At 45.3% G+C, this 144179-nt stretch overlaps 1 protein-coding gene across 2 annotated transcripts; it reads right to left on the reverse strand.

Annotated features, from left to right (window-relative positions):
• Nucleotides 1–43759: 43759 nt before the first annotated feature.
• On the reverse strand, nt 43760–102341 carry LOC144668991 (hepatic lectin-like). 2 transcript variants are annotated; one of them, XM_078531529.1, is made up of 6 exons: nt 101756–102341; nt 101465–101584; nt 76770–76841; nt 65601–65752; nt 55370–55482; nt 43760–44609 (listed from the first exon to the last, which is right to left on the reverse strand). In XM_078531529.1, the coding sequence occupies exons 1-6, from the start codon at nt 101841–101843 to the stop codon at nt 44468–44470; spliced, it is 687 nt and encodes a 228-aa protein (XP_078387655.1). In that variant the 5' UTR covers nt 101844–102341; the 3' UTR covers nt 43760–44467. The 2 variants fall into 2 exon arrangements, with proteins under 2 accessions (XP_078387655.1, XP_078387654.1); XM_078531528.1 differs by lacking the exon at nt 76770–76841 and adding an exon at nt 85727–85798.
• Between the last annotated feature and the right edge of the window lie 41838 nt (nt 102342–144179).

The following is a 144179-nucleotide window of genomic DNA, read 5'->3' on the forward strand; positions in this document are numbered from 1 at the left end:
CAGGGTGTTAAGGCCTCAATGACTTGCTATATTAATGACTTAGATGGAGAACCATATAGCCAAGTTTACTGATGGCATAAATTATTCTGGAGTTGGAAGCTTCAGATTGAACAATCAGAGTGAACCTAGTACCATTTAGATGAACATTAGGAATAGCAAGAATTTCACTGTACCTTCCTGATCTCTCTAACTGCTGATGAACAACACATCAACAGACCTTTAGACTCAACAATATAAATCATGTTTATTTTAAAAAATGGTTACCAGAAACAAGATTAATGCCAAAACAGATTTTACCAGATTATAATGGACTGTTGAGCACTAAATTTAATGAAAAGGCCCTTTCCAATGTACACAATGCAACAAGAGTTTCCATTGTAAGCTGCTGTTTAATCATTTAACAAAGTCCCTGTAACCCCCAAAAAACTTAATTAATGATTCAACAAGTGGGCATGGAATTTTCTATGTGCTTAGTTGGTATAAACATATAAATTGCTGCCATTATTTGCACTGTTAGGAACTAGAGATAGTTTTAAGTAAGTTAAATTTTATTTGTGAGTGTTCTGAATGAGTTTTAGCTTTAAGTTTAAATGTAATTTGCATTTCTGTATTTGTGTGTTAAGAAAGGTGGAACTTGAGTTTTAGTTTCACTTTAAAAGATGCCTGCATTCTATTGTGGTTTTACAACTCTTGAAGGGGAGTTAAAACAAACACAAGGTATATCTTAACTTCTTGTGACTCATGCACTGAAACACCCAGATCCCCCTGCAACTTGGAATTCTGCAGTTGTTCTCCATTTAAGTAATACTCTGCTTATGTATTCTTCCTGCCAAAGTGAACAACTTCACATTTTCCCACGTCTGCCAGATTTTTGCCCACTCACTCAACCTATCTATATCTGTCTGCAGCTTCCTTATGTCCTCTTCACAACATACTTTTCTGCCTGTCTTTGTATCATCTGCAAATTTAGCTACCACGCCTTTGCTTCCCTCATTTAAGTCATTGATATAAATCGTAAAAAGTCGAAGCCCCAGCACAGATTCCTGCAGGACACCAATCGTCACACCCTGCCAATCAGAAAAAGACCCATTTATGCCTACTCTATTCTCTGCCAGCCTGCCATTCTTCTATCCATGCTAATATGTTACCCCTTACACCATGAGCTTTTATTTTCTGCAATAACGTTTGATATGGCACCTTATCAAATACCTTCTGGAAATCCATATAAAGTACATCTACTGGCTCCCCTTTATCCACAGTGCATGTTACTCCTTCAAAGAACTCCAATAAATTGGTTTCGCTGGTATCGGGTGTGATCGGTAGCATGAGCCATGAAGTGTGAAACCAGTTCATGATCGTCTACTCAGCCCGCCAAAGGTGTTTCCCGCTATCAGATGTCGGGAAACTCATTGTCATACATCAGCATATCCCCCCTGTCCCGCTAGATCGTCCGTCCACGTTAGCTGGAAAGCACGCTGACGTGTTTCACAACAGCACATAAACGACATTCACTTGGTGGCCTGCACTTTGAGGAGATATCGGAGGTGAGTACACAGTAACATTGTGCAGCGCTCGCCAGGGTCGCCTGTTGGACTTCAAGCTTGAGGGTAGGTGGGGGGTCAGGGTTAAGGACAGCCCTGCTGTTGAGGCAACTTGGGGGAGGGGGGGGCAAGCGCAGCCCTACCGTTGAGGTGAATTTTGAGGGGGGGTGGCAGCAAGCGCAGCCCTGCCATTGAGACTTGTTGGGGGAGTGGGCAAGTCGTGCCATTGAATATAACGCATAAGCCTTCGGGGTGGGGGAGGGAAGTTGTCACGCATTAGGGAAAAGCGACTGTTCCTCTGCAACTCAGACATTTAAGGTGCAGCCACATTGATATGATTGGAGTCGGGCTTCTAGATTATCTGCTCACTTAAGCAATGCAGAGGCATCAAAGTGCCACCAATTGCTCATTAGCTTTTCACCCCCCACCCTGCGCGCTGCCCGCCCCCCCAACCCCATCACAGTACAGACTGCAATGCCATGAGCATTTTAGTGAACTGCAAATGTACAATCTTCTCGCTAAAGCTGGCCATGGAGCAGTCACTGGTGGAGGTGCTCACAGCCCCTTGCAATGTCAGCATCTTGGTATGGGCCAGTCTCCTCCATGGTTCAAGCTAACAGTGCAGTCTTGCAGTGTGGGCTAGGAGAATGCGCCTGAGTTGAGACCACAGCATGCAGTCCCATGGACAAATCTGCTGCCAATTGGTCAGGTGGACTGGGGTGGAAGTGGTGGGTTTTTGAGCAGCCATGCAGCATACTAATCTCTGGCCATCCAAGTGGTGGCCAGCACTCTCCAGAAATCATTAAGGGGCCTTCACACTTAACCAGGACAGGTTCTTAGTACACACATGCTAACCATGTGTCTCTCTCATCCTGCAGGAGGACTGCATCAGGATCATGGAGCCTGGTGAATTAGCTGTATGCCTGATGGTCTATAAAGCATGAAGACGACAAAGGAGAGAGCGACTGAGGCTCTTGGCTGCGCAGAGGCAGGAGCAGCAACCTCAGGAAGAAGGGGTGGCTGGGGCTCCCGCACGTGCTGCCTAGAAGCCACAGCGAGCCGTGGCTGGTTGGCGCCTAGCAACACCCAGGGTCTATAGACGCCGCCTTTCAATCCTGCAGAGGACCGAGAACCAGTGTCATCGAAGACTGAGCATGTCTAGGGAACTGGTCAGTCACACCTGCCAGACATGTGAAAGTGACTACGACGCTCAAGTTCTATGCCAGTGGCTCCTTTCAGCGCTCCACAGGTGACCTCTGTGTGATCTCACAAGTCTGCACCCACAAATGCATCCATGAGGTCACGATGCCATCTTTGCGAGGGCACACAACTTTGCGCATTTCACCCAGGACCAGGACAGCCAACATGCAAGAGCAATTAGATTTGCCCAGATCTTGGGTTTCCCACAGGTGCAAGGTGCGATGGACTGCACTCATAGTGACTACATCAACCACAAGGGCTTCCATTCGCTGAATGTGCAGCTGGTGTGCGACCACCAGAAATGCATCCTGCAGGTGTGCGCACAGTTTCCAGGGACTGTGCACGACGCCTACATTCCCAGCCGGTCACAGATCCCTGGAGTCCTCTAGGGTCCACAGAAGCTGCAGGAATGCCTTCTTAGGGACAAGGGCTACCCACAGAGGCCTTGGCTGATGACTGCTGGCAGTCTCAAACTGCAGCAGAACAACGATATAATGAGGCTCATGCTGCAGCATGCAACGTGGTGGAGCAGACCATTGGGCTGCTAAAGATGAGGTTCCGGTGCCTGGACTAGTCTGGTGGAGCCCTGCAGTATAGCCCACAGAGGGTGTCATACATCGTCATCTTTTGCTGCGCCCTGTACAACCTGGCACTCTTAACGGGGAGACGAGCTGGCTGAGGAGGAAATGGAGAAGCTGGAAGTCTCCTCCGATGGGGAGGACATTGACGGGGATGAGGCTGAGGAGGTCCTCGGAGGCGACGATGATGATGTGGATGAGGCCTTTGCACTGGCTAGACAAGGCAGGCATGCTCGGGAGGCCCTCATAGCTGCTAGATTTGTGGAGGACGATGACGACATGCAGTGAGGTTGCCCTATATGTCTTACATTGCATCTGCGAACGTTTGATTCCAATCTGGCTTATGGCAGCGTGAATACCCTCTGTGATAATGCTCCCATCATGGAGACGCAGTGAAGGCCTAATGGTCACTTGATTGGAGGAGGATGATGACAACATGCAATGAGGACACTCCATAGATCTTCGCATAGCCTTCGTGAGTGTCTGGCTCCTGTCTGGCTGAGGGCAGATCGCTTGCACTCCGTGATCAGGGTCATATCACGGAGACACAGCCATGAAACTTTAGAAGCATCTGATCCTTCGCCCGCCTTCAGCACCTGAGCCCTTCAGGAGCACAGAGTCACCAGTCACATGTGCTGAAGAAATGGGGGCCAACCCCACCTTAAAGGTGCTGAGAGCACACAAAGAGAATGAGCGAACTCTGTGGCACCTGCCCCCTACATTCTGGCAGCAATGTCAAGCACCGCTGAGGTGCAAGCATCAGTAATGTTTCCAGGGAATGTGAGGTCAAGCCATCGCTTTGGTCCGAAGGCTGCACACGGCATAGGGAAGAGGCCCTGGACTGAGACACCTGCCTTTATCTTGTGTGGAAATGTTTCACATCTGAATTTAAAGAACACTGCTCATCAGAAGAAGAGGCTGTAGGTAGGGAGACATTTTGGCGAGCTTATTGACAATAATGAACAGTATGTACAAGTGATTAACACCCGTGCCCAGGCTGTGCAACTAATTCTTCTTAACTTTCCTAACCCTGCCGCTACATCTTGGTGCTCCCTGGACATCCACAGTGGAGGTGGAGGCAGCCTGCTGACTGCTAAGCCCTGTCTGTGATGACCTTGGAGTGAGATCGAGCTGCCTGGCACCCCTCTCGCTTACATACTGTTGGAGGCTAACTGTGGCATTAGCAATGGAGTTGAGCACACACAGCAGTGCAGGAGTGAAGTCCTGGACCAAGCTCTCCATGGCAGCTGCCATCCTACTAGTGTTGATCTTGGTGCATTGGCGTGCCGGTGCTATCACCTCAGAGTAAAGGCAGGTGGACTCCCCCATCATGCCTTGCAATCTGAATAGTGCAGCTGACATCCCTTCCTTATGTTCCCGAGCTTGCCTTTGTGGCTCTAGCAACTGTAACATGACCGAGTCCAGAGGCGTCTCCTGACTCGGACTCAGCAAATTTCTAGCCTCCAGCACTTCTTGCCGGATGCCAGGGAGGTCCCTGCCACCCCAGAAGATGCAACACCTGTCCCTTCACTTCCTCTCTCCTCACCATCCAAGGGCCCAAACACTCCTTTCAAGTGAAGCAGCATTTCACTTGCATTTCCCCTAACTTAGTCTACTGCATTCGTTGCTCCCAATGCGGTTTCCTCTACATTGAAGAGACCAAACGCAAACTGGGTGACCGCTTTGCAGAACACCTGCGGTCTGTCCGCAAGAAAGACCCAAACCTCCCTGTCGCTTGCCATTTTAACATGCCACCCTGCTCTCTTGCCCACATGTCTGTCCTTGGCTTGCTGCATTGTTCCAGTGAAGCCCAACGCAAACTGGAGGAACAGCACCTCATCTTCCGACTAGGCACTTTACAGCCTTCCGGGCTGAATATTGAATTCAACAACTTTAGATCTTAAACTCCCTCTCCCACCCCCACCCCCTTCCCGTTTCTTCCCCCTCCCTTTTGTTTTTTCCAATAATTTAAATAGATTTTTCTTTTCCCACCTATTTCCATTATTTTTAAATCTATAACTGTAATACCCTGTCGTCAGTCTTTCCACCCCACCCCCACTAGAGCTGTACCTTGAGTGTCCTGCCATCCATTCTTAATTAGCACATTTTCTTAGATAATATCACCACCTTTAACACCCCTTTGTTTCTTTTGTCTGTGACATCTTTTGATTATCTGCTCCTATCACTGCTTGCTTGTCCCTACAACCACCCCCCCCACCCAACTTCTCTCCCCCCACCCCACCCCCCAACCTTAAACCAGCTTATATTTCACCCCTCTCCTAACTTTACTCAGTTCTGCCGAAGGGTCATGAGGACTCGAAACGTCAACTCTTCTCTTCTCCGCCGATGCTGCCAGACCTGCTGAGTTTTTCCAGGTAATTCTGTTTTTGTTTTGGATTTCCAGCATCCGCAGTAGTTTTTTGTTTTTATTTTGGTCCCTGCCACCGCCTGCTGTGGATCAGACAGTGCGATGTATTCACCAAATTGAGGAAGCAAGGGGAGATAATTAGTGCATGGCAGTGGCCTGTGAAACAGGACACATCAGTCACAGCATGGTTGCCTGATGGATGTTGCACTGCTGGATCCTCACTTGATAGAGCACTGCCGTCCTCACTGTCAGCACAGGACCGGTCCAGATATTTGCCGGCCAGCTGGAGGTTCTGTTTTCAAAGTCCATGAGGACCTTGATTTTAGCCATTGTGCCACCAGTCAGCAACCTCTCCCTGTTGTTGTGTGCCAGCTTGTCCTGCAAGAATAGAGATGGAGAGAGTATAAGTAGGATGGCTGCCAGATCATATTTATTTACTTCAATGTCGCCCATCAGTTCATTTACTTTGTTATGAATGCTACATGCATTCAGGTAGACAGCTTTCAGTTTTGTCTTTTTGTTACCTTTGTAACATCTGGTCTTGACTTGATGTATTCTTAGGTTTTTTTCTCTCTGGTCCTTCCTGCCATTCTCTGACCCTCATGTCCCATATTACTATTTTGCTCTCCTGCCTTTACTCTACTTCTTGATTTGCTACATCTACCCAAACTTGATCCCTAACCCCCCCAGTTTAAAGCCCTCCCTACTTGCCGAGTTACTCGGTTCACTAGAACACTGGTCCTAGCACGGTTCAGGTGTAGACCATCCCAGTGGTACAGCTTTCACTTTCCCCAGTACTCTTTCCAGTACCCATGAGCCAGAACCCACTTTTCCCACACCAGTCTTTGAACCACGCATTCATTTCCGGAATCTTATTTGCCTCATGCCAATTCGCAAGCGGCTCAGATAACAATCCAGACATTATCACCTTTGAAGTTCTGCTTTTTAATTTGGTGCCTAGCTCTTCATACTGACTATGGAGAATCTCTTCCCTTGTCCTGCCTATGTCATTGGTACCTACCTGTACCATGACAACTGGATCCTCCCCCTCCCACTCCAAGTCCCTCTCCAACCCTGAGCAGATGGCTCGAACCCTGGCACTGAACAGGAAACAGCCTTGTGGACTCTCGCTCTTTGCTACAGAGAACAGTGTCATTCCCCCTCACTATACTGTCTCTTACTACCACTACATTCTTGTTTGGTCCCCTTGCTTAAATGGCATCTTGTACCATGATACCATGGCCAGCCTGCTGTTCCAGCTTGCAGACCTCGCTTTCGTCCACACAGATGCGAGCTCCTCAAAACTGTTTGACATTTGCAAAGTCTGAGCCTCCTCCACTCCTGTCTACTCAGTTCCTTTACCTGCCTCACTCACAGTCACATCCTCTTGTCCCTCACTGCTGACCAAAACAGACGACCCTATTCTAAGAAGTGTGACCATCTTCTGGAACAAAGTGTCCAGGTATTTCTCCCCCTCCCTTATGCTGCACAGTGTCTGCAGTTCGGCTTCCAGATCAATAATCCTGATCCGGAACTCCTCTAGCTGCTTACATTTGTTGCAAATGTATTTGTCCTGGATTGCCTTGGCGTTCAAAAGCTTCCACATTCCACAGCTGCAACATAACACATGTCCTGCCATTGTTACTTATGTTGGTTAATTAATTTAATTGAAGTACTTCTTAATTAACAGAGTAATTCCTGTGTATACTAGAATTAATGTATTTAATATGCTAGTACCACTTACAACTAAAAGTTACACTTTTCTTGATTACACAGGTATGTATTTTAGGTATTTTAATTATTTCATTTTTTAATGATTTTATTTTAAAGTTTTTGTTCTTTTATTTGTAGATATACTTTAGCTCTGGTGTCCTAAGCTAGCTATTAATACACTGTCCCTTACACTTGTCTCTTCGTCCTTCTTTATCTTAATTCTCTGCCGTTCTCTTGCATCCTTTATCCTGTGTCACCATCGCTCTCCTCGCGTACTTTTATCTTGTGTTTCTGCCTCTCTCCTCTTGCTCTTTTATCCTGTGTCTCTGCTGCTCTCCTTGCACTGGTTTATCCTGTGTCTCTGTTGCTCTCCTCGCGTTCTTTTATCCTGTGTCTTGACTACTAGGGCAGAATTTTGATGAGACCAACCCATTCACAGCTGCAGATGTGGGATGGGCAGTCAGTGTGTTGGAATTTATTAGAGAAATGGGTTTGGTCGTGGCTGCATAACTTAAAACATGGCATTAGCTTCCTGACCAATCATGGCGTACAAGCGTGATGATAATCTGTACCTGTACTTGTCAACAAAAGGATTTTTAGTTAAAGGCAGCCTGGCAGGGATCGGAATGGTGGCATCCTACGTTGGATTCAGAGTCCTCAGAAAGCTGAGAAGGCTGCTCTCACCTTGTTGTCCCTGCAGGATCTCTGACTCTTCATGAAAGTTCTGCTGCAGGCTTTGAGGACCCGCAGAGAAGTGTTGGATGAGGGGAAGAAACGAGCCTCACAAACCAACAGGGGTGATTGGAAGTGGAATATGCAGTCAGAAGCAGGGGTGTGATCCCTTGAACCTAGATTCAGTGCTACAAGGTGTCTAAAGACCTCATAAGGGCAGGAAAGGTGAGTGGTGCCCCGCTTTCAGGTGCCAACCCTCACACTTCTGACTGTCCAGCATTTTCCTGCAAAGCGTTCCTCACACCAACACATCTTGCAGCTCACTCTTTTCTCTTGAGGCACCTCCTCACATTCCTATTTGAACAGCCAGCATTGACACTTGCCCTCGTGTTATTGCCATCTCACACCCATCCCTCACAAATGGTGTCATTCCATCCTCTCCACACAATCCATCTCTTCACGCTCATAACTCTCTGCTTTCTCTCCTTGCAAACACAGAGCAACACAGAGAACCAGGGGTGTCCCTCCAGTGGGACCCACATTGCAAAGGGGGAGACCTTGGAGATCGACAGGGTAGAGGAGTGCACAGTCATTGGTGACGGAAAGATGGAGTTCTCCGGGATATCTGGTGACAGAATTAGAAATCGCACTGCCGGTTGACACATGCCAATCACTAATGTTGATCTACAGTCACCACTAACTGAAATGTGAACATCTGCACAATGGTGACTTTTGACCCTTTTTCTATGTCAGATTTGAATCACGTCTTTCAACTGCCAAAGTTCCTTCAAGTGTGACAAAGGAGCTGGAGTGGGATGAGGTCAAGGAGTCCTCATAGGGGGTTTGCTCACTTTGAGGAAGCACCATCTCCCAAATCATGGGCACTCTCCATGAGCTCAGAAAGACACACCTCAGTGAGGCCTCCAATGAAAATTGCAAGATTGTATCTTCATAAGGTGCACATTACAAGTGATCCGGAGCTGGTGTTGGAGCCATGGACAGCAGTGGAGAGTCGCTATTAGATGGTGCAGGACAATCCAAGCTTTTCTAAGCTGGATGCAGATGCTGAACTTTGAAGGTTATCTAAGAAGTGGAGTATTCTGGAGCAGCAACAGAAAATGTGTGAGGTTCTGTTAGCATTTCCAGGAGGACTGCACGCACTTGGAGAGAGATTGAAGGAGTCCATCTCCAGCATGACTGCCTTGATGTCTCAGACTTTTGCGTTGATGACCACCTTCATGGAAAGAGAGGCCACCTGCACGGAGCATCAGATGCAGGTAGAAACTGAGTACATGTTTTCACAGACCAACACTCAGTTTGTGACTTCAAATATGATGGAGAAAAGCCTTGCCTCGGCCATTCAGCGCCTCACTGAAGTATAACCAAGTGCTTTCCAGCTATTGGTTATCAGGGAAGTATGGGTGAGCAGTGAGAGGAAAATTGAAGAAAGGGCACAAGGCACTGGGAGCTCTTCTGTAAGAGCTCCCACACCTCATCCCTTGCATAGCTCAAGTCAGAGCCCCACGTGCTGCCCAAGTTACAGGAGGGACAGTTTTGGGTGGGACCCTCTCGGGCTCCAAATCCCAGAGGATGCTCGCCACGGACATTTCAGCTGCCAGAGCAGAGGAACGAGCAGCCGATTACATCTCTGTTGAAGCACAGGAATTATGCTACATAGGAGTATTAGGAAAAGGAAAAGAAATAAGATTTTTTAGTTGAATCAGGGAATTCACTTGGGTGATTATGAAAGTGCCACTGTATTCATGTTTTGCAAAATATAAATGAACCATTCATTTTTTTTCAATTCTCCATTATCCAGTCATCTCCATTGTTGCCTCTCTCCTTCAAAGTGGACATAAGCCTTGAAGAAAATGGCATGCCCAGAGCAGAAGATGGGAAAAGGGTGTGAATGAGACCGAGAAATTTTTGACTGTGGGAATGTTTAGTGTTGTGGGAGATCAGGGCAAGGTGTGGGGGAAATCGATTCAGCATTTGTGTCCCATAAAGCTTCATAGACTCATGTTATCCGAACCATGCCTGGATGATATAGAGAGGTTAAGTGATGGGCAAAAAATTGGCAGATGGAGTATAATGTGGGAAATTGTGAACTTGTCCACTTTGGCAGGAAGAATAGAAAAGCAGCATATTATTTAAGTAGAGAGATTTCATAAATCTGTGGTGCAAAGGGATCTGGGTGTCCTGGTACATGAATTACAAAAAGTTAGCATGCGGGTACAGCAAGTGATTAAGAATGCAAATAGAACATTGTCATTTATTGCAAGGGAAATGGAATATAAAAGTGTGGATGTTTCGCTACAGTTGTTCAGGGCATTCCTGCAACTATATCTAGAGTACTGTGTACAATTTTGGTCACCTTAATTAAGAAAGGACATAATTGCATTGGAAGCAGTTCAAGGCAGGTTCACTCAACTGATTCCTGGGATAAAGGGGTTATATTATGAGGAAAGGTTGGACAGGTTGCCCCCTTGAACTCCATTGGCGTTTAGAAGAATAGAAGGTGATCGTATTGAAACATATAAGATACTGAGGGCACTTGATAGACTGGATGCAGAACGGATGTATCGCTTGTGCGAGAGTCTAGAACTAGGAAACATAGTTTAAAAATAAAGGGTCTCCCATTTAAGATGCTGGTGAGGAGAATTTTTTTCTCTCAGAGGATCCCGAGCCTTTGCAATTCTCTTCCCCAGAGAGCAGTGGAAACAGGGTCATTGAATATTTTTTTTAAGGCAGAACTAGATAGATTCTTGACTAACAAGTGAGTCAAAGGGTATTGGGGTTGGCAGGAAAGTGGAGTTGAGGCCACAATCAGATCAGCCATGATCTTATCAAATGGCAGAGTAAGCTTGAGCAACCAAATGGCCTACTCCTGCTCCTAATTCGTATGTTCGTATGAATTAAGCTGCTCCTGATTCTGCTGTTCCTCTTCTTCCTCCTCCTTCTCCTTCTGTTCTTCTTTTGAGGATGCAGAGTAGTTCTCACCTTCCTCCTCTTGGAGCTCCAGTCCTCTCTCTGCAGTGCATTATTGCAAGGCACAGCAGATCACTACCATTCTGGACACAATTGCTGGTCTGTTTTTTAAAAGCCCTATTCAGCACCTGAATTGCATTTTGAGCAGCCCAGTGGCTTGTAAAATGAGTGCCCTTGTGCTCTTGTTCCTTTCTTCTAAATCAGTAAGTAAGATTTCTCACTGGGTTCATCAGCCACACCCTTTGCAGGTAGCCCTTGTCTCCAACGAGCCACCTGCTGACTCTGCTTGGAGGCACGAAAACCTGTGGGAAATGTGACAGGTGCAGAGTGAAGGCATCATGGCAGCTTCCAGGATACCTTGCACAGATAGATATGAAAATTTTCCAGTGGCCACATACTAGCTGCACACTGGTGGAGTGGGATTCCTTCCAATTAAAAGACTGCTGGTTGATCTGAGAGTGCTTTGATTGCTGCATGTTTAAAGTGTCTGACTTCTTGTACCTGTGGCAATCCAGCCACTGCAACAAAAGAAAGAGCCCTCTGGTTCTCACCATCCTCATCAGTACCAAAGTGAACATAAGCGGCAGCCTTGGCAAATATAGCATCAGTTGCATGCAGCAGATTATGAAATCCTACAAATGTTACCAGCAGATCCCTGGAAAGAGCTGAATGCAAAGAAATTCAGGGTTGTGGTAACCTTGATAGCCTCTAACAGTGTGTGTAGATGTCGACAATGACCTACTGTGAAAGCCTAAACCTCCTGAGCCACTGTTTCTTGAACATGTCGAGACAGCTGATCCTCTGTCTGTATAACCTGTGTTGGAAGTATTGCCTCTTTTAAGCTGGAGCTCTGTGAAAATCCGCTCTGTTGTGTGGAGTGGCATGTGGCTGAGGAGAAGGCAGTTGTTGCTGCGGTTGGTGTTGCTTTTCTGCTCCTGGTTTTTGGTTTTCATTTGCTTCTTTTTCTTGTTCCGTACCAGAGGTCCAAGGTAGAGCTACATAAGCTGTCCCAACCTGCATTGAAGGCTGACAGCAAGGAAGTGCAGATCAAGGTGAATGAAGTCCAAGTTAGCAAAAATGACTTCAAAATGTTGGAAATCATCTGTAAAGCAGTGGAAACACTCATGGAACAAATCATGTAAGCACAAGACTTTCACATAGACAAGGAAGTAGCTTTTCAATCCTAAAGGCTTTCCAGCTAATTTCACTGAGCAATGAGTTCCCACTGTGCTCTCTCCTTGTTGATTCTGGCGAGTTTCAGACAGCTTGGGAAACCCTTGTGCTGGCTATTAAAGCCAGAATACAGGTTTAAGTTCTGAATTAATTGCCTCCTGGCATATTCAAGTTATAGGCCTGATAGCTTCTTGGGGGTTTGCCTCTGAATGCACTCTGGGAAAAGTGAGAAGTGGGATGGATCATGCCAGGTTTCTAATGCCTGAGTATTTTTCAGATTTAAGCCACCCACACACAAAACCCAGCCCACCTTGCCAGATAAAATTCTGCTTTTAGAACTGAAATTAACATTAAAACTGGTAATGTCAGTATCGATGAATATATTGGTTTAGAAATATATGTTTATTTATATTGTATTATGTATAAAATTCTTAAGGGGCTTGACACAGTAGATGCTGGGAGGATGTTTCCCTGATAGGGCAATCTAGAACGAGGGGCCAGAGTCTCAGAAAAAAGAGGTGGAGCATTTGCTCTGGGATGAGGAGAAATTTCTTCACTCAGAGGGTTATGAGTTTTTGGAATTCTTTATCCCAAAGAGCTGTGAATGCTCAGTTGCCGAGTATATTCAAGATGGAGATCCATAGATACTTGGGTATTGAAGAAACTAAGGAATATGGAATAGTGCAGAAAGGTGGAAATGAGGTAGAAGATAATCCATGATCTTATTGAATGATGGAGCAAGCTTGAAGAATTGACTGGTCTACTCCTGCTTCGATTTCTTATTTTTTATGATAGAATTAAGAACTTAAAAATAAATCAATGGGCTGGGCCGGATGCTATCTATGGGAACAAGAGTTCATATTACTTACATATCTCAGTGTTCTGGACTGGTTTGTGCAATCAGCACACGATGAATGAAAATAATTTCCTGCTTAGTATGGGATGTATTATGTAAGTGGTGGTAATATTATCTAAAAGATGTGCTAATGGGGACATTAAGGGAAGCAAGCTAGTGGCAGATGGTCCTAGTGCGGGTGGGGTGGGGGGAAGGGATCTAAATGGGCTAAAAGGTGGAGATGAAACAATAGATCGAAATAAATTTAAAAATAGGGAAAAGAAAAAAATATAGTGTAAAAAAAAAAATTATAAATTATTGGAAAAAGGGGGATTGGAAAGGGGGTGGGGATGGAGGAGAGAGTTCATGATCTGAAATTGTTGAACACAATATTAAGTCTGGAAGGCTGCAAAGTGCCTAGTCGGAAGATAAGGTGCTGTTCCTCCAGGGAAATAACATTAGTGGTTACCATCACAATAAAGGGCTGTTAGTTAGGTGACAATAACTCCGCTTTGTCATTTACGCACAAATGTTTATTATAATAGAATGTTTTGTAATAAAAAGCTAAATTGCAAGTAATCCATTTATATTAAATAACATGTAAATAAGACAAACTGGTTCCCAAGGTTACAACTGCCTCCAGAGTTCTCCGAATAATACAAATCTTGGAGCAACCTCCAGACCCTCTGCACAGCTGCTTTGCACCTGATTCTTGAGGATACTCCAAAGTTAAAGGGGACCCGGTTCTATCCTTATAATGCAACCTTGAGCTGTGCCTATATAATACATAGGTACAAATACATGCACCTTTAGTTTACATGTTTAGCTGAGTCTATATTTTTAGCATGTTTATCCAGTTACGTTATTTTCCAAACTATCTGTTGTTCAAATATAGGACAGAATTTTAAGTGGGGAGCAGTGTTTTCAGTCTACACTGGTGAAAAGGTGAGGGGCAACCCTGCCTGTGCTTGCACTGCAGCCATTGAACAGCCTTTGGCCCTTTAAGTAGCTTGAGGCAGGCCTTCTGCCTCTATCCGAGAAGTCAAGGAAAAGAAATGTGAGAGAAAGGGAATGTATTCATCTTGTTATTAAGGTGGGAATTTTACACTACCCTGGAGGTGGGATGACAGATGAGGAGGGAGTAAAATTGAGTGATAAGGCAGCGACACTGCACCTGCCACTTGCCTGCCCCTACAGGTAATTTACCCGGGATGGAGGAGGCATTGGGTGGCCTGCTTGTCCTTGGGCCAGTTGAGGGCCTTTAGTGGCTAAATGATGGCCACTTAAGAACCTCCTCCCCTGTCATGGTAATTTTTGCCATGGTAGGGGAGGCCAAACAGTTCTCTTGTCTCATAAGTGCCAGGATGAAGAGGAGTCTCCTATGAGCACCCCAGGAGGCAACTACCTCGCTCGGCCAAAATGCCACCAACCTGGCAGCTTGGACACTTGGAATCAGCTCCCCCATCATGGGCAAATGACCATGACAGGAGAGGAGGTTCTTAAGTGGCCATCATTTGGCCACTTAAGGGCCTCAATTGACCCAAGAACAAGTAGGCTGCACAATGCCTCCTCCACCCTGTGTAAATTAGCATATAGGGGCAGGCAAGCAGCAGGTGCGGTGTCGCTGCCATGGCATCAATTTACTCCACCCTCATCTTTCATCCCACCTCCAGGGGAGTGCAAAATTCCCACCTTAGAGAAAAGATGAATACATCCCCTTTCTCTCATTTCTTCTTCTTGAGTTTTCTGCCCAATGGCAGATCCTTTGCCATTATTTGCTGAACCATAGCAAAATGCTGATTTATTTTACAATGGGTAGGAAGAGGAGGCAGGTCCCAAGTCTACCTCAGCCAGAATGGGAATCAAACCCCTTACTGTTGGTGTTAATCTGATCCACACGCTAGCCGTGTAGCTAACTGAACTAATCGACCCCCCATTCTCTCACATTTACTCTGCCACTAAACATGCTAGAAGAAATGTCTTAAATAATCTTAAATACTCTTATGTTATGATGGCAGCTGATGTTACTACTGGACAAGTCAGATCCCAGGGTGGAACCCGGCTTGATAGATCCAAATTTCTCATTTTTTGTTTAGAAATGTGGAGGGTGGCTACTGAACAGAGTCACAGGGGTCAGCTGATAAACTTTTAACAAAAGAATACAACATTTATTAAACAAGAAAAGATGAACTATATTAGAATACTCCTTTACCCACAACTATACCTTTACAGATATATACAGATTCGGAAGGTAACAGAAGCTACAAAATCTATCTTATACTCAGACTCATAGACGTTTACAGCACAGAAGGAGGCCGTTTGGCCCATCATGTCCATGCCAGTTCACAAAGATCTGACTACACTAATCCCATTTTCCAGTGCTTGGCCCGTAGCCTTGGAGGCTATGGCAACGCAAGTGAATATCTAAATACATCTTAAACGTTATGAGAGTTTCTGACTCAACTGCCCTTTCAGGCAGTGAGTTCCAGACTCCCACCACTCTCTGAGTGAAAAAAGTTCTCCTCAACTCCCCTCTTAGCCTTTTACTTCTTACCTTAAATCCATGGCCCCTAGTTATTGACCTCTCTAATAATGGAAAAAGTGCCTTCTTATCCACCCTATCTATGTCCCTCAATCTTAAACACCTCTACCAGGTCCCCTCTCAACCTTTGTTGCTCCAAGCTAAATGACCCCAGCCTAACCAATCTTTCCTCTTAGTTCAGACCCCCCCCCAGCCCAGGCAGAATTCTGGTAAATCTTGTCTGCACCCTCTCCAGAGCAATCACATCCTTCCCATAATATGGTGACTAGAACTGCACGCAGCACTCCAGTTGTGGCCTAACCAGCATTTTATACAGTTCCAGCATAACCTCCCTGCTCTTGTATTCTATGCCTCGGCTAAAAAAGGCAAATATTTCATATGCCTTCTTAACCACCTTATCTAACTGTCCTGCTACCTTCAGGGATATGTGGATATGCACACCATGGTCCCTCGGACCTACAGCACTTTACAGGGTCCTACCATTCATAGTCAGAGTTATTCAGCACAGAAACAGGCCCTTCGGCCCATTGTGTCCATGCCAGCCATCAAGCACCTATCTATTCTAATCGCATTTTCCAGCGCTTGGCTCATAGCCCTGTATGCTATGGCATTTTAAGTGCTTATTGAAATACTTCTTAAATATTGTGAGGGTTCCTGCCTCTACCACCTCCTGTGCAATCACATCCTTCCTATAATGTGGCAACCAGAACTGCACGCAGTACTCCAGCTGTGGCCTAACTAGTGTTTATACGGTTCCAACATAACCTCCCTGCTCATATATTCTATTCCTCGGCTAATAAAGGCAAGTATCCCATATGCCTTCTTAACCACCTTTCCTACCTGTGCTGCTGCCTTCAGGGATCTATGGATACACCAAGGTCCCTCTGATCCTCTGTACTTCCTAGATCCTACCATTCATTATGTATTCCTTTGCCGTGTTAGGGTCCAAAAATGCACCACCCCATATTCTTAGGATTAAACTCCATTTGCCACTGCTCTGCCCATCTTACCTGCCCATCTATATCATCCTGTAATCTAAGGTTTTCCTCCTCACTATTTATGACACCGCCAATTTTCGTGTCATCTGCAACCTTACTGATCATACCTCCTAGATTCAAGTCTAAATCATTAACGTACACTACAAACAGCAAGGGTCCCAGCACCGATCCCTGCAGTACACCACTATTCATAGGCTTTCAATCATAAAAACGACCTTCGGCCATCACACTCTGCCTCTTGCCACTAAGGCAATTTTGGATCCAATTTGCCAAATTGCCCTGGATCCCACAGGCTCTTCTTGACCATTCTTCCATGCAGGACCTTGTCAAAAGCCTCCCTGAATTTCATGCAGACTACATCAACTGCACTACCCTTATCTACACAACTAGTCACCTCCTCAAAAAATTCAATCAAATTTGTTAGACAAAGCCATGCTGACTCTGCCTGATTAATCCCTGCCTCTCCAAGTGGAGATTAATCCTGTCCTTCAGAAATTTTTCCAATAGTTTACCTACCACTGATATTAGACTCACTGGCCTGTAAATACCTGGTTCATCCCTACTACACTTCTTGAATAATGGCATCACATTAACTGTACTTCGGTCTTCTGACACCTCTCCTGTGGCCAGAGAGGACTTGAAAATTAGTATCAGAGCCCCTGCAATCTCCCCCCTTGCCTCACATAGCAGCCTGTGATACATCTCATCTGGGCTTGGGGATTTATCCACTTTTAAGCCCGCTAAAACCACTAATATCTCCTCCCTTTCAATGCTAATTTGTTCAAGTATATCACAGTTTCCCTCCCTGATTTCTACACCTACGTCATCTTTCTCCACAGTGAACACGGATGAAAAATAATAATTCTAAACCTCACCTATGTCCTCCGGCTCCACACGTTGGTCTCTAATGGGCCCTACTCTTCCCCTGGTTATCCTCTTGCCCTTAATATATTTATAAAATGCCTTGGGACTTTCCTTTATCTTGCCCGCCAGTGTTTTTTCATGCCCCTTCTTCGGTCTCCTAATTACTTTTTTTAAGTACCCCACCCTACACTTTCTATACTGCTCTGGACTTCTGCTGTTTTCAGCCCTGTGTATCTGCCATAAGCCTCCTTTTTTCCCCTTATCCAATCCTCTTTTTCCCTCGAATTCCGAGGTTCCCTGGACTTGTTGGTCCTACCCTTCACCTTTACAGAAACATGTTGGCCCTGAACTCTCACTGTTTCCTTTTTGAATGACTCTCACTGGTCTGATGTAGACTTTCCTACAAGTAGTTGCTTCCAATCCACTTTTGCCAGATCCGGTCTTATCATATTGAAATCAGTCTTCCTCCCAATTCAGGACTTTTATTTCCGATCCATCTTTGTCCTTTTCCATAACTACCTTAAATCTTACAGAGTTATGATCACTATCCCCGAAATGCTCCCCCATTGACACTTCTACCATTTGCCTGGCTTCATTCCCTAAGATTTGGTCCAGTACTGCCCTTCTCTTGAAGGACTTTCTATGTGCTGGCTCAAAAATCTCTCCTGGATGCACTTTGAGAATTCTGCCCCCTCTAAGCCTTTCACATTAAGGGTATCCCAGTTAATACAGGACTGAAGGTGTTGTATCTGAATGCACTCAGTATACGAAATAAGGTAAATGAGCTTGTGGCGCAGATTGAAATTGGCAGGTATGATGTGGTGGGCATCATGGAGACATGGCTGCAAGGGGATCAGGACTGGGAGCTAAATATCCAAGGATATACATCTGATCGAAAAGATAGGCAGGTTGGCAGAGGGGGTGGTGTTGCTTTGTTAATAAGAAATTAAATCGATAGCAAGAAATGACGTAGGGTCAGATGATGTAGAATCTGTGTGGGTAGAGTTGAGGAACCGCAAAGGTACAAAAACCATAATGGGAGTTATGTACAGGCCTCCGAACAGTAGTCAGGATGTGGGGCACAAGATACACCAGGAGATAGAAAAGGTGTGTAAGAAAGGAAAGGTTACAGTGATCATGGGGGATTTCAATATGCAGGTAGACTGGGAAAATCAGGTTGGTAGTGGATCCCAAGAAAAGGAATTTGTGGAATATCTACGAGATGGCTTTTTGGAGCAGCTTGTGATGGAGCCCACTGGGGAACAGGCAATTCTAGATTTAGTGATGTGTAATGAGGCAAATTTGATAAGGAAGCTTAAGGTGAAGGAACCCTTAGGAGGAAGTGAACATAATATGATAGAATTTACCCTGCAATTTGAGAGGAAAAAGCTGGAATCAGATGTAACGGTATTACAGTTGAATAAAGGCAACTACAGAGGCATGAGGGAGGAGCTGGCCAGAATTGACTGGGAGATGAGCCTTGCAGGAAAGACAATGGAACAGCAATGGCAGGAGTTTCTGTGAGTAATTTGGGAGACACAGCAAAAATCCATCCCTAGGAAGAAGAAGCATGCTAAAGGGAGGACGAGGCAACCATGGCTGACAAGGGAAGTCAGGGACAGAATAAAAGCTAAAGAGAAAGCATACAATGCGGCGAACAGCAATGGGAAACCAGGGGATTGGAAAGCCTACGAAGACCAACAGAGGACAACTAATAAAGAAATAAGGAGGGAGAAGATTAAATATGAGGGTAAACTAGCCAGTAATATAGAAGAAGATTGCATGAGTTTTTTTAGATATATAAAGGGTAAGAGAGAGGCAAAAGTGGACATTGGGCCGCTGGAAAATGACGCTGGAGAAGTAGTAGTGGGGAACAAAGAAATGGCGGAGGAACTGAATAGGTACTTTGCGTCAGTCTTCACAGTGGAAGAAACAAGTAACATCCTCAAAGTTCAAGAGAGTCAGGGGGCAGAGGTGAGAATGGTGGCCATTACCAAGGAGAAGGTGCTAGGAAAACTGAAAGGTGTGAAGGTGGATAAATAACCTGGGCCAGATGGATTACACCCCAGAGTTCTGAAGGAGATAGCTGAAGAGATAGTGGAGGCGTTAGTGGTGATCTTTCAGGAATCACTGGAGTCAGGGAGGGTCCCAGAGGACTGGAAAATCGCTAATGTAACCCTCCTGTTTAAGAAGGGAGTGAGGCAAAAGACGGGAAATTACAGGCCAACTAGCCTGACCTCAGTCGTTGGTAAGATTTTAGAGTCCATTATTAAGGATGAGATTTCAGAATACTTGGAAGTGCATGGTAAAATCGGGCAAAGTCAGCATGGTTTCATCAAGGGGAGGTCATGCCTGACAAATCTGTTAGAATTCTTTGAAGAGGTAACGAGTAGGTTAGACAAAGGAGAGCCAATGGATTTTATCTACTTGGACTTCCAGAAGGCCTTTGACAAGGTGCCGCACAGGAGGCTGCTCAGTAAGATAAGAGCCCATGGTGTTAGAGGCAAGGTACTAGCATGGATAGAAGATTGGCTGTCTGGCAGGAGGCAGAGAGTGGGGATAAGGGGGTCCTTCTCAGGATGGCGGCCGGTGACTAGTGGAGTTCTGCAGGGGTCAGTGTTGGGACCACAACTTTTCACTTTATACATTAATGATCTAGATGAAGGAACTGAGGGCAAAGTTTACAGATGACACAAAGATAGGTGGAGGGACAGGTAGTATTGAGGAGGCGGGGAGGCTGCAGAAGGATTTGGATAGGTTAGGAGAATGGGCAAAGAAGTGGCAGATGGAATACAATGTGGGCAAGTGTGAGGTCATGCACTTTGGTAGGAAGAATAGAGGCATAGACTATTTTCTAAATGGGGAGAGAATTCAGAAATCTGGAGTGCCAAGGAACTTGGGAGTCCTAGTCCAGGATTCTCTTAAGGTTAACTTGCAGGTTGACGCGGTAGTTAGGAAGGCAAATGCAATGTTGGCATTTATTTTGAGAGGACTAGAATATAAAAGCAGGGATGTGCTGCTGAGGCTTTATAAGGCTCTGGTCAGACCACATTTAGAATATTGTGAGCAATTTTGGGCCCCGTATCTCAGGAAGGATGTGCTGGCCCTGGAGAGGGTTCAGAGGAGGTTCATGAGAACGATCCCAGGAATGAAAGGCATAACATATGAGGAACGTTTGAGGGCTCTGGGCCTATACTCGATGGAGTTTAGAAGGATGAGGGGGGATCTGATTGAAACTTACAGAATACTGAAAGGCCTGGATAGAGTGGATGTGGGGAAGATGTTTCCTTTAGTAGGAGAGACTAGGACCCGAGGGCACAGCCTCAGAATAAAGGGAAGACCTTTTAGAACAGAAATGAGGAGAAACGTCTTTAGCCAGAGAGTGGTGAATCTATGGAATTCATTGCCACAGAAGGCTGTGGTGGCCAGGTCATTGAGTGTATTTAAGACGGAGATAGATAGGTTCTTGATTCGTAAGGGGATCAAAGGTTATGGGGAGAAGGCGGGAGAATGGGGTTGAGAAACCTATCAGCCATGATTGAATGGCGGAGCAGACTCGATGGGCCGAATGGCCTAATTTCTGCTCCTATGTCTTGTTTCTAATATTGGGGAAGTTGAAATCCTCTACTATTATTACCCTATTCTTTTTACACCTCTGAGATTTGCCTACGTATCTGCTCCTCTTTCTCCTCCTGACTGTTTGGAGGCCTTTGGTATACTCCCAACAAAGTGATTGCCCCATTTTTGTTTTTAAGTTCTTGCTATGTGGCCTAATTTGAGGAATCTTCTAAGATACCATCCCTCCTTACTTCAGTAATTGACTCTTTGATCAATAGTGCAATCCCACCCCCTCTTTTACCCTCCTCCCGGTAATGCCTGTAGATTCTATACCCTGGAATACTCAGCTGCCAGTCCTGTCCTTCCCTCAACCATGTCTGTGATAGCTACAATATCATATTCCCATGTGTTAATCAATGCTCTCAAATCATCTGCCTTACTTGCAAGACTCCTTGCTTTAAAATAGCTTCACTCCAGCCTTGCATTATTCCCTTGTGCCTTAACAGGTCTATATTTGCTCTGCCTTCCAGACTGACTAAAAGTAATAAAATCTCATTAAAGACAAACCCACGGACTTGCAGGCATCAGTTTAAAGTGAAACTAAATCTCAGGTTTCACCCTTTTAACCCACAAATTAAACATATAACTTACTTAAACTTGAAGCTAAAACTTGAAGTTAAAATTATAGCTTATTCCCAACACCCACAAATACAAAGACAGCTTACTTAAACTATGTCTAGTTCCTAACACTTAAATAATTTTAATGATCTACATCAAATATATTTGAAACAGAAGTTAATCCTAAACCTAAATCTATCACCTTGTTGTGTAATACGTGGGAGATGGTGGTGTAGTCGTAATGTCACTAGACTAGTAACCAGGGGCCCAGGCTAATGCTTTGGGGATATGGGTTCAAAATCCCACCCATAGCAGCTGGTGGAATTTGAATTAAAAGTAAATAAATCTGGAATATAAAGCTGGCCTCCATCATAGTGGCCATGAAACTATCATCAAATGTTGTAAAAACCCATCTGCTTCACTAATTTCTTTTAGGGAATGTTATGGCACAGCCAATGGTAAATGCCGAGTTGTTCAAATCCCAGAGGGAAACTTGAAACAACTGCCACGACTATTTTTGCAATTTGTATGTTTTGAGAGGCAAGCTTTGAATTCAGTTATAATAAGACCACCCAGTCTTAGAGGTTTTTTACAAAATTAAATTAAACATTTATTAATAAGAAAAATGATTTTTAAGCACATATGTATGTCTACAAATTACAACTATAATAACTTCTAAATCCCCTACTTAGTCTGACTCCCAGTTACACCTCTGTCAAGGCAACAGTAAAGCACATAGATTTTAAAAGACCCAAGCAAATTAATATGATACCTTAGACAATCAAATTCAAAGTGAGTCTTTTCTCAGCTTCGGTTCCTTGTAGACAGCGAGTTGAGGCTTAGAGGCTGAAAGCTAGTATGCAGGTACAGCAGGTAATAAGGAAGGCAATGGAATTTTGGCATTTATTGCAAAAGGAATAGAGTATCAAAATAGGGAAGTGCTGTTGCAACAGTACAAGGCATTGGTGAGACTGCACCTGGAGTACTGTGCACAGTTTTGGTCCCCCTACTTGAGGAAGGTTATAGTTGCATTGGAGGTGGTTCAGAGGAGGTTCACTAGATTGATTCCAGAGATGCAGCTTGTCTTATGAGAAGATATTGAGCAGTTTAGGCCTGTACTCACTAGGGTTTAGAAGGATGAGAGGAGATCTAATTGAGGTATATAAGATGCTAAATGGGATAGACAAAATAGATGTGGAGTGGATGTTTCCCCTTGTGGGGTATTCTAGAACGAGAGGCCATAGTTTTAGACTAAGGGGTGGTAGATTTAAATCAGAGATGAGGAATTACTTTTCTCAAAGGGTCATGAATCTGTGAAATTCACTACCTCAGAGTGCAGTGGATGCCAGGACGCTGAATAAATTTAAGGAGGAGATAGACAGATTTTTAATTAGTAATGGGTTGAAAGGTTATGGGGAGAGGGCGGGAAATTGGAGTTGAGGCCGAAATGAGATCAGCCATGATCGTATTGAATGGCGGGGCAGGCTTGAGGGGCTGAATTGCCTACTCCTGCTCCTAGTTCTTATGTTCTTATGTTAGGAAGGCTTTTCACACTTGTTAAATCTTAAACTGCCTTCCTTTACACAGTCTTCTCTCATTTATACATATTTTCCCATTTGAATGCAAATTTCCATTGTTTCACTATGGGCAGAATTTTCTGCCTGTCGGGTGGGCCGGCCCAACCCAATCTCCAGTGGGCAGAGAGCCGATCCCCGCCGGAGAAGCGGTCCCTGCCATCATTTTACGTAGGCAGGCCAATTAAGGCCCACCCAGCGTGATGTCCATCGGGAAGTGCTATGCGCTTCTTGTGTGGACGGGGGTTGGGGGGGGGAATCCCCAAAATCAAGAGTGCGCTCTTTCGCGCATGCGCATGAAAGAGCGCACATCTCCCTGAGGCTAAGTGTTGCCTCAGGGAGATCGCTGACACTTTTAAAAGTATTAAAAATAGAAAAAGAAAATTCCTTAACATGTCTCCTTCATGTGACAATGATATGAGATGGGACATGTTCATAATTTACATAATAAGTTTATTAAACTTTTTTAAACCCTACATGAAACCTCATCCCACCGGTGGATGAGGTTTCATGTTTTTTCTATTGCCAGCCGGGGCTCCTGGCCTGCCCGCCAACCTTAAGGTTGGACGGGCAGGTCCTTTAATTGTATAATTGATCCTGTCAATGGCCTCAATTGGCCATTGACAGGGTGGCGGGTCCGCAGCTGATTTTGCTGCGGGCTCGCCTTCCTGAAAATTTAAATGGGCCGAGATGATGTCGGGGGGGTTCCCCCCAACATCATCCAACGTCATTTTACACGTCGGCGAGTGGGCCCCGCCCCCTGCTCGCTGACGGCAAAATTCTGCCCACTGTTTCTTAACTTCTGCTGGCTAGGTGTAACATCACACCCCCTCTTTTTAATCCAAGCTACTTCAGTTTATTTACAAATGCAAATGCTTTACACCTTCCATTCTAACACTTTACCCATGTTTACCTATTTAATATTTCAAACCTAGCTTCTCTTCTGATACTTCAAAGCACCCAGCTGCCTTTAATTGAATTAAGTCACACACACATGGAACCACACAGAAAGACATAGGTACAGCCCACTATTACTCTATTTTACAATAAATTCCAATAACATTATGGAAATTACTATATGTTCTCGACAGGAAGGAAATCTGTTGTCCTTTTCTGGTCTGGCCTACATGTGACTCCAGACCAACAGCAATGTGGTTTACTCTTAAATCTTCTCTGAAATGGCCTAGCAATGCACTCAATTCAAGGGCAGTTAGGGATGGGCAACAAATGCTGGTTTTGTCAGTGATGCCCACATCCCATGAATGGATTAAAAAAAGAGATTGTTAAAATAGTTATCCCACTATATGCTCTAACAAGAGTTAATTAAGAGTAAGGGAGAATTTTTGTAAGTTTCTCAGATGTCCTACTGTATCTTTTTTACTTCTTATAGAAACATAGAAAATAGGAACAGGAGTAGGTCATTCTGCCCTTTGAGCCTGCTCTGCCCTTCAGTACAGCCATTGCGATTCTTCTATCTCAATGCCATGCTCCTGCTCTCACCCCATATCCCTTGATGCCTTTAGAGTCTAGAAGTCTATCTATTTCCTCCTTAAATATATTCATTGACTTGGTCTCCACCGTCTTCTGTGGTAGAGAATTCCATAGGTTCACCACCCTCTGAATGAAGAATTTTCTACTCATCTCAGTCCTAAATGGCCTACCCCGTATCCTGAAGTAGTGACCCCTTGTTCTAGACCCCCCAGCCAGAGGAAACATCATCCCTGCATCCAATCCGTCCAGCCCTGTCAGAATTTTAGCCGTTTTAATGAGATCCCCTCTCATTCTTCTAAACTCAGGTGAATACAGGCCTAGTCAACCCAATCTCTCCTCATACCGACAATCCTGCCTCCCAGGAATCAGTCTGGTGAACATTCGCTGCACTCCCTCTCTGGCAAGTACATTCTTTCTTAGGTAAGGATATGAGACATGGGTGTTGCTAGCAAGGCAAAAATTAATACCCATTCCTAATTGCCCTTGAGAAGGTGGTTGTGAACCACCTTCTTTAACCGCTGAAGCTCATGTACTGAAAGTGTTCCCATAGTTCAGTTAGGTAGTTAAATCCAGGATTATGGCCCAACATCAATGAAGAAATGAAGGTGATGTATTTCCAGTAGTAGATGGCGTGTGAATTGGAGGGAAACTTGGAGGTGGTGAAAGACTAATGGAAACCTTCACAATATGGTGAAGATGGTCCTTTATAGTCATTTCTCCAAATGTCCGATCCATGTCCTGTTAGACCACACTCATGGAATTTCAAAATCACTGAAAGAATTTTTGGAGTGCAGAGATGCAACATTTCCCAGGTCTGCCAATCTGACCCGGGAAAAAGAGGCCCAGAAGTTGGAATTTTCGTTCTGGAGAGAGCAGGCTGGACTAGAAGTCGGACCCGCTGCCCCCCAGAGTGCGGGCAGAGGCTGCTGGGATCCTAGGCAGGCTGGGCAGAAGGCCTGCCTCTGCGTTCCTTCACTTGTTGAGTTTATTAAAAAAATGAAAACAAAAATTATCCTTCCAGTCCTCACCCCTCATACCCCTCAGCCCACTCAATCCTATCCACTGTCGATGCCAAGCCATGCCACCTCATGCTTCCACCAACCCCCATGGTCCCTCACTCCCCTGTGCCACCCTATGCCCCTCTACCCACCCCCTATGACCTCTCATACCTTTTATGCCACCTGATGTCCCCACTTATCCCCATGGACCTTTATAGCCCCTATTCTAACTATAAGGGCCCATATGGGGTGCTGTATAGCTCCCTGTATTCCCTTTGCTACCCTATGCCCCTTTAGCCACCCTTATGTGAACTGCATCATCTGATGACAAGTCTCAGGGCAAGTCTTAGGATGAGCAGGAAGTCATCATTGAGCCATGGGGTCGCCTGTTGTCTGGGTCCCACCATTTGGCCTGGCAGCAGCAAGAGCTGACGAGGATTTGACGAAGAAAGTGCTGGAAGTAGTCAGGTGGTCTTTCAGTCTTTTGGAGAGACAGAGTAGACGGAGTTACAGAGTAGAATATGACTTTTTCTGAACACCAATTATTCAGAGGGGAATGGGAGAGGTGAGCTCAGATGTTATTTCCTCCTTGACAAGTGTCCTGAATGAAACGCTGTTGGCACAATGGCCCATAGAATAGAAAAACAGGCTCTCACCTGCTGCTGCTCTAGTGCTTCACTGTCTGCTATAGATGTTGCCTTCTTCAAAGAGTGTTGTCACCATATGTGGAATTCTTGTGAAGCTGCCACCAAACCAATACGAACATGCCTTCAAATGAGTGGCTGTGATGAACCTCTGGTTCACAGCCTAACCCTGCTCCCGCTGAATGTATTGCCCTACACACCCGATTCGGCATGGAGGTCCCCTTCCCAGTACTAAATTGGCCAGCCTGCCCACCTGGTGGTTGATAATTGGCTGGCCGATGCTTGATTCACCATGCTGAAACGTTAAGGGTGGGAGTGAGTGGATTGCGTACTTCCCATTCTGCCTTCCTCACCAAGCCAGGAACAATAAATCCAGTCCTATAACTGTGTGCCAAATTTTCAAAGCCGTATGGGGCCAACAACTGAGGTGGGTGGACCTACTGGTCACCTGCCAACTGGGTCTGAACAACTGGTGATTCAAAGGGGAGGGAATTCCCTCGCGTCAAAGATCAAAGTTCCATTAGCCTTTATGCTTACTCTTAGTATCTGCAAACTAGCTTTTGGTGGTCCATTTCCATGGACATCCAAAGTCCTTTGGTCCTTCCCAATTCCTAAATTCTCATTGACAGCATTGTCATGGAAGCCCCCTGCCACCAACAGATATGACAGGAGGGTCATCTTTGTAAAACTCTGACCCTTCTGTAAAACAGGAACAGCTAGTCAATTTACCCATTACTGGCACGTTTGCTTTCATTTGATGCTCACATTGACTTGTGATGAATATTGGAAAGATGGTGCAGAGGGAAAGAGGACTAATGTGTTATCTTGTTGGAAGATGGGTAGCAGGATAGATGAATTGAGGAACTACCCCTTTATCTGAATTTAAGCGAGATCAAGCTCTCAAAGATAAGTAGTTTTTTAGAGAAGAAAGGACTTCATTGATGAGATGTGCTCAGATGTTCCAAAGCAGTCACTGAGGAGTCCTCTGGGTGTAGATTATCATCATGCCGTTCTGGCTTCAAAATTCCCAGAGCCTTCATGCCAGAAATATCAAAGTAAAAATCCTTTTCCAATGGTGAAATTGCGAAGTGTCCATTAGGCTGCAACTAATTGGGGCATAAGATCTGGAGCCCATGTACAGCAAAGCCCCCACATTCCAACCCCAGCCTGTCCAGTTAGTGAACACAGCTGAGATTTTCTGGTCCTTTCCCACCTGAAGTCAGTGGACCTTTGGCTGGTCCGTCAAATTTTCCATCCTGCCCGCAACAATTCCCACCGTGGGTGGGACCGGAAAATCCTGGCAAAGCCCCAGCGGTTCTCTTGGTGACCAATCTAGCAGAGGTAATTTAGTACCCTGCTGTTGCTACTTGGGACACTTAGTGTGGTCATTAACCACAGTAGAAGGTAGCAGCGTTGAAGGTCCTCATGTAGTAGATGGAGGAACCAGAGGTCCTCATCAGTAAGTGGCATGGCTACCCTGTTGCCCCTTTGATGTAATGCATTCCTCTTATATAAATCACTTCAGTAAGGTTTTTATATGGCTTGTTCTGCCTGTATATTCCATGGAGTAATCTGTGGTGCCGCCAAACCCTCTTTTTTTAATTCACTTTTGCAATGTGGATGTCACTGGCTAGACCAGCATTTATTGCCCATCCCTAATTGCCCTTGAGATGGTGGTGGTGAGCTGCATTACCCTCTGTTACCTCTTCAAAAAACTCCAGCAAGTTAGTTAAACATGATTTTCCCTTAAGAAATCCATGCTGGCTCTTCCGAATCAACCCACATTTTCCATGTGGCTATTAATTCTATACCGAATCATTGTTTCCCAGAGCTTCCCCGCCAGCAAATTTAAACTGACTAGTCTGTAATTGCTGGCCTTATCCTTACAGCCCTTTTTGAACAAGGGCGTAATGTTTACAATTCTCCAGTCCTCCAGTCCCCTGAGACTAGGGAAGACTGAAATATTATGGCCTTGTGATTTTACTCTCACTTCCTTCAATATGTTTTGATGCATCTCATCCGGTCCCAATGCCTTGTCAACTTTAAGTACCGACAGTTTATCCAATACCTCCTTATCAATTTTGAACCCTTGTAGTGACAGACATGGTGCCTCCTCTGGCACCATGGCCTGGGTAGCATCTGCTTCCTTGGTAAAGACAGATGAAAAGCATTCATTTAACACCTCAGCCATGGGCCCTCCCCCTCTTTGGTCCCTAATCGGTCTATTCCTCCTTTTACTATCTGTAGTAATTATAGTTTTGTTAAATGTTAGACTGTGCCTTTAAGAATAATCCGGTGATGTAAGATCACATGATCTGTGTAAACCAATGTATTCGTAGCGCGGGCTATCTCCACAGTCAGTGTAGAGATAGAGATGGAGTTGAATACACACATGTAGCCGCTGCTGGCTGTATTGTAAATAAACCAAATGTTTCCACATAGAAAGTTGTCTGAAGATCAACTCTATTACAAATAGACAACTCAGCCACGCTGCAACACCACCGTTTAACTATTAATGTGCCTCTAGAAGACTTTGGAATTCCCCTTTATGTTGGCTGCCAGTCTTTATTCATAATCCCTTTTGGCTTCACTTATTTGCTTTTTCACCTCCCTTCTGAACCTTCTGCATTCAGCTTGGTTCTCAACTGAATTTTCTACCTGACACCTGTCATAAGAATGCTTTTTCTTCTTTATCTTAATTTCTATCCCCTTTTCCATCCAGAGATCTCTGGATTTGTTTGCCCTACCATTTTCAGGGAATATACCTTGACTGTGCCCGAACCATTTCTCCTTTGAAGATAGCCCATTGTTCAGCTACAGTTTTACCTGCCAACCTTTGGTTCCAGTCGATCCACCCAGCTGCCTTCTTGCCCCATTGAAGTCACCTCTCCTCCAGTTTGCTTTTTTAAAAATTCATTCAAGCGATGTGGGCTTCACTGGCTAGGCATTTATTGCGAATCCCTAGTTGCCCTTAAGAAGGTGGTGGTGAGCTGCCTTCTTGAACCGCTGCAGTCCATGTGGTGTGGGTACACCCACAATGTTGTTAGGAAGGGAGTTCCATGATTTTGACCCAACAACAGTGATGGAACAGTGATATATTTCCAAGTCAGGATGGTGAGTGACTTGGAGGGGAACTTCTAGGTGGTGGTCCCATCTATCTGCTGTTCTTGCCCTTCTAGATGGTAGTGGTAGTGGGTTTGGAAGGTGCTATCGAAGGAGCCTTGGTGAATTCCTGCAGTGTATCTTGTAGGTGGTACACACTGCTGCTACTGTCCCTCCACCACCGATGCAGTGAATGTTTGTGGATGTGGTGCTAATCAAGCAGACTGCTTTGTCCTGGACAATGTCAAGCTTCTTGAGTGTTGTTGGAGCTGCACTCATCCAGGCAAGTAGGGAGTATTCCATCAAACTCCTCACATGTGCCTTGTAGATGGTGGACAGGCTTTGGGGAGTCATGAGGTGGGTTACTCATCGCACGATTCCTAGCCTCTGACCTGCTCTTGTAGCCACATTATTTATATGGCTAGTCCAGTTCAGTTCCTAGTCAATGGTAACCCCCAGGATGTTGATAGTGGGGGTTCAGTGATGGTAATGTCTTTGAACATCAAAGGGCAAGGGTTGGATTCTCTCTTGTTGGAGATGGTTATTGTCTGACACTTTTGTGTTGCGAATGTTACTTGCCACTTGTCAGCCCAAGCCTGGGTATTGTCCAGGTCTTGCTGCATGGTGCTGACCATTTGTGCAATCATCAGCGATCAATCCCACTTCTGACCTTATGATGGAAGGAAGGTCATGGATGAAGCAGCTGAAGATGGTTGGGCCAAGAACACTACTCCTGCGGTGATATCCGGGAGCTGAGGTGATTGACCTCCAACAGCCACAACCATCTTCCTTTGTGTTAGGTATGACTCCAACCAGCGGAGGGTTTTCCCCTGATTTCCATTGACTCCAGTTTTGCTAGGGCTCCTTGATGCCACACTCTGTCAAATGCTGCCTTGATGTCAAGGGCAGTCACTCTCACCTCACCTTGGGAGTTCAGCTCTTTTGTCTATGTTTGAACCAAGGCTGTAATGATGTCAGGAGCTGAGTGGCCCTGGCGGAACCCAAACTGGGCATTGATAGTGGGGGATTCAGCGATGGTAATGCCATTGAATGTCAACGGGCGATGGTTAGATTCTCTCTTGTTGGAGCTGGTTATTGCCTGGCACTTGTGTGACATGAGTGTTACTTGCCACTTCTCAGCCCAAGCCTGAATGTTGTCCAGGGCTAGTTGCATTTGGACATGGACTGCTTCAGTATCTGAGGAGTTGCGAATGGTGCTGAACATTGGGCAATCCAAAGTAAGAAGTGAGGATGTTCGCTGATGATTGCACATTGTCCTTTTCTACCATCGCCCTAACCCTTATGATAAAATGATCACTGTCTTCTAAATGTTGATTGACTTGGCTCACCTCATTTCCAAGAACCTGGCCTAGCCATGCCTCCTTTGTTGGACTGGACACATACTGCTGTAGAAAATTCTCCTGAGCGCACTCCAGGAACTCTTGTCCCTCTCTGCCCTTAACACTACCACTATCCCAGGCTATATTCAGATAATTAAAGTCCCCCATCATAACTACTCGATAATGTTTGCACCTCTATGTAATTTCCCTGTAGATTTGGTCCTCTACATCTTTCCCACCATCTGGTGGCCTATAGATTACACTGAGCAATGTAATTGCACTCTTTTTGTTCCTTAACTCTAGCCAAATTGGTTCTGTCCTTCAACCCTCCAGAACATACTCTTTCCAGCACTGCAATGCTCTACTTAACCAATACCACCACCCCTCCTCCTTTCCTTTTCTTCCTGCCCTATCTTTCCTAAATGCCCTGTACCCAGGAATATTTAACACCCAGTACTTCCCTTCCTTGAATCAGGTCTGTGTTATCGCCACACATCATAATTCCGTTTGGCAATCTACCCGAGCAACTCACCAATCTTATTTACTATACATTCACATACATGTAGTATAACCCTGATTTAGACTCCATTACTTTCTCACTCCGACTCCGCCTATTAAGTTACTATTCTCTATTCTAGAGATATCTATCTCTCCCAGTAATTTGTGCACCTTGGTATTACTCTCTAATATTCTCTCCTGGTTCCCACACCCCTGCCTAGTTAGTTTAAAGCCCCTCCAACAGCACCAGCAAAGGCCCTGCAAGGAACTCAGTCCCGGCTCTGTTCAGGTACAAGCCATCCGGCTTGTACAGGTGCCATCTCCCCCAGAGCTAGTCCCAGTGTCTCAGAAATCTAAAGCCCTCCCTCCTGCACCATCTTTCCAGCCATGCATCCATCTGCCTTCTCCTCCTGTTTCTTTACTCACTTGCACATGGCACCTCCACCCCATCTTGAGACAATAAGGCGAGCACTACGTAGAAGTGCCTGAGTGCAGAGGAAACCATGTTGGTCTAACCATGAAATGGGTCACTGTGGTGTTGTGTAGATTTCACCTGTTCATATTTACAATCACATTGTAAATAAATTCATTTTTTAAACATGAAATGCATGATTATATTAACCTTGTCCAAAACAGGAATAATAGCAAAAACAAAGGCCTAAGAAACATGCCCCAAAAACAGGAGCAAAATGCATACGCACCAACGTACTATCGGGCACGAAGACGTTAGGTCGTGTTTTCTGTATCATCATGTCAGTCTGGGATAATATGCTTAGCGGGTGGGTCTTGAAATCGGGAGCCCACCCATGCTATGCAAACTGAAGGCAATAGGCTAGATGTGCTCATTAAAAAGGCAATCAACTGCCATAATACATGCAGAATGGAATAAAACACTTTTGGAGTGTTAAGCCAGCTGTATTTCCTGTTTATTCATCAGGCAGCTATAATGGAACAAAAACAGAAAATGCTGAAAAAACTCAGCAGGTCTGACAGCATCAGTGGAGAGAGAAACAGAGTTAACGTTTTGAGTCTGTATGACTCTTCTTCTTCGTAGCTCTGAAGAAGGGTCATACAGACTCAAAACGTTAACTCTGCTTCTCTCTCCACAGATGCTGTCAGATTTGTTGAGTTTTTCTAGCATTTTCTGTTTTTATTTCAGATTCCCAGCATCTGCAGTATTTTGCTTTTATCAGCTTTAATGGTGGATTGTCTTGAGGGCAGAGTTAAATCATGGCTGTTCAGTGTTCTTTGGTTGCTGGAAGTGCTTTGTGGAAGAAGTAGATGTCTATTGTTATGACCACAGTTGATGTTATTGCTGAACAAGCCCCAGAGTGAAGTCTGTCTCACTGATCAAGAATCAATTGGGCCAATTAAGAGGGCTCAGGTTTCTGAATGCCGGCCGCTATTTTTATTGTGAAAATGAAGAGGAAGAACTACTGACTTCAAAAGCATAGAACTCCATAATTTTAAAAATTAAAAGGTTTAATGAAAAGAAAAGAAAAACTTAAGCACGCAAGATAAAAGTTACACAGTTAAAACAGTTTTACAGAACAACTACCAAAAAACATGCTTGGTTGGAAGCACATAATTAAACTACCTTTTTGGCAACAACCCCTTTTAGATGTTTAAGTATAAAAATCCAGCAAATATTATCCCAAGTCAAGGAATTGCTGTCACTTTAATAAAGGTACACCTCACAACTTCTCAGACACTTCCACTCTGATGTGGAATTCCAAAAGGAGGCTCAGAAACAAACTGTTTCCTAAAACAAAGACTTTCCTGACTTCGCACTGAGCTGCTTTCTTCAATTTAAATCTTTTACAGCTTTTCAGCACTCCAGCACATAGAACCTGTCTTCAGTGGGCATCCCCCCACAGCAACTCTCAACAGTGAAGCAACCTTTTCCTGAAATATCTTTTTCCCTTTTCATTTCAGCTTCCATTGTCCTCAAACACCTCTTTGAAGCTCAACTTCTCCAAAGATAAAAATCTTTCACGTTTTCTATTTTGTCTACACTTTCGGGTCATTTAACATACTGTTTACTCATGGAACCCCTGTAAGATGAAAATGTTCCCTGTCACCTCTTAAATCCCTTTTGAAATTCAACAGCTGAAAACCAAGTTCCCCACTTATCCCACAATGCAAATTTCAGACCCAACCTATTTACTTGTAACACAAACCCACCATAATCTTTTATTACAAATGCACAAACCTAACACTTTTACATAGAAACATAGAAAATAGGAGCAGGAATAGGCCATTCGGCCCTTCTAGCCTGTTCCGCCATTCATTATGATCATGGCTGATCATCCAACTCAATAGCCTGCTCCCGCTTTCTCCCCATATCCTTCGATCCCTTTCGCCCCAAGAGCTACATCTAACTCCTTCTTGAAAACATTCAATGTTTTGGCCTCAACTACTTTCTGTGGTAACAAATTCCACAGGTTCACCACTCTCTGGGTGAAGAAATTTCTCCTTATCTCAGTCCTAAATGGTCTACCCTGTATTCTCAGACTGTGACCCCTGGTTCTGGACTCCCCCACGATCGGGAACATCCTTCCTGCATGCACCCTGTCTAGTCCTGTTAGAATTTTATAGGTTTCTATGAGATCCCCCCTCATTCTTCTGAACTTCAGCGAATATAATCCTAACCAACTCAATCTCTCCTCATATATGTCAGTCCAGCCATCCCAGGAATCAGTCTGGTAAACCTTCGCTGCACTCCCTCTATAGCAAGAACATCATCAGATAAGGAGACCAAAACTGCGCACAATATTCCAGGTGTGGTCTCACCAGAGCCCTGTATAATTGCAGCAAGACATCCCTGCTCCTGTACTCGAATCCTCTGGCTATGAAGGCCAATATACCATTTGCCTTCTTTACCGCCTGTTGCACCTGCATGCTTACCTTCAGCAACTGGTGTACGAGGACACCCAGGTCTTGTTGCACATTCCCCTCTCTCAATTTATAACCATTGAGATAATAATCTGCCTTCCTGTTTTTGCTACCAAAGTGGATAACCTCACATTTATCCACATTATACTGCATCTGCCATGCATTTGCCCACTCACTCAGCTTGTCCAAATCACACTGAAGCACCTCTGCATCCTCCTCACAGCTCACCCTCCCACACAGCTTTGTGTCATCTGCAAATTTGGAGATATTACATTTAGTTCCCTCATCTAAATCATTAATATATATATATTGTGAATAGCTGGGGTCCCAGCACTGATCCCTGCGGTACCCCACTAGTCACTGCCTGCCATTCAGAAAAAAACCCGTTTATTCCTACTCTTTGTTTCCTGTCTGCCAACCAGTTTTCTATCCATCTCAATACACTACCCCCAATCCCATGATTTTAACCTTTCATCTCTTAGGCCTCATGGACAATCTGTCTTTAGTAACCTTCCATTTAATTAACCCTGGACACACACACACCCGTAGCTGTCTACAGAAAACATAATCACAAACATGTAAATATATATAGGGGAGAATTTTCTCCCCATCTGGGGGGCTGAGCGGGCGCGGGCGGATGCACAGCCATTCGTCGTCCGTGATCGGCTGCGTGCCGCTATTTTACATGGGCGGGTCAATTAAGGCCCATCCAAAGTGATGTGCACCCGGAAGCGTTGAGCACTCCCTGTGCAGGCGGGGGGAGGAAGAAGAGTCGGGGCCTGCCTCAGGGAGATTCGTTTGATTTTGAAAAATTTAAATAAAGAAAAAAAATTTTTTAAGACATGTCCCCTCATGTGACATGTGAATGAATTTTATTTAAAAATTTTATTAAAGTTTAACAACCTTCATGAAACCTCATCCCACTCGTGGATGAGGTTTCATGGTAAATGTGAAGGCCGCCTGGGCTCTTCGCCTGCCCACCAACCTTAACATTGGGCAGCTCTGTTAATTATTTTAATTGATATCTAAGTGGCCTTAATAGGCCTTTGACAGTTCAGTGGGCACGCAGCAGACTCCGGTGCACACCCGCCGAACTGAAAATCGGAATGACGCGTGGTGACGTAGGGACGTACGCCCAACGTCACCGCGCGTCATTTTACATGTTGGTGAGCAGGCCCCACCCTTGCACACCAACCTGAAGATTCTGGCCATATATATTATCACACTACTGAATTAAATTTATGACTTAAGAACCTCAAACCTCATGCAGAGAGGTCCATTTCTACATTGCACTGCTAAAGCAGCCAGAGTGGCCCTTTAAATTACGGGCCATGACCTCGATCCGGGTCACAGCCAACGAGCTCCAACGCCGGATATCCTGCCCTACTGCTATGGTTGGGCAGGATACTCTCACTCTGCGTCTGGAACACGCCCAGCACTCATAATTGGCCCAATTGATTCTTTATTCAGCAGCTTTGGGTGGTGAGCTCAGGTTTCTGAATGCCACCCGCTTCCAGGTGTGTGTCGTGTGAGCCACGCTGGAGAATATTATTCAGCCCATAGTTTCTCACTGTCAATAGTGAAGACTCCAAGCAGTAGTGCAACTCATTGTGCTGGTAATATTGCATCATCTGCATGCATGGTTGTCATTCCCTGTGCCAGCACAGGTTTTGAACATTCACAGCCGTATGACCTTGGAGGTTATTAGCTGAACCTCTGCTGGATCAGATGATCCCTTGCAATCAGGCCTTCCTGGAAAGACCTCACTCTGACACCCCAGGTCTGGACATATCTCTCCGGATCATCAGGCACAGCCTCCCTGTGCTCTGCCTCATCCTCTCCCAAGTCCTCTTCCTTCGATGAGATCAGTCCTTCCATTATTTCCACAACTTCAAGGGTTACTCCTCTTTACTGGGACATGTAATGAAGGATGCAACCTCCCATGACCATTCGAGAAACCCCGGCAGGTGTGTATTTCAGGGAGTGGTCCAGAGTGTGAAAGCACATTTTTGGCAGGCTGATAGACTGCTCAATGGTGAGCAAATAGCTACCATTGTAACACCACTGTGCACTCTCAGACGGGTAAGCAGCCATCTCCTCAAAGGTAAAGACATCAACAGTTTGGAGAATTATACAGTTCCAGCACTTATGTTCTATTTTCTATCTGAGAGATCTGAGATCTAAATGATTGTATTTTTTCAATCCAGCAATGTTTCTTTAAATTTACAGAAACAGTGGAGATTCAAAGAGACTGAGGTGTCCATGTTCATCATTATGCTGTCATGGACAGGTACAAAATAGAATTTGAAAGGCTACTGGAATGCTGTCCTTTATATATAGAGGACTACAATTATACCTAGCCCTGGTTTGACCACACCAGTGTTCAATTTTAGGCACCACACCTTGCGAAGGATATATTGACCTTGGAAGGAGTGCAGTGTTGATTTACCAGAATGATATCTGGACTCCAAGGTTAAATTACAAGGATAGGTGACACAAACAAGAGTTGTATTTACTGAAATATTATTAAGGGTGATTTGACCGAAGTGCTCAAGATATAAAAGGGAGAGTGCAGATAGAGAGAAATTATTTCCCCTAATTGGGAAGTCTCAGAGTAGGGGCTATAGTCTAAAAATTAGAGCTCGAGCTGTCCAGAGTGAAGTTAGGAAACACTTCAAAAGCAAAGAGTTCAAAGGTTATTTGGAACTTTTCTGCAAATAGCAATTCGGGATAGGTCAATTGTTAATTTTAAATTTGAGATTGGTAAGTGTTTGTTAAGCAAATAAATTAAGGATATGTGGCAATGGCGAGTATATGGAGTTAGGTCACAGATCAGCCATGATCAGGTTGAATGGTGGAACAGAGTCATGTAGCTTAATGACTTCTTCCTGTTCCAATAAAAATGATTTCCATGATGCAGCTTAAAAGCAACATAATCATAAGAGAGGACAAGAAGAGATTTCTGTTTTGATTCAATCGTGCTCCAGGCAATTGTACCCAAATCTAAATCTATTTTTGCAGTGAGCGCTTACAAAGATTGGTGTGGGATAAGTGGGTTCCGGTTTGTGGGGCACTGACATCAGTACTGGGGAAAGTGGGGGCTGTACCGTTGGCATGGTCTACACCTGAACCATGCTGGGGTGAGTGTCCTTGCAAATTGCATAACTAGGGAAGTAGAGAGGGCTTTAAACTAAACAAGAGAGGTGAGGGATCAAGCTTGGGTAGAGGTAGCAATTCAAGGTGCAGAGTCAAGACAGGAGAGCAAAATAGTAATATGAGAAATGAGGGTCAGAGAATGGCAGTAAGAGATAGAGAGAAAAAAACTTAAGAATACATCAAGTCAAGACCAGATGTTACAAAGGTAACAAAAAGACAAAACTGAAAGCTGTCTACCTGAATGCATGTAGCATTCATAACAAAGTAAATGAACTGATGGGCGACATTGAAGTAAATAAATATGATCTGATAGAAATTACGGAGATGTGGCTGCAGCACGGCAAAGATTGGGCCGTTAATATTGAAGGATACATGACATCCAAGAAGAATAGGTAAAGGTGGAGGAGTAGCACTGTTAATCAAAGAGGGCATTGGTACAATAGTTAGAGATGACCTTGGTTCAGGAGATCAGGATATAGAATCAGTTTGAGAGGAAATGAGGAATAGTAGAGGAAAAAAGTCATTAGCAGGAGTGGTCTATAGGCCCCCTAATTGTAGCCACAGTCTGGGACAAAGTATTCAAGACAAAATATTGTGTGCTTGTGATAAAGGGGCAGCAATAATCAGGGGTGATTTTAATCTACACGTAAATTGAAAAAATCAGATTGGCAGTAGTAGCCTGAATGAGGAGTTCATAGAATGCTTTTGAGATAGCTTCTTAGAGCAGCATGTTCTGGAACCAACCAGAGAGCAGGTTATATTAGACTTGGTTTGTGCAATGTGACAGGATTAACTAATGACCTCAGAGTAAAGGTACCCCTAGGTAGCAGCGACCATAAGACATAGGAGCAGAAATTAGGCCATTCGGCCCATCGAGTATGCTCCACCATACAATCATGGCTGATAAGTTTCTCAACCCCATTCTCCCGCCTTCTCCCCGTAACCTTTGATTCCCTTACCAATCAAGAACCTATCTATCTCCATCTTAAATACACTCAATGACCTGGCCTCCACAGCATTCTGTGGCAGTGAATTCCATAGATTCACCACTCTCTGGCTAAAGAAGTTTCTCCTCATCTCTGTTCTAAAAGGTCTTCCCTTTACTCTGAGGCTGTGCCCTCGGGTCCTAGTCTCTCCTACTAATGGAAACACCTTCCCCACATCCACTCTATCCAGGCCTTTCAGTATTCTGTAAGTTTCAATCAGATCCCCCCTCATTCTTCTAAACTCCATCGAGTATAGACCCAGAGTCCTCAAATGTCCCTCATATGTTAAGCCTTTCATTCCTGGGATCATTCTCGTGAACCTCCTCTGGACCCTCTCCAGGGCCAGCACATCCTTCCTGAGATACGGGGCCCAAAATTGCTCACAATATTCTAAATGTGGTCTGACCAGAGCCTTATAAAGCCTCAGCAGCACATCCCTGCTTTTATATTCTAGTCCTCTCGAAATAAAGGCCAACATTGCATTTGCCTTCCTAACTATCGACTCAACCTGCAAGTTAACCTTAAGAGAATCCTGGACTAGGACTCCCAAGTTCCTTGGCACTCCAGATTTCTGAATTCTCTCCCCATTTAGAAAATAGTCTATGCCTCTATTCTTCCTACCAAAGTGCATGACCTCACACTTCCCCACATTGTATTCTGTCTGCCACTTCTTTGCCCATTCTCCTAACCTGTCCAAATCCTTCTGCAGCCTCCCCGCCTCCTCAATACTACCTGTCCCTCCACCTATCTTTGTATCATCTGCAGACTTAGCCAGGAAGCCCTCAGTTCTTCATCTAGATCGTTAATGTATAAAGTGAAAAGTTGTGGTCCCAACACTGACCCCTGTGGAACTCCACTAGTCACCGGCCGCCATCCTGAGAAGGACCCCCTTATCCCCACTCTCTGCCTCCTGCCAGACAGCCAATCTTCTATCCATGCTAGTACCTTGCCTCTAACACCATGGGCTCTTATCTTACTAAGCAGCCTCCTGTGCGGCACCTTGTGAAAGGCCTTCTGGAAGTCCAAGTAGATTACATCCATTGGCTCTCCTTTGTCTAACCTACTCGTTACCTCTTCAAAGAATTCTAACAGATTTGTCAGGCATGACCTCCCCTTGATGAAACCATGCTGACTTTGCCCGATTTTACCATGAACTTCCAAGTATTCTGAAATCTCATCCTTAATAATGGACTCTAAACGAGGTCAGGCTAATCAGCCTGTAATTTCCCGTCAAAAACAATTACCTGGAAAAACTCAGCAGGTCTGGCAGCATCGGTGGAGAAGAAAAGAGTCGACGTTTCGAGCCCTCACAACCCTTCAACAGAACAGTCAATTAAACACAGAGATAAAAACAAAAAACTACTGCGGATGCTGGAAAGGATGTTGAAGGGTCGTGAGGACTCGAAATGTCAACTCTTCTCCACCGATGCTGCCAGAGCTGCTGAGTTTTTCCAGGTAATTCTGTTTTTGTTTTGGATTTCCAGCATCCGCAGTAGTTTTTTGTTTTTATCTCTGTAATTTCCTGTCTTTTGCCTCACTCCCTTCTTAAACAGGGGGGTTACATTAGCGATTTCCCAGCCCTCTGGGACCCTCCCTGACTCCAGTGATTCCTGAAAGATCACCACTAACGCCTCCACTATCTCTTCAGCTATCTCCTTCAGAACTCTGGGGTGTAATCCATCTGGCCCAGGTGATTTATCCACCTTCACACCTTTCAGTTTTCCTAGCACCTTCTCCTTGGTAATGGCCACCATACTCACCTCTGCCCCCCGACTCTCTTGAACTTTGGGGATGTCACTCGTGTCTTCCACTGTGAAGACTGACGCAAAATACCTATTCAGTTCCTCCGCCATTTCTTTGTTCCCCACTACTACTTCTCCAGCGTCATTTTCCAGCGGCCCAATGTCCACTTTTGCTCTCTCTTACCCTTTATATATCTAAAAAAACTCTTGCAATCTTCTTTTATATTACTGGCTAGTTTACCCTCATATTTAATCTTCTCCCTCCTTATTTCTTTTTTAGTTGTCCTCTGTTGGTCTTTGTAGGCTTCCCAATCCCCTGGTTTCCCACTGCTCTTCGCTGCATTGTGTGCTTTATGATTAATATGATGACAATATGATTGAATTTTACATCCAGTTTGAAAGGGAGAAGAGCAAGTCTAAGACTAGTATCTTAAACTGAAATAAGGGCAACTATGTGGCAATGAAAGGTGAGCTAGCTGAAGCGAACAGGGAAACTAGGCAAGAGGATAGATCAATACAGAGGCAGTGGCAGACACTTAAGGGGGTATTTCAGAATATTCAGAATAAGTACATCCCTACTATAAAGAAAAATTCCAACCATCCATGGTTAACTAAAGATGTTGTTAAGGAAATCATCAAACTGAAGGAAAGAGCATACAACTCTGCAAAGCTGAGTAGCAGGACAGATGATTGAACAGAATATAAAGAATGGCAGAGAATGACTAAAAGGTTAATCAAGAGAAAGAAATTAGAGTATGAGAATAAGCTAGCTAGAAATATAAAAACTGATAGGAAAAAAGGTTCTACAGTATTTAAAAAGGAAAAGAGTGAGTGTTGGTCCTCTAGAAAGTGAAAATGGGGAGTTAATAGTAGATAATAAGGAAATGGCGGAAGAAATGACAAATATTTTGCTTCTGTGTTCATTATAGAGGATACAAAAAACATTCCAGTTATAGCTGCAAATCAAGTGGTGAACGGGAGAGAGGAACTTGGTGAAATTGAAATCACTAGAAAAACGCTACTGAGCAGATTGATAGAGCTGCAGGCTAGCAAGTCTCCTGGTCCCAATGACTACATCCTAGGGTCTTAAAAGAGGTGGCTAATGAGGCAGTCGATGCACTAGTGTTAATATTTCAAAATTTGTTAGATTCTGGAAAGGTTCCATCAGATTGGAAAGTTCAGATGTAACCCTTCAATTCAAGAAGGGAGGGAGGCAGAAAACAGGAAATTATAGGCCAATTAGCTTGATGTTTGTCGTGGAGAAGTTAATAGAATCGATCATAAAGGAGGTTATAGCTGGGTACTTAGAAGAGCTCAAGGCAACCGGGAAGAGTCAGCATTGTTTTGTGAAAGGAAAATCATGTTTAACCAATTTATTGGGGTTTTTTGAAGGAGTAACATGCACAGTGGATAAAGGGGAGCCTGTAGACGTACTGTACTTGGATTTCCAGAAGGCATTTGATAAGGTGCCACATCAAAGTTTATTACAAAAAATAAAAGTGCATGGTGTAGAGGGTAATTTATTCGCACGGATAGAAGATTGGCTGGCTGGCAGAAAGCAGAGAGAATGCATAAATGGGTCTTTTTTGGATTGGCAAGATGTAATGTGGAGTCCCACAGGGGTCTGTACTTGGGCCTCAACATTTTACGATTTACATCAGTGACTCAGATGAGCGGAGCGAAGACATGGTGGCTAAATTTGCAGATGACATAAAGATAGGTAGGAAAGTATGTTGTGAAGAGGACATGTGGAGGTTACAGTTGGATATGGATAGGTTGAGTGAGTGGACAAAAAGTTGGCAAGTGGAGATTAATGTGGGAAAATGTGAAGTTGTTCACTTTGGCAGGAAGAACAAAAAAACAGAGTATTACTTAAATGGAGGACAGCTGCATAATTCTGAGGTGCAGAGGGATCTAGGTGTTCTAGTACATGAGTCACAAAAAGTTAGTATGCAGGTACAGCAAGTAATTAAGAAGGCTAATGGAATGCTATCCTTATTATGAGAGGGATTGAACATAAAAGTTCAATATATTTCAGTTATACAGGGCATTGGTGAGACTGCACCTCGAATGCTCTGTGCAGTTTTGGTCTCCTTATTTAAGGAAAGATGTAAATGCATTGGAGGCGGTTCACAGGAGGTTTACTAGATTGATTCCTGGAATGAACGGGGAGCCTTATGAGGAAAGGTTGGACAGACTGGGCTTGTTTCCACTGGAGTTCAGATGAGTGAGGGGTGATTTGATTGAGGTATACAAGATCCTGAATGGCCTTGACCAGGTGGACGTCGAAGGATCTTTCCTCTTATGGGTGAGTCCAGAATGAGGGGGCACTGTTTTAGAATTAGGGGTCGCCCTTTTAGGACAGAAGTGAGATATTTTTTTCTCTCAGAGGATTGTGCGACTTTGCAATTCTCTGCCTAAGAAGGCGGTGGAAGCAGGGTCATTGAATATTTTTAAGGCACAGGTAGATAGATTCTTGTTAGGCAAGAGAATCAAAGGTTTATGTCCTGGGTAAATGAGTTTGTTGGCCAATCAAACTGTACTGCATGCCTTCCTATGTTCTCATTATTTGCTGCTTGCAATCAATAACGGGGAGAGACTAATGTAAGGATAAACAGTGATGGTTTATTGAGACATAGGGCAGAGCATCAGATCGTACATGCTCTCCCAGAAACTTGCAGGACTAGCCTTACAGTTCCCAGTTGCCTATGCTGTACAGTGATCCGTTATTGCTGTCACATGATCAGTACACTTGCATTCTCATAAAAAGAGGGGGTACATCAGTTTACCACACAGGGTTAGATGGGAATGTAGAAATCGAAACACAAGAAGATTGGCTATTATCAGAGCAGCCTTGAGGGGCCGAATGGTCTACTCCTGTTCCTGTTTGTTATGCTCTTACGTTCCTCTGCCCTCTGGTCTGAAAGATGGCCTGCTGCAAAAGTTATTCTGGAGCAGGCCTCAGGTTGAACAATAAATCCCCTGCATCATTTCGATAGACAGTAGGAATAGCAAGAATCATACTGTACCCTCCTGATCTCTCTAACTGCTAATAAACAACACACCAACAAACCATGGCAAATCAGAAATATACATGGGCCAGAATTTTTAGTTCATCGGGCTGGCGTGTGATATTTTGGTCGGCGGGCACACACGGGAATCAGCAGCACGCCTGCCAACAATAAACTGGCCTATTAAGGCCATTATAGTATCAATTAAATGTAATTTTTCACTCCTTGTCCAACCTTTCGGCTGGCGGGCAGGCGAAAGGGCCAGTTGGCCTTTGCATCCACGGGTGGGATGAGTTTTCCAACCGCAATTAAAAATAAGATAAAAATTTCAACTTTTCAGAGTCACATGAGGGGACATGTTTTTTAACATTTTAAATTTCTTTATTTTTAAGTTATTAAATCTTCAGCTGCCTGAAACAGCTCTATGCCTCAGGGAGCTTATCCTGCGCGCACCCGCACAAGTGCGAACTCGCGCACTGCACCCCCTGCCCCACAGGCAGCGCTGCAGCGCACATTTCGCGCTGGACAAACCTTAATTGGCTCACCAGCGTGAAATCACTGTCAGGCCCTGATCGCGGGTGGCGGTCGGCTTCCAAAGCGCTCCCGCTGAGCCCTCCCAAGGGCAAAATTCTGCCCATGATGTTTATTAAGAAATAAAGTTAACCAAAGCCAGATTAAATCAAATGGCAGCTATAATTAGAGTATACTATTTCAAGTTCTGCAATACAATCTTGCAGTTACAGATCCATTAATCTAATTTGATGTCCGAGATGCCTGGTGGTCTCCCAGGCAAGCATGGTAGCTGGAGGAGGAAGCATAGGTGGTGAGGGCACAAAGAACAAGATGGGGCCTGAATGGAATTTAGGTATGGAGGACAAACTGGGAAACAGAGGTGAAGGAGAGGAGGAGGGTGAGCCTGGGTGCAGCTCACATGCCTGCGATAAGATTTAAGTGAAGCCAAGGCCGTAAGCCATGTCTACGCAGAGAGTGCTGAAAGGAGCGGGAACTGCTGAAAACCCATTACATCCTTTGAAAGAGAAGACACAGATCATGATTTCCAAACAGCATTGTATATTTGAGATTCCCAGAGCACCTTTGTTCCAATGGGCCTGGGCTAGATGGATGTGAGGAAGCAGACAAACATTGACACTTTTCAAGATGCCAGAAATATGGATCTGGTTCAACACAGTACAGGATAGTAGGGGCAGTTCACCATGTGGATCTTCTTCACATTACTGGATTGAGATAAAGGACCAAAACTGAGTGCATCACATCCTTGACCACACACCCATCATACTCACCACCAGCTCAGGGATGCTTACCCAATATACATAGACTGAACATTTAAAAATAGATTCACTTTCCTTTGCACTGAGGTCACATTAAGGAAAATAACATTGTGCTGGCTTTTCACAGATCCAATTTTGAGAGTTAGCACATGTCCTATCATTCCACTTTCGAATAGCACTCAACTCTGCACAGTCTTCATTGGAAAAATCATTGGGTTCACCTTTATTCCAGAACCTAAAGTAAAAAACATGGTAAGAATAAAATTCATTATAAGAATTCCCATTTCAAACTGATGATCAATAAATAACCATACCGTGATATCCCGATATGAATCATGTGGAACTGTTTAACTGCAGTGTAGTAATGTACCCAGGGATCTTAAGAACATAAGAAATAGGAACAGGAGTAGACCATTCGGCCCCTCGAGCATACTCTGCCATTCAAAAGGATCATAGCTGATCTTCTTGTGTTTCGATTTACACATTGCCATCTAACCCTGATAACCTTTGATTCCCTTGCCTAACAAGAATCTATCTACCTCTGCCTTAAAAATATTCAATGACCCCACTTCCACCACCTTCTTAGGCAGAGAGTTCCAAAGTCGCACAACTCTCTGAGAGAAAAAAATTCTCCTCATCCCTGTCCAAAAAGGGTGACCCCTAATTTTAAAACAGTGCCCTCTAGTTCCGGACTCACCCACAAGACGAAACATCCTTTCGATGAGTACCTTGTCAAGGCCATTCAGGATATTGTATTCTTCAATCAAATCACCCCTCACTCCTCTAAACTTCAGTGGAAACAAGTCCAGTCCGTCCAACCTTTCCTCAAAAGACAACCCACTCATTCCAGGTATCAATATAGTAAATGTCCTTTGAACCACCTCCAATGCATTTACATCCTTCCTTAAATAAGGAGACCAAAACAGCACATAGTATCTAAGGTGCGGTCTTACTAATGCCCTATATAACTGAAGCATGACATCCTTACTTTTATGTTCAATCCTTCTTGTAATAAAGGATAGCATTCCAATAGCCTTAATTACCTGCTGTACCTGCATACTAACCTTTTGTGACTCATTTACTAGAACACCTAGATCCCTCTGCATCTCAGAATTATGCAACCATCTCTATTTAATAATACACTGCTTTTTTGTTCTTCCTGCCAAAGTGAACAATTTCACATTTTCCCACATTAAACTCCATTTGCCAGATCTTTGCCCACTCACTCAACCTATCTATAGCCATCTGCAACCTCCTCATGTCCTCTTCACAACATACTTTCCTACCTATCTTTGTGTTATCTGCAAATTTAGCTACCATGTCTTCACTCCCCTCATCTAAGTCATTGATGTAATTCATAAAAAGTTGAGGCCCCCGCACAGACCCCTGTGCGACTCCACTCGTCATATCCTGCCAATCCGAATAAGACCCATTTATACATACTCCTTGCTTTCTGCCAGCCAGCCAATCTTCTATCCCTGCTAATATGTTACCCCCACACCATGCACTTTTATTTTCTCTAATAACCTTTGATGCGGCACCTTATCAAATGCCTCTGGAAATCCAAGTACAGTATGTCTACAGGCTCCCCTTTATCTACTGCCCATGTTAGTCCTTAAAAAAACTCCAATAAATTGGGTAAACATGATTTTCCTTTCACAAAACTATGCTGATGCTTTCCAATTGCCTTGTGCTCTTCTAAGTACCCGGCTATAACCTCCCGAATGATCGATTCTAACAACTTCCCCGTGACAGACGTCAAGGTTACTGGCCTATAGTTTCCTGTTTTCTGCCTCCCTCCCTTCTTGAATAGAGGGGTTATATTTGCTACTTTCCAATCTGATGGAATTTCCCCAGAATCTAGTGAATTTTGGAAAATTAACACCAGCATATTGACTACCTCATTAGCCACCTCTTTTAAGACCCTAAGGACGAAGTCCAGCAGGACCTGTAGACTTGCCAGCCTGCAGCTGCATCAATTTGCTCAGTACGATTTTCCTAGTGATTTCAATTTCGCCAAATTCCTCTCCCTTTCGCCTCCTGATTTGCAGCTATTACTGGAATGTTTTTGGTATCCTCTATAGTGAACACAGAAGCATTCAGTGCATGTTTGAGAGAAACCTGTAAGAATGGCAGAGGGGAGGGAGGTAATGGTAGTGGCATAGTGGTAATGTCACTAGATTAGTAAACCAGAGGCCCAGGCTAATGCTCTGGGGACATGGCTTCAAATTCCACCACCACAACAACTGGTGCATTTTGAATTCAACTAATTAATAAATTGCTGAAAAAAGACATTTTGTCAAAGCTTTTCATCTGGCACTCATCAGGACAGGTACACAGTCAAGACGAAAAGCTTCAACAAAATGCCTTTTTTCAGCAGTATCAAGTTCTGTACTACCAAATGACTATTGAATGAATCTGGAATTTAAAAAAAAGCTAAACCACAAAACCATCATCAATTGTGCTAAAACTCATCTGGATCACTAATGCCCTTTTGGGAAGGAAATCTGTTGTCTTTACCTGGTCTGGCCTACATATGACACACAACAATGTGGTTTGTTCTCAAATAGCCTAGCAAGCCATTCAGTTGTACCAAACTGCTACAGAAAAGTCAAAAAGGAACTGTGTGGAACTAGGCCCTGGAAATGATAACAGTACACCCAGTCATGTCAACCTTGCAAAATCCTCCTCACTAACATCGGGCAGTTTGAGCCAAAATGTGGAGAGCATATCCCACAAACTAGACAATCATGGCTGATAACATAGCAATACTCACAGAATCATACTTTACAGACAACATCCCAGACACCACCATCAACATTCCTGGACCTACCAGAGGTGGTGACACAATGGTATACAGTCAGGAGGGAGTTGCCCTCAACATTGACTCCAGACCCAATGAAGTCTCATGGCATCAGGTCAAACATGGGCAAGGAAACCCCCTGCTGATTACCACCTCAGCTGATGAATCAGTACTCCTCCATGTTGAACACCTCTTGGAGGAAGTACTGGCAAGGGCTCTGGGTAGGGAACTTCAATGTCCATCACCAAGAGTGGCTTGATAGCACCAGTACTGACTGGGATGGCTAAATCCTGAAGGACATAGCTGTCAGACTGGGCCTGTAGCAGCTGATGAAGAAAGCAAAAAGAGGGAAAAACCTATTTAACTTGTTCTCATCATTCTACCATTATAGTCCATGGCAGTACTAGTAGGAGCGAACAGATCCAGCAAGTCAAAAGTGGGCCTCCTTGAGGCACTGTAGGTGATCAGCATCAGAATTGTATTCAACCAAAATCTGTAACCTTATAGCCTGGCATATCCCTCACTCTACCATTACCATTAAGCTAGGGGATTAACCCTAGCTCAATGAAGAGAGCATGCTAGGAGTAGTTTATATTCCAAACAGCTGGAGCAGCATATGATACACAGAGCTAAGTGATCCCAAAACCAATGGATCAAATCTAAGTTCTGCAGTCGTGAATTATAGTGAACAATTCAACAAACATTCGGAGGAGACTCCATAAATATCCCCACCCTCAGTGATGGGGAGACCAACACATCAATCCAAAAAACAAGGATGAAGCAATTGCCAACATCAGCTAAAAGTATTGAGTGGATGATCTATCTCAACCTCCACTTGAGGTCCCCAGCATCTCAGATGCTATTCTTCAACCAATTTGACTCATCCCACTTGAGATAATGAAACGGCTGAAGGCACTAAATACTGTAAAGGCTATGTGCCTTAATAACATTTTGGTAGTAGTAGTGAAGACTTATACTCCAGAACCAGCTGCCCTTAGCTAAACTGTCCCAGTACAGCACAACACTGGCATCTACTTGACAATTTGGAAATTTGCCCAGGTATTTCCTGTCCACAAAAAGCAGGACAAACACAACCTGACCAATTACCACCATGGTCTGCCCTCGAACTTCAGCAAAGTGATGGAAAGTGGCAACAACAGTGTCATCAAGTGACACCTACCACAGCTGCTCACTGACAATCAGTTTGGGTTCCACCAGAGCCACTCAGCTCCTGATCTCATTACAGCCTTGGTCTAAACATGGATAAAAGAGCTGAATTCAAGAGATGAGGTAAGAATGACTGCGCTTGGCATCAAGACAGCATTTGATCGAGTGTGGCAATAAGGAGCCCTAGCAAAATGAGTCAATGGGAATCGTGGGGAAAGCTCTCCACTGTTTGGAATCATATCTAGCACAAAGGAAGATGGTTGTGGTTGTTGGAAGTCAATCAACTCAGTCCGAGGACATCACTGCAGGAGTTTCTCAGGGTAGGCCCAACCATCTTCAGCTGTTTCATCAATGACCCTCCATCATAAGGTCAGAAGTGGGGATGTTTGCCGATGATTGCACAATGTTCAGTGCCATTTCCGACTCCTCAAGATACTGAAGCAGTCTGTGTCCATATGCACCAAGACCTGGACAACGTACAGTCTGGGGATGATAAGTGGCAGTAACATTCGTACCATACAAGTGCCAGGCAATGACCATCTCCAACAAGACAGACCTAACCATCTCCCTTTGACATTCAATTACGTTACCATCACTGAGTTCTGCACTGTCAGCTGTGGCTCAGTTCATAGCACCCTCGCCTTTGAATCAGAGGGTTGTGGGTTCATGTCCCACTCCTGGAAACCAAGAACTGTGATTGTACTCAAAAGAGTTGCAATCTGTGACTGTTGATAACTCAAAAGAGTATCAACATCCTGCAGGCTACCATTGACTAGAAGCTGATCTGGACCAGCTGCATAAATGCTGTGGCTACAAGTGCAGGTCAGAGGCCAAGTAACTGACCTCCCCAAAGTCAGCCCAACATCTACGAGGCACATGTCAGGAGTGTAATGGAATACAATGGACTTTCCTGGATGAGTGCAGCTCCAACAAAACTTAAGAAACTCAACACCATCCAGGACAAAGTCTGCTTGATTGACACCCTATCCACCATCTTCAAGATTCACGCTGTCCACCACAGATGCACAGTGGCAGCAGTTTCTACCATATACAAGATGCAATGCAGCAACTCATCATGCTTCCTTCAATAGCTCCTTCCAAAGCTATGACCTCTACCACCTAGAAGGTAAGGCAGCAGACGCATGGGAACACCATCACCAAAAACTCCCCTCCAAGCCACGGACCACTCTGATCTATGTTGCCATTCCTCCACTGTCACTGAGTCAAGTATTTTTTTTATTCGTTCATGGGGTGTGGGTGTCGTTGGCCAGGCCAGCATTTATTACCCATCCCCAGTTGCCCTAGTGCAGGGGGCATTTATTGCTCTGGATCTGGAGTCACATGTAGGCCAGGCCAGGTAAGGACAGCAGATTTCCTTCCCTAAAGCACATTAGTGAACCTGGTGGGTTTTTACAACAATCGAAAATGGCTTCATGGTCATCATTAGGCTTTTAATTCCAGATTTTTATTTAATTCAAATTCTACCGTCTGCTGTGGCAGGATTTGAACCCAGGTCCCCAGAGCATTACCCTGGGTCTCTGGATTACTAGTCCAGTGACAAAACACTACACTACCACCTCTCTCTAACCCTGGAACTCCTTTCCTAACAGTGCTATGGGTGTACCTACACCACATGGACTGCAGCAGTTCAAGAAGCTGGCTCATCGCCATCTTCTCAAGGGCAATTAAGATTTGGCAACAAATGCTGTCCTAGCCAGTGATGAACAACCACTCCTGGCCGCCACACCATCTCCCAATAACAATGAAAGAATATTTTTGAGAAATGGACAGATCATATGAACATACAAATTAGGAGCAGGAGTAGGCCACATGGCCCCTTGAGCCTGCTCTGCTATTCAATAAGATCATGGCTGATCTGATTGTACTCAACCCCACATTCCTGCCTACCCCTGATAACCTTTCACCTCCCCCCCCCCCCCGTTAGTCAAGAATATATCTAGCTCTGCCTTAAAAATATTCAGAGTCTGCTTCCACTGCCTTTTGAGTAAGAGTGTTCTAAAGATTCACAACCCCCTGAGAGAAAATATTTCTCCCCATCTCTGTCTTAAATGAGGCGACCCCTTATTTTTAAACAGTGACCCCTAGTTCTAGATTCTCCCACAAGAGGAAACATCCTTTCCACATCCACCCTGTCAAGACCCCTCAGGATCGTAAAGGTTTCAATTAAGTCACCTCTTACTCTTCGAAATTCCTCTTTCCTCTTAAGACAACCCACCCATTTCTGGTATTAGTCTAGTAAACCTCTGAACTGCTTCTAATACATTTACATCTTACTTTAAATAAGGAGACCAGGACTGTACACAATGCTCCAGATGTGGTCTCACCAATGCCCTGTATAACTGAAGCATAACCTCCCTACTTTTGTATTCAATTCCCCTCAAAATAAATGATAACATTCCGTGTCGGTTCAGTAAATTTACATTCTTCTCGAGAATAAAGGGTCAATTTTACAATTGTATGTTTCTGGTCGGAGTGTTTGCTGGTAGCTGTGCACGCCAGAAAACCAGCAAAATGCCTTTAACATTTAATCAATTTACTTACACTGATGTTAAGGAATCTCACCAGTAAGATGCTTCTGTAAACTGGTCTTAAATCTTACTCCACTGTAAAATATCCAGCTATGATTTCTGATTTAAGATACATAAGCCAGAATATAACGCTTGTCGGGCAAGCGTCCCAATGTGATCGCGAGTTGGCATGATATTCTGGTCGGCGGGCACCCGCAGGAGTTGGCAACGCGCCCGCTGACAATTAAAAGGCCTATTAAGGCCATTAAACTTATAATTGAAAGAAATTTTTCACTGCCCGTCCAACCTTACAGATGGTGAAAAGGCCAGGTAGTCTTTGGACTTTTTAGGAAACCTCATCCTTGGGTGGGATGAGGTTTCCAACAGCAAATAAAATAAAAATTTTAACATTTCATTAACAACATGTCCCTGCTCATGTGACAGAATCACATGAGGGGACATGTTTTTTAGCATTTTAAATTTCTTCATTTTCAGTTTTTTTAAACCTTTAGTTCCCTGAGGCAACTCTGTGCCTCAGGGAGCTTTTTCAGTGCGCACCCGCGTGCATGTACAAAGTTCACGCTCGCCCTCTTCCTTTCCCCCCCATACAGGCAGCACTGAGCGCTGCCACCCGCCAGTGTGAAATCATGGTCCGGCCCCGATCATGAATGGCAGTCGGCTTCCCAACTGCTCCCACCCTTCCCCGCTGAGCCCATCCGACAGGGACAAAATCCTGCCCATAGAAACTGAAGAATTGTCTGATGGAGAGTGAGTTCTATTCCTCCGCAGATCAGATCCTGTATGTGCCAGAGTGGGACAGATTAGCACTGATTTAGGGAGAAGAAAACAGATAGGCCTCTGATATTTTGTGGCTTTGCCAGGTTGGAGGTGTGTCCCATGTAGTCAATCACAGGATCATTCCATACAGAGAGGCACAATCTGCCAAGGGCAGCATTATATTTTCCCAGAACTCGTGCAAAGCATGGGAATATTCAACACACTTATATGAGGAGGAAGGAAGGTGATGGTGAAGTATGGGGAGATAGAGTGGATGGGAACAATGAAGAGGGGGAATTGAAGAGGGAGTAATCAAAAAGGAGAGGAGGGCATAGTGATGGAGAAAGAGTAGGTGATGAAGGGGGTGCTGGAGTGGGAGGGAAGGATGTGGATTGGCTGGGATGGGTAAAGGAGAGGGACAGTCAGTGGAGAGGGAAGGATGATCAAGGTGAGGGGAGAGATGGAGAGAGGAGTGATCAAGAGGGGAGGGTGCCCCAATGTTTGGTCACTTTAGATGTTAGTGGCTCTTTTGAACAGTGAAGAGGATCTTACAAGATGCATGAGATTTCTTTTTGACACAGGTAAACTATCCTAGTATCAGTCACTGTTTCAGCTATACTGACATCACCCTTTGAAATCAAAAATTTGGACTTTGGATCATTTGAAGGCGTTTATGGGGAGACAGCAGGGCATTGGAATTAGTTTTGAATTGCTCTAAGAAAAAGCTGACATGTGAATAACAGAGATAATGCAAAATTTACAATTGTGCAAACCAGTATTAGGGAATTGGGAGCCCAATTTACACCCGGTCTGATTTTCATCACCATTGATATCAGCGGGAAAGAAAGTCAAGCAGGATATGAAACTGGTAGATGCTTCTCAAGGTAGTGAAAGCAACAGAATCATTAAAACGATTCAAGGAACCCAATGTGTTTCTATTGTCATAAGACAGGAAATGTAAAGGAAGACTGATGGAAATTAGAACCAAAAATGTTAGATTTGGTGAGTGTGTCTTGTGTTTATTTGCCAGTAGAAGGAGCTGGTGGTGAACTGTGGGTGTAAATTGAAGCCTGAAGGATTATAAAGGTTTTATATTTGACGCTGAAGTAACTTCATTTTTGTCTGGTAAAGGTGCAAAAGGATTGCTATCCTGGGGAGACAGTTTCAGCCCAAAGCTTGGTGTTAGCAAAAAAAAAGAACTTTTCTCCAGAGAGTTCACTCCATAAAAGAGTTTTGGTATAGGACATTGATGGAAGTTGCTTACCTGTTCCATTGTAGAGAGTGAATTTAAACTGTGCTTTAGTCAATGGGTCTGTTGGAGTGGTCTTTGCATTGCTTACCAATATTTGAGTTCATACCAGGAAATGACCTAGCAGGGAATAAGGTGTTGCCCTCTCCAAAGAATGAATGGAAGTCTACTAAAAGTGACAATGTAGTCAAAGAATCAAGGGCTAATTGTAATCCTGCTGTAGAAAGAACTGTTTTGACTAAAATGTGACCAGAGGGTCAAAAGATCAACCTTCATATAATACCCTTGACTTTATCTACTTTGAACTTGCCTGGAGACTCCAAACAACAGGAGTCAAACAGAAAACAGCAGCAGAATTGTAGGTTAATGAGCAAACAAAGGAAGACCATGGCTAGAATTTTACACACTAGTAGCGGGCGCGCATCCAACCCGGAAGAGCGTTAAATCTCATGAGAAGACGTTAGGCCATGCATCCTAAATGCAAGAACAAGGTAGAATTAGCCAGGCCTGCACCTTGAGCAGAGAAGATGCTAGCTCTACCATTTACCATTCGAAACAAGGGTGGGAGTTCACATTCAATCTGACAACTGAGCTTGTCAGTGTTTAAAAGAGGCTGGAACTTGCCTAGCTTGGAGCTAGAGGACGAAATCTACAGTATTACCCTCATAGTGAAAGGCAATTTTGGGATTAGAAGTTATCTGGCTGGGAAAGTAAAGCCATTCTTTGGAAGCAGGGAGCGGCTGTGAATTATTTTCTCCAAGAAGTCGATCTCTGTGGAGAGTGGGATGTGTGAAAAGTAAAACATTTCTAGAATTTGAAGTATAAATTGTTTACCAGAAGAAATAGTTTTTAGTCAATAGTGTTTTGCTTTAGTCGTTTTTCTCAAAAGTGAATGCGTCATACTTTCAGCTAAAAACAAGTTCGAATTTATCTTTAAAAGGTTATCAGTGTCTTTGGAGATCATAACAATACCTAATCTTCCATCTTTCATCCCTCAGTCCCTCCTGTAAAAGAAGCCCAATGGTGTAAGCATCCACTTCTTACTTTCTCTTCTCTCCTCACCCCAACCAACCCTTGTTTATTTTCGTTTCAGATACCCAAGCACTACGCCTACCCAGGCAGTGGTGGAAGAGCAGAATACAGTGAAGATGAAGACATACCGTCACTCAAATTTACACATACAACCACCAGCTCAGAGTTTGTCATGGATGTAATTTAGAAGAAACAACAGAATCAGGATCTGCACATGGTGAGCCACCATACAAAAGTGCATTACAGTCAGGTCAGGAAGAATGGAGAGCCCAGCTTCCAGTTCACATTCTAGTTCTGCTGCAGAGGACTCAGGTAAGGACTTTAATGCATCAGGCTACAGAAGAAGTCTGATGGGGATACACATTGAGGTGCCTAGTGCTTTGGGAATCCTGCCAGAAAACCTGCATTCAATGTCATGGAGCATGGAAGAATCCGGAACCAACATGGCACAGGGCTTTGTGCAGAGATTGGAGGTCAACCTTTCTAGTGAGAAACTGGATGGTCATCCCCAAGCTGTGGAGCTCACCAGGATACAGAAACCTTACGATCCTTCCAATACCTTAATGCTGCAATAAAAGCTCAGACTGCAGATATCGTGGCTCTGAATACCAGTGTATAATGGCGCTTCCAGGACATCAGAGCGCAACTAAAAGCTTTTCTTCAACATATCTGCTCCCTAAAGGCTTCTGCCATTATGGTCTCCTACTGAGAACCCTTCCCCTTCTAACAGCTTGTCATACTCTGCGTGGCCTCTGCTTATTCTCCCAGCCGTGCTCAATGTCATGAGGAAGCTCTTCAAGGCCATGTTTTGAACTAACTAGTTTGTGACCAAGATTTCAGTCACCAAAAAAAATACTTCAGCTCCAGCCAGACCACTCGTTGTGGACTACTGAAACATTTACCTAGTATAGAAAATCACCTTAAATTCATTTAATTGCAGTGATATCCAGGATAAATATTCCAGCAACTGACCTGTAAGTAGTTGACGATCCCTTTAACTAGCACTGATGGGAGGGTCCTTCATGCCACTGAATGTGTGTTCAGCGGTGGGAGCTTAAGAGAGGAATGGAGGGTGGAGCTCCAAATGCCAGTACTGACATCAAATTAGCATTGCAAATGGAGTGACGTCATGATCTGCCTGTTCTGCATACATCTGGCATATATTGATGTGCGTGGAAACAAACCTCTTTACCAATTTGGCGTTCAGCACTCTGGATCAGAAGTGTGTGCGCTCATATCACAGGTGTCATTTTGGAACTTGAAGGGACTTCATAGTGCTCAATAGACAGTTGCTGTTGAGCCCAATTTTTCCCCTATAAATTGCTTCTTTTGTTCAGCTAAATATCCTAAATTGAAGCTTCAAAACATGACCAGCTTTATGTTTAATGATCAGTGTCACAGATAATGTTCAAACATGTGCAATTAAAAAGGGAACTCACTTTACAGAGGAAGTATAATCTGTCCCATCCACCCAGCGCCAGTCACCTTCAGAGATTGAATCACTGAGTCCAATCCAGTAATCTTCTACTTGAAGCCATTTTTCTACAAATGTCTGTCATGTAAATAAAAGTGTTACTACAGTATATGGAACTACATAGATTGTTAGCAGTGTTAGTGGCAAACTCTCCACTTGGCAATCTTCTGTCTAAGGTTTTATCCCATTTATTTTAAATCAGCCTTCCTCCCTGCTGAAATGGGGGATAGAGGAATATGAGATGAATGCAGTTTTAGCTTGGCTTGGTTTATAGCACTTCTGACTGAGTCAGAAGATGAAGAATTCATGCCCCATGCCAGAGCTGGAGTGCATAATCAAAGGTGATAAATCAATTAATCACTGAGAAGCTGCTACCAATAATCTGCTCACTAAATGCTCAATTTAGTTTCTGCCAGGACCACTCAGCTCCAGATCTCATTAGAGTGTTGATCCAAACATGGGGACAAAAAGAGCTGAATTCCACAGGTGAGAGAGTGACATTTTTTATTCGTTCAGGGGCTGTGGGCTTCGCTGGCTCAGCCAGTATTTATTGGCCATCCCTAGTTGCCCTTGAGAAGGTGGTGGTGATGTTATGACATGGCAGATGATGTGTGCCAGGTGAATCAAATCCACAAGGGAAACTTGGTTGCACTTTCACAATGGTTTTGCAATTTGTATTTATTATGAGAAGATGCGCGCACTGAATTCAGAAATAATAAATCCGCAAAAACCTTTAGAGATTTTAAAAATTAAATTAAGATATTTATTAACAAAATATTAATGATTTCAAGCACATACATAAGACTACAATTATTGCTATAATAACTCACAAGATTCTTAATTAACCTGAACGCCAATTATGCTCCCTTTACGGCAACTGTCCAAAATAGATTTTGGATTTAAAACAAACTCAGCAATTTAACACAATACCCTGGACAATGGAATTCCAAATTACTTTTCTCCAACATCAGCTTCAGAAGATAGCAGACTTATGCACAAATGCTGGAGGTGTCATTGAGGCCTTTCACACACTCCTCTTAAATCTTACATGCCCTTCTCCTGACACATAGCCTTTCATTCTCCTTTATATATATTTCTCTCTTTTTAACATGTAAATGATAATGTTCCATATGTCTTTGAAATGGTATCTCCCTCATAATATAAAACTTTCATGTTGTTATTATATGTTGTCAGTAACCTTAGGGAAAAATAAACATTCCTTAGCCTTGCTTATCTGGCTAGTTGTAAACAGACTGGGATCCCTTTGAAATCCAAATATCCCTTCATTTATTTAAAATTGCAGATTCCCTTCACACCTTACATGATAAGCCAGCATCCATGTTTACTCATTAGCATGTTAAGCACCTAGCTTCTTTTGTTGGATTAAAGCTTGCCGTCTGCTTAACTACAAATGTAATTAAATCACACACAGACAGACCCAACTATGCTTACCCCAACCAATAAACCTACTTCACAATAAAGCAAAAAAAATTATGAAAATTATTATACTTTCATGACAGTGAGCTGTCTTCTTGAACCGCTGCAGTCCATGTGGTGTAGGTACACCCACAGTGCTGTTAGGAAGGGAGTTCCAGGATTTTGACCCAGCAACAGTGAAGGAACGGTGATATATTTCCAAGTCAGGATGGTCAATGACTTGGAGGAGAACATTCAGGTGGTGATGTTACCATCTATCTGCTGCCCTTGTCCTTCTAGATGGTAGTGGTCATGGGTTTGGAAGGAGCTATCTAAGGAGCCTTGGTGAGTTCCTGCAGTGCATCTTGTAGATGGTACACACTGCTGCTACTGTGCGTCGGTGGTGGAGAGAGTGAACGTTTGTGGAAGTGGCGCCAATCAAACGGGCTGCTTTGTCTGGGATGGTGTCAAGCTTCTTAAGTGTTGTGGGAGCTGCGCTCATCCAGGCAAGTGGGGAGTATTCCATCAAACTCCTGAATTGTGCCTTGTAGATGGTGGACAGGCTTTGGGGAGTCAGGAGGTGAGTTACTCATTGCAGGATTCCTAGCCTCTAACTTGCTTTTGTAGCCACAGTATTTACATGGCTAGTCCAGTTCAGTTTCTGGTCAATGGTAACCCTCAGAATGTTGATAGCGGGGGATTCAGTGATGGTAATGCCATTGAACAATGGTTAGATTCTCTCTTGTTGGAGATGGTCATTGCCTGGCAATTCTGTAGCGAATGTTACTTGCCACTTTTCAGCCCAACCCTGGATATTGCCCAGGTCTTGCTGCATTTGGACATGGACTACTTCAGTATCTGAGTTGTCGCGAATGATGCTGAACATTCTGCAATCATCAGCGAACATCCCCACTTCTGAACTTATGATGGAAGGAAGGTCATTGATGAAGCAGCTGAAGATAGTTGAGTCTATGATGAAGCAGCTGAAGATAGTTGAGTCTAGGACACTACGCTGAGGAACTCCTGCAGTAATGTCCTGGAGCTGAGATGACTGACCTCCAACAACCAGAGCCATCTTCCTTTGTGCTGGGTATGACTCCAACCAGTGGAGAGTTTTCCCCCCCATTCCCATTAACTCCAGTTTTGCTAGGGCTCCTTGATGCCATACTCGATCAAATGCAGCCTTGATGTCAGGGACAGTCACTCTCACCTCACCTCTTGAGTCAGCTCCTTTGTCCATGCTTGAACCAAGGCTGTAATGAGGTCAGGAGCTGGGCGTCAGTGAGCAGGTTATTGCTAAGCAAGGCCTGCTTGATAGCACTGTTGATGACCCCTTCCATTACTTATAATGAAGAGTAGACTGATGGGGTGGTAATTGGTTGGGTTGGATTTGTCCTGCTTTTTGTGTACAGGACATACCTGGGCAATTTTCCACATAGCCAGGTAGATGCTGCTGTTGTAGCTGTACTGGAACAGCTTGGCTGGGGGTGTGGCAAGTCTTCAGTACTATTGCCAGAATATAGTCATGGGCCATAACCTTTGCAGTATCCAGTGCCTTCAGCTGTTTCTTGATATTACGTGGAATGAATTGAATTAACTGTCCTTAACGCCAAGGCAGCATTTGATCAAGTGTGATAACATGGAATCCTGGTAAAATTTAAGTGAATAGAGATCAACAGGAAACCCTCCAGAGACTGGAGTCATACTTAGCACCAAGGATGACAGTAGTGGGTGTTGGTGGCCAAACATCTCAGTTGCAGGACATTACTTCAGGAGTCCTTCAGTGAGTGTCCAAGGCCAAACAATATTCAAATGTTTCATCAACGATCTTCCCTCCATAGGAAAGATGTTTGCTGATGATTGCGCAATGCTCAATTTCATTTGTAATTCCCCAATACTGAAATAGCCTGTGCCCTCATGCAGCAAGCCCTGGGCCACATCCAAGCTCGGGCTGATAAGGGGTAGGTGTCGTGGATTTGACTGGAGCTGTCCAAGAAGTTTTAGTCAGTTCCTTGCAGGTGGTACACACTGATGCTTCTGTGTCCCAGTGGTGGAAAGAGTGAATGTTTAACGTGGTATATGGTATGGGGAGCCAATCAAGTGGATTGCTTTGTACTGGATCATCAAGTTTCTTCAGTGTTGTTGGAGCTGCACTCATCCAGACAATTGGAGAGCATCCCATCACACTTCTGAGTCTTGTAGGTAATGGAAAGGCCATAAGTGAATACCTGGACAAGAGAGAGTCTGACCACCACATTAACTGGCAAATCTCATACCATCAACATTTTGGGAGATATCATTGACCTGAAACTTAAATGAATAGTTACTTAAATACTTTAGGTACAAGCACAAGTCAGAGACTCGGAATTCCTTGGTGCGTAACTCACCTCCTGACTCCCCCCAAAAAAACCCCACCATCTACAAGGGATAAGTCAGGAATGTGATGGAATATTGTCACTTGTCTGGATGAATGAACTCCAGCAACACTCGAGAAGCTTAATGCCATCCAGAACAAAGCAGCCTGCAAGTATTCCTTTGAGTGTAAAAAAAAACAGGGATGATTTAATTGAAAGTTGTAAGTTTGATTTTTGTGAAGAAAAGGGATTAAAGGTTGCAGAACTGGGTTGTAAATGGAACAATACGATCTTAGCCATGATCTAATTGAAAGGTGGAACAGGCTTAAGGGGCAGAATGGCCTACTCCTTTTCCTATTTTTATAATGTACTTTAGGGAAACAAACCTTTCTTCCTTACCCCGTCTGACCTATATGTAACATCAATCCCATACCAATCTGTTTGACTATTAACTGCCCTGTGAAATGTCTTAGCAAAGTACTCAGTTGTATCAAACTGCTGCAAACTGCTAAGTTATTTAAATCCCTAGCCATTTAAAAATTAAAAAAATGTCCTGTATGCGTCAGTGAGAGGTTAAAATAACTGGTCTAACAGTTACAATAGCTGCTTCTTGATATTATACCAAAGACTATCATTATGTCATTATTAATGCTTGACTTCTTTCCACAACCTAACATTATCACAGTGGGGATCGTAAGTTCACAGTTTGACAGCACAAAGAGAATATTAAAGTCTTTGATATGGGGTTATGTTTTTATAAGGGATTAAGTACATGAGAGTATTTAAATGTTTTGAATGGGCTTTCATGAATGGGAGCCTTCTTAAATATAGTAAAGGCTGGGGATAGGACTTTAAACTAAAAGGTGGTGTGGGTGGGGGGGAGGAGTTATTTAAATAGGTAGATGCTACCCAGGCCATGGTGACAGATGAGGAAACTCTGTCACTAGAAGGGTTCAAAATTGATAAGGAGGAAGTATTGAATAGACTGTCGGTACTTGAAGTTGACAAGGCACCGGGACCAGATGAGATGCATCCAAGGATATTGAAGGAAGTGAGAGTAGAAATTGTAGGGGCACTGGCCATAATCTTTCAGTCTTCCTTAGACTCAAGGGTGGTGCCAGAGGACTGGAGAATTGTAAACCTTATGCTCCTCTTCAAAAAAGGTTGTGAGGATAAGCCCAGCAATTACAGACCAGTCAATTTAACTTCAGTGGTGGGCAAGATTTTAAAAATAATTATTCGGGATAGAATTAGTATTCACATAGAAAAGTATGTGTTGATAAGGAAGAGTCAGCATGGATTTCTAAAGGGGAAATCATGTTTAACTAACTTGATGGAGTTTCTTGAAGAGGTAACAGAAAAGGTCAATGAGGGTAATGCTGTTGATGTGGTGTACATGGACTTTCAAAAGGCATTTGACAGTGCCACACAACAGACTTGTGAGAGAAGTTATTGCTCATGGAATAAAAGGGACAATAGCAATGTGGATACAAAATTGGCTGAAAAATAGGAAGCAGAGAGTAATGGTTAATGGATATTTTTCAGGCTGGAGGAAGGTTTGTAGCAGAGTTCCCCAGGGGTTGGTATTGGGACCCTTGCTTTTCCTGATATACATTAATGATCTAAATCTTGGTGTGCATTTGGGGACAATTTCAAAGTTTGCAGATGATACAAAGCTTGGGAGTGTTGTGAACTGTGTGGAACTTCAAGAGGACATAGACAAGTTCTTGGAATGGACAGATAGGTGGCAGATGAAGTTCAACACAGAGAAGTGTGAGGTGATGCATTTTGGTAGGAAGAACATGAACAGACGATATGAAATAAGGGGTGAAATTTTGAAGGATGTGCAGGAGCAGAAAGACCTGGGTGTACATGTGCATAGATCAATGAAGGTGGCTGGACAGGCAGAGAGAGCAGTTAATAAAGCATATAGTATCCTGGGCTTTATTAATAGGGGCATAAAGTACAAGAGCAGGGAGATTATGCTGAATTTGTATAAGACACTCGTTAGACCTCAGCTGGAGTATTGTGCACAGTTCTGGGCACCATACTATAGGAAGGATGTGAACACATTGGAGAGAGAGCAGAAGAGGTTTACAAGAATGGTTCCAGGGATGAGAAACTTCAGCTATGAGAATAGATTGGAGCGGCTGGGACTCTTCTCCTTGGAGAGAAGGCGGCAAAGAGGAGATTTGATAGAGATGCTCAAAATCATGAGGGGGCTGGACAGAGTAGATGGGGGGAAGCTGTTCCTGCTTATAAAAGGATCAAGAATGAGAGGGCACAGATTTAAAGCGATTTGCAAAAGAAGCAAATGTGCCTGAGAAAAAACTTTCTCACACAACATGTGGTTCGGGTCTGGAATGCACTGCCTGGAAGTGTGGTGGAGGCAGGTTCAATCAAGAGCATTAGATGATTATTTGAATAGAAACAACATGCAGGAATATGGAGAAAAGGCAGGGCAATGGCACTAGGCCATAATGCTCATTTGGAAAGCTGGTACAGACATGATGGGCCTCCTTCTGTGCTGTTAAAATTCTGTGATTCTGTCATTCTGTGAGCCAGGTGAAGGGAAATATAGTAATCCAAAGAGAAACATTGAAAGCAGTGTAGTGATTCGGTTAAGATAAGCAGATAGGAAGGGACAAAGTTTAATTGTAATAGAGCATCAGCAAATAATGTCCAAATAAACATTAGTAATAAAGAATAAAATTGAAGGTTCTTTATCTGAATGCACACAGCATTTGTAATAAGATAGTTGAACTGGCACAAATACAGTTAAATGATTTAGATCTAATCAGCATTACAGAGTCAGGTGATCAATAAACATTCCAGGGTATATATTAATTTAAAAATACAGGCATAATGGAAAATGAGGATGAGTAGCCCAGGTAGGAAAGGATTCAACTAGGATCTTAGCTCATGTTACAGACAGGAGAGAGGTAAACTGCAGTTATTTCCTCTTACCACCTGATCATAAGCAGAAGGTGTTTTGAATTTTAAAAATATATGTGGTGGGTGTTTTCCCAATGCCTCAGTTTTTGTGATCCAATTTATTAATGATCCAGAGCAAACTCAACCTTCTGAATTAATCCTAATTTGAGTTTATTCCACATCCAAAAACCCAGGGAAGGAGTGTCTGCAGCTTCCCACTCCAAACACACACACACAGCAAAGTTGGGGGGGGGTGGGGGATCGAAAAAATGAGTTTTACAGCACAAGGACCACAGAAATGAATGTTAGTTCACATGGGAGTTCCAGACTTCAAAGTCAGAGTCCAATGAGGAACTCTTTCATGTAGGTGTTTGAGTTCAGCTGGCTGAAGACCGAGGTTGTAGCATTTACTTTTTCATTGGTTCTGATATCTCAAAATGAAGTACGTACACGGAAACTAAGTTGGTTCTGTAGGTGATGGTACGGAATCTTCCAGCAGAGGCAGGTTTGATGATCAGGCTGTTGTTCTGCCTGGAAGGGCCTGCTCCTTGGTAGCTCACCAGTTGGATGTTAAAACATCAGACTGATTAGTTCTCAGTCCTCAAAGGCATGTTGGTATTTCAAAAATGGCCAATGGAGTCATGTTACCTTCCTTCTCCACAATGACTACAAAAAGGGATATCTATCCAGTGTCTGGAATTGGATTTGATTTCAACCATTAGTTGTTGAAAGAGATACCATCTACATTGAGGGACTACTGTTTGGGAAGCCATTGTCTAGGCAGACCCATTGACTCCACTAGCAAGTTGAGCTCATCAGATGCAATTGACATCCTTATGGTTCCCTTTGAAGTGTGTCTGGACAGTCCCAGGTGTGATATGAGTTTGTTAGCAACTTTCTGGGTGTAACACATTCTGATGTGCAAGTCTCCTGGTCTTTTGTAATTCAAGCGGTCTGTACAATGAGGTGTGAGATTCCAGAAGCTGATCAAAGAATTATTTTGTTCTTGTAACTTCGAGGGTAGCTCCCGGACATGGTCGTGTGACTTGTAGCAGCCACCCTTTTAGTTCAGCAGGAAACCATTTTTTAAAAGTAATGGAAAGGTTAAAGTATTGAATATATGGTGTTGGAGATCTTCTCATGCCGTAGGAACCCAACACTCAGAAGATCAGTAAGAAAAATCTGCATGCATTGAAGTTAGGAATAACAACGGTCAGAAAACATTGGGGGTAGTTTATAGATCCCCAACAGTAATTATACTGTAGGAAAGAACATTAAGCAAAAAATAATTGTCTCTTGTAACAAAGTCAGTGTAATAATCATGGGAGATTTTAATCTTCGTATAGATCGAACAAATCAAATTGATCAAAGAAAGCCTGCAAGATGAGTTCATAAAATGCTTTTGTGACAATTTCCTGGAACAATACATTGTGGAACCAACTAGGGATAAAGCAATTTTAGATCTAATATTGTGCAATAAGATCGGTTTAATGAGTAAATGATCCTCTGGGTCAAAGTGATTATAATACAATTGAATTCCATATTAAGTTTGAGAGTGACGTACTCCAAACAGGAATCTTAAACAAATCCAATTGCATAGTTATGAGGGTAAAACTGAACATGGGTAGTGGTGGGGAGGGGGTGGTGGTGATGAGTATTGGCGGGGGTGGGGGTGCAGGGGTGGGAGGTTGGTGGCCAGAAACTGCAAAGGGCAACCAAAAAATTGATAAAAAGGAAAATAATTAAACGGAATAGGTCCGTTGTTCATTTGCCAGGGCAAATTATTATGGAGGTCTGAGGAAATGGCAGAGGTGTTGAACAAATATCTTGCACCTATCTGCACAATAGAAGACACAAATCACATACCAAAAAGAGGGGAGGGAACCTAGAGATTAATAAGAGTGAGAAGCTTTAGTAATTAATAACAGCAGAGAAAAAGTATTGGAGAAACTTAAAGAACTAATAGCTGACATTCTCAGAACGCGATGGCCTACATTCTGGGCTTCTAAAATGGGTAGCTGCAGAGAGAGTGGATTTTCCAAACTTCCCTAGATTTTAGAATGGTCCCAGTGGATTGGAAGTTAGCAAACTTAACACCTCTATCAAGAAAGGAGGGAAAAGAGAAAACAGGGAACTACGGGCTAGTTAGCCTGACATCAGTCATTGGGAAAATCTATTACTAAGGAAGTCTTAACAATGCATTTAGAAAATCATAATAGGATCAGATAGTCAATGTGGTTTTAGGAAAATCATGAATGACAATTTATTAGAGTGCTTTGAGGGTGTCACTAGTAGAGTGGATAAAATAAATCAGATGTAGTATACTCATTTGCAAAAGGCACTCGATAAGGTGACATACAAAAGGCAAGATAAGGGCTCAGGAAGTTAGAGGTAATATATTAGCATGGATAGAGGATTCTTTCATAGACAGGAAGCAGAGAGTTAGGATAAACAGGGCATTTTCAAGTTAGAAGGCTATAATTGGTAGAATGCTGCAAGGATCAGTGCTGGGCCCTCAGCTCTTTGCAATCTATATTAATGATTTAGACAAAGAAACTCTAGGTAATGTATCTAATTTTGCTGATGATACAAAGCTAGCTGTGGGGAGGACACAAAGAGACTTCAAGGAAATATAGACAGGTAGGTGATTGGGCAACAAGGTAGAAGATGAAGTATAATGTGGGGAAGTATGAGGTCATTCACTTTGGTAGTAAGAACAGAAAAGCAGAATAGTTTTGAAAAGGTATGATACTTCCTAAATGTTGATGTTCAGAGAGAATTGAGTACTCGTACAAGGAACACAAAGTTAACATGCATGTACTGCAAGCAATTAGGAAGATAAATGTCATCTTAGACTTTATTGCACAAGGATCAGAGTACAAGAATAAGGAAGTCTTGCTACAATTGTATAAGACTTTGGTGAGACCATATCTGGAGTACTGTGCACAGTTCAGTCTCCATATTTAAGGAAGGTCAGACTGCCATTGGTGGTGGTACAGTGAAGCTTCATTAGATTGGTCCCTAGGATGAGAAGATTATCCTTTGATGGGAGGTGAAATAAATTGGGCCTATGAGAGGTGCTCTCTTTGAACCATAGAAGGAGCTTGACAGGATAGACTGGGGAATCTAGAATATTAGAATACAGTCTCAGGATAAGGGACAGAACATTTAGGACTAAGATGAGAAATTTCTTCACTGAGAATGTGAATATTTGGAATTATCTACCTCATAGGGTTGTGGATTTTTCTTCCTTGCTGAGATAGACAGATTTTGGATCTCTCAGGGAATTGAGGGATGTTCGGGAGCGAGCAGGATAGTGAAGTTAAGGCTGATGATCAGCCATGATCATTTTGAATGGTGGGCCAGGCCGAGGGACTATATTGTCTAATACTGCCCCTATTTCTTGTGTTATTATGCCCCTGCCCTTCTGGTTCTGAACATGCTGCAAAGTTAACAGCTGTTGGTGCATTTGAAAATGTAATACTCTCCTACCTGTTCCTCAGCTTTGTTAATGACAACAAGATTGGCGTCCATTGATGCACAGGCTCTCTGGGCATCTATCCAGGTTTTTTTGTTTGTTGAAATGTAATAACAGTGTTGCTGGAACTGCTTCCACTGGTCAGGACATTGGAAGCGAAGTGGATCTGTGAAGATATTTAAATAAATGTTAGAGCCAGCAGGTATACTCCAGTACCTTTCAAATAAATCTCCTAATTCACCGAGATTTTACCCAAAGTTGCATAGTTGCTGTTTACAGACGATCAAATGTCTTGCCCCAGGACAGGTTCAATGCGGAGTTTCACTCTCCAGGCCTTTATAATTGGATTTCAATTGAATCAGACACAATTATGTTGCAGCACACACTGCGTCTGGGAAATCAGTCCATCCACCCCACGTTTTGTTTCCAGTGAACTGCAGGCCCTAGTCACAGTCCCAGAGGCAACTTGTCAGTCTCAGGAAGCACCAAGATCAGCCAAACAGCTGAGATCTTTCAGAGAATCTGGGGAGAGCAGGCAGTCGGGGAAAGAGATGCAAGGTTGGTGGGGGGGGGGGTGGGGTGGGGGGGGGGGGGGGAGACTGTTGGTGAGGAGGATAGTTAGTGGGAAATATAGAGGCATTGGATGAAGGGGCGGGAGGCGCACAGGCAGGGAGGCAGTAATGGAAGGGTGAGAGGCAGTAGGGATTGGGGGGAAGAGCAATGGTTAGGCAATCACTGATATCTTGCGCAAAATTGCCAGGTTCCCTATTTGCAAATGTAAATTTCAAGTATCACATATACATCCTAGATGCCTTTGGGGGAATATTTAACAACGTTGGGGCCAATGCAGAATGAACACGCTAACCAACCACCTTTTGAGGCACTTGCACAATAGGCTCAGCATGATCCAATTTCTTGGTCTAAATCTTTTGAGCTTCCCCTTAGGAAGGAATAGCTGAGGTGTTTCTTATTTTCTTTCAGCCCAGTTTGTACTGTCAACCCAGTATTGAGAATCCAGATTTTGGTCTCCATTCGGTGGGAGTGTCTGGAGTCCAGTTTGAACCCAGCTCCTTTTGACCCTGACGGAGGATTGCTACTACTTTCAACCTCAAGCGTTAAAAGCCCTCCATCTAACGTGCATCTTCAGCATCACTTTCTTAAAGGGCCCACAGCTTTTAAAGGTTCCACAGCTACTTCTGGTGTTCAGCATACAGTTAGCCCTGGGTAATACCTTCATTAGGCTGTTACTTGATTCTAAGGATTACCTGGTGCTACTCCCGGCACACTCCTCTTCACCGCCCACTAAACCAGAGCTGGAATCCTGGCTTCATGATGATGGATGAATATGGGATGTTATGCGCCATGACTTTGCAGACTATAGTGATCTACAATTCTGTGATTGCTAGTGATCCACCGCACCTCATGAATACCTAGTTTTTACTGCCAGATTTACCCTTTGTCCCATTTAGCAGAGTGGCAATATCATACAATATGATGGCTGGTGACCTCTCTGGAGATGGGACTTTGTTTTCTCAAGAACTGTACTGTGTTTCACTCTTGCGTTGTTACAGTTGACATGAATATAGTGAAAATGAGGTCAGATTGATTCTGTTTTCACGATAGTTTCCTCAGCTGTTGCAAATCTGTTCTAGCAGCTCTGTCACTCAGAATGTGATGAGCTCAGTCACTACCCATACTACTGAGTGAGGCTGGGTAGTGGGCATTGAAATCCCCACCTCATATATTCTGTGCACTTGGTTTCCTCAGTCCTTTCTTCCAGTCCTGATCAACATGGAGGAATGCTGATTCATCACTTGAAGGGCAAATGTTAAGTGTAACAGTGGGAGATCCTCTTGCCCTCTCTCGAGCTAAAATCATGAGACTTTTTGGGGTTTGGGGCTAATGTTGAGGAGCCCCGGGTCCATTCTCACCAAACTGTACTAATTCCACTTCAGGTTTGCCAGTCCTGTTGGTGAGCGAAAGTGATCAGGAATCTAGATCCCACATATAGGTGAAGAGGACTCTGCAGATTTAATTTGGCTGACATCTTGCACTGATACCTAAATTCCATTCGGTATTTTTCTTCTTGTTTCTAAATTGTAATTTTATAACTGAATGTCTTGCTAACCAACATCAGAAATCATTCAGAATGTTTGTGGACTGAGGCTTGATCAGGTACAGGGTGACAGGTTCCAGTTGCCGCAGTGATTCATTGGTGAACTAGTTTGGTTTTCTCTGGTACCAGTCTGTCCACATAATTTAACCCTTTAAACCCAGTTAAACCTCTTCTTAGTTGTATCTAACCGCAAATAAATAGTGGTCAATTTTAACTGAGGGTGTGTTAGGGTTGGATGGGGCACAAGCTGAGAGGTCCAGACATCTCATTTAAATTATCCAGGATAGTGCTTCAACCAAAATTGAACAGTTCTGATCTCCATATTACAAAAGGATACAGTTGCACTGGAGAATGTGAAAGAACAATTCATAGGGATGATATCAGGGAACACTAAACAAGTTGGGGCCCTTTTCTCCAGAAAAGAGGTATTTGAGAAGTGACCCTTAGGTATCTTTAAAATTATGAAAGTATTTGATAGCATAGACTGAGGGAAGATGAGCTGGAGGTGGGTAACAGAAGTCAGGAAAGTTCCCAGCTTGATCTGCCTGCCTCCATGCCAAGGTATGTCCTCAAACAACCCTTATGGCCCCTCATGCCGAGGTATGCCCCAAAAAACCCTTATACGAACATACATATGAACATACAAATTACAAACAGGAGTCGGCCACTTGGCCCCTTGAGCCTGCTCCACCATTAAATAAGATCATGGCTGATTGGATTGTAACCTCACCCCACATTCCTGCCTACCCCAATAACCTTTCACCCCCTTGTCAATCAAGAATCTATCTAGTCCTGCCTTAAAAATATTCAAAGACCCTGCTTCCATTCCCTTTCGAGGAAGAGAGTTCCAAAGATTCACTACCCTCAGAAAAAAATTCTCATCTGCCTTAAGTGAGCAACTCCTTATTTTTAAACAATGACCCCTAGTTCTAGATTCTCCCACAAGAGGAAACATCCTCTCCACATCCACCCTGTCACGACTCCTCAGGATCTTAAAAGTTTTGATTAAGTGCCCTCTTATTCTTCTAAATTCCAGTGGATGCAAGCCTAACCTGTCCAACCTTTCCCTGTAAGTCAACCCGCCTATTCCTGGCATTAGTTTAGTAAGCCTTCTCTGAACTACTTCTAAGGCATTTACATCTTTCCCCAGCTGCACTTTCTATAGGACCAACGCTTACTTTGTTACCTCTTCTTATTTAAATATCTATTGAAACTCTTACTATTCATCTTTATATTACTAGCTAGCTTTCTCTCGTACTCTAACTTTCCCCTCCTTATTAATGCTTTTGCCATTCTTTGCTATTCTTTCCAATCTTCTGACTGCCACCTGTCTTTGTGTAATTATATCCTTTTTGTTTATATTTGATACTGTCTTTAACTTTTTTAGTTAACCACGGATGATGGGCCCTCCCCTTGGAATTTTTCTTTCTCATTGGAATGTATATATTCTGTGTATTCTGAAATATCCCTTTAAATGTCTACCACTGAACTTCTATTGACATATCCCTCATTTGCCAGTTCACTTTAGTTCTGCTTTCATGCTCTCAGAATTCCCCTTATTTAAGTTTAAAATACTAGTCTTTGACACACTCGTTTCTCCCTCAGAATGAATGTAAAATTCAATCATATTATGATTGTTGCTACCTAGGGGTGCCTTCACAATCAATTAGTCCTATCCCGTTGCCCAATACCAGATCTAGTATAGCCTGCTCTCTGGTTGGCTCCAGAACGTGCTGTTCCAAGTAACTATTCCAAAAACATTCTATGAGCTCCTCATCTACGCTACCTTTGCCTATCTAATTTTTCCAGTCTGTATGTAGAGCGAAATCCCCATGATTATTGCTGTACCTTTCTGACAAGCTCCCATTATCTCTTCTTTTATTCTCTTCCCTACCATGTGGTTACAATTAGGAAGCCTATACACCATTCCCACAAGTGACTTCATGCCTTTATCATTTCTCATCTCAACCCAAATCGCTTTTACACCATGTTTTCCTGAACTTAAGTCATCCCTCTCTAATACGCTAATACCATCATTAGTTAACAGAGCCACCCCTCCATCTTTTCTTAACTTCATGTCCTTCCTAAATGTCATGTTCCCTTCAACATTCAGGTCCCAATAGCCATGCCTCTGTAATGACTATCAGGCCGCACTTATTCATTTCTATTTGAGCAATCAGTTCATCTGTTTTGTTTAAAATGCCAAATGCGTTTAGATACAAAGCCTTTAGTTTTGTTCTTTTGTTATTTTTGTGGCATCTAGCCTTATTTGCTGATTTACTCTTAGATTTGTACTCTTTGCTCCTTCCTTTCACAGCCTGTTTATCATTTCCCATATTAGTATCTTTCTCTCTTGCATTGTCTTTACTCTTTGGTTTACCACATCTTCCCAAATTTGATCCCTTGCCCCACTATTCAGTTTAAAACCCTCCCTACATCCCTAGTTATTTGGCTCGCAAGGATACCGGCCCTAGCACGGTTCAGGGAAAGAACATTCCAACGGTAAAATCCCACTTTCCCCAATACTGGTGCCAGTGCCCCACAATCTCCCACACTAGTCTTTGAGACATGCATTTATTTCTCTAAAGTTACTTGTCCTATGCCAATTTGCACATGGCTCAGGTAATATTCCAGAAATTATTACCTTTGAGATTCTGCTAAATTTGGTGCCTAGCTCCTCACACTGACTATGCAGAGCCTCCTTCCTCATCCTGCCTATGTCATTGATACCTACATGGGCCACAACCACTGGATCCTCTTCATCCCACTGCAAGTTCCTCTCCAGCCCTGAGCAGATGCCCCAAACCCTGGCACTGGGCATGCAACACAGCCATTTGGACTCTTGCTCTTTGTTACAGAGAACAGTGTCAATCCCCTCACTAGACTGTTCCCTACTACTACTAGGTTCCTTTTTTCCCCCTCCCACCTGTACCGCGGTGCCATGGTCAATTTGCACATCTACCACGCAGCCCCTGCTCTCATCCAAACAAGCTGAGAGAACCTCAAGCCCGTTGAACAATTGCAGAGGTTCACACTCCTGCACTCCAGCCCTCTGGGTCCTCTTAGCTACCTCACTCGCAGTCACACCCTCCTGGCCACTGACCAAATGAGAAGACCCTATCCTAAGTGGTGTGACTGCCTCCTAGTATAAAACATCCAGGTAACTTTCCCCCTCCCTGATGTGCCACAAAGTCTGCAGCTCAGCCTCCAGCTCAATGACTCTGAGCCAAAGTTCCTCAAGCTACAAACACTTTTTACTGCAGGAGAGTTTACCCTGGATCACAATGTTATCCAGGAGCTACCACATGCTGTAACCTTGACATATCATCTGGTACTGCCATCCTTAATGTGTTTGAAATAATTACTTAATTATATTAATCACTTAGTTATGTTGCTTTCTTATATATTTAATAGCTTTACCACCAATTTATGTACTATCTTAAACCTTAGAGAAAGAATAGAACTTACCCACTAACCAGATGCTCACTGAACAGCTAGCTCATTCCCCTATAGTAGAGCAAGAAACAATTCCTATGGGGTGAGAAAGATAGAAAAAGGAAACAAACACCTCCTTCCCCCGACCCTTCATCGAACTCCCCCTCTGACCAAAGTCCAACTCTTCACTCAGTTAGCTTAGCTGCAACCTGTTTGCCCCTCGTGCTGTTTTCTGTGGGCCATGCCCTCATGCCCCACACCCAATGCCAAGGCATGCTCAAATATTTCAACTAGCTAATGCATTTCTGGGGTCTCTGCCAAGGCTTAGTATGTATTGGTGAGAGCACTGACGTCCATTTGAGTACTAAAACACCTGAACCTCAGAGAAAAGGTTGCTTGATTGACAGCTCTGGCTCTCTGATCTGATGCGTGGCTGTTCTTTAACATTTTTCTAAAGCGTGCTACTGTCACTCTAGGTGTCATTGGTTCTATATAGTAAAGTGGGGGAATAGGCATGGAAGTGTCACACCTTGAGATGTGAGTACAAGGGCCATAGTGGGTGGGTGGAGGGAGGGGCATACATTGTCATGGGAGGCATGAGGGGCCATAGGGATTATTTGGAGGCATAACTTGGCATGAAGGGTCATGGGGGTGGGTGCAGGGTACAGGGTACATCTTGGCATGAGGAGGACCTTTTGAATTAACTTTTCAAAAAGTTCCCTTATGTATACCTCGGAGGTGCCATGAACTATGGCTCTTTCAAAAGCTGGCCTGACTTCATGAAAATTGTGGAGGACTAGGAAATGCCTATCCCTGCAATGGAGCTGACTAGGCCAGGAGTGCAGGGTGCAGGTTCATGATCCAAATCAGCTTGCACCCTTAAAAGGCACTCCCAAAAATTAGAAACCCCGGGAATAGGGTTGAGAATCTTGGAATCAGCTCTTGGCTACCATTTTAAAGGGACCCGAGCCATCTCAACTTGGTGAAAACTAGCCTGATGTTTCCTTAAATGGGAGTGTCCAAATCTTGAGTGCCTAAAATGCAGAACTCACTAACAGATAGAGTAGTTGAGGTGAATACCATAGATGCATTTAAGGTTAAACTAGATAAGGACAGAATAGAGCATAGGTTGCGAGGGGGAGATGAAGTATGTCTGGGAGGAGTCTTGAGTGGAACACAAACGTTTATCGGCATGGACTGGTTGTCCAAAAGATAATTCAAGAGCCCAACTTGGATAATATCACAACTGAATTTTCCCCAGGTTTATTCACAACGATGTCCATGATTAATTTTTAATTCCTGGCAACTTGAGTGGAATCTGGGAGTGTTCAAAATTCTATGTGAGATAATGGGGGAGAATCCTTCCAGTCAGGCAGAATGAAACTAATGTGTGCATCGCCTGACCTGACCCTGTCTGCATTACTGAATTCTGTCCTTAGCAAGACCCTGATTCTGGCCAGTGGTGGGCACCCAGCAGTGGGGCCAGAAAGACTTGGCCCTGCTGCAGACCAACAGCACAGTTATTTTCCCAAATGTGTTGCGGGAGGCCACCTCTGGACTACTGCCAGTTTTCAGCATCAACAAGGGGCATTGTGGCAGCGTCACAAAATTGCCACATAGCCACTTAATCGAGCCTGATAGCCACCGTCCGCTCAGGCAAGTATCTGATGCTGGTCACATCCCATATTTGGAACATCACTCAGAGGTGGGGTTGTGTTAGGGACATCCATGATGCAATATTTTCAAATTTTGCTCCCAGTCTTGCCTCCAAGCCCATCTGCACAAGAATGGGAAAATTCAGCCCCTTGTGCCTGCTGTCCAAAAAGATCCAAAGGATCTGATGTGTCCCTGTCAGGTAAGAAAGTGACTGCGCACATGACACATGACTCTGCCTATATCCTCTGAGGGATCCAGGCATCATCTTTATCCCCCTACCCAAAATGGGCATCTAAAGGGTATTCACAGAGAAATCTCAGACTAAGGGTGCTGATGCCCACCCTCCCCCTTCAGATCCATGCGATTGCATTGCCTGTTACAGGCAGAGGAGCTCTGTCTTTCCCCCCTCCCCCACCTTTCCTTTTTATCAGTCAAGGTACTGGAAATGCCCCAGGGACAGGAGCAAACTTAGAAGCCTTCCCATATCTAGAGCCGCATGAGGCAGTCAAAGTAAATGCTTATATTGGTTTCCATAGCTTGTTTTTCCTGGAACAGGTCACTAGCCTAAAGCCAGAAGCTATAGCTTGAGGGGGGCCATTCCACATCACACATAGCTGAACAGGAGTCTCTCACACTCTTACCGCCTGCCATAGCTGAACAGGAGTATCTCACACTCTTACCGCCTGCCATAGGTGAATTAGAAGGATTTGCAGGTTGATAATCAACCTGTTTGGCCTCGTTATGAACACTCTTCCCATGGCCATCAAGTCGGCACTCAGAGAGCTTATAGATCCGAGTCAGGTAGACTACACACTGCATCATCAGACCTCCCATTCAGGAGCAGAGAAATGACGGAAATCATTTATTGATATGATCACACTAGAGACAAAGGTATTTAGTATCTTCTAGAGCCATTGATAAGTAGCTGTACAATATTATTGATCCACCTGATTCCTGTGTCAATATTCTGATAGTTTCCAGTATGAATACTTGAACGTTAAAGGTCTCTCTGATGGCTATTAAATTTACTCTCCTTCAGCTGTGAAATTTCAGTCCTAAGTTCAGCGAGTGATCTATTTGTCTTCTCTGACATTCCTGCAGCTGAAAGAGGAACAAACCTTTAGATCATGTGGCACTGTTTCTCCCAGATCATTATCACCTTTGCTCCAGATTTACTTTGAAACTGCAGTGATTCTTCTGATCACATTATCAATGTTTATACAAAAGAATAGAAATCTTGCATTCAGCTCATGAACATCACATTTCAAAGAATCATAATAGCAAAAGAGAGAAATACTGTAACTCAGTTAGCTTAGCTGCACCCCGTTTGTCCCTCGTGCTGTTTGCCATGGGGCCCCTCATTTCCCACGCCCAATGCCAAGGCATGCTCAAATATTTCAACAAGCGAATATATTTTGGGGTCTCTGCCAAGGCTCAGTATGTATTCTTGGCTGAGAGCCCTGACATCCCTTCAAGTATTAAAACACCTGAACCTCAGAGAAATGGTTGCTTGATTGACAGCTCTGGATCTCTGATCTGTGCTGTCAATTTCACAATGTTTATTTACACAAGATAAAGAGTTTGCAAGTGCTTGTAGATTTTGCTTTTGATAATTTAAAGGGTCAGAATGATTGATACTTTTATTGGTCTATAGTTAAAAAGGTTTTTTTCAGAAAGTGGAAAGTTATCAATGCGTGGCTGTCCTTTAACATTTTTTTAAAGCATGCTACTGTCACTCTAGGTGTCATTGGTCCTATATAGGTAAAGTGGGTGAATAGGCATGGAAATTCCACATCTTGAGATGGGAGTACAAGGGCCATAGTGGGTGGGTGGAGGGAGGGGCATATTTTGTCATGAGAGGCATGAGGGGCCATAGGGATTATTTAGAGGCATAACTTGGCATGAAGGGCCATGGGGGTGGGTGCAGGGTACATCTTGGCATGAGAAGCATGAGGAGGACCTTTTGAATTATCTTTTCAAAAAGTTCCCTTATGTATACATCTGAGGTGCCATGAACCATGGCTCTTTCAAAAGCTGGCCTGACTTCATGAAAATTGTGGAGGACTAGGAAATGTCTGTCCCTGCAATGGAGCTGACTAGGCCAGGAGTGCAGGGTGCAGGTTCATGATCCAAATCAGCTTGCACCCTTAAAAGGCACTCCCAAAAATTAGAAACGCCGGAATAGGGTTGAGAATCCTGGAATCAGCTCTTGGCTACCATTTTTAAAGGGCTCCCGAGCCATCGCAACTTGGTGAAAACTAGCCTGATGTTTCCATAAATGGGAGTGTCCAAATCTTGAGTGCCTAAAATGCAGAACTCACTAACAGATAGAGTAGTTGAGGTGAATACCATAGATGCATTTAAGGTGAAACTAGATAAGAACATGAGGGAGAAAGGAATAGAGCATAGGTTGTGAGGGGGAGATGAAGTATATCTGGGAGGAGTCCTGAGTGGAACACAAACATCGGCATGGACTAGTTGTCCAAAAGAAAATTCAAGAGCCCAACTTGGATAATATCACAACTGAATTTTCCCCAGGTTTATTCACAATGATGTCCATGATTAATTTTTTATTCCTGCTGACTTGAGTGGAATCTGGGAGTGTTCAAAATTCTATGTGAGATAATGGGGGAGAAGAGGGGGCACACTCTGACATCCTTCCAGTCAGGCCGAATGAAACTAACGTGTGCATCACCTGACCTGACCCTGTCTGCATTATTGAATTCTGTCCTTAGCAAGACCCTGATCCTGGCCAGTGGTGGGCACCCAGCAGTGGGGCCAGAAAGACTAGGCCCTGCTGCAGACCAACAGCACAGTTATTTTCCCAAATGTGTTGCAGGAGGCCACCTCTGGACTACTGCCAGTCTTCAGCATCAACAAGGGGCATTGTGACAGTGTCACAAATTTGCCACATAGCCACTTAATCGAGCCTGATAGCCACCATTCGCTGTCGGGCAAGCATCTGATGCTGGTCACATCCCATATTTGGCAACATCACTCAGAGGTGGGGTTGTGTTAGGGACATCCATGATGCAATATTTTCAAATTTTGCTCCCAGTCTTGCCTCCAAGCCCATCTGCACAGGAATGGGAAAATTCAGCCCCTTGTGCCTACTGTCCAAAAAGATCCAAAGGATCTGATATGTCCCTGTCAGGTAAGAAAGTGACTGAGCACATGACACATGACTCTGCCTATATCCTCTGAGGGATCCAGGCATCATCCTTATCCTCCCCCACACAAAATGGGCATCTAAAGGGTATCCACAGAGAAATCTCAGACTAAGGGTGCTGATGCCCACCCTCCCCCTTCAGATCCATGCGATTGCATTGCCTGTTACAGGCAGAGGAGCTCTGTCTTTCCTCCCTCCCCCCCCAACCTTTCCTTTTTATCAGTCAAGGTACTGGAAATGCCCCAGGGACAGGAGCAAACTTAGAAGCCTTCCCATATCTAGAGCCGCATGAGGCAGTCAAAGCAAATGCTTATATTGGCTTCCATAGCTTGTTTTCCCTGGAACAGGTCACTAGCCTAAAGCCAGAAGCTATAGCTTGAGGGGGGCCATTCCACATCACACATAGCTGAACAGGAGTCTCTCACGCTCTTACCGCCTGCCATAGGTGAATTAGAAGGATTTGCAGGTTGATAATCAACCTGTTTGGCCTCGTTATGAACAGACCTCCCATGGCCATCAAGTCGGCACTCTTAAGTGGCACTCAAACAGTCAAACAGAGAGCTTATAGATCAGAAACAGGGAAACTACACACTGCATCATCAGACCTCCCATTCAGGAGCAGAGAAATGAGGGAAATCATTTATTGATATGATCACACTAGAGACAAAGGTATTTAGTATCTTCTAGAGCCATTGATAAGTAGCTGTACAATATTATTGATCCACCTGATTCCTGTGTCATTATTCTGATAGTTTCCAGTATGAATACTTGAAAGTTAAAGGTCTCTCTGATGGCTATTAAACTTACTCTCCTTCAGCTGTGAAATTTCAGTCCTAAGTTCAGCGAGTGATCTATTTGTCTTCTCTGACATTCCTGCAACTGAAAGAGGAACAAACCTTTAGATCATGTGGCACTGTTTCTCCAAGAGATCATTATCACCTTTGCTCCAGATTTACTTTGAAACTGCAGTGATTCTTCCGATCGCATTATCAATGTTTATACAAAAGTATAGAAATCGTGCATTCAGCTCTTGAACATCATATTTCAAAGAATCATAATAGCAAAAGAGAGAAAGACCAAATTTGTGCTGACTTTTTTTTCTGACCTTAAGGGAAAAATACACAAGCATCTGCAATTTATTATACTTTCTTCACCAAGAGCAATGGACTTCCAATAGAGCTCAGGATTTCTCTCTTGATAGCATTTGGATTGTGGCCTGATTTAAACACAGAGCTATCTTTGCAGCAGATTACTACATTTGGCATCAAATGCTGCAGTGTTCCTACACTCAGAGTATGTTCTAACTTACCATGAGCAATGCTAAAAATAGGTCAGCTGAATGATATATTAAATGTCTTGCACAAACATCTGATTGGCTCTTGGGAAACTTCACGTGATCAAAAAATGCTTTCCCACTATCCACTTATTTCAGTGATTCATGAAATTGAGTCCCAGAACATTGTTACAGTAGTTCCTCTCTAGGAGCATTAAAGGCCTATCCACCTTCAGCCATTTCATCAAACCAACCTGACTTGGAGATATCTCATTGTTCCCATTCCTGGGGTTAATGCCCTGGAATTCTCAATTGACCCCCATAGTGGGAAAAAACATCAGCAGAGGAATGGCTCAGTTTAAGGAAAAAACCCATTGGCACTATCTGGATAGCTAGGGATGCGCAATAACAATGCTTGCTCAGCTGCTGCAGAGGCAGTTAAGAATTAACCATGTTGGCGAGGGACTGGATTAATACATCGGCCAGACGAGGTAAGGGTGGCAGAATTTCTTCCCTCAAGGACATTGGGGAACCAATTGGGATTTTATGATAGTCTGAAAGCTTCATGGTCACTTACTGATACCAGATTTATTTATACAAAATACAAATTTTTAAACCACTAAGTGGGATTTGAACTAACATTCTCAGGATAATTTGCCAAGACCTGAGGGTTACTGCTCAGTCAGATAACCACTACACAGGTGTATAAGCTCGACCTTATCCTGTGCTGCATCTGTCCAGAACAGCATTGGTAGGAGTGACCATAGTCAGGCCAACACACAAAGCTTCCTGAATTAGAAAAACAACAGATCTTGCAACTCAGAACTGGGCATCCATGAGGTGCTGTGGATCAGGTGCTGTACATCTGTTTTCCGCCACAATCTGTAACCTCATAGCCCAACATATCCCTCCCCTCTCTTTCACCATTAAGCTAGATGACTAACTGTCTTTCAGCGAGGAGTGGACGTTACCGCAAATAATGGACAGTTGAAGATCAGCAGTTAGTCCACATTGAACTCTGAATGGTGATGGATAAGTAATCAACTAAGAGGAGAAATAATCTCCAGGAACATCCCTATCCTATACTGTGGAGGACTCCAACACATGAATACAAAATGCAAGACAGAAGCATTCAGCATTTACCCTGAAGTACCAAATAGACAACCTCCCAACATCCCCATTAAGTCAGACGCCAGTCTTTAGCTAATTCAATGCACTCCATATATCAAGAAACAGCTGAATGCTCTAGAATATAGGCACTGACGTATATTAGCTGTCGAGCTGAAGACCTGTGCTCCAGAATTTGCTGTACCCCTAGTCAAGCTGTTCCAGTGCAGCTACAATAGTGTCATTTATTCAACAATGTACTATCCTAAAAAAGTAGAACAAATCCAATTTGGTCAACTAACAGCCTGTTCTTGATCATCAGTAAAACAACACAGGTTGTCAACAGCAGTGTTATCAAACATCATTTATTCACCAATGACCTGCTTACCGATGTCCAGCTCAAGTTCTAACAGGAACACACAGCTCCAGAGCACATGACAACCTTAGTTCCAATAGGCACATAAATGCTGAATTCCAGAATTTAGGTGAGTGACTGCTTTTGACTTCAAGGCAGCGTTTTACTGAGTATGGCACCAAGGACCCTGAAAAGAATAACATTTCCAGTAGCTGGAGTCACACCTAGAGATCCAAGACATTGCTGCAAGAGTTCCTCAGGGTACTGTCCTAGGTCCAACTATATTCAGCTGACTTTCCCTTCATCATAAGGTCAGAAGCGGGAATGTTTGCTGATGATCGCATAGTGATCAGCTCCACCCGCACTCCTGATCACATAATGATGCATTCCATGCCCACATCCACCAATTGCTCAACAATATCCAGGTATGAGCTGATAAGTAATTGCTCGACAACATTCAGGTATGGGCTGATAAGTGGCAAGTAACATTTGTGCCACACAAGTGCTTGGTAATTGCCTTCTCCAAAAAAAGATTGTAATCCCTGATCTTTGAAATTCAATGGTATTACCATCGCTAAATCCTTCATATTCAGGGAATACACACTCTACTGAGAGAGCTGAGTAAGTAAATAGCTAACTGGTTTAATCTGGTTTCTGTAACAGTTCAGTTTATTATAAATTCAAGGGTCTTTAGTGCAGCCTTGTGAACAAGTGCAGTTTGGAATTAAGTGTGTACCTGGGAGTTTGGTGAGTGGGGGAGTTTAAAATGCTGATCTTGTTCTTCAAAAATCTAGTCTTGTCTGTAATTAGGAGTAACTGGAAAGTACCATCAGCTTCTGCCAGTCTTAGGCAGGGAAAACACTTTATTGAGAGAGCTGAGTAGTTAATTAGCTGATTGCTTTAATCTGGTTTCTGTAATTGCAGTTCAGTTTAGTATAAATTCAGGGATCTTTAGTGGAGCCTTGCAAATAAGTGCAGCTTGGAATGGAGCGTTGCAGTTTGAACAGTTCAGGCTCTGAGTCATTGTACTGGAGGCTGACACATCAGGGAGGGGGAAAGTTAGCTGGATGCTTTGTACCAGGAGGCAGTTACATTCCTGGGGATTGGGGCTTCTGATTTGCTCAGTGGTCAAAGACAGGAGGGTGTGAGAGTGAGTGAGACAGGTAAGTGGACCCTGAGTGCAGGAGCCTTAGCAATTGCCCAATGGGTTTGAGGTTCTCTGTTTGTTTGGATGAGTGGGGGCTGTAGGGTGGATGAGCTGACTGACCAAGGCATTGTGGAACAGGAAGCTATTCAAGTAGGATGAGCAAAAAGGAATATAGTGGTAGCAGAGGACAGTACAGTGAGGGTTTGACACTGTTCTCTGCAGCAAAGAGTGAGAGTCCAGATAGCTGTGTTGCCTGCTCATTGCCAGAACTGAAGTTATCTGCTCAGTGCTAGAGAGGAACTTGTAGTGGGAGGGAGAGGATTCAGTCATTGTGATCCATGTAGGTACCAATGACACAGCAGTAGGAAAGAGGTTCTCATAGCTAGTATGAGGTGCTGGCACTAAATTAAAAAGCAGAACTTCAAAGGTTATAATCTCTGGATTGTTACCTAAACCACATGCAAACTAGTAAGGGTGCATAAAATTGGTGAGATGAATCTGTGGCACAAAGACTGGTCTGGGAGAAGTGGGTACTGGTTTGTGGGGCACTGGCACCAATATTGGGGAATGTGGGAGTGGTAATGTTGGGAAGGTCTACACCTGAATCATGCTGGGAGCAGTGTTCTAGTGAGCCGATAACTAAAGAAGCAGAGAGGGCTTTAAACTAAATAGTGGGGGGCAAGGGATCAAATTTTGGAAGCTGTGTTCAATCAGAGTACAGACAAGAGTGAAAGGAACTAATGTGGGAAACAATAAACAGACTATGACAGGAAGGGACAGAGAGTAAAAATCTAAGTCTAAATCAGCAAATAATGCTAGAGGTTACAAAAACAATGAAAGGAAAAAAGTAAAGGTTCTGTTTCTGAATGCATGAAGCAGTCGAAATAAAACTGATGAACTGATAATGCTAATAGAAATAAATAAGTATGATCTAATAGCCATTAGAGACATGGCTGCAGGATGACAGATTAGGACTTGAATATTGATGGGTTTGGGATATTTAGGAAAGACTGGAAGCTAGGAAAAGGTGTAGGGGTGGCTCTGTTAATTAATGATGGTATTAGCATATTAGAGGGGGCTGACCTAAGTTCAGGATGAAGTGGTTTGGGTAGAGATGAGAAATGATAAAGGCAAGAAATGACTTGTGGAAGAGGTGTACAGGGTCCCTAACAGTACCTCAAGGTAGGAAAGAGTGAAAAGGAGAAAATAAGTGAGCTTGTCAGAAAGGTACAGTGATAATCATGGGGGGTTTTAATCTAAATATAGACAGGATAAAGCAGACTGTCAAAGGTAGTCTAGATGAGGAATTGCAATCACCAGAGAAGTGGAACTGAGGAAATTGTTGGAGCTGTGAGCTGACAAGTCCCAGGTCCTAATGGACTTCATCCTAGGGTCTTAAAAGAAGTGGCTAGTGAGATAATTGATGCATTGGTTTTAATTTTCCAAAATTCCCTGGATTCAGGGAAGATTGGAAAATAGTGAATGTAACTCCTTTATTCAAAAAGGGAGGGAGGAAAAACAAGAAACTACAGGCCAATTAGCTTAATGTCTGTCATAGGGAAAATGATAGAAGCTGTTGTTAAAGGTGCTATAGCAGGGCACTTGGGAAAATTCAATGTCATCAGGCAGAGTCAACATAGTTTTATAAAAGGGAAATCATGTTTAACCAACTTATTGGAGTTCTTTGAGGAAGTAACAAAGGAGAATTGGTGGATGTACTGTAATTAGATTTCCAGAGGCATTTGATAAACTGCTATGTCAAAGATTATTGTGAAAAATAAAAGCTCATGGCACAGTAGGTAACATTGGCATGGATAGAAGATTGGCTAGCTAACAGGAAACAGAGGGTAGGCATAAAAGGGTCTTTTCTGATTGGCAAGATGTAATGAGTGGTGTGCCACAGGGATCAGTGCTGGGGCCTCAACTTTTTACTATTTGTGTAAATGACTTGGATGAAGGGACCAAAGGTATAGTTGCTAAATTTGCTAATGACAAAGATAGGTATGAAAATAAGATGTGAAGAGGACAAAATGAGTCTATAAAGGGATATGGATAGGTGAAGTGAGTGGGCAAAGATCTGGTAAATGGAGTATAATGTGGAAAAATGTGAAATTGTCCATTTTGGCAGGAAAAATAAAGAGAATCATTATCTAAATGGTGAGAGGCTGCAGAGGGATCTAGATATCTGAAGGCGTGAATCGCAAAAGGTTAGTATGAATGTACAGCGAGTAATAAAGTGTTAGCATTTATTGCAAGGGGAATTGAATATAAAAGTAGGTAAGTTATGGCCAGAATTTTTCCATCGGCGATTTGGGGGCGGGGCCCACTCGCCGACAGGAAAATGACACGGGATGATGTCAGGAGGAACCCCCAAAGTCATCCCGCCCCATTTTAAATATTCAGGAAAGCGGGTGGACAGCGAAATCAGCTGTCCGCCCGCCGACACAGGATAATTAAGGTAATTAAAGGCCCCCTCCATCCAACCTTATGGCAGGCAGGCCAGGAGTCCCGGCGGGCAACAGAAAAAACATGAAACCTCATCCGCTGGCGGGATGAGGTTTCATGCCTGTTTAAAAAACCTTTAATAAAGTTTATCTAATATTTATTAACCTGTCTCATCTCATGTGACATTGTCACATGAGGGGGACATGTTAATAATTTTTTTATTTTTCTATTTTTTAAGTTTACAAACCTTTCAGTACTCTCCCTGAGACAGCACTTAGTCTCAGGGTGCAGTGCACTCTTTCACGCACATGTGCGAAAGTGCACACTTTGACAGTTGGGTAATCCCTTCCCCCTCCCCCACCACCCCTTGCACAGGAAGCACATAGCGCTTCCTGTTGGGCAGCCCACTGTGCGGGCCTTAATTGGCTCGCCCACTTAAAATGGTGGCGTGGCCCATTTCGGTGGCGGAGTTCAACTGCCCACCCGCAGCCGAGCCAGTGGGGCCCACCTGCCCATCGAGGGCTAAATTCTGCCCTATGCTTCAGTTATACAGGGCATTGGTGAGAACACACCTGGAGTACTATGTACAGCATTGATATCCTTATTTGAGGAAGGATGTAAATGCACTGGAGGCAATTCATTAAGGTTTATAATAATACCTGGAATGGGCAGGTTGCCTTATGAATAAAAGTTATACCGGCTAGGCTACTGGAATTTAGAAGAGTAAGAGGTGACTTGATTGAAACATATAAGATCCTGAGGGGTCTTGATAAGGTGGATGTGAAGAGGATGTTTTTTGTGGGAGATTCTAGAAATGGGGGTCAGTGTTTTAAAAATAAGGGGTCGCCCATTTAAGACAAATGAGGAATTTTTTCACTCAGGGTTGAGTCTTTGGAACTCTCTTCCTCAAAAGGCAGTGGAAGCAGGGTCTTTGAATATTTTTAAGGCAGAGCTGGATAAGCAAGGGGCTGGTAGATTTTTGGGGGTAGGTGGGAATGTGGAGTCGAGGTTACAACCAGATCAGCCATGATTTTATTAAATGATGAAGCAGACTTGAGGGTCTGAGTGGCCTACTCCTGCTCCGAATTTGTATGTTTCTATGTGTCTTAATCAACATCTGGGGTCACCATTGACCAGAAATGTAAATACTGTGGCTACTAGAGCAAGTCAGAGACTGGGCAGAATCGTGCCTCATTTGCACTAAGTGCAGTAGTGGGTGAGTAAAAGGACATTTTACCAACCAGTTGCAATGGCGGCATTTCATGCCATATCGTCCCAATCCCACCAGGAAACACGCCAATTCGATGGCAGCAGGCTCTCATACGCCCATCACACCATCATTTCGCTGCTTCATCATGCCGGGGGCCATATTTAAGGTGCAGCCGTGTGCACACCTCTGTGCTCCAGCCCATGGCTGCTGAAAGAAGACATGGACCTGAAAGGCAAAAGGCCCTTCCTCAAGCCTGCCGTGATGTCCTTTACCCCCTTCTCCCACCCCCCCCCCCCCCCCCCCCCAAAACTCCCACCACCTCCCACCTGTGGCCGGCCGCAGGATGGGCAGCGGCAGCAACATTACTAATTCAGCATGGGAGGTAGCAGCAGTGGTCAGTGCCAATGTCCTTCAAAAGAGGACAGCCACCCAGTGCCACAACAGGATGAATAGTCTCATCTGTTCCACCAGGGTAAGTCACTCTTCTCATCACTCTCAACACTCACCCTCAAACCCATCACAGAGGGATCCACACTTCATGGGACAACACTAACTCTCTTAAACCCTTATATCTTTCTCAGGCTCATATCCTCTGGAACTTGCATCCTCATCCTGTCTGTCTCTGCTCACCACACAAACATTCTGTGCAGTGCCATGTATCCTGCTCTCACTCTCTCTCCATCTTTTCTTCATGCAGCAGAAACTGGCTCACAACAGCATGGAGATGTCTCAGGCTGGGGGTGGAGTGGCCCACATTAGGCCCCTCACTCACTTTGAGGAGTGTGCCATCGTGCTGACTGAGAATTGGACCCTGCCTGCAGCCATGGTGTGGTTGGCAGTGAACACCCTCATGGGGATCATGCACCTCATCATCCCTCCCTCAACCCAACTCAATGCTCTCCCTCCTGCTTTTGACTCTGCTGACATGCACTCATTATCTCTACTTTGGCTCATAGGGAGTTCTGCCAAGTGGCTGACACCCTCAGCTCCATCCATGTCCTCACCTCCAACCAAAGGAAACCTTCCCCCATTGAGGAGCTGGAAATAAGCAGCCTGGAAGATCTGTCACAGCACTTTCCTACACCCTCCATCAGTGCAGAGACACACATCAGTCGGACCTAGATCTAGAGCAGGCTCGGGTTCATAATTTGATGGTCACCGCACAGACACGTGTCCGCAGCAGGAGGAGGCGGCAGGTTCATCTGAGCTTCCCGGCACTTGGGACTACTGGAGAAGAGGCATCAGTGAAGTCTGAGTCAGATGATCAGCTTCTGGATTGGCTAGCCAACTCATCCTGGAGATTCAGCAGAAGGCTGAGGAACATCATGCAGAGCTGGAGGAAGCCCTCAGCCCCTTGTGCCTGCTTCCAAAAAGATCCAAAGGATCTGATGTGTCCCTGTCAGGTAAGAAAGTGACTGAACACATGGCATATGACTCTGCCTATACCCTCTGGAGGGATCCAGGCATCATCTTTATTCCCCCACAACACTCCATGAAAAATGGGCAGCAAACAGATATTCACAAAGAAATCTCAGACTCGAGGTGCTGATGCCCACCTTCCCCCTTCAGATCCATGTGATTGCATTGCCTGCACGTGTTACAGACAGAGGAGCTCTGTCTTTCCCCCCTCCCCCCAACCTTTCCTTTTTATCAGTCAAGGAACTAGAAGTGCTCCAGGGGCAGGAGCAAACTTAGACTTAGAAGCCGTCCCATATCTAGAGACGCATGAGGCAGTCAAAGCAAATGCTTATATTGGTTTCCATAGCTTGTTTTTCCTGGAACAGGTCACTAGCCTAAAGCCAGAAGCTATAGCTTGGGGGGGGCGGGGGGGGGCATTCCACATCAAGCATAGCTGATCAGGAGCCTTTCACACTCTTACCACCTGCAATAGGTGAATTAGAAGGATTTGCAGGTTGATAATCAACCTGTTTGGCCTCGTTATGAACATACCTACCATGGCCATCAAGTAGTGGAGTGGCACTCAAACAGAGCTTATAGATCAGAGACAGGGAGACTACACACTGCACCATCGGACCGCCCATCCAGGAGCAGAGAAATGAGGGAAATCACTTATTGATCACACCAGAGACAAAGGTATTTAGTATCTAGAGCCAGTGATAAGTAGCTGTACAGTATTATTGATCCACCTGATTCCTGTGTCATTATTCTAATAGTTTCCAATATGAACACTTGAAAGTTAAAGGTCTCTGATGGTTACTAAACTTACTCTCCTTCAGCTGTGAAATTTCAGTCCTAAGTTCAGCAAGTGATCTACTTGTCGCCTTTGATATTCCTGTAACTGAAAGAGGAGCAAACCTTTAGATCATGGGGCACTGTTTCTCCAAGAGATCATTATCACCTTTGCTCCAGATTTACTTTGAAACTACAGTGATTCTTCTGATCACATTATCAATGTTTATACAAAAGTATAGAGATCTTGCATTCAGCTTATGAACATTTCATTTCAAAGAATCATAATAGCAAAAGAGAGAAAGACCAAATTTGTGCTGACTTTTTTTTTCTGACCTGAAGGCAAGTATCTGCCATTTATTATACTTTCTTCACCAAGAGCAATGGACTTCCAATCGAGCTTAGGATTTCCCTCTTGACAGCATTTGAATTGTGGCCTGATTTAAACAGAGCTATCTTTGCAGCAGATTACTATATTTGGCATTAAATGCTGCAGTGTTCCTATACACAGTGTGTTCTAACTTATCATGAGCAATGCTAAAGGAGGTCAGATGAATGATATATTAAATGTTTTGCATGAAGTACATCTGCACAAACGTTTGATTTGGCTCTTGGGAAATTTCAAGTGATCAAAAAATGCTTTCCCACTATCCACTTATTTCAGTGATTCATGAAACTGAGTCCCAGAACATTGCTACAGTAGTTCCCCTCTGGGAGCATTCAAGGCCCATCCACCTACAATCGTTTCATCAAACCAACCTGACTTGGAGATATCTCATTGTTCCCATTCCTGGGGTCAATGCCCTGGAATTCTCAATTGAACCCCATAGTGGGAAAAAACATTGTCAGAGGAATGGCTCAGTTTAAGGAGAAAGCCCATTGGCACTATCTGAACTGCTAGGGATGGGCAATAACAATGCTTGCTCAGCTGCTACAGAGGCAGTTAAGAATTAACCATGCTGACGTGGGACTGCATTCACATATAGGCTAGGCCAGACCGGGTAGGGCAGCAGAATTTCTTTTCTCAAGGACATTGGGGAACCAATTGTGATTTTATGACAATCTGAAAACTTCATTGTCACTTACTGGTACCAGATTTATTTGTACAAAATACAAATTTTTAAACTGCTAAGGTGAGATTTGAACTAACATTCTCAGGATAATTTGCCAAGACCTGAGGATTAATGGTCAGTCAGATAACCGCTGCACAGGTATATAAACTTGACCTTATCCTGTGCTGCATCTGTCCAGAACAGCATTGGTTGGCGTGACCCTAACATAGGCCTGGTGGAGATCTAGTCAGGCCTTCACACCAAGCTTCCTGAAATGGAAAAAGAACAGATCTAGCAACTCAAACCTGGGCATCCATGAGGTGCTGTGGATCATCAGGTACAGTGGATCTGTTTTCCACCACAATCTATAACCTCATGGCCCAGCATATCTCTCCCTTCTCTTTCACCATTAAGCCAGATGACTAACTGTCTTTCAGCAAGGAGTCAAAAAGAGCATGTCAGAAGCAACATACCTGGAAGTGCATTACTGCAAATAATGGATGCAGTTCAAGATCTGCAGTTAGTCCACATTGAACTCTGGTGATGGCTAAGTAATCAAATAACAGGAGAAATAATCTCCAGGAACATCCCCATCCTATACAGTGGAGGACTCCAACACATTAATACCAAATGCAAGACTGAAGCATTCAGCATTTATCCTGAAGCACCAAATGGACAACCTCCCAACGTCTCCAAGTCACATGCCAGTCTTTAGCTAATTCAATTCACTCCATATATCAAGAAATAGCTGAATGCTCTAGATATAGGCACTGAAGTATATTAGCTGTAGAGCTGAAGACCTGTGCTCCAGAATTTGCTGTACCGCTAGCCAAGCTGTTCCAGTGCAGCTACAATACTAGCATTTACTCAACAGTATAGTATCCTTAAAAAAAAATTAGAACAAATCCTATTTGGTCAACCACCATCCTAACAGCCTATTCTTGAACATCAGAAAAACAACAGAGGTTATCAACAGCAGTGTTATCAAACATTTATTCACCAATAACCTGCTCCCAGAATTTGAGCTGGACTTCGATCAGGAACACTCAGCTTCCATAATTAACAGTTACTTTACTTATGCCTTTGACTTGGATGTCTTCATCCATGTATGGTTTTTTAATTGGGCAGTTGTTTCTTCCAAATTTATTTGATGTTCACCATTACTCAGATATTTGAAGTATGTTCCCCAATTACTGTAGTGGAAGCTCCTGTGTCCACTTCAATTTGAACAGGTCAACCATTCACTTTCACTGTTGCACAGATTGGTTCTGTTCTTCCAACCTTCAAGTTATACAATGAATAAGTATCTGAATCTGTTACTTCAGGATCTTCTACACTGTAGATCTCAGTTCTCTTTCTTTTGATTAAAAGTCTGCTTGACTTTTAAAACTTGAAACATTTTTTCACCCAGAGGGTGGTTGGAGTCTGGAACGACCTTTCTGAAAGGGTGGAGGCAGGTTCGATCGATTCAAAAGGGAATTGGATTGCTATCTGAAAAGAGAGAATGTGCAAAGTTACGGGCAGAAGGCAGGGGAGTAGGATTAGGTAGAATGCTCTTTCGGTGAGCCAGTGCAGACTCAATGGGCTGAATGGCCTCCTGCATTATATAGATTCTGATTCTTTCCTTACACTGTCTCAATATGTGACAGTTTTTAATGACAAAATGACAATAGAAACTTTCCAATTTTTGAAAGTGTCAATCATTAAAAGATTGTTTATTTCCATCTCTATTGATGTTACTCCTTGTCATTTTTCTGCCAGGAGAGGCTGTTGCCTGCCTCTCAGTAGAGTCTTGCATTTTCGTGCCCTTTTTGGCTGGGGCTTCCACACGATGCGGAGGACGGCACCATTTTATGCACCCTGTATGGCTTTCAAATCTCTAACTGCACTTTCCATTGTCCAGTGCAATCTCCAGCACCACCTTAAAATCCAAACTTGTTTCGGACATCAGTCGCTTCTGAATCATGTCCTCATTCACACCGCACACTTAACAATCTCTAAGCATGTCGTTTAAGGATGTACCAAACTCTCAAAGCTCCATTAATTGCTTCAAACTTGCCATGTAGCTTGCAACTGTCTCTCCTGGGGCTCTAAGTCTTGAATTAAACTTGAACCTTTGCATCATTACTGAAGGCTTTGGTTGGTAATGGCCCTTCACCAGGTCCACTAATTCATCAAAATTTCTCACGTCTGGGATCATCAAACTTCAAATCAAACCACAAGTCTTATTCCTAAATGTACTTAAGAGGAGTTTTCTCTTCCCCTGTAATCTAATTTGCTTGGAAAAAGAATGAGACACACTCAATGTTGTGGGACCAATCATCTGTTGCTGGATCGAAAGGATCAATTATTCTGAATTGCGGCATGCTGTGAGGGAATTACTTTGACTATTTGAATGGAACTTCTACTTACAATTGCTGTGTAAGGTACAGTGCTGATTTTTGTTTTTATCGCTTGCTTATGTTTAACTTGTTTAATCCTCGTCACCAGTTTGTTGGACCTTGTCCACACGCTTGTTTTAAGGGGTGACCAATTTGGTACTAATGATAAGAGTTGAGTAGCAAACACTTCATAGGTAGAAACTCTGTTTATTTACAAAGGTACTCAGCAGCAATTAAACATGTGCTAATACTTCAAAATCTATCTCTATACTACTACTAACTACAGACAACTAACGACAGAGGTACCTCATGCTACTCTGCCATTGAATACTAAGATCATGTGATCTTCCATTATAACATTCTTCTTAAAGGTATATTACCCATCAGGTTACCACACAATGCTCCTCTGTTATTTCAGGAAAAGGGAAGCCATAACACCAGTGAAAGAACTAAGACGGAGGCCCCCCGAACCTTCTCATTCTGATGAGGTATGAGATAGATGCCTTGGAGCTGGATGCCGCCACCCACCTCGGTCAGCTAGTTGTGGAGAGGCAGGTGTCTCTGACAGGTAAGAGTGCAGTGCACAGAGGTGAGTGTCAAATTGTGCAAACATTCTTTTGTAGTCTCACTAATGGGAGCCTCAAACATGGAGTCCCCATTGATCGTTGAAAAACAATGGCACCATGATGCAGATCTCTGGTGTCTCACCAGGATGCCAGCATGCAGTTATCGTGTGATAACTTAAACTAATGACGTGTTGTTGTTCTACCCTAGAATTGCCAGCTCGCCCACAAACGCAGGACACCAAAGAGCCACTCTTGACCCAGAGGACCACTGGGCTTTAGATGCACCTGCGTCACACTCCCTCTCTGCACCGAGCACCAGCGCAGATACCAGCACCTTTGATGGGCATTAGATCGTCAATTAGAATGTCTTTGCATAGCGGTGAAGGCACTACCCACTCACTTGAGGAGCAGGTGGAGGCAGACTGTGCCCAGGGCGCTGTCAATCATAGGATTGCTGGAGACCAAGACAATGTTGACTTAAAGGCAGATGATGAGCCTCAGGAGTCATCCATTAGGTGGCAGATGCTGGATGTCCAGCAGGATTTGGGGGAGGAACTGGTGGAGATCCATGAGGATATGCATGCCATGGGCTTTTTTGTGGAGGAGTCCACGTGGAGCATAAGCACTGTTGACCCACACCGTCGAGTGCACCGCCTTCTCCATTGAGAGAGTGGCAACTCTCGTGGAGGCAACTCCAGGAGAGAATCGGGGGTTCCTGGGGTTGTGCTCAGACCTACAAGTCCTTACACAGGCAATGACCTCAGGTGGTCAGTGCCAGTGTGGGGAGTGGATGAGGCATCCAGTATCCCAGCTAGGTGCCCGTTCATCAATGGTGAGCAACCTCACATTGGCACATGAACTGCTGGTCGTCTCTGCAGCTTGTCTCAGGGCACTCTGGATGACAGCAGCAGCTTCTCCACCCCTCTGCCAGTGACCTTGGCATCTGATGATATGGTTACTGGGGCGATGCCAGCCATAGCACTGGCCGATCCCTCCCAGGCAGGGCCAGCACAGGCTCCACTGGCCAGAGGGCGATCACCATGGTCATCAAGGCCAACAGGACAGCAGAGTCAGCAGGCTGTCTCCAATGCCAGTGCCAGCAAAGGGGAGGGGTGGGGCAACAAGATGCAGCACTTGCAAATGTAAGCTTAAGGCACAGTGAGCACGAGGGACTGTTCATGGGTAATCTTCTGTTCTGCCATGTTTTGTTAATATGGTTACTGGTGTGACCATTAACACCATATATTATGTTCATTTGATGTGCGTGCCAACATGATATAAATGTTGCTCTTGTCTTGATGGCCTGAGTATGTTTCTCTTGGTTTGTAGGTGCAGGGCATGCCAATATCTCATGCTGGACATGAGTGGATCTAAACTTTATTGCACAGGCACTGAGTGGAATTTGGGTTCAAAGGAAAGGGTCATTTCAAACATGCTGAATGGAGGCAGCACCCTTGGCATAAGGTGGAAGCATATTGTTGGTAGCCTAGCTGAAGGAGCAATGGGTCGAGGTGCCCCTGCCTCCCTGAAGGATCCACTGGTCTGCCTCCACAACCTCACTGGGTTCCTCTTCTGACTCACCACTGGAATCTTCATCTGTGGCCTATGGAGCTGCCTCAAGATCCTCTTCCTCCAGTGGGTCCACCATACCAGAGCCAGATTGATAGCTGTTGCATGCTATGCTCTCCACAGTGACATCCGCTCTGGAAGGTACTGTAGTGCTCCCCCTGAACAGTCCAAACATCAGAAGCACATCTTCAGAAGATGTATGGTACTCTCTATCACCATCCTTTTGGAGGCATCACTCCTATTATAACACTGCTCTGCCTCTGTTCTTACATGGCGGAAGGCGTCATAAGCCACATTTTCAACAGATAGCCGTTGTCACCCAGCAGCCATCCATGCTGTTGAGCTGGAGCAGTGAACAGCCTTGGCACAAACATCATGGGGGCTGCCAGGTTATCTTGCACAGACTTGCAGAATCTGCGTCTTGTGGTCACAAAGTATCTGGACGTTCGAGTGAAAGCCCTCCCTGTTGACAAAAGCATCTGGTTGACCTGCTGGCATCTTGATGGCCACATGTGTGCAGTCAATTGCACTGTGGGTGCGGGGGAACCCAGCAATCGTTGCAAACCCTCTGGCTTGCTCAGCCTGGCTGGCCTCATCCCTATGGAAATGAATAAATGTCATTACCTACCTGAACAGAGGATCAGCTTGACGCAACTGTGCACAGCTGATTGGGAAACTCCACAAAGATCCCCCACTGACCCCTGGAAAGAGCAGGAGACATAGATGTTGAGGGCCACTGTGACCTTCAGAGCCACTGGCATGGGGTGCCTGCCCACACAGTTGGAGGTGATCTCCGGCCCAAACATCTAACAAATGGAGGTCACCCTTCTTGGAGAGGCAGAGCCTCCTTTGGCATTGCATCTCAGACACGTTGGGGTAGCTGCATCGCCGCGTGTAAACCCTGGCAGCAGGATAGTGGCGTCTTCTGTGGCCCCTCTGCCTTGGACTACCTGCTGGCCCTGTGCCCATTGTGCCTGCACCTCTTCTCCCACAGGTCACTCCCCTGGAAGCTGTGTAGGGACACCCTGCTTCCTGTCCCTTCTGCCCCTCTGAGGAGTTGCCATCAGCAGAGAGCACAATCCCCATTACAAGGGTAACAGAAGGCTGTCTGGTGCTTAGAAGGGTCCACCAATGAGTCCTGAAATGAAGCCCAGAAATGCTAAGATAAAAGCAAAATACTGCGGTTGCTGGGAATCTGAAATCAAAACAGAAAATGCTGGAAAAACTCAGCAGGTCTGGCAGCATCTGTGGAGAGAGAAACAGAGTTAAGGTTTTGAGTCTGTATGACCCTTCTTCAGAGCATAAATATTAAGACTGAAGCTCAGAGCAGAGATGAAGCTGTCAAGTTCAAATAAGCAACCAGCAGCAAACTATCCCCTAAACCCCTCACTACTCACAATGGCAATGCTGCAGACCCTTTTTTTCATCCTGCCCTTGAATGAGATTTTGTTAAAAGTGGGCTGCCCACCTGCCCATTTTGCCCGTGCAACGAGCAAGAAATTGAACGGGCATGTAAAATTGGGATCAATTGCCTTTTTAATGGCCTTAAGTGACCTTTTAATTGTTGGCGTGCACACTCTGACAGGCCAACTTGAAGATTGGTCACGTGTGGGATGACGTCTGGACAGTCGCCCAAAGTATTCTTGCGCTATTTCACGTCTCTTTGGGTTGGGCGCACGCCCACACTTGAGATGTAATAACAAACTCCACAGCAATTGGGCAAATGGACAAGCTCCGGAAGCCTTTTAGAAAGTTGATGCTGGACATTCACTGAAGAGAAGCCTCAAGCCCCCCTCAAATAATTTCATTCCCTGCACTGTGGGTGTACCTACTCCACATGAACTGTAGCGGTTCAAGAAGGTGGCTCACCATCTTCTCAAGGGTAATCGGGGATGGGTAATAAATGCTGGCTTAGCCAGTGACACCTACATCCCATGAATGAAAAAGACTGTAAAAAAAGACTAAGACTGGAGTATTAGAGTGCAGCGAATGAGGCTCCCAATGCCTGAGCTGAAAACAGCACATCCAAGCACCTGGCTAAAGCAATGTTGTAGCAGTCATTCATGTTGGATGGGGAGGACCTTGATATGTATCCTGAACTGGCCATAATTTCAGGAGCAAGTGCTCTCCAACACAGGAACAAAGACATTGCACCCACATTCACTGACGAGTCATTGACAAAAAGAGGACCTTTAGAGAATAATGCTGACACTTGTCCGTTTCTCATTGATACTGCAGAGAAGAGACCATCAAGGAGGTGGAGGCTAGATTTAATGCAGCCCGCATTATTGCTTACAGGCAGGAGAGAAGAAGGAGAAGATTACAATGGAGGCACCTGAATCGTCAAAGGGAGGAGCAATACTCTGAAGACCAAGGGCCAGCAGGGCCTCCTCCAGATGCAGGGGATGAGGCTCACAGACACGTCATGCATAGGCAGCTCACAAGACCCAGGATCTGCAGAACTCGCATATCACCTGCAGATGAGTGAAAACCGGTGTCGCCAACGGCTTCGCATGTTCAAGGATCTGGTGACTCACATTTGCCACGTTCTCCAGGATTTGGCAGATGGGGACTTGGAGGGCATCAATTGCCAATGGTTCTGAAAGTAACAGTTGCTCTGAACTTCTACGCCAGTGGCTCCTTCCGGGGCTCCACTGGGGACCTCTGCGGGATCTCTTAAACCCCCACGCACAAACGGATTCATGAGGTCAAAGACCCCCTTTTTGCCAAGGCCCACAATTACGTCAACTTCGACAGAAATCAAGCTATCCAGCACACCAAAACACTGGTGTTTGCTGAGATTGCTAGATTCCCACAGGTGCAGGGTGCCATAACTGCTCTTATGTGGCTACGAAAGTTCCCTGGCAACAGGCACTGCAATACATAAACCAGAAAGGACCACTCACTCTATGTACAGATGGTGTGTGACCACAAGAAACTGATCGTGCAGGTTTGCACCCGATACCCAGGAAGCATCTATAGCTCATGCATTTCGAGTAGATCACAGATCTCTGATATCTTCAAGGGACCACGTAGGATCCAGGGCTGGCTCCTCAATGACAAAGGAAGTGACTGATAATGCCCTCTCGGCAGCCTCAGACTCGACAAGGTTCATGTCACTAGCCAAGCATTGGTGGAGCACACCATAGGGATCCTAAAGATGCAATTCCAATGTCTGCACAGATCTGGTGGAGCACTCCAGAACAGCCCCTAGAGGGTCTCACGGTTCATGGTTTGCTGCGCACTGTACAACCTGGTGCCGCAAAGCGGGGAGGATTTTCCAGATGACGAGATGGAGGAGCTGCATGTCTCCTCTAACGAGGAGGAACGCTATGGGGATGAGGGTGATGAGTTTGAGGAAGCCGAGGCTGCAGGGAAAGAGGCCATAGCACAGGCCAGACGAGGCAGGCATGCACGTGAGGCCCAGGTGGATGACTAGTTGCAGTGAGCACCCTCTTGGACTAGAGCCCTCCATCATGAGCCAGCATGAGCACCAGGATTGCAACTCCTCTCATTTTGCACATGCACTTCAACATGAGAATGAATAGTTGCATATCAAGCTCAGATTGTCCTGATCCTTTGAAGGATAATGAACCCTTGGCAACATGTTTCCTTGCTGAAATGAGGTGCTAACGCCCTGTCCCGGCATTAGATGGCAGAAGGTGCTGCCTCTTCAAGCGTCTCTCCAGCACCCCAGTCGCAACAGCACCTTACAAGAGGCAGGAGCTGTTGCACGATCCTCTGTGGTCTTGTAGCTGTATGCCCTCAATATGACAAGGTTCCTCAAGGAGATCTATCTCAATCAACAGAATACACTGTGTAACATCGATGGTGAATCAGATCATTCACACTTGGAACAAGGCATTCCGCTGCTGTGAATCCACTTAGAAATGACTCAGTCGTCTCCAAGTCACACTGACATCTTGCGCTTTCAGTTAAGGATCCTGGGCTACATTTATCCTCAGCTTAATATGGATGCAGACCACCTGAGCATGACAACATAAAACACTTGCCTGCCAGACATTAAAGTGGCTCCTCTTTAATGCTGATATTGTGCCCTCATGGCCAGCCATGGCCTTTGCCAAGTCCACAATGCACACCTATCATGAAGGCCTCAAGGGAATGCATCATTGCTAATAAAAAGCACGCTTCACCTTTAGTACATCCTCGTTCCTATCCCATTGCTCCCCTCCACATTGTCTAAATCAACCATGTGCGCTTCCAGAGCATGCTGAAAGCCTCTATTACCCACCAGAAAATACTATTTGAAATTAGGATCAGTGACCTTGACAAGTGCTCAGGTAAGGGGATGCACAGCTCTGCATCCCTAGTTTGTGACGAGACCCTTATTGCCACAAGGCACACAACCGCAGGGTGAGAGATGCTCAAGGTTGGAAATTTGAATGCCAGGGCTATAACCTCGCTGAGAGGGCTTGAGCTGTGTCACCTTCAGGTGGCAAGGTGCCCCACTGATTGGTGAGCTTAGTAGATGTACACTCTGAAAGTTGCAAAAGTAGTTGGCTGACCACACACGAACTCTTAAGTATGGACTCATAGCATGAAAGCCTGTTGAGAGACAGCGAGCACGTGGATTTGCATAATATATGACCCTTCTCCATGCATGAGCACATGTTTCCTTAGACATTGCACCTTCACCTTTCAAGAATGCAGATGAGTTAGGAGAACACCTCTGCCTCAATCTTACAAAGCCAAGAATAAAGGTGACATGACCCTGCAAAGCATGTGGACAAGGTTCGTTCCACAAGCACACTTAGCATTAAGATTGTGATATCACTGATGTTGAGAATGATGTGCACAAGGGGCACACACTGTGGTGATATGAAAGCACATTACATAGGCCAAAGGCCCATGATAGCAACATGTGTGATAAGTGGGGGGAGGGAACATGCTTTCACACCTGATTGACGGCAACACAACTCATCATAAAAAGGAGGCATACATAAAAGGGGATGTGAAATGCAGGACACGTTGTGAACAGCCTTGCCACTGCTCTGCTTCTAAATCTTTTTAACTTTCCTAAACCTATCTTGGTGCTTCTCCAACATCCACAGCAGAGGTGAAGGCAGCCTGTTGGCTGTTGCACCCTATTATGTGTGACAACCTTGGTAGGCGCCCTCTGGAGAGTTGAGACTTGGAGGGCCCCAGCCTGCTTTTGGTGTCCTGATGTGGGGTACGTGCACCCTCTTTGGCCTCTGGAGTTGGAGGTAATGGGGTCGTAGGAAGAGGGGATTTGGATCAGCTAGAGAACCCCAGAGTCACCTGGCTGGATGGCTCTGGGGTGTCCAGCTGCTGTCCTCCTCGTTATGGGTGCCTGAGGGACCCTGACTGACTTCTTGAAGAGAAGCAGCAGCTGGAGTGAGGCCTAGATGCCCCACCACCCCCCCACTCTTACATAGCCACTGATGGATGCCACGAAAGGCTACAGTGATGGACCTCTGCTCCTGCAGCAGTGCAGGACTGATGTCCTGGACCAAGGTCTCCATAACAGCCACCAACCTGTCAGGGTTGTCCTTGGTGCATTTACATGTCGGTGCTATTGCCTCAGGCTGAAGGCAGATGGACTCATCCATTGTACATTGCAATCTGAGGAATGCAATTGACACCCCTTCCTGATATGCTCTTGATTGTCACTGCAGCTCCAGCAACTGATTTAGGACTGAGTCCTGAGTCTTTGGGGAGTCAGGAGGTGAGTTACTCATCGCAGGATTCCTAGCCTCTGACCTGCTCTTGTAGCCATAGTATTTATATGGCTAGTCCAGTTCAGTTTCTGGTCAATGGTAACCCCCCAGGATGTTGATAGTGGGGGATTCAACGATGGTAATGCCTTTGAATGTCAAGGGGAGATGGTTAGATCCTCTCTTGTTGAAGATGGTCATTGCCTTTTTTAAAATTCATTTACGGGATGTGGGCGTTGCTGGCTAGGCCAGCATATATTGCTCATCCCTAATTGCCCTTGAGAAGGTGGTAGTAAGGTGCCTTCATGAACAGCTGCAGTCCATGTGGTGTAGGTACACCCACAGTGCTGTTAGCGAGGGAGTTCCAGGATTTGGACCCAGTGACACTGAAGTAACTGCGATATATTTCCAAGTCAGGATGGTGAGTGGCTTGGAGGGGATCTTCCAGGTGGTGGTGTTCCCATGTTTTTGCTGCCCTTGTCCTTCTAGATGGTAGTGATCATGCATTTGAAAGGTGCTGCCTAAGGCGCCCTGGTGAGTTGCTGCAATGCAACTTGTGGGTGGTACACACTGCTGTTCATCAGTGGTGCAGGGAGTGAATGTTTGTGGATGGGGTGCCAATCAAGGAGTGCTTTGTCCTGGATGGTGTCGAGCTTCTTGAGTGTTGTTGCACTTATCCAGGAAAGTGAAGGGCATTCCATCACACTCCTGACTTATTCATTGTAGATAGTGGGCAGACTTTGGGGAGTCAGTGGGTGGGATATTCGCCCTAGAATTCCTAGCCTCTGACCTGCTGTTGTAGCTACAGTATTTATATGGTTAGTCCATATCAGTTTCTAGTCAATGCTAACATCCAGGATGGTGATAGTGGGGGATTCAGCGATGGTAATGCCATTGAACATCAAGGGGCGATGGTTAGATTCTCTCTTGCTGGAGATGGTGATTGCCTGGCGCTCATGTGGCATGAATATTACTGGCTACTTATCAGCCAAAGCCTGAATATTGTCTAGGTCTTGGTGCATGTGGACATGAACTGCTTCAGTATCTGAGGAGTCGCGAATGGTGCTGAACATTGTGCAATCATCAGTGAACATCCCCACTTCTGACCTTATGATAAAGGAAAGGTCATTGGTGAAGCAGCTGAAGATGGTTGGGCCTAGGATACTGCCCTGAGGAACTCCTGCAGCGATGTTCTGGAGCTGAGATGATTGACCTTGAAGAACCACAAGCACCTTCCTTAATTCTAACAATTACTCCAGCAGTGGGTAGCTTTTTCCCCTATTCCCATTGGCCTCAGTATTGCTGGTGATCTTTAATGGCACAGTCAGTCAAATGCTCCCTTAATGCCAAGGGCAATCACTCTCAACTCAACTCTTGAGTTCAGCTCTTTTGTCCATGTTTGGATCAAGGCTGTAATGAGGTCTGGAGCTGAGAGGCACTGGAAGAACCCAAACTGGGCATCAGTGAGCAGATTATTGGTGTGTAACTGCTATTTAATAGCACTGTCGATGACACCTTCCATCACTCTGCTGATGATCGAGGGTAGACTGATGGGACGGTAAATGGCTGGCTTGGATTTGTCCCTTTTGTGAACTGGACATACCTGGGCAACTTTCCACATTGCTGGATATATGCCAGTGTTGTAGCTCTATGGATCAGCTTGGCTAGGGGTGTGGCTAGTTCTGGAGCACAAGTCTGAAGTGCGACTGCCAGAATATTGTCAGGGCCTGTAATCTTTGCAGTATCTAGTATCTTTGGCTGTTCCTTTGTATCATGTGGAAATAATTGATTTGGCTGAAAATTAGCACCTGTGGTGCTGGGGACCTCAGGAGGATGCCGAGATGGAATATCCACTGGAGATGGTTGCAAATTCTTCAGCCTTGTCATTTGCATTGAAGCGCTGGGCTCCCCTGAGAGTGAGAATGGGGATGGATACTTGTGGAGCCTTCCTTTCCAGTTAGTTGTTTAATTGCCTACCATCATTCACAACTGGATCTGAGCAGGATTAAAGACTCAAAACAAGGGGTTTTATGCACATTGAAGTAGAAATGTAAAAGACGTGAAGTTGGCATAGACAGGTTAGCGTGTGATGAATATGCATTTAGATAGATAGAGCTCCGGGACTTTGCATCTAGATGCTGCTTGTAGTCCTAGTCCTGGCCACTGCGATATTAGTGCTACTGGATTACTGAGATTGGCCAACAGCTCTCTGAGGCGGAACTTCCTCCCAAATGAGGGGCAGAAGTCACGTTTCCAGGTAATTAACACTCCTTGGAGCATTAAATGGTTGTGCAGCAGCCAGTATCAACCAGGATGCATTCCCCATTGACTTTTTAGGAAATCCCTCCATCCAAAAAGTCCTATGAGTCAAAGGACCTTCTTTCGTTTCTTTGGTCTTTTAATTGAGCCTATATTCTCTTTACCTCTGAACCTCCTCCAGCCCCACGGCACTCCTCCAATTCTGATCCATTGAGCACCCTTGATTTTAATCACTCGCTATTGGCTGCACTACTTTCAGATGTCAAGGCCCTAGCTGTAGAATTTCCTTCCTGAATTCCTTTGTCTCCCGATCTGTCTTTCGTCCTTTAAGACACTACTTTAAACTTTCCTTTTTGACCAAGCATTTTGTCCTGTGCCCTAATACATATTGATGTGGCTCAAATTTTCAGCTCCTGCAAAAGTGCCCTGAGATGTTTCAATACATTAAAACTGTGATGTCAATGCAAGTTGTTGTTGTACAGTCCAATTTTATTTTCAGAAAATGCACTTCCTCACTTGTCTTTGCTTAAATCCCATCTGTCCTTATTGGCCCGACTCTGTATTTCAAGCGGGTTTTCATTGTAAAGACAAGCATTCTCACATTTATCCTTTGGTGTAAATTGTTCACCTGGAGGAACATGCAGAACTTATTTTCAGAATTTTAACTGCACAGAAGGAGGCCATTCAGCCCATCGTGTTTGCACTGGTTCTCCAAATGAGCAGTGGATCAGAACAAGACAGGATGTCACAACACCCTATGTTCTGCTCAACCATACAAGCTCCATTATGGAGCATGTCTCTGGAGGGCGCCAGGTAAGGAGAGAAAGGTGGTCCCCACATGGTGACCTGGTTGCCATCAATGACACCTTCTACCTTCTCAAAATCAGCTACAGATAGGACAGTCAAATTGCGACAAGCCACAATACTTGGAAATACTGCAAGAGAAACAGGACTGCACTATTCTGGTCCCATTGCTGTCATAGACATTAGAAACATGGATATCACCTCCTCTGAGTGTCAGTCCAATTCCCTGTTAGATTAATGAGTTTATACTCATGATATGGGATTGGTAACCATCCTGCCTGTTAATTTCAGATAGGTTCACCTTACCACCTAATGATTTACCTGGGTTATTTTTAACATGGAGGAGCACATGTGTTTGAGGGGGTTGGTAAAAACTGGGGAAATTGCCAGCAGCTTGGAAAGCCAGTTCCAACCCAACAATTTGCACATTTCACTGTAGAGTGTTAGGCTGTGTGTGCACAAACCCTTCAATTATAGCAATATTTAAGACTTCTAACTTTAAGATTAGGTCATCATGAAACTTGCTAGTGAAAGTAATATGAGAACACAACAGCAATTAAGGGGGTCACTCCATTTCACAGAAACATGGCAACAAATATTCAGTATTAAAAGCTGCTTGCTTACCTGCTGGTGGAATGTCAGGTATGTACTTATTAGTGCAAGGTTCGGTTGGGGTGTAACAGTCGACCCAAGTCACAAGCATTTACAATTGTAACTATACCCAGCAACTTCCACTCCACCAATACCATTGACACAAAGCAGTGCTACCAACAACTAATCATCCCTTGAGCATCTGCCCATTGAGCCCCATTAATTAATGTCTCCCCTTTCATCATCAAACATGTTAAAAAGAGACTTGCACCCCAGCACACAAGAATGGACAAGACACAAAATTGGTGCAACAGAATATTTTTTATGTGATCTAACTATAGAATAGAAATTTAACATTTTCTCATACACCCACATAGACCCTGATGTGACTAGAAAACCTTACTCTTCCTTTTCTGATTACGTTTAATTGGTGCAGTCCGTGTGGCCTTAGAAAATGTAGACATGGCCTGCTGAGATACCTGCTCTCACTGTTGAGATGTTTTTAGATGATGTCCTCTGGGTTTTGGAGCCCGTGAGGGCTGCACAAAAAATTGCTCCACCTGTACCCTTGTTTGGGTAAACATGGCCATCAGGCGACTAGGCAGCTTGTGGGTTATTGACTGAGGTGGGGGTGGGGGGTGAAGGGTGGCACGGCAATGGGTGAAACAGACGCACTTTGAGTAGAGTCCAACTTCCACGTCCCCTTTCACCATCATCACTCGCATGACCCAGCCTCATTTCACTGCTGTATTATTAATACATGTTCATTCATCCTTATCTTTGAATTAACTTTGTTAACTGTCATTGCAGAATTTGCAGCAAATGTTCCATAGTTCAAGAAAAATCACATAACTTACATAGTATAACTGCAGTGCTTAGAATCACCACAGACAGCAAGATGGAGAGACCCAGGAGAATGTAGATGACCAGAGATGGACGTTTTCCTCGGCCGGACTCTGCTAATTGGGGACCTTGTTCTGTAAAGTGTAACAGAAGTGCAACACTGAAAGGATTAGACGAACTCATCTTGTTCAAAAGACTCCAAACCTTTTCTCACTGTTGTTAATTAATCTGAAGGTTAATGAATTCTAGTTAATTCACAAAATCTGAATAACCTGGACAATAATGATGAGATCGCTAAAGTGTACCTGACTTCAAATTTTCCTGTTTTCCTCTGTATCTTCTTGCTCGATCACGATGATTTTCAAGATTTTCATAATGGTTGTCCAGCTCCATGCTCTCAGCTGCAAGGACTTGTTGTCTTCAGAGGCAACTAGGGAAAAGTAATTTTTTCTCATAGTTTCTCTTCCGTCATATATAGTTTTTCTTTGATAAGTCACAGCTCTAGATAATGTCAGATGAATGCCAAATAATTTCACACTTCTGCTTTTTGATGATAGCAGTTGTATCCATTCTCTTCACCACTGGTGATTCTACTGAATTTGCTTCTGCTCCCAATGACTTTAATGTCCCTCCTATAATTGGTTACTGAAAATGCTATTGGACTTTTTTTGTAGCTTAGTTTACCTGCACTTACTTTTTCACAGAATTCTATATTTGAATAACCAGGTCTTGAATCCACAATCTTTCAGTAAATTTCCTTTGAGTGTCCCATCCCACTGAATGTGTACTCCCATTCCATTGAGTTCATAATCCCATTCTACTGAGTGTGTACTCCAATTTCATTGAGTGTCTACTCCCATTCCATTGAGTATGTACGCCCATTCCATTGAGTGTGTACTCCCATTCCACTGAGTGTGTATTCCCATTTCATTAAGTGTGAACACTATTTGATTGTATGTGCTCCCACTCTGTTAAGGGTGTACTATTAGTTTTAGACATATATTATCATAAAATGGCTAAATACATTGACAGAAAATGGCTGATATCCTTTACATTGTGGAAAAGAGAAACAAGCCTGAGATAGACAGACAGGAGCCTCAGTGCAGAAATTTCATTAACTATAGTTGTTTAAATAAATATTGTGGTCAGCAAACAGGAACAAGCTAATGAGATAAAGAAATAACAGAACCTTGTCCTATATTAAGCACAAAATGAGCTTCAGCTAGAGTGGCTAATAGGATAGATTGGATTATAATGGAAGATGTTTATAGCTATGTTTGTGAAACTAAAATAAATCGTATGCTTAATGTTGGCAAGTTGGTTTAGGAATAATGAAAAAATAACTGAAAGTAAGTGACAGAAGGCTACTGTGGAATTTGTCGTTATGAAACATACATAAAAAAGAGAACCAGTTGCAGCTGTAGTTGTGCTGTAACCAATCATGGTGTCAGGGCTCTGTTAGCTGTAATAGATTGTTTAGTAAAGGTTATAAATAGTGAGGGTCCGAGGTCACATTTTCAACGTGGGGTTGGGTGTTAAATGGATCCAAGCCAGAAGGTGAAGTACAAAAAAGGACACAGATCTTTTCTTTGTTAGTAGGTTTATTCATAGGATGCAGCATTACAGATCTCTGCCTCCTAACTACTAACTCAGTGTTTAAGGGGAGTGGAGCAGGTGAAGCTGGATAGAAGGCCATTGATAGGTGGGGGCAAAGGAGCGATTGACAAAGATGCCATGAACAAAAGGACAAACAGAGTGACAATAAATTTCATCACATTTCTACTTCTTTGTAGCTCTGAAGAAAGGTCATATGGACTCGAAACATCAATTCTGTTTCTCTCTCCACAGATGCTGTCAACCCTGTTTCCCTTTTCACAGATGCTGTCAGACCTGCTGAGTTTTTCCAGCATTTTCTGTTTTTGTTTCAGATTGCCAGCATCTGCAGTATTTTACTTTTACTTTACACTAACTCAGTGTCCCAGCTGACTCTATGTATATGTGCTCTTAGTCTTGACTCAAACAATGACCTCCATGTGTGTATTTGTAACAACATGATCAACTAACTATTAACATTGGGAACCCAACACCCAGATGAATTGCGGGTCCCAACACAATGTGCAATGCTATTTTTAAATTCAAATCACCCAAATGGCCAGTAAATGAGCTCAGCATTGATGGTGGGGCTATGGAAGAATAATGAAGGTCCAGTACTTGCACCTGCATAACTAGGTCCTGGAAAAAACAGGTAAAAAGCAAAGACAGATTCATATTTATTGGTCTCCAGTGAACCCATCAGCTGTGCAATAACGTGCTGTTTGCATCTACCAAAATAAAATTTGAAAATTCAATTCTGAAGTGGACAGGTGCTTTAACTACTTCCTTAAGGAACTTTAAAAGCCTGTTAAGTGGCGGCTTGCAGATTTCCTATTCCCTCCCCACCCTGCCCGTTTTTGAAAATCGCACTCTCCTGGAGGCATCCGGCTCCTGTTACAACCACAGGTACTGAAATTTTCAATTGCTGCCAACACCAGCTCCTGACCCCATAGCCCTTTGAAAATCCAACCCCTGGTGTCAGGGGAGCTATTAAAAGTGGGAAGCCAAGGTTCCATATTAATACAGCACTAAATTTGCTATACTAGAACCTCATACCTATTAATTAGTAAGACAAGTTGTCAACTGGAATGTTACACAGAATCTTACAATGATGAGCAAAGCCAGAAGTCTGAAGTGACATGTTAAGAGGCATTCCCTGCCTGTCTAGTGAAGGATCATTAGCAGACAGGTAAATCATAAGTAATTAAAACTGGTAAAGTTTGTTTATGGACAGGAGAGAATCAGGCAAACTGCACTCATTTCCTCTCACTAACTGTCCGTAAGCAGAAGGTGTTTTGAATAATTTTTAAAGTTTGCTGTGGCATTTCTGTATCCCCAACCCTGGGTTTGTGTGATCCAATTTGCTAATAACTTGCAGCAAACTTGCGTTATGATTAACTCAGACAGTTAGTTTATTTCACATTCAAAATGCGGGGGAGGAGTGTTTGGAAGTTCCCACTCCACTACACACACACACACACACATACAGAGTAAGTGGGGAATAGTAAAATAGAGTTTTAGTGGAAAGTAACAGTACAAGAAACACAGAAATGAATATTAGTTCACATGATTTCCAGAGTCTGAGAAGTCAAGCGCAGAGGATGTTTCCTTCATGGTTGAGTTCAGTCCCGATGAGTTTCTGGTTGGAGTTGACAACCTGAAAATCCTTGAAATGAATGGCATTGCAGCATGATGCACTTTCTGTGCTAAGACTGCTTGACAGGCATTGGTTGATCAGAGACTTTTAAAACCGCTTGGTGAAGTTGTGAGATGGTAACTGGCTGCTTGCTCAACCAGGCTATTTGAGTCTTTCCAGTTGATGTTAAACAGCAGTTTGCCTGTGAGGCCAAACATGTAATGTTAAAACTGTCCAAAAGGCCAAAGGCTTGGTCATGTGACATGGCCCATTAATTTTTAACTGGAGCTTAACAATTAGTTTCTGTGCTTCTGGCCAGCATTCCATTGTTCCCTCAATGGTCTCCTTTTGAAATAGACCTGGACAGTCCCTGGTATGAGATGAGTCTGTTAACAGCTCCACAGGCGTGACAAGTTTTGGTCTCTCTCTTTCATGATAGTTCAGTTTGGTGAGCCAGTTTGTATCCACTCCCTCTGCTTTTGTTGATTACAAGGGAGCTGTACAATGAGGTATGAGATTCCACAGGTCCAGAGAGGAATTCTTTTGTTCTTGTAACTCTTGGTGGTAGCTCCCGGAGCAAAGGGCCAGTTCTGTGGCCATGTGACTTATAGCAGCCATCCCTTTTTTGTTCAACAGAAAGTTCATTTTTTAAAGTATGGCAAAAGAATAACATTTTAGATTTCTTTTCATGCCATATGGACCCAACAGTTTACTAAGTTTTGGGTCTATTTCTGGTGATTTTTTTTTTCACAGCCCAGTCCTTGGAAGCACCTCCTGCAGCACCAGAAATAGGAAACATCAGACTCTTAGTGGGTACCTCAACCACCTTAATTGGCCTTAATTGAGGATCAGATGGGATTGTAATACTGCCCTTCCTGTGCCCTTGTGAACATGGCTGGGGCCAGGATGGCATCAGGAAACTGACACATTGGTAGCCATCAGTACTTTCGGCCCCCATTCACCTCCACTCCCATTGTGTCAGAAAGTTTAACAATGGTAATAGGCGGAAGAGGACACATCAGAGAAAAATAGTAAAAAGGTAAAATTAATGATGCTACACATTATAAGCATTTTTACAACATGCAAAATGGAAGAGATTAGCAAAAATGAAATTGGATCCTTTCGTAACTAATGGTACAGCCTCTCCTGCTGTTAAACAGGTGTCACATGATGTTCTTGAAGCCTCTGACTAATGATCCATATCCAGGGGCAATACAGGAAGTGGGGCTTCCTGTCTATCGTTCAAGCATGTAGCACCTAAAAAGCTATAATAAAGCTGTAAAAAGCTGTAATTAAGTTAACTGTTTCTAGTTGAAACCTGCCTGCTCTGTGAAGTTATTACATCTGGCGACGAGGATAAATAGCTCCAATGCTGCACCTTGCCTGGTTAACGTGAGTATATCGAATCTAAAGCAAAAGAAAAGGCCACTCACCAGTCATGCCACTTTTCAGCAGAATTGAACCTTACAATACAACTTTGGAAGACTAGTATGTAAGAGCGCCTAGGTTTTTATTTCGTAGTGAACAAAATTACCATGGAGGAAAAGCAGCAAGCTGTCCTTTTGAGTGTATGTGGGAGCAAGACATACAATCTCATCTGCAATCTGACGGCACTCGGCGCACCCAATTCCAAGTCTTACAATGAATTAGTGGACCTCGTAAAAATGTATTTCCAGCCAAAGCCATCCACTATCATGCAGCATTTTAAGTTCAATTCTGGAATTAAGGCCCAAGGAGAGTCCATCGCGAGCTACGTAGCGAACCTTAATCAGTTGACAGAATACTGCGGCTTCAGGGACACATTGAATGTGATGTTAAGAGACCGATTAGTTTGTGGAGTTCAGGGCGACACCATTCAGTGCCATTTACTCGCCAAAGTTGACATTGGCCTTAAACATGCTCTAGATATAGCCCTTGCAATGGAAAGTACTGTGAGAGACTCCTACACTTTGCAGCATGACAACCTGGTGCTGTTCTTCATTTAGGGCAGGAGCCTACCACTGTTGCATGAAAGCCAGCATCCAACATCGAAGCTAGATGCACTGTCCACTGTCAGAAGCATAGAAAGGCCTAGTAAGAACATTTTGGCAACAACTCAGAGTTTCAGATGTTACAGTTGTGGGGGTATCCGCGAACCAGGCACCTGCAGATTCAAGGGAGCTGAATGTATTACTGCCATAAGAGAGTTCGGATAGTAAGGCAATGCAGGGTGAAGTTGAAACAGGCCGTGAAGCAACAAACCAACATGATTGAATTATTAAAAGAATACAGCAGAAGCTATCAAAACCGACATCTATTCACCATACAACGTACCGCTGTAAAAACCAAACTTTTCACTGTCACCATTCAAGTTAATGAGAAGCCACTTATAATGACATCAGCATTAGGGAAAATGTGAGCACCTGTAATTCAGGGCATGATCGCAGGGGACATGGAAAATCACTATAGGATTAGACAGAGTCAAAGCAGTATAATTGTATATTGATAATACAAAGCTAAGGAAGGTGAGGAGGACGCAAAGAGATTGTAAAACAATATAGACTGGCTCAGTGATTGGGCAAGATGGTGGCAGATGGAGTTTGGACAAGTGTCAACTTATTCATTTTGGTTGAAAGAATGGAAAAGAAAATTTTTTTTTTAAAGGTGAGAGTCTAGTCAATGTTGGTATGCAGAAGAATTTGGGGATCCTTGTACAAAAATCACACAAAGTTAACATGGAGGCAGTTAGGAAACAAATGGTATGTTAACCGTTATGGCAAGATATTTTGAGTATATGAGGAAGGAAGTCTGGCTGCAATTACATCGGGTTTTGGTTCCACCACACCAGAATTACTGTGTACAGTTTTGATCTTTGCTCATAATGTTGTACTTGCCTTTGAGGGATTGCAAGAAAAGATCACTGGATTGATTCCTAGAATGAGTGGCGTTTGTATGAGGATAGATTGGGTAGAATGTATCTATATTCTCTGGAGATTAGAAGAATGAGAGGTGATCTCATTGAAACGTATAAAATTCTTAGAGTTTGACAACTCTCTCCCTGTTGTGGACTGATTTAAGGGAACAGCCCAGGGTTGCTGAGAGGTTGTTGCCCCTGGTGGGAGAGCCTAGAATTAAAGGGCATAGTCTCAGGATAATGGGTTGGACATTTAGAACTAATACGAGGAGAAAGTTCTCCATTTGGAGCATTGTAAATTCTCGACCGCAGAGAGCTGTGGATGCTCAGTTGCTGAAAATGTTCAAGACAGAGATCAATCAAGTTTTGGGCTCTTGGAATCAAGGAATATGGGCATTGGGTGAGAAAATGGAGTTGCTATAGAAGTTCAGCCTTAGCTCATTGATTGGTAGAGGAAGGTTAAGGGGCTTTATGGCATATTCCTGCTCTTATTTCTTTTGTTCCTCTGATCTTAAACTGTTTCACTGACAGGATGGTTGATAATCAGAGGGCACAGGTTGAAGATCATTGGTAAAAAGGCCAGTGGCAAGATGAGGAAAACCATTTTTACTCAGCAAGTTGATACAATGCGGAATGTGGGAAAGGGTGGTGGAAGCCAAAGGGAACTTGATGCTTTAAAATGAAGCAACTTTCAGTCATTTGGGGAAAGTGGAAATGATTGGATAGATCTTTCAGGGTGGAATCCTATAACCTTTGTTTTCATAAATGGTCTAGATTATTTCTGGGTCCTGATTTTGAATGTTCTGAGGCCTGCTCCCCTGTGCACGGTTCCCAGAGATGGACAGGTTAGAAGCTGTGTCTAGGAGCCCCATTCAATTAAAGGTGGGGGCAGGTTGCACAGGTGTCCTGACCAGTGGAAGCATCTGAGACCATAGGGGCTGGCAACCCCATTAAGAGAAGGGACCATTGTAAGTGAGGGACTGTGATGGCATATCAAAGTGAAGGCACCTTCTGACGACTTCAAAAAGAGCTTAAAATATACTGTGGCTACACAGAACACCCTACACAGAATGTCCTGCAGCTGCAGCAGTGGCCCTCTGGTACCGAAGGGAGCTGGGTGGAGGTGTGCTGCTGGGAGACCACATCTAGTCAGCTTTAGTTGGGGGGCCTGTCCATCACCAGTAATATCCCAGCAGCATCTCTAATTTGCCCATAAGCAGGCACTTAAATGCTCCTAATTAGCTACCCGCTGTAGTCAGGAGTGTAACTGGTGCTGTTCTTAGCCCCACCCCTCCCCCGCCGGCAAGAAACTTTGGAGCTGGGAACATGTTGGGGAGCTGCCCCAATGCAAAACTTTCTAAAATGTCCCTCCCTCTCACCTCCTAAGTCATCACTCTGCAGCTGGTAATACTCTGCCCTCAAAGAGTTAGCACAGATATGATGAGCCAACTGGTCTTATTCTATGCTGTATCATTCTATGCTTCTTTGAAGATCCTGGAGAAAATCCAAAAATTGTCAAATGCATGCTGTGCAGATTACCCCACTCCAAGCAACCCCAGAAGAAGCACCGCAGATTCTCTGTTCACTATTAAATGGTTTTGGGGTTGTGCAGTTTTACTGAGAGTATTCCTTTTATATGAAAGTAGCTTCACAGGTTACAGACAGGCTTTGCTGGAAATGTGCTGATATAAGGAGAAGATACAGTTGTGTTGATGTGTGGAATTCATATGAATATGATTGATGAACTGGAGACAAGAAAGTCAAAGTTTGGGATCATTCCACACCATCTCTCACAGCCCTCTTCCATCCTTCCACCGCTCCATAATCACAGAGTTTCAGGCAAAAATGTATCTGAAAGAATTATCACAAATGAATGTCTGCACACATCTGGGTGAACAGGAAAAGTCAGTTAGTCTGTAGCAAGTCTTGCCCTTTGGAAAGGGGAGGCAGGAGCACAGACAAAGGTAAAGGAGTGCCACCAGTAGAGAAATTCCAGATAAATGTGAGGACTGAACTCTACATCTCAGCAGAGACAGCAAGAGAATGGAAGGGGAAGAAGAGAGTGGTTAGGTTCAGTGTAATGAGATGGGGCAATTATCATACTCTTGAGTCATGGCTTCTGATACACAAACATCCAAACATAACTCTTTTGTGTTCCTCATTTGTGCTTGGTTTTTAGAAGGCCAATCATCAGGGTGCAGTGACAGCCTCGTCATGTTTAGGGTGTGGTGATGGTCTCGTCATGTTCAGGGCATGGTAACAGTCTCCTGTTCAGGGAGTGGAGACAATTTCCTTTCGTGTATGTCAAATGGTTGATATTTTGGAGGAACCATATCCACTGAGATGTGACATAAGGTGAATGAGGCAATTCAAGAAATTACTACAGCATCAAGACGTCAGGAAGAGGTTCTGAGGACAATTGTTGCTCATGGTAATGATTGCTTCTGTAGATGGCCACAAGAACACCAAAAGTGGGGTTTTCAGGGATTAATGGAAACTGTTCAGCCTGTTCTAATGAAGACCATTTTCCAAATTGATCCTATATGCAGCACAAGAATTGATTGAAGATATCACTGTTTTTTGTGACAGTGACAATTAAGCTGCATTAATATGGCCCCATCCAATTCCAGCACAACAAGGAATCTCTGTATGTGACCTGAACATCATGACACCAGAAGCAGATTCTGCAAAGGCATCAGCATCACGGAGGCAAGTGTCACCTTAGTGCTCGAGAGCTCGAGTGGTGCAGTCACAAACACAAGGTTCACGATCTCCAATCACTAGGAATAAGAGATTCTATCAATAATAAATAAAGGAACAAGATGGATGTGAAGGCATAAATTTTAGTCAGTTTGATTGTGTATTATTTCAATTTGGGCCTCCTGTTATTTTTTTAAATGGTGATTCTTGTCCTTTTTGCAAAGCGAGTGTTTTAGTAAATATATAAAAAGATAAAAGTTAATAAGAGGTTATGACCACTCAGGATGAAGTAGAACAGCTGCACACCAGATATCAGGATGCAGAATAATAGCTGCACACCACAGTATTAAATCTATATATTTGTTGGATTTTACATGTAACGGTGATAAGAATATTGTGTGAGAGGAGGAAATGAAACAATTGTTGGAAATAAGTGCAGAAAATGTCCTTCGGAAAATAGTGGAACTCAAAGTGTATGAGTCACTGGGCTGTGGTGGCATCACATGAGGGTGTTGAAGGAAGTGAGAGAGTAGATTCAAGGGTCTGGTCACAATTTCTCAATTCTCCTTCATATGTAATTCTGCTTTTAGTGCAGAGAGTACTGATGTAACTGTTCAAGAACAGAAAGAAAGATCAGCTGGGTAACCTTAGAGCAGTTCATCTAATGTCAGTTCTGTGCAAACATTAGAATTCATAATTGAAGGTAAAAATTGTAAGCATTTAAAAACTGTCATTGTGTAAATTGAGAACAGAAAGTGTAGTTTTGATAGAGGCAACTCATGACTGACAAGTCTAATATTTTATTGGGTAAAGGAGCTTTGATATCCCTCGATGAAATTTCCTGTTTGAAGCGATATCAAGGTAGTCTAGTGAGTAATTTGGGGCTGAGAGACCTTATGTGAAACTCTGACACTGACCTAACCCTGACTGCTCTCTGAAGCCCACCCAACACATGTTGATGTAGGAAAGCCAAAGGACTTGCATTTTTATTGCTCCTTTCATCCCAAAGCACTTCACAGGCAATGAACGATTTTTGAAGTATAACCATTGTTGTAATGTAAATAATGTGGCAGCCAATTTGTGTACAGCAAGTTTCTATAAAAAGAACAATGTAATAATTATCAGATAGTTTGCTTTTGGTGATGTTGCTCAAGGGTTTAAATATTGGCCAGGACATCGGGGAGAGCTCCCCAGCTCTTCTTCTAACAGTGCTGTGGCATCTCTTGTGTCCACTTATGAGGGCAGATGGGGCTTCAGTTTAACATCTCATCCAAAAGAAGGCACCACTATCAGTGCAGCCCTCTATCAGTACTGCGCTTGATGTATCAGACTGGTTATGAATTTGAGTCCTTTAGGGAAGGAAATCTGCCATCCCTACCTGGTCTGGCCTACATGTGACTCCAGATGCGCAGCAATGTGCTTGACTCTTAAATGCCCTCTGAAATGGCCTAGCAAGCCACTCAGCTGCACCAAACCACTAAAAAGTCAATAAAAAGGAGTGAAACTGAATGGGCCACCCGACATCGACCTAGGCACCAGAAACGACAATGGCAAACTCAGCGCTGTCAACCCTGCAAAGTCTTCCTTGCTAACATCTGAGGGCTTGTGCCAAAATCGGGAAAGGTGTCTCACAAACCAGTCAAGCAACAGCCTGACATAGTTATATTCACTGAATCATACCTTACAGATAATGTCCCAGACACCACCATCACCATCCTTGGGTGTGTCCTGTCCCACCGGCAGGACAGACCCAGTAGAGGTGGCAACACAGTGGTATACAGTCGGGAGGGAGTTGCCCTAGGAGTCCTCAACATTGAATCCAGACCCCATGAAGCCTCACAGCATCAGGTCAAACATGGGCAAGGAAACCTCCTGTTGATTATCATGTAAAAGCTTCTATAAGTAAGTAAAAATAAAAAGATTAATGAAGACAAATGTAGGTCCCTTACAATCCAAAACTGGGGAATTTAAAATAGAGAACAAGGAAATGGCAGAGCAATTAAGCAACTACTTTGGTTCTGCCTTCCCAGAAATGCTAAGGAACTAAGGGTCTCATGAGAAGGAAATTAGCATTACTAAAACAATAGTGCTGGAGAAATTAATGACACTGAAAGCTGATAAATCCCCAGGGCCTGATAATCTACATCCCAAGGTACTAAAGGGGGTGGCCATGGAAACAGTGGATGAGTTGGTTGTCATCTTCCGAAATTCAGTAGATTCTGGAACAGTCCTGGCAGATTGGAGGGTGGCAAAAGAAAACAGTGAATTACAGACCAGTTAGCCTATAAAAGATGTGATAACAGGACACTTAGAAAATATCAACGGGATTAGACAAAGTCAATGTGGATTTATAAAAGGGGAACATGTTTGACAAACCTATCGGAGTTTTTTGAGGACATACCTAACAGAATAAATAAGGGAGAACTAGTGGATGTGGTGTATTTGGATTTTCAGAAGACTTTTAATAAGGTCCCACATAAGAGCTTAGTGTTTAAAGTTAAAACACATGGGATTGGGGTAATATATTGGCATGGATTAAGAATTGGTTAGCAGACAGGAAACAGAGAGTAGGAATAAATGGGTCTTTTTCAGAGTGGCAGGCTAGAGGGGTATCACAGGGATCAGTGCTTGGGCCCCGGCTATTCACAGTATATATCAATGATTTGGATGAAGGAACCAAATATAATATTTCCAAGTTTGCTGATGACTCGAAACTTGGAATTGAAATTGATGAGGAGGCTATTAAGAGGCTTCGGGGCAATTTAGACATGTTGATTGAGTGGGCAAATACATGGAAGATGCAGTATAATGTGGATAAATGTGAAGTTATCCACTATGGTAGGAAAAACAGAATGGCAGAGTATTATTTAAATGGTGATAGATTGGGAAATGTTGATATACAAAGGGATCTGGGTGTCCTTGTGCACCAATCACTGAAAGCAAGCATACAGGTGCAGCAAGCAGTTAAGAAGGCAAATGTTATGCTGGCCTTCATTGCGAGAGGACTTGAGTACAGGAGCAAGGATGTCATGCTGCAGCTGTACAGAGCCTTGGTGAGACCGTACCTGGAGTATTGTGTGTAGTTATGGTCTCCTTCCCTGAGAAAGGATACACTTGCATTAGACAGAGTGCAGCGAAGGTTCACCAGATTGATTCTTGGGATGGCAGGATTGTTGTATGAAGAGAGATTTGGCTGACTAGGCCTGTGCTCACTGGAGTTTAGAAGAATGAGAAGGGATTGAAACATATAAAGCTCTGACAGGGCTGGACAGATTGGATGCAGGAAAGATGTTTCCTCTGCTGGGGGATCTAGAACAAGGGGTCACAGTCTCAGGACACTGGGTAGACCATTTAGGACTGCGATGAGGAATAACTTCTTCACTCAGAGTGTGGTGAACCCCTGGAATTCTCTACCACAGAAGGCTGTGGAGGCCAAGTCACTGAATATATTTAAGATTGATATAGATAGATAGACTCTAAAGGTGTAAAGAGGCATGGGGAGAGAGCAGGAGTATGGCTTTGAGATAGGGGATCATGGCTGAGCAGGCTCGAAGGGCCGAATGACCTACTCCATTCCTATTATCTACGTTTCTATGTGCTGCACCCCACTCCCCACCAAACACCCCCCCCACCCCCCGCCAACATCAGCCTCAGCTGATGAATAAGTACTCTTCCATGTTGAACACCAGTTGGAGGAAGCACTGAGTGTGGCAAGGGTACAGAATGTACTCTGGGTGGGGGAACTTCAATATCCATCACCAAGAGTGGCTCAGCAGCACCACTACAGACTGAGCTGGCCGGGTCCTAAAGGACATAGCTGCTAGATTGGGTCTGCAGCAAGTGGTGGGGAAACTAACAAGAGGGAAAAATATATTTGACCTTATCCTCACCAACCTGCCTGCTGCAGATGCATCTGTCCATGACAGCATAAGTAGGAGTGACCACCGCACGGTCCTTGTGGAGAAGAAAGCCTGTCTTCACATTGAGGATACCCTCCATTGTATTGTATGGCACTGCCTTCGTGCTAAATGGGATAGATTTTGAACAGATCTAGAAACTCAAGACTGGGCATCCATGAGCCGCATGTGGGCCATCAGCAGTAGCAGAATTGTACTCAACCAAAATCTATAACCTCATGGCCCGGCATAACTCCCACTCTACCATTACCACCAAGGCAGGGATCAACCCTGGTTCAATGAAGAGTACAGGAGGCCATGCCAGGAGCAGCACCAGGCATATCTAAAAATGAGGTGTCAACCCAGTGAAGCTACAATGTAGGACTACTTGCATGCCAAATAGCATAAGCAGCAAGTGATAGACAGAGCTAAGCAATTCCACAACCAATGGATCAAATCTAAGCTCTGCAGTCCTGCCACATCCAGTCATGAATGGTGGTGGACAATTAAACAACTCACTGGAGGAGGAGTCTCCACAAATACTCCATCCTCAATGAAGGGGGAGCCTAGCACATCAGTGCAAGAGATAAGGCTGAAGCATTTGCAACAATCTTCAGCCAGAAAGCAGAGCATATGATCCATCTCAGCCTCTTCCGGAGGACCCCAGCATCACAGATGCCTGTCTTCAGCTAATTTGATACACTCCACATGATATCAAGAAATGGCTGAAGGCACTGAATACTGCAAAAGCTATGGGCCCTGACAATATTGCGGCAATAGTACTGAAGACTTGCGCTCCAGGACTTGCAGCGCCCCTAGCCAAGCTGTTCCAGTACAACTACAACATGCATCTACCCGGTAATGTGGAATATTATCCAGGTATGTTCTGTATGCAAAAAGAAGGACAAATCCAACTTGGCCAATTGCCACCCTGTCAGTCCACTCTCGATCAAGAGTGAAGTGATGGAAGGGGTCATCAATGTGCTATTAAGTGGCACTTGCATAGTAATACCCTGCTCACTGACGCTCAGTTTGGGTTGCGCCAGGGCCACTCAGCTGCTGACCTCATTACAGCTTTGGTTCAAACACGGGTAAAAGAGTTGAACTCCTGAGGTGAGGCAACAGTGACTGCCCTTCATGTCAAGGCAGCATTTGACTGAGTGTGGCATCAAGGAGCCCTAGCAAAACTGAAGTCAATGGGAATCGAGGGGAAAACTCTCCACTGGTTGGAGTCATACCTAGCACAAAGGAAGGTGGTTGTGGTTCTTGGAAGTTAATCATCTCAATTCCAGAACATCACTGCAAAGGTTCCTCAGGGTAGTGTCCTAGGCCCAACCATGTTCAGCTGATTCATCAATGACCTTCCTTCCATCATAAGGTCAGAAGTGGAAATGTTCAATGATGATTGAACAGCGTTTAGCATAATTTGTGACTCCTCAGATACTGAAGCAGTCCATGTCCAAGTGCAGCAAGGCCTGGACAATACCCAGGCTTGGCCTGACAAGTGGCAAGTAACATTTGTGCCACACAAGTGCCAGGCAATGACCATCTCCAACAAGAGAGAATCTAACCATCTCCCTTGGCATTCAATGGCATTACCGTCACCGAATCCACCACTTTCAACATCCTGGGATTACCATTGACCAGAAACTGAACTAGACTAGCCATATAAATACTGTGGCTACATGTGCAGGTCAAAGGCTAGGAATCCTGTGGCAAGTAGCTCATTTCATGACACCCTAAAGCCTGTCAACCATCTACAAAGCTCAAGTCAGGAGTGCGATGGAATACTCCCCACTTGCCTAGGTGAGTGCAGCTCCAACAATAGATTGACATCATCCAGGACAAAGCAGCCCACTTGATTGGCACCCCAACCACAAACATTCACTCCTTCCACCACCAACGCACAGTGGCAGCAGTGTGTACCATCTAGAAGATGCACTGCAGCAACTGACAAAAGCTTGTTAGACAGCACCTTCCAAACCTACAACCGCTACCATCTAGAAGGACAAGGGCAGCAGACACATGGGAGCATCACCACCTGGAGGTTTCCTCCAAGCCACTCACCATCCTGACTTGGAAATATATCGCCGTTCCTTCACTGTCGCTGGCTCCAAATCCTGGAACTCCCTTCCTAACAGCACTGTGGGTGTACATATACCACGGGGACTGCAGTGGTTCAGGAGGGCAGCTCACCAGCACTTTTTCAAGGGCAATTTGGAATGGGTAATAAATGCTGGCCTAGCCAATGATGCCCACATCCTGTGAATGACTAAAAAAAAATTTCAGGAGGTGTAATGAGCCAAGATGCTCTTGCCCTGATTTTAACCTGGCTGGGATTTGGAATGAAATTAAGTGGAGTTGAGCACAAGAGTTTCAACGATTGCAGGCTTCCCCATGGTGCAGGGTGCCATTGACTGCATGCACAAGACTTTTCATGCACCACATAGCAACTCTGATATGTACTGGAATGGTAAAGGATTCCACCCCCTTAATGTACAGCTGGTGTATGACCATAGACAGTGCATCATGCAGGTCTGATGGTGCAGACCACTGGCATGCTGGAGCAATGATCCCACCCCATGGAGCACTCTAGAACAGTCCTGCAGTAGTCAGCTGTGTGCATCTCAGATTTGTGGTGGTATGCTGCATGCTGCACAACTCTGCCATCATGAGGGAACAGATCTTGCCCCTATCAGATGAGAACCTGAAAAGCAGGAGCATAAGAGGAGGAGGGGGAGGTGGAGACAAGACAGTATGAAGAGGAAGCAGAGGTGACAGGACAGCAGAAAGAGGAAGGAAATCTACAATCTAGACAGCAACTTTATCCCCAGGCTATGTGTGAAAAACTAAATCAAGTGCGATTTCATACTTCTCCCCAATTTCTCACACTTACTCATTGACCATCACATCGTCCTCTTGGCCACAAAGCAAAAACAAAAGCCAACACTTGTAGGGGGTGGTGGTGTGTGTCAGCTTCACCTCTGACTTCTGAGTGGTCTGAATCGCTCCCACTCCCTGGGTTCTAGACCTTGGACTTTTTTGGGGGTTGTGACAAAGTGCAGCAGACAACTGGTTTTGGTGCAAGAAAAAAAACTGGGTTTATTGAAGTCAGAAATGAACTTATAACATTAGCATTACACTGAGATTATACAGACCTACAAAGTACACTTAGTTAAGAATGGGAACACACGGCATAACGAGAGAAAATCACGCTACTAATCCCCTTACCCGTGTCCTACCCCCAAAAGCTAATTAAATTGAACTAGGAGAGGCCAGGGATCATGCTCACCAACCAGGGTTCCTTGACAGTTCGAAATCCAGCCAGGTAAGCCGGTTGCAGTTTTGGGGTACGTTCTTTGTGTCCTCTGGGGCCTGCCGTCCCCACGTGGTCCTGGTCTGTGGAATCTGCGAAGGTTCTTCAGTTGGGTGGAGGACGCGGTTGTGGGTGGTCGATCTTCGTGGAGGGCTGTGGTTGCAGCCTTGTTGTCTTCGGTTGAGCCTGCCACCCCGTGCCCCTCGCCATGATGTTGCCTGCGGTCCTGCAAACCTCCAGATCTCCTTCCTCCGCTTGGCTCAACTCCCTGTTTAAACTCTGCTTCAACCGCTGCCAACTGCTCACTGACCAAAACTGCTCCCTTCAGATCTACTGGCCCAGTTATATTGTTTTTTTTTCAAATTTCTTATCTCAATCCAAATCAAGGTTAGTCCTTTGTTTGATTTTGGTGGGCTTCCCCAGGTAATTGTTTCTCATTGTTTTTAATGGGCTTGAATGATGTTATCATTGTCTTCCTGCCCCCATAACTAGTCTTGAACTGCAAGCCATTGTATGTGTGGAGTATTGATGGGTTCGCATAATTGCATTGATTGCTGTCTTCCTGCCTTAGTAGTTTCTAGCGATTATTTATGCAAGATTTTGATGGGCTTTAGTTTCGTGTCTTTCTCTGGGTTGATTGTTTTAAAGGGAGGAATGCATATTTTGTCTCCTCTCGTTGTCTGCTTTCAGGTAAAAGTCTAAAAGTCATATTCTTGTTGATGATATGAAAAATGTGAGAATTTTGAGAACCCTTCAGCGCCCCCATGATACTTAAAACTTGCTTCAAGTATCATACTGGAAAAACGCAAAATCCCGACCCTCCATAGTCAATCTTCCCCTATAATTACCTATCTAAGATCTCATGACACATACATTCCCTATTCTTTAAAATGTGGTGTACGTAAGCATGCATAGGCAAAATACAGTTATTTACATACATCCAAACATTTAGGGGGTACAACACCCCACTTGGTGCACATACATCTTTATTAAGACAAAACAACACATAAAAGTCTTTCTTAAAAATAACCAAACGCAAAAAAAAACAACAATCTTTATTCAGGAACACAAAAAAATATAAATGAAAGGTTCAAACAGGTGTATCTCTCTCCACCTTAGCATAATGCTTCTTCCAGGTCCTTTTGTTTTGGAACTCTAGGATTTTGCCTTTTCCCTTGCACTGAGAGCACAACAGGTACAACACTATTCCCAGCTGGCAAACCACGAGGGTGTGGGAAGCCATTCTGACCCATGAAGGGACCTCTATGTTTTGGAAAATGTCCCACCAGGGTGGGACTGTGATACCTTGAATCTCTCCCTCTATCTCGTGTGTTTTCTGTTCCAAAGTATAGAAATACTTTTGTGATAACTCTACAGCTTTTAGTAGTTAGTAAGATGTTCTGGTAGAGGGGGAATTTCTTAACCGAAATGTGTGACAGAGCTCTGCAGGTTGGTAATGTTTTCCCTAACAGTGAGGTGAACAGTGGAGGGTTCAGGAATGGGGACAATGCGTTCCTGGGCCACTTGAACTTCTGCCTCGGGTTTAAAACAAAAACTGCTGTCACTTACCGGACACCGGATGTGCTGTCCAAGCTGGTAGTGGGGCGCACTTGTGGTGACACAATATGTCCCACCCCCTATATATGCTACCTGTGGGGGAACATGGCCTTGTGCCATTACCTCCATGGTACAGTTTATAGGCCGTGCACCAGCAGTTTTAAACCCGCACTGTGGTCTGGAATAAGCGTTCAAGTGCTGGGGACACAGTACTACATGTGCACCCCGGCTCCGGCACCCAGAGAGGTCTGTACCTGTCATCATGTGCTCCCACTTTATGACGTAAGGTGGGACCGCTGCGACACGGACGTGTGCATCCCCTTGAATGACTCCAACCACCCTATATACCAGTGCAGGTTGGGCTGTCCCACCCATGACCGGCATCCTCACTACTATACCCATGATGGTGTGGTTGGAGTGCCCACAATCTACTGGGACAGGGTAGATTTCAGAGGCTAGGCGGAACTGACACGGGCTTAGTGAATTCCCAAATGGGTGGAGGGCTGCGAGGAGCTTGTTGCTGATCCAGGAGGGGACTAAACCTTGCTTTAAATCCTCCAGGTTGCTGCGGCCCTTGCCTAGCAACCATGCCCCGTACAGCACGCACACCTCATTCTGTGCAGCCTGGTCTGATGCATTCCTATCCTATCTAATGAGTGCATTCACTGTTCTGGCGTGCCTTTCCAACTCAGCAATAACCTCCTTTAAATGGACCATCATGGCCTGGTCCTCGTGTAGCTCTGAGCCTATCACTGTGTTCTCCTCTGTTAAGATTTTTCGTAATTGAGTTTTTAAACTGTTTATTTGTGTCTGCAATTCTATGTCATCCAGACTGTTTATCACAGAGGATCCTGTATTATATGCTGTGAAAACATCATTCCAGGTTCCCCTACTTTGTCTCCCCGCATTGCTAAAGTACTCAGTGTGGGTAGTGTATAGTTCTGTTTTGTCTACATTAGCAAAATCGAACTGGTAGAATTTCCTGAACATTTCTCTTAACAGGTCCTGGTATAGCTGTTCTGTCTCCTTGGAGCACCACTCAGGTAAGTGTACCTCTGTGAGGTTTAGAATCACGGAAGCTACCGCGTAGTGTACCCCCTGGTATAGCACCTTTTCGGTCAGCACTAGTGCCAGCCCATTCCCTGGTCCCTTGGTGGTGGAAGGGCACTTCTCCATATGTCTCCTTACCGTCGGGGCCGTGGGCAGGGGCTTTTGGGTGCGTGCCACGAGTTCAGTGGCCTTAACTGAGGCTGGAGAGGATGGGGTTATGCAAGTGTGTAGGTGGGAATCCCATTCCACCCCCTTCCCCTTGTCCAGTCAAGCTGCGGAAAAGATAACGGATACGCCCGTGGGGCAGGTCTTCTGCGATCCCCACATGCAGACATAGATTCCCTGTTCCGATTTCCACCACTTGTCCCAGCACATCAGCACATGCTCACCCCGCATGATTCCCGGTAATGGTCCGTTGGGTGTCGTTCCCCAATCGCTCCCAGTCAGCTGTACCATCCCCCATGCCTCTGCTCAGCTTCCTGAGCCACCACCACCTTCCCAGGGGAATCTGTCCTCTGTAGGTCAGGCACACGCGTTTCCCCTCAGTGACCCCGACCCGTGTGGCCACAACCTGTATGCTGGGGCAGGGGAGGGAGGCCACCCCGTAGGTGAACCCCGGTCTGACTGGAGTATCGGGTGGAGTTAGATCCCAGCCACCCTGGCCATCTTCTCACATGGGAATAGGTAGTGATCTCCTCCACGCTACCTTCGCTGCCCCTCGCAGTCACAACCGGTGCCCTCTCCCCTGAGCACCCAAAAATGTGGGAGTCCTCCACGTCACCTCGCCTCCCAGCGGCCATTCCTATCAGGGCAAGTAGGAGTATGCCCCCCATCCTATCGAAATCCTTTCTGTAGGGAGACATAAGAGCATATAGCCAGGTCCCGAACAGGTTCGCTGGCTTGGGTAAAGCATAGTCAAGTCTTGCAACCTCGACTCAATACAAACACTCTTAAACAATAATACTTAAACTACCAACCACCTTATTTAAAATTTAACTAAAAAACCCAAACTTAACAATCTCAAAATTAAATAACAGAAGCTATGTACATCCGCCGCCCGTCCCCGGGTGGCCAGGTTAATCCCCGTTCGGGCTACAGCACACTACTCCCTTCGGTGTGGCCGCCCTGTCCTGTACCTTTGGTCCCTCGCAGCCTGCGGCTGCTGGCTGGGGACCTCTGTCCTCAGATCGATCCCTGACTTGAGGGGCTGCCCTTTTAAACTGGGGAGCCGGTGACCACGGTTTCTTTGGCTGTGGCGTTCGTGGGGACCTTCTAGGGACTCTGGCTGGTGGGGGTTTTCTGGCTGGTGGGTCTTCAACCCAAGCCACTGTCCCCTCTTGTGCGGCCTGTGGAATCTCCACTACCGCTGGCTGGGGATTTCTATCCTCAGGCTGTACCTCTTCTAAACCTGTGTCAGGGGCAAGTAACTCTCTGCCCTCAGGTCCCACCTCGTCTGAGTCCCAGATGAACAGGGGAGTGTCCCAAACGGTGGGTGGGATGGCCCTTCCCTTAAAACAAGCCACTGCGCCTGCTTGTGCAGTCTGTGAGTTTGCTCCTGCTGCAGACTAAGGATTTTTATTCTCAGACCTTGCCCCAACTGGCTGGTCCCTTCTCTCAGATTTAAACAACTTACATTGGTTAATGTGGAACCATTTGGTGCACCGAGGCAGCTTTATGGCGTATACCATGGGGCTTGCCTTATCTACAATGCTGTAGGGCCCCATGTATAATGGTTCTAGACTGCCTACCCGAGCAAAATTCCTAACCATAGCCTGATCCCCTATCTCCCACTCGTGGTGTGTACGGGGTTCTAGCAGCAGTCGGTTACTCCGATGCTGTTTTCCCATGTTGCTAGCAGCCTGCCAGTGAACCTGTTTAAGGTGTTCAAACAAATTCCTGACCAAGCTGTCCCAGTTCACTTCCCTGAGCTGACCCTCTGAGAGCACCGGGACTAGCACATGGATGGGGGTCTGCATAGCCCTACCAGTCATGAGCTGGTGTTGGGAATACCCCGTGCTTTTTGATTGGCTGGCTCGGATCCCCATTAGGACCAACGGCAAGACTTCTACCCACTTTCTAGGTGAGTCTACCGTCTCTTTCCTCAGCCTTTATTTCAAGGTTCTGTTCACCCTCTCTACAATCTCTGAGGACTGTGGGTTGTGTGCAACGTGCCATTTCCCCTCTATGCCAAGTACCATAAGGGTATTCTGCATGACCTGCCCGGTAAAGTGGCTCCCTTGGTCAGACTCCACGTACTGTGGTAGCCCTCATCGTGAGAACACCTCCCTGTCCAGGATCCTGGCTGTACTCAGAGCCTTGGCTGTTCGGCAGGTGAAGGCTTCTACCCACTTTGTGAACACATCCACCAGGACTAGGCAGTACTTATAGCCTCCCTGGGCGGTGGGTAGGGGCCCAAAGTAGTCGACCTGGATCGACTGCCATGGTCCCTCTACCCTCCTGATGTGTCCCATAGGTACCTTCCTTTTGGGCGGGTCAGGGTTGTTAGCAGCACACACCAGACAGCTGGCACAGAACTTGCGGACATCTTCCCGGAGTCCAGGCCGCCATCTTGCCTGTTCCACCCGCTGCCAGGTTATCTCAGGCCCGGGATGCCCCGCTCCTGGACCCTCATGGACCAGTTGAAGGAATCCTCTCCTGTGCTGCTGCAGTACTACCCATTGCTCTCCCTTAAACAGATGCTTCTGTTTACAGAGAGGGTTGCTGTGCTGTAAGTGCCCTCTACCCTTTTCCCTTCTGCCACTGCACTGAGGACTGCCTTGAGGACGGGGTGTTGGGCTTAGACTGTCTTAAAGTCCAGGGTTAAAGCTACCCCTGCACTCCCCTGTGTCCCATTCCTAACCGTGACTGCTGCTATAGGATGGGACCCATATGGGTCCCAGAAAATGCCTGTGCGGGCACCCTCCTTAGCTAGCACATCGGCCTGCCGGTTGCTCTTACTCCGGGATTCTGCGAAGGAATGGGCTTTCACCTTATGGACGAAAACCTCCCCTTCCTCCCCCATTGCTGCTAAGGTTTTCTCCAGCAAGGGTTTCACTGTGAGGGGTCTCCCGTCAGTGGAGGTGTATCCGTGCGGGACCAGATAGCCAGGTACTCCGTACACGAATTACACGTGAACATGCTGTCCGGGCAAATCGTGTATGGGGTGGAAAAGATCTCGGGGTGTGTAACCACGTACACTATTGCAGACAGTTCAGCCTGCTGGGCGCTCATGGTGCTAGGGAGCTTAATTGCCAGGGCAAGGTTTGGCGCTGGGTCATAAACTCCACACCCCGTGAGTCGCTCACCAGCAGATACTGTGCCGGAGCCATCACATAGATTTCACGGCCTGTGGGGTGTATCCCGGCCTGTAAACCTATGTCTACTTCCCAAACCCCTCCTATGGAACACCAGTGGGCTGTTCCAGGATATACCAGGTTAGCTGCGAGCTTTGGCTCGCAGAGACCTTTTACTTTTAGGTCCACCTGTGAGAGAAGCAGGGTCCAGCGAGCAATGCGGGCACTGCTCTCTGTCCCATCCTTGATTCTCCCATCCAGGAGCATCTGGGTGGGCGTGTGATGGGTGAGGAGGGTGATAGGAGAGGTGCCTGTGAAGATCAGCAATCTTTTCACAGCCCAATGTGTGGCCAAGAGGTGCCTTTCACAATTGGAGTAGCTCTTCTCCACATCTGTGAGTATCCTGAAGGAGTAGACCACCGGTCTCAGCTTGCCATGCTGCTCTTGGAGCAGCACAGCACTCAGGCTGTCCCCGCTGGCTGCTGCCTCCAGGAAGAACTCTTTCCCTCCATCTATGGCCCCTAGAGCTGGTGCAGTCTGCAGATCTTTCTTGAGCCTGACAAATGCTGCCTGGCACCCCTCATCCCAAACCCACTCCACTCCCTTAGGCAGGAGTCGGAGCAGAGGGGCTGCTGTGGCCACATGGTCCTCAATGAAGTCTCTACAGTACCCAGTTAGCCCTTGAAACGATCTTACTCCCGTGACTGTGTTGGGGACTGATAACTCCTGTACTGCTTCCTGTCCAGCTTTACCTATGGCCCTTTCCCCAGCGCGTATTGTCAGGCCCAGGAATTTCACCTCCTGCTGGCCGATCTGCGCTTTCTTTGGGTTCACTTTAAAACCTTCCTGCTCGAGCATTTCCAGCAGCTCGGCCAGAAGTGGGCCATGCTCCTCTCTCGAATCGGTGAATATGAGCAGGTCATCCACATATTGTACCAGCCGCCTGGGCTGGCTAAAGCCCTTTAAACTGTTTGCCCATGCATTGGTGGAAAATGCTGGGGCTATTGTGGAAGCCCTGAGGCAGACAGTTCCAGGTATACTGTCGCCCTTTAAAGGTAAAGGCAAACTTGTACTGATCTTCTCTCCTTAAAGGGATGGACCAAACCCCGTTGGAGATATCCAGCACTGTGAAAGTGGTCGCGGATGCTGGGATACTTCCTATCAGCTCGGCAACTGCTGCTATCGTGGGTGCACAGGCTGGAATGTTACTGTTGAGCACCCGATAGTCCAGGAGTTGTCCAGTTTTCTAACCGGCCACAGTGGAGAGTTCACGTGGGTGGCTATCGGTCTCAGGATCCCCTGTTGCACTAAGGAGGACATGGCTGCTTCCATGTCTGGCTCCGCTTCCCTGGGGAAGGTATATTGCTTTTGTGGTTGGGCCATAGGGTCCCCATCTACACTGACCTTGAACCCGTTGACCCTCCCACAGTCGTGTTTGTGTGTGGCAAATGTGGTTAGGTGGGCTCACACAAATGCCTGGAACTCCCTTGGGGTATTACTGACCATGAATTCGAGGTTATAACTCTCTTTAGGCTTCATGGTGCACAGGGTCCCCTTCCCCTGTTTCCCTGGAATGACTACTACTCCGCCTTCCTTTCCTGTTTTTGCCCCCCATAGGCAGTGATTCCTCATACCCACTAGGATCCCGTGGCCTACAATAAAGCCGGCTCCCAGGATCCCTTTTCCACCCTCCACTTCCCACTTCATTAGGATACAGGTCCACTTAGAGCGGAGTGTTCTTAAACGAATGGTCAGCGGGATGGAAAATGAGCCAGCCTGTTCTTTACTAGTGAATCCCGACAGACTGTATGGGACCCCACTAGATAGAGGTGAGGTGGTGGGGTTAGCTGAATGGATCACGGTACATGATGCTCCCGTGTCCAACAGATAGGTCCCCTTTACCTCTTCTACCTCCATCTCAACGAGGGGTCTCTTCCATAAGTCGTAGGTAAGGGAACTCAGGTAAACAGGCTGCGCTGGCTCTAGTCAGGGTTGTGGGTTAGATGGGGCTGATGGGGTCAGTGCACCGGTGGTAGCTGCTACCTTCCCTGGGCCAGACAGTAGGGTTCTCATGGCGTCCAAAAATGACTCGACCGTGGCGGGAGGGATTCCTGTCTCTGCCTTTTGGGCTGGGGTTGAGGAATTCTTTCCCTTGTTATCTTTCCAAGGATTCTTACACTCCCTCCTCCAGTGTCCATTTTTCCCACACCCATAACAGTTGAGCTTTGTGCTGGAAGGGTTATTCCCTTCCTGATGCCACTCCTTCCTACCCTGGCCGAGTTTCATTTCGTGCACTTTCCCTTTAGGTGGATGTGCATCGGTTCCTTTACCATTACGGTAAGCTATGGTCAATTGTCTGATCACTGTGAGTTCGGTAGTCAGGGGATTCTTTGAGTCAAACCACATTCCTGCCACGGCCCTGACCTGTGGCAAGCTATTTGCCACCAGGCAACAGAGCCAGTGGACCCGCTGATCCTGGTCCAGGTTAGCCCCGTTAGGCATCCCACTGCATGTGCTCCTATACACCAGCCACAACCTGTCTGCAAAAGCCTGCGGGGGTTCTCCCACGAGCTGCACAGTTTTTTCCACCCGGGAGAAAGGACTTCCCTCATTCATCCCCATGGCCTCAAGAACTCCCTCCTTGAGCTCCCCATAATCACACTGTCCCATCTTACATTGGTCAGAGAGGGACTAGAAGAGCTTACTCTCCAGGGAGAATAGCAGCATTTTGGCCTGTTCAGCATCATTGCACTCATTGATGCTTGCTGCTTGTTCAACTTCCCTGAAGTGGACCGAGGGATTCTCATTTGCTGCAAGTTTAGTTAAATGGCTTACCATTGGCCCTAAGCTGTTGGGTGCCGTGGGGAACTACGAACTGGTTTTGGAGGGGTCCCTCATCCCCGTTATCAGCGGGCGGGCCGAACGTTTGCTGCCGGGCCGGGCACATCGGCCCCAGTCCCAGCCTCTCTTGCTGGGGGTTTTCCTCCTCAGCTTCTGCCCCTAATTCCACCCCCACCCCGTCCTGCCAGATTTCGCTAAAGCAGGGGCCATGGTCTACATCCCCAAACCCCTGTGCGCTCACTATCTTATAGGCTGCCTGTAAGCCTTTTACTTTCTCCTCCAGCTCTCTTACTTGTCTTGCTAGGCGGGCATTCTTTTCCCGCAACCCCAGCTCATTGTTCTTGGCCTCGGTGACCTGACACTGTAAATATTCCTGCTGGGTCCTATGCTCCCCGACTAACTGCACCCTTTCCTGGTTCAGAGCCTGCAATGCTAACGGTAACTTCTCCCCTGCTAGGGCCTTTGTTTGGGCTTCCAGGGCTGGCTCCCGAATCTCAGCTGCCTGTGCTTCAACGAGCCTGTCCAAAAGCTGGATCAGTTTCTTGAAGCACATCAGCCAGACGGCCTTTTCTATGAATTTTTTATGATCCTTCCCTTCTGTCCATTTAGCTGCAGCATCTACCGGGCGCCCAGCCTTTAACAGATTAGTGACCCATTTTATTCCCATATTTACCTTACTGAACACATAATTTGAAATCCTCTCTTCCATTACAGTTCCCTCTTCCAAATCAGTGTCCACTGCATCGCATCCCTTTTGCCAAGGTCCTGCCGCGGTCGCCGTTATGTAGGGGGTGGTGGTGTGTGTCAGCTTCACCTCTGACTTCTGAGCGGTCCGAATCGCTCCCACTCCCTGGGTTCTAGACCTTGGACTTATTTGGGGGCTGTGACAAAGTGCAGCAGACAACTGGTTTTGGTGCAAGAAAAAAACTGAGTTTATTGAAGTCACAAATGAATTTATACCATTAGGATTACACTGAGATTATACAGACCTACAAAGTACACTTAGTTAAGAATGGGGAACACAAGGCATAACGAGGGAAAATCACGCTACTAATCCCCTTACCCTTGTCCCACCTCCAAAACCTAACTAAATTGAACTAGGAGAGGTCAGGGGTCATGCTCACCAACCAGGGTTCCTTGACAGTTCGAAATCCAGCCAGGTAAGCCGGTTGCAGTTTTGGGGTACGCTCTTTGTGTCCTCTGGGGCCTGCCGTCCCCACGTGGTCCTGATCTGTGGAATCTGCGAAGGTTCTTCAGTTGGGTGGAGGACGCGGTTGTGGGTGGTCGATCTTCGTGGAGGGCTGTGGTTGCAGCCTTGTCTTCGGTTGAGCCTGCCACCCCGTGCCCCTCGCCGTGATGTTGCCTGCGGGCCTGCAAACCTCCAGATCTCCTTCCTCTGCTTGGCTCAGCTCCCTGTTTAAACTCGGCTTCAATCGTTCCCAACTGCTCACTGGCCAAAACTGCTCACTTCAGATCTACTGGCCCAGTTATACTGTTTTTTTTCGAATTTCTTATCTCAATCCAAATCAAGGTTAGTTCTTTGTTTGATTTTGGTGGGCTTCCCCAGGTGATTGTTTCTCATTGTTTTTAATGGGCTCGCATGATGTTATCATTGTCTTCCTGTCCCCATAACTAGTCTTGAACTGCAAGCCATTGTATGTGTGGAGTATTGATGGGTTCGCATAATTGCATTGATTGTTGTCTTCCTGCCTTAGTAGTTAGTAGCGATTATTTATACAAGATTTTGATGGGCTTTAGTTTCGTGTCTTTCTCTGGGTTGATTGTTTTAAAGGGAAGAATGCATATTTTGTCTCCTCTCGTTGTCTGATTTCAGGTAAAAGTCCAAAAATCATATCCTTGTTGATGATATGAAAAATGTGGGAATTTTAAGAACCCTTCACAACGAATATACATTCTAAACCAAATTTATAAATGAAATCTTGTCATATTACTTATTAAATTAAACTAATCACAATTTTGCATTTCCTTAGTGCCAGCCTTCCATGTGCTTTTACTTACCCAAGTGCTCCTACACATTGCTACCCGAGTGATTGCAGCATGACTGGGAAACCTCTGCTGATTTTCAGTAGGGGAGTCTGCAGGTGGCCTTGGAGGATGTCCTTGAGCACCTCTGGGTCTAGAAGGCTTGGCTTCAGACTGCACCATCTCAGCCTGGGTGGCAACAATCCAGCTGGCTGGCGGACAGGCAACAGCAAGGGCACTGACACAGGGGTAGGAGGACATCGTCTGAGGCTGGACTGTAGCTTTATGCTCCACATACCGCAGCCACTCCCTTCAGGGTGGTCTTCAGCAATCCTAGTAATCTGTTGGAGGACAGATTGCTCGATTGCTGTGACATAAAGGCAAATTACTATGGACACTCGAAATCTCAAATAAAAAGAGAAAGCGCTGTAAACACCCAGCTGGTCTGACAACGTCTGTGGAGAGAGAAACAAAGTTAAAGTTTCAAGTCGAATATGATTCTTCTTCAGGGCTTCCAGTTTAGAGTTTCTCCAGCACTTTCTGTTGTTTATTACCAGACCTTCCTTCTCCTCATATTCCAGCCCTCTTCGAAATAAAGGGTACCGTTTTTGTGTGAATTCAAGATAGTTTTCTGGAGCATGATGTTCTTGAGCCAACATGAGGGTGGGCCAGACAAAGTTTCATAATGTGGAATAAGCCAGACTTAGTCAATAAGCTGACAATAAGGGAACGGTGGTCATAAGTTTAAAAAGGAGAAATGTAACAAAATTACTAACATTCTAAATTAACTGTAATGAGATGAAGCACAGACTGACGACTGCAAATTGGTCAAAACCGTTTTCAGGTAAAAGTGCAGATGAAAGGTGGGAGGTGTCCAAACAGAATTTACCTTAAATAAAAACAGAAAATACTGGAAAAACTCAGCATTTGTGGAGAGAGAAACAGAGTTAACATTTCGAGTCCATTATGACTCTTCTTCAGAACTTTGGAATTGAGCTTAATACAGGATCTGTATACACATATAAAGAGCAAAAGCTCTACTTCCAAAATAAACCAGTCATGCCCGACAAAAGAGTTGAGAGATAACAAAAAAAGGACTAGAGGAAAGGATACTAAAGTGCAAAGGATGGTGTTAATCCAGAGGACTGGGAGAGGTATAAAGAACAGCAAAGGAAGACGACAAAGATAGTAAGAGCTGCAAAGCAGGCGTACGAATAGAAACTTGGGACATTCATTTAAGGATAGCAGAAGAAGTTATTGCCATTATACCAGAAGTAGAAGAGTAGTCAGGGATAATGTGGGCCCTCTAGAAATAGCTGTAGGTAACATGGTAAATTTAAATAAGGAAATGGCAGACTTCTTGAATTATTAATTTTTGCCAGTCTTTACAGTGATGCACATTGCATGGAAAATAATAATGAATCAACAATTGGAATTCACTAAAGTTAATATAAGTAAGAAAGCAATATTAGAAAAAATAGTGCCACTAAACACTGGCAAATCCCCAGGACCTGCTGATGTCCCCGACATTTATATCTAAATCAATGCTATATTCCACAAAGAGCAAGGGTCCCAGGACTGTGCCATTGAAAAGAGCCTTCCAGTCACCAAAACACCCCATCACCATTCCCCTTTGATTCCTGAGCTAATTTATTATCACCTTGCTTTGATTTCCTGACCAGTATGCCAAATGGGATCTTGACAAAAGCCCTCCTGAAATCCATATCAGTTACATCAAACTACCCTCATCAACCCTCCTTGTTACCTTCTCAAAAGTTCAACCAAGTTAGTCAGACATGACCTTCCCTTAACAAATCCATGCTGACTATCCTTGATTAATCTGTGCCTCTCTAAATGATGGTTTACACTCTCTCAGAGTTTTTTCCAGGAGTTTCTATACCTCCGAAATTTTGACTGGTCTGTGATTACTCAAGCTGTTCATTCCTCCCTTTTTAAACAACAGTATAACATTAGTAGTCCTCCATTCAGTCAGCATCATGTCTGTATCCAGAGAGAACTGGAAAATGATGACCGGAGCCTCTATTATTCTGTCCCTTGCTTCCCTTAGCAACCTGAGAAGCATTGCATCCAGATCTGGGGCAGAATTTTCTGGCTGGCGGGTGGGCAGAGCGGGAGCAGGAATGGCCGTGCACGGACCTGATCGCTGCCCACAATCAGGTCCACACTGCCATTTTACACGGGTGGGTCAATTAAGGCCCACCCAGCGTGAATTGCAGCTCCTGAGGACAGCAGGAGTGGGCGAGTGGCGGCGGGACTGCAATGACTGCCAGGTCCAATGATGACCCTGCTTCAGCCTTTCAAAGGCTGACAAACATGACTACTGGAAGGGCTCCCCAGAGCGCTGCAGGTGAGCAGGCCAGGCAGGAGGGTAGGGCAGGGGGGCACTGTGCCCCTCATTTTTTGGACGATTGCCTTGCTGCCCTCCTCGAGGAGGTGGCAGCACAGCGGGAGGCCCTTGTACCTCAGGACGGGAGGAGGAGGCCCCCCCCCACATGCCCAAACATACCTGGGAGGTGATGGCGGAGATAGTAAGCTCCCACGATGTGGTGCGATGCATGTGGATCCAGTGTCGCAAGCGCTTCAATGACCTCTTGCACTCGGGGAGGGTGAGTACCATGTCAGCATTGGTCACTTAACCCAGCAGGTCGGCTTTTCCCCCCGGCGACCCCCTCCAGCGCGCCCCCTCCCCGACGCGTTCCCCCACCCCCCCCTGAAATCTGAGTGTAGTGACTGTATTGAATCGTTGGCAGCATGTGTCCTTCGCTGGGTGGGCCAGCAGTAATTGCCCATGCCGAGGTCACCCTGAGAGGGTGGTGATGAGATGGGTTCCGCACCCGCAGCATGTAGTACACTGAGACCCACATTACTGTTTTGGGGGCAACCTGGAGGAGCTGCATCTGGGCACAGTGCTGGAACTCCAGGACATGTCAAAGTCAGGGTGATAACATGCCGGGTTCAGTGATTTAAAGTTTGCAACATGGCTCGACCATTGCTTATGGAAGGATGAGCGCATAATGATCCGGGGGACAGGGACGCACATTGACATTGTCTCCACATTAACTTATCAAATGTCCTTGTTCCTCCTTTCAGCATCAGCGGAGCAAGGCTGTCAGCTGGAGTAGCAGAGGCCCCCTCTCACACCTGAGGGCCCTGAAGTTTCAGACTCACCAGCGTCACACCATCTCTGCCGGGCAGGCAACAGCTCAGATACTAGCACCACGGTGAGAATTAGATCATTGGCTAGCGTCCCAGGGCACAGCGGTGAGGGCACTTCACAGTCACTGGAGGAGCTGGTAGAGACAGAGAGCACCCATGGTGCCGGCAGTTGGAAGACTGCAGGGCACCAGGCACATGTTCAGTCGGTGGCTGATGATGTGCCTCTGGAGTCGTCCGCAATGCAGCAAACGCAGGAAATGTGGCAGGGTGTGTGGGAGCATCTGGTGGAGATACATGAGGCTTGGTGTCCATGGTGGAGGAGTCTACGTGGACCATCGCCGATGCAATGAGCATCATGGCTGAGCGACATGCTTCCTCCATGGAGATGGTGGCGACTCTTGTGAAGAGGCTCCTCCAGGAGACTCATCAGGGCTTCCTGGGGATGCGCTCGGACCAGCAAGACCTCACATCGGCATTGACCTCAGCTGGTCAGTGCCAGTGTGGAAGAAGGTCTGGACACCAAGTTTTCCAACTCGGTGCCCATCCATCCATGGTGAGCAGGGAGGTCCAAAACGACGCAGCAGCTGCCTGTCATCTCTGTGAGCTCCTCTCAGAGCACTCCAGATGAGGGCGGCAGCTCCTCTGCCCCTCTTCCAGTGACCGTTGCATCCGATGAGGCACTCAACGACTGGGGAGATGCCATCTGTGGAACTGGCAACTCCCTCCTAGGCAGGACCAGCACAGGCTCCACAGGCCAGAGGACGACCGCCAAGGTCATTGAGGCCAACAGGACAGCAGAGTCAGCAGGCTGCCTCAGATGCCAGTCTCAGTGAGAGGGCAGCACCAAGACACAGCACCCGAAAGCGTAAACATAAGGCATCTTAGGCACACCATGGGTTTATCGCTTTTGTGTTGGCCCGCAATAAGGTTTTTATGAGTTGGTGTGATGTTGAACACCTTTGTCACTTTGTCCTCTTAAGTTCCTTTTGTTATACCATTAAATTCAGACATGTCACCATGGCTTAGGGTGCTTCTTTTCTTCTGCAGGTGGATGGTTACCAATAATGTTATGAGCGATTTGTGGGACATTTAGCTTCATTGACAAGGCCCTTAGTTAATGTTCCTATCCAGGCAGTTTTTGCACTCAGTGTAGCATCGAGTATGGAGCCTGCAGCCCAGGTTGGTGGTCCATATGTGGTGTGTTAGCTGAAGGTTCATTGAATTAAAGCCTCCCAGGTGTCCCTGCCTCCCTGGAGTATGCCCAGGTCAGCGTCTACCCCCTCAGCATTTCCCTGTGCGTGCTCATCCTCGGACTCACTACTGGACTCATCGTGTGCAGCCACAGCCACTGTGTCTACATCTTCTTTGTCCACAGCTTCACCCCTTTCCAGCGCAAGATTGTGGAGAGTGCAGCATGCAACCACTATCAGCAGCACATGATCTACGGGGTACAGGAGTGCGCCCCCTGACCGGTCCAGGCTTCGGAAGCGCATTTTGAGAAGACAGATGGCTCTCTCCAACACACCCCTTGTGGACCCTACTATACCGCTGCTCAGCTTCTGTTCTTGGATGGAGGAGAGGTGTCATGAGCCACCTTCTGAGGGGATAGCCCTTGTCTCCCAGCAGCTATCCATCCAGCCGGGCAGGAGCACTGAATAGCCCAGGCATTTTGGAGTGTCTGAGGATGTAGGCATCGTGGCAGCTGCCTGGGTACCTTGCACAGACTTGTACAATCACCATCCTGTGATCACACACTATCTGCACGTTCATGGACTGGAAGCCCTTCCTGTTGACAAAGGCACCGGGCTCACCTGCTGGCGCCTTGATGGCCACATGTGTACAGCCTATAGCACCCTGGACGCAGGGGAAGCCAGCAATGGCCATGAATCCTCTGACTCGCTCTGTGTCGCTTGCCTGATCCCAACAGTAGTGGATGAAGGTCAATGCACGCCTGAACAGAGTGTCTGTAACCTGCTTGACACAAGTGTGAACAGCTGATTGGGAAACACTGCAAAGATCACCCACCAACCCCTGGAAGGAGCCAGTGGCATAGAAGTTGAGGGCAGCTGTGACCTTTAGAGCCACTGACATGGGGTGTCCACCCACATAGTTCGCGGAGATCACAGGCCCAATCATCTGACAGATATAGTTGACTGTCTCCCTTGAGAGACGGAGCCTCCTTCGTCTTCGCACCTCAGACATATTGAGGCAGCTGCTTCACTGACTGTAAACCCTGGCAGCAGGATAATGACATCTTCTGCAGCCCCTTGTGCCTTGGACTACCTCTTGGCCCTGCAGCCCTTGTGGCTGCGTCTGTCCTCCCAAAGGTGGCTCCCCTGGAGGCTGAATGTTCACTCCTGGCCTCCACCCCCTTCTAGCCCTCCCTTCCTCCTCAGAGGAGGTGCCTCCAGTGGAGAGTTCAACTCCCATTCCCAGGCTAAGGGAAGGCTTCCTGAAACCTGCAGGCCCAAAAACGACTCTTTACTGCAGAGTGCTGACCTGAAGGTTGTGAGTCCAGTCCAAGCAGCTGGTATGCATTTTGAAGTATTGCAGCTCACAGGCAAGTATCAGTAACTTTCCAAATTAAATATTTGACAGAGCACACTCACGATCCCACTGTATCCTCTTTTCCCACCTGTGGATGAGGTTTATACAAATGTCTCCTACCCACCTGCCCGTTGCGCCCGTGCGATGACCCGAAGATCACACAGGTGCCAAAAAATCGCCGTACATTGATGCCTCAAAGGCCTTAAGTTGTCCGTTGATTAATGGCGGGCGTGCATCGGATATCATCGCGCACCCACCCAACGAAGTATCACAATGGCGTATGGTGACGTTGGGATGCTTGCCTGACATCACCGCATGTCATTTTACGCGTCGGCGTGCGGGTCCCGCCATCACCGCGATATTTCGTTGGGTGGGCGCGCAATGATATCCGATGCGCACCCACCATTAATTCTGCCCCTGGAGATTTATCCAGTTTTAAGGGTGTTAAACATCTTAATATTCCCTGCCTCACTATGTCTATCCCATTCAGTATTTCTCACCCCTTCTCCTTAACTACAATATCTGCTTCATCACTCATTTTTCTGAAAATAGATGGAAAGTATTCATTAAGAACTCAGTCCATGTCTTCAGTGTCTACATGCAAGTTACCTATTTGGTCTATAATTGGCCCAACTTTTTCCTTAGTTATCCTTTTCCGCTTTCTGTATTTTCAAAAATATCTTTGAGTTTTCCTTGATTTTGTTTGTGGGGGCACTAAATTTGGTGTGACGGAATAAGTCAGTTCCCACTGGCGGGCATTTAGTTTGTAATTTTGTTCTGCTGGCTTTGATGGTGGTTAAAGACTTTCCCACTGATCTCTGTCAGCAACCACATCTGCACCCATTTCCATCTCATGAATGCTCATTAAACAGCCAACTTGCCAGAATTATGTTCCCCCTCAAAATTAGGTGCTCACCAGCGGATGCTATGGTCTGTTTCACGACTGTATTTAAGTGGTCTGCACCTGGTGAGCTTCACTGCATCAACAACTTCGAGGTACGTAGACGTTGCTTTCTCCTACCTTTAAGAGCATTGCTGCGAGAATTTGGTGCTTGTCAGAAACTGTGCCAAGGCTGGGAACGGGAGGCAATGCCAGCGGGGAGGGGGAGGACAGAGGCACAATTCAGAGAGTCGGGGGCACTGAAACATGGGAGTGAAGGCGGAAGACAGAGGCCAGGGGGTCTGCTGATGAAATATGGGAGGGAAGGGGGAAGACACAGACAGGACTAGATGGGTGGTCAAGGAACAGAATAGAGTAGTGAAAGACTATCCTGGGGCAAGAATACTCTCCATGGAAGCATCAGAGACTTTCCTGGGGCTGAGGCCACGCTGTTGGGGGCATATTGAGGAAATGTCCTGGGGCTGAGCAGGGCATGTTAGAGGGCTCTACATGGCACACATGTCTTGGTCCCAGTCCTGAGCGGGGGAAGACTTCTCTGGGCAGTGACGGTCATGCACAGCATCGTGTGTAGGGCGTGATTAGTCAGCTAATGAATTTGGTCCTGGAGGTTAGAGGTGTGGTACCGTGAGGCAGATGGCACAGTCATTGTCAGGGAGGCATCTACAGCCTCTAAGTCGGGGGCTGAAAATTCATGGGGGTTATGGGTATTGTATGGTCTCATGGGGGAGCTCTGGAAATTCAGGGTGCATGTGGCCTCAAGAAGGGATGGGTCAGGTCGACAAAGGGCATGTGGGCATCGACATTAAAGAGTTCAGGGGGTGGACAGGAATATCAACATGTATAATGGTGGGTTCAAGGGTAACAGGGGAAGGCTGGACAGTGATAGGAGGAAGGGGAATTTGGGGATGGTGAGGATGGAGGAGGATGGGCAGGACTTGGTGGGTGATAGGGGGAGATTGGAAGCTGGTCTCTCACATGAATTCTAGCAGCACCATTTTCCAGCTCACTTTCCAATGACGGAGCTCGAAGATCAAGGTATAAAAAAAATGGTCAATGTGTATGGGTGGAGTTCAGTGCAGCAAATCTTGGCCACTTGAAGGGGTACCCTCTAACTGTATTGCTGAAACCATAGAGGGCATGGCTCAGCTGTGTGCTGGACTTGAGGGCTTCATGCACAATGAATGAGCTTGGCTCAATTACTAATGGTGTGCATTCAAGTGAGAATTCATTATGTTTGGGTGCTGTGGTGCATAAGGTCTTAATTGGCATCTGATCTTTACAGAGGTCTGTAGTTGTTGTAAAGACCACTGGAGAACAACCAACACAAGGCTGATTGTAGCTCCTAGGGCTTGGGTCTTTTGACCGTAATTAAGACCCTCATTGTGAATGCGCAGTCATGTCTGAGGGGAAAGGTCAGCCATTTGTCGTCTTCCTGCAAGGAGTGGCATTGGTATGCCATGTACAGACAGAGGGCAAGCCTATGGCTAGAGATTGCATTCCTGCCTTGTATATGAAGTGAGACCATTCAATAGGAATGACCATTTCCCTTGAATTGTATGTATTCACAGATGCAAGCCAGAGTGGAGAATGCAGGCTGCAGGCAACGTTACCTTCCTGATTGGCTTCATTAGAATGAGGAGAAGAAGGGCCTGTCACTGACTGGCACAGCTCAGAAAAGACCATCTCCCTAGGAAAGGGAGCCAGTGGGGCATCAGGAAGTGCCAGAAGAGGGGCCAAATCCACAAAGACATTTGGTATGACCAAGGACCTACAGAAAACACACCTCATACATGGTGATGAGCCTTTGCTTGTCTAGGCATGTGATGGCTCATACGTGAGGAACTCACGCCACATGACTTGGGGGACGTCCAATGCCAGATGCTCTGAAGGTTACTGCCACCCTGAACATTTTTTCCAATGGATCCTTCCAGAGCTCCACTGGGGACCTTTGCGGAATCCCACAATTGGCAACACACAAATGTATAAGGGAGGTGACAGATACGGTTCTGCATGGATGAAGCAAGCCAGGCTGCCAAAGCTGTGGGATTTGCTGCAATCCCAGGCTTCCTACAAACACAGGGTGCCATCGGCTGCACACATGTGGCCTTGAGGGCTCTCTGGCAGCAGCCTGTGCAATTTGTTAATAGAAAAGGATTTCATTCTCTGTACATACAGATAATTTGTGACCATAGAAAGCAGATCCAGCATGTATGTGCTAGATATCTGGGGAGCTCTCATGACTCTTACATTCTGAGTCATTTTCAGGTGCCAGAGATATTTGACAGGGCTCAGCACTTAGAGGGTTGGCTCTTTGATGATAAGGGGTACCACAGAAGACATGACTAGTGATGCTGGTTTGTGGTCCACAGAGTGCATCTGAGGAGAGATACGATGCTGCACAATCAGCCACAAGGCCCTTAATAGAGGAAACTATTGGAATCTTAAAGATTTGTTTCAGAGGTTTGGTCTGATCAGGCAGGGCTCTCCAATACACACCACAGAGGGTGTCCTGCATCATCATTGTTTGCTGTGCCCTGCACAACCTTGCTCTGCAAAGGGGGGAAATTTTACACTGGGTGAAATGGAGGAGCTGTACGTCTCCTCAGAGGAGGAGAACGTTGAAGGTGAATTTGAAATGGGCGAGAATTCAGATGAGCCACATGAGGATGCCATTGCATGGGCACAACTTGGCAGACATGCCTGTGACAACCTCATAGCTACAAAATTCCAGGATGAGTAAGGTCGAAGGCAAGTTTTTATGAGCATAGTTCCATTCACACTTCAATGCAGGGTACATGACAACACCTTCATTGTCATCTTCAACATGTCACGAAAGGTGAACAATCCACAATGAATACCAGTCACCTTCAACCGCTGTCTGGCTGATGGCAGATCGATTGCACTCTATGAACAGGGTTATGTAATGGAGTTACAGAGGGGAAACTTTAACTCTTCCTGATTCTAAGGTCTCCTTCATGAGCTGAACCCTTCGGGACCACACTGTCACCAAACACAGATGCTGATGGGATGGTGGGTGCCAGGCGCACCTCAAAGGTGCTGAGAGCACAGAGCGAGAGTGACAGAACTCTGTGCCAGCGGCCCAGGACATTCTGGCAGCAATGGTAAGCCCCATCGAGGTGCAGGCATGCCTGATGTTTCCAGTGACTGTGAAGGCACACAATCAGTGTGCTGGGAAGGTTGCACAAAGCACAGAGAAGAGACCCTGGACTGAGACACCTGCCTTTATCCTGCAGCAGTGCAGGACAGGTGCCCTGGACCAAGGTCTCCATGGCTACTGCCATCCTCCCAGTGTTGACATCGATGCATTGGCATGCTGGCGCTATCACTTCAGACTGAAAGTAGACGGACTCCTCCACCGTGTCTCGCAATTTGAGGAGTACAGCGGACATCCCTTCCTGATGTTCCCGAACTTGCCTTTGCAGCTCCAGCAACTGAGGTATGACCGAGTCCAGCGACTCCTCATCAGATTCAGACTCAGCAGATTTCTGGCCTCCAGCAGTCCTCCAAGTGCCGGACACCTGGGAAGTCCCTGCCTCCACCTGCTGTGGATCAGACAGTGCGATGTGCTCACCACACCACCATGTGACTGTGAGGCTACTCTAGAGATAGGTCCCACCGAGGTGTGTGTCTCTGTGTTAGTGGAGGGTGTGGGTGAGCGCTGTGACAGGCCTTCAATGAGGGTGTCATCAGATTCTTCTTCTGAGGTTTCTTTGATTCGTGGATCTGGGTTGTGGACCCCCTCAGCTGCTTCCCCTGTGAAAGTAGGGAGAAATAATTTATTTTTTTTATTCATTCACGGGATGTGGGCTTCGCTAGCTGGGCCAGCATTTATTGCCCATCCCTAGTTGCCCTTGAGAAGGTGGTGGTGAGCTGCCTTCTTGAATCGCTGCAGTCCATGTGGTGTAGGTACACCCACAGTGCTGTTAGGGAGGGCATTCCAGGATTTTGACTCAGCGACAGTGAAGGAACGGTGATATATTTCCAAACCAGGATGGTGAGACTTGGAGGGGAACTTCCAGGTGGTGGTGTTCCCATCTGCTGCCCTTGTCTTTCTAGATGGCAGTTGTCGTGAGTTTGGAAGGTGCTGTAGAAGGAGCCTTAGTGAATTCCTGCAGTGCATTTTGTAGATGGCAGTGGGCTGCAGAACAGGGGAAGTGACTTATAGCATGGTTGCCTGATGGATGTTGCATTGCTGGATCCTCACTGGATTGAGCACCGCCGACCTCACCGTCAGCACAGGAACTGTCCAGATTGTTGCTGGCCAGTTGGATGACTCTATTTTCAAAGTCCGTGACCTCTCCCTTTTGATGTGTGCCAGCATGTGCTGCATGAATACAGATGGAGAGAGTGTGAGCAGGACATCCGCCAGGCCAGATAACAAAGGTGCCTGGCACTTCTGTGGGTGGTGAGTGGTGCCATGGATGGGATGAGGACACAATCTGCCGGGCAAATGAAGGTGTGTGTGTGAGAGAGTGAACGATGACGTCACTTGAGCTGGCAGTGAGTGAGATCCTTGTGGATGTGCGATGGGTTTGAGAGTGTGGGAGTTGAGAGTGATGAAGAGTGACTTACCCTGCCAGAACGGAGAAGATCATTCATCCTCTTTTGGTACTGGGTGGTTGTCCTTTTTTACAGGGCATTGGCGCTAACCACCGCTGCCACTGCCTCCCATGCTGGATTGGTGAACTTGCTTGCTAGCCTTCACCCAGAGCGGGGTTAGAGCACATCACGGTGGGCCTCCACTGCTTCTAGTAAGCGCTCGATGGAAGCGTTGCTAAATCTGGGGGCAACCCGTTTCCTCCCTTTGGCAGCCATCAGTTTCCAGCAATTTTGTATCCCTTGGAGAGTGCTAGCTCTGTGCAGGGACATCCTTTAAATATGGAGCCTGGTTTACTGAAGGTCTGAGGTGACATCGGGCCGGATGAATCAGAGGCCACCTCGCCAGTGAACCGGTGTGTTTCCCGTGAATGAATTATTAATGAGGTGGGACGCGCCGGGAATGGGATAATGCCATTGCGGTCGGCGGGTAATGTGTCCTTTTTCCCGTCTGCTTCTGTACTAAGTGAAAATCTGGGATGATTCCACCTTTAGTCTCTGAAATAGAAAATGCTGCCTTAAATCTTTTTTCTTTGGAAAGGAGAAGCAGGGGCAGAGCCAAAGGCATTGGAATGCCAAGGGTGGAGGAACAACAAATGATCACTCCTGTTAAAGATGAGGAGTAAACTCTATAATTCAGCAGGCTTGAAAGTGAGGTAGCACAGCATCTGTCTGGTGGCACAATGAATTTTGGTACGAGCAGCCCCCTACCTTGGGAGGAGTGTGAAGAGCATTGGGAACAAGTACTGGACAGGTCCCAATTTGGCTTGTAGGGGGAAGAGGGTAGGAAACCCAACTGCCATTTGAAATTAGTGCTGAGTTCAAACAGACTCCATTATTGTTGTTCCAAGGCCCTTAATCTACAGTTTCGGAGCCACAAGTTTATGGAGTAGGCATAAATGCTCTTGAAGGACAGCTGAGCTCTGTTTAAGTGTCATGATCTTAAGATTTTTAAATTCGCAACCCTTTAAGCATGAAAGTTGTCAGTTGGAGATTTAAAAAAACACTTTTGGCTCGACTGTTTTGATTGACAAGCATCTAATGTAGATTTAAAAAACGCATGGAGATCTCTTTCTTCAGTTTCAATAGAGTTCTTTGTTGATATTTCCTAAGGGCTGTTATTGCAACTGAGGCTATTATGAATGATTGGCTGAGTTTCAAAAGCTATAAAAGCACTTGTCTCGGGGGGGAGGTGGTGGGGTGGTGGTGCTGAGTTTACATTTTGGTTGAGAGTCTAAAGGCTATTGGGGGTAGGCAGGAAAGTGGAGTTAAGGCCACAATCAGATCAGCCATGATCTTAATGAACCTAATTTGTGGGTTCATATGTTAGAAGATTAGCTATCTTCTGTGTGGTTACTAAATTGAAGTTTGTTTTTACAAGAGATTGAACACTTGAGGGGATTTAAAACCTTTGAATAGGTTTCATGAATGGAAGTTTTTCTCAGTATCAAGTGTGCATGAGAGCTCTATTTGGATTGTTATTGGTTTATTTTTTTTGTTTAAGCTCATTATGGCTACTCAGACTTGCCCATACTGGATACTGGGTGAGTGGCTATTGATCTAGCATGGGAGTATGAGGTGCTATGAGAGTTTGAGGTGGCATGGAAGTAGCATGGAAGGCTCATGAGGGGTATGGGAGAGCTCTTGAGAGGTATGAAGGGGCATGGGGAGTGGGTGGAGGCGGTGAGGGGATGTGAGGGCTAGAGGGAACTTAAAGCTTCTAAAGCAATTGGAATGAAGGCCCAGAGAAGTGAGGCGTACCTTCTAACCAGCCCACCTTTGGCACTTGCCTGTCCCCATGGTCGCCTATTACCTGCTTCTGGGATCTATGAGCCCAACGCTATCCCGCCCCTGCACTCCAGAGCAAAAATAATGGGCAACGGGACCCTTTAAACTGAGGCGGGTCTGCCTAGTCAGGAAATTTCCTGCCTCAGTAGTGAAATCTGTTTCAAAGAATCACTGGGGCTCATAAGGAAGCAATCACTCCATCAAGCCTTAGCCGCCTCTTTGTAGAGCAACACGGCTTTCCAGTTTTCCTACTTTATCCCCATAGGTCTACATGTTTATTTCCCTCAAGAGCCCATCCAATTGCTTTTTGAAATCATTAATCATTCCCACTTCCACCACCCTTGTAGGCAGTGACTTCCAGGTCATTGCCAGTCACTGCATAAAAATAGTTCTTCCTCACATATCCCTGCCATCGCCACACCCCCCCACCCCCACCCCCTCCACCCCCACCACCTCCCCCCACCCCCCCACCCCCCGCCGCCTCCCCCCCCACCCCCCGCCCCTATCTCCTGGCCTTTGTACATCAGCGAATGGGAACAGCTTTTCTTTATTTACATTATTTAAATGTGTCATAGGGTGGAATCCTCCCAGATTTGCACTAAGTTCGGTAGCGTGCTGGAGAAAGGGCATTTTACCCATCGGCCGCAATGGCGGCTTATCACGTCGTATTGTCCCATTCCCACCTCATTAATTATGAATTCCCCGGAAACACGCTGGGTTGCTGGCGGGGCGGCCTCTCATTCACCCGCCCCGCCGTCAACTCAGGCCTTCAGTAAACCGAGCGCCTTATTTAAAGGCTCCCCCTGCACAGAACTAGTTCTCTTCAAGAGATAGGAAGCTGCTGGCTGCTAAAGGGAGGAAACATGCTGCCCTCAGATTTAGCGATGCCTCCCTCGAGCATGTACTAGTGGAGGCCCACCACAAAGTCCTCAACCCCCAATCTGGGTGAAGACCAGCAAGCAAAGTCACCAATGCAGCATGGGAGGTGGTGGCAGTGGTGGTCAGCGCAAATGCAGCAACAACACCCATCCAGTGCAGGAAGAGGCTGAATGGTCTCATCTGTTCCATCAGGGTAAGTCACTCTTCTCATCACTCAACTCAAACCCAACGCACATCAACAGGGATCTCACACCTCAAGCGACAACACCACTAACTCTCACACAAACCCTCACATCTCCATCAGGCTCATACCCTCTGGAACTTGCATCCTCATCCTGTCCATGGCTCCGCTCACCACACAAACATTCCACATGGTGCCATGTGTCCTGTTTACTCTCTCTCCATCTGTTTTCATACATGAGAAGCTGGCCGACAAGAGCAGGGTGAGGTCCCAGGCCGGGCGTGGGGTGGCCCACATTAGGCTTCTCACTCAATTTGAGGAGTGTGCTATCGAGATGATTGGTGAGGACGTGGACCCTGTCTGCAGTGATGGTGAGGTTGGCGGCAAACACCCACCTGAGGATCCTGCGCCACATCATCCCTCTCTCAACGCAACTGTGAGTGCTCTCTCACTCCTGATTTTGAATCTGCTGCCATGTACTAATTGTCTCTACTTTGGTTCACGGGGAGCTCTGCCAAGCGACCGACACCTGCAGCCAGCCAGTCCCTCAGCTCCATTCAAGTTCGCATCTCCAGTGAAAAGGACACATCCTCTATTGAAGAGCTGGAAATAAGTAGCCTGGAAGACCCGTCACAGCGCTTACCCACACCCTCCAGCAGCACAGAGACACACACCTTGGTGGGACCTAGATCTAGAGCAGGATTGGGCTCACAATCTGGTGGTCACTGCACGGACACAGTCTGCAGCAGGAGGAGGCAAGTTCAGCTGAGATCCCCGGCACTCAGAGGACTGTTGGGGAAGTGGCATCTGTGAGGTCTGAGTCAGATGACAAGCCTCTGGATTCAGCCTTCCAACTCATCGTGGGGAGTCAGCAGAAGGTGGGGGAACATCATGCAGAGCTGTTGGAAGCCCTCAACAGGGTGGCACATATATCGAAGGAGTGTATCCACCTGCTCTCTGATGAAGTGGTGCACACATGTGTGCATTTGGATGTCTCCATGGGAAAGATGGCAAATACCTTGAAGACCCTGGTCCAGCAGAAGGCGGAGATGCACATAGACATGCACTCCATCATGGCAGCCATGGGTGAGTTTCTGCAGTGGCAACACAAGAGGGAAACAGGGCACCTCGGTGTCCCCCCATGGGTTTCTTCCTCTCAAGGAGTCAGGCCGGGGCCCTCAGGCACCTGAAGGGAGGAAGAGTGGCAGCTGGACACCCCTGGGTCATCCAGTCAGGAATCTCAAAGTCTGTCCTCTCCCTCCGAGTCCCCTTTGCCTGTGACCCCCTCAATCTCGTCCTCTGTCACTGCAGAGGGAGCAGCTGGCCCACAGGAGGACAGGCAAAGCAAGCTGGGGCCCTCAAGGCCTCGGCTCTCCAGAGGACCCATGCTGAAGTCATCAGAGGCAACAGGGCCAACCATTGCACAGGCTGTCTCCACCTCTGCTGCTGATGTCAGGGCAGCACCTAGAAGAAGTGGTAGGCCTAGAAAAGTTAAGAAATTCTGATCACAAGTAGTTGCATGGGTGAACACATTTTGTCACTTCATAATCTGAAAATATATTCACTTTCACTGAATATTGTGTAATGGTGCATTCAGCTTCTTTGACAGGCTTCGTGAGCCCTCCTCCTGCAACTCCCCCCCTACACCACTACACCCCCCTCACCCCTCTGAGTCCCCACAAATCACCCTTGCCGCCCCTTCTACAGCTACCGTCGTACCCTTTCTGCTCTCTCTGCCCTCCTCACCATTCCCTCCTACCACAACCATCCTCACTTCACTTCCCGGGTGGCAGTGATTGACTCCACAGACCCTCTCCCTTACACATTCGTCTGGACATCCTCGCCCTTACTCCTTCCTTCACCCTTACTCCTTCCTCCACC

Source organism: Cetorhinus maximus, chromosome 28 (assembly GCF_964194155.1).
Source record: "Cetorhinus maximus chromosome 28, sCetMax3.hap1.1, whole genome shotgun sequence".
In the NCBI taxonomy this organism is placed as follows: Eukaryota; Metazoa; Chordata; class Chondrichthyes; order Lamniformes; family Cetorhinidae; genus Cetorhinus; species Cetorhinus maximus.

Excerpts from the sequence above, each read along its gene's own strand:
- LOC144668991 (XM_078531529.1), bottom strand. The coding sequence starts at position 101,843 with ATGGAGCTGGACAACCATTATGAAAATCTTGAAAATCATCGTGATCGA. Across the intron at positions 76,842-101,464 it reads AAGCACTGCAGTTATACTAT|TTGCAGGAATGTCAGAGAAG; the intron begins GTAAGTTATGTG and ends TTCCTCTTTCAG. Across the intron at positions 65,753-76,769 it reads AATTTCACAGCTGAAGGAGA|ATCCACTTCGCTTCCAATGT; the intron begins GTAAGTTTAATA and ends ATATCTTCACAG.